The sequence below is a fragment of the Mirounga leonina genome, unplaced genomic scaffold (assembly GCF_011800145.1).
Source record: "Mirounga leonina isolate KUSES-001 unplaced genomic scaffold, KU_Mleo_1.0 Mir_101595, whole genome shotgun sequence".
Classification (NCBI taxonomy): Eukaryota; Metazoa; Chordata; class Mammalia; order Carnivora; family Phocidae; genus Mirounga; species Mirounga leonina.
This window is the reverse complement of record NW_023270158.1, coordinates 917,152-1,061,330: the sequence shown is the minus strand read 5'-3', so window position 1 is coordinate 1,061,330 and position 144,179 is coordinate 917,152. Positions and strand designations below refer to the sequence as shown.

The following is a 144,179-nucleotide window of genomic DNA, read 5'->3' as shown; positions in this document are numbered from 1 at the left end:
CAGTGGCAGGTGTTAAACACTTCATAATATCAGTTATCAGCATCATAATCACTATTATCCCTGCCTTGTCTCCTTGGTGACATTGCTTAGACAACGTGTGACTCTGTTTTTTTCATCATTCTCATTCTTTTTTTTTCTTTTTTCTTTTTTTTATTATGTTATGTTAATCACCATACATTACATCATTAGTTTTTGATGTAGTGTTCCATGACTCATTGTTTGCATATAACATTCTCATTCTTAAAACCAAGATAAGAAGTAGACTTACACAATCCCCTTCACTTCTCCTTGCTTCTTCTTTGGCTCCCTGTATCTCATCTCTTAGTAGAAGTACACTCCCAAGCCCAATTGCAGCAGTCTAGCAGCAGAAAGGCATAGAGAGAGGGGTCCGTGAAGAGGAAGAGAAACTCAACTCCTCCACAAACACCTTGCTCCCCGGACTGGGATGGGCACCATACTGTGTGTCCTTAATGACTAATGATTCTCTCTGTCCTTACAGACTAATGACTAATGATATCCCCACCTTCTGCATCTCCATTAAGGGTGGAGTTGGGATGGTTGCAAGGTATATTAATTAAAATGTGACTACCTGCTGTAACGAATCACAAAAGGTGGAATGGCTCAAAGACAAAAGAAGTGTATTTCTTCATAAAGTCAAGTCAAAGAGAGGGGTTCCTAATTAGCAGGAAGTTCCCTGTCCGTCTTATGGCCCTGCCACCTGGGACACATGGCTTCCAGATAGCTGCGTTCATTTGCCCTAAGTTGGTAGAAGGGAAAGTACTTGAAAGATCGCATGGGGAGAGATTTTTATGGGTCGGGTCTGCATGAGACACACACATTTCTACTTATGTTCCACTGGCTAAAATCCACTCACATGACCACACCTAACAGCAAAGGAGGCTGAGATAGGTAGACTAGGAAGAAGATGACGGGCTTTGGTGAACAGCTAGCATGAGAAGCAAGAAGAGAGTATGTCATCGAGTAACATATGCCCAATGTGACTCACACATTTTACAGAATTTTGGTGCTGGGGGAGAGGGGAATGCCTGATTATTTGGAAAATAATCGGCAAGGTTTAGCCCTATGCACATAATATGGAAGAGTATCCTGTCTGCTGAAAACTGATTTCACCGAGTAATACTAAACATAGGATTGCTGAGGGTTCACTGGATCCGACAGTCCATCCAGAAGGGCATAACATGCTATTCTAGAGGATCCCGGAGCCTTTCATAGTAGTGAGGCTAGGTAAGAGAAATTAGGATTTCAGCTGTTTCTGGAACTTCCTTGCCTCCTCACCAGTGATAAGATAGTAACACTCTCAATAGGGCTGAAGAGCAGATATTCTCCTGACATTTTCTGGTACTTGCTATGAGTCCAGGCAAACAGGAGAGTCTCGATGCAGCACAACCTTCCCATTTTGGTACTTTTCTTACACGGGAGATACACTGCAGCGTCAGCACTGGTAGGAGCTGGTTCGAAATGCAGAGTCTCAGGCCCCGCCCCAGACTCCCTGAGTCAGAATCTGCAGTTTGGCATGATCCCCAGGGAAATCCTATGCAATTTAACATTCCAGAAGTGCTGCTTTGGAACACTGACTCTTAAACTTGGCTGCACATTGGAATCACCTGGGGAGCTTCAACAGAGCCAATGCTTGGGGTCCACCTGCAGAGAATCTGTTGTAATTGGTTTGGGCTGTGGCCCGGGCCCGGGGGCGGGGGTGGGGGAAAAAAAAAAAATGACAAAAGCTTTCCAGGTGATGGCATTTTCCAATTAAGGTTGAGAACCAGCACTTTCAAATGGCTGGTTCTTTTAAACCGAAGATTCTTCCTTGGTCAATGTGGGCACTTGTTTAAAGAATGGTTCCAGCATCTGTTTGATATCTAATCCAACAATCCGGATCCATTCACCAACTCACAAGGATTAGGGGTATTGTGTGGACCTTGGTCAGCGAGCAGCAGAGGCCTATAATGTCACAGCTGGAGGCTATGTTTTTGCAAGAGGCTTGTGCAGGTAAGCACACGTTTTTCCCCCCTAAAGGCCACTACAGGTAACACTGTTCCCCCCACCCCCCACCTTCTCCCTGGTTGGCACGGGCTTGGATAGAAAAGAGCTTCAAATGAGTTTTTCCCTGTTCCGCTGTATCATTTTCACAGAATATACAGTTGATAGGAAGCTCTGATAGGAAACAACCCCATGTTTCAGTTTTGAAATCTGCACAGAAATAGCTAACTTTACTGGCAATTTTTTCCCATCTGTTAAAGGGCATCCTGTGGTGTCTAATTGTGGTGTCTGTCCGATCAGATGGCGGCCCCCAGATGTGGGGCGACGGCCTGGGCGGTGAAAGAATTCACCCCCTGAGGCAGAACAAAGGAGACAGACGTTTATTGAGGACACCTGCAAGGGAGTGGCGGGCAGGACAGCGGACGGGAAGCTTCCGCAGTGAGGCAGTGGGTGGGGGCTGTTTTTTAAAGGGAGACAGTGAGGAGGTATGGCGACCTATGGAACCTTCCCTTTTTTGGGAACTGTGCCTGGGTGTAAGTAGCCCACTGGCGAGTTAGGGCCTAGGGATATTTTGGGGGGGTCACTTGATGGGCCCTTTCTACATTCCATTGCTCAAGCCTCTTGGCCTAAAAGCAGCCTCTACACTTACTTTCCTTTAATTTCAAGCTCTGCCCCAATCCCATCATATGCTTAATAACCAATGAAAGAAGAAACCTGGGTCACTCGTGTCTGCTTGGTAAAAATGGAAAAGGTACAGGAAGCCTTTGGTGTTTAGAACCTGGCCTTCATTTGCTCTTCAGTTGTGTTGCCCTGTGTTCGATAGTAATGGAGGATACTCGGAAGAAAGGCAGGCAGGGGCAAGGGGCCCCGACCTAAGAGGAAACTACCCTTGAGAGGAAAAAGACCCCATCCTGGTATTCGACACCACCCTGGAAGGAGCCCCCCGCCCTTTCCCACGTAAACAACTACCTGATCTGATAGGTAGATGAGCACGTGGACAAAACCTGATTGGGTGACAGGCTGGAGGGTTCATCGGATTAAAGCAGCCCACCAACAATCTCATAAAAACCCCTAGACTTAGAAACTCCAACCTCAACCTTCTCCGGTCCCCTCTTCTTCAGGAGCTTTGTATTATCGCCCAGTAAACTTTGCTTTGCTGCCCACCGCTCTAGGTGTCTGTCTGTTCCTTTGTGGGTCCTCCTTGTACCCTTGACAATAAAAGTGTAATCCTAAGTAGATAAGTTGCCTGAGTTCTGTGAATCATTGAACGCGAGGGAGAGTGGGAATCCAATTTGTAGCTAATTGGTCAGATGTGCAGGTGGCTCGGGGACCACCAAACTTGTAGCTGGCGTCTGAAGCGAGGACAGTCTTGGGGGACTGTGCCCTTAACCCATGCAGTTGGCACTAACTCCGGGTGATGGGCATCAGAAGGGTAGTGCAGAAATGTAGAGACAAAACCGGTCTCTTCCTCAGTGGGGGAGGGAAGATGATGGGCCCTCCAGAGAGACCAAATTCGCACGTCTGTAGGCAAGAACTGTTTTGTTCTCAGTTGTCCATGGCATAGAGTTGTAGAATAGTTTTCATAGACTCAGAAGGAGATAGTGGGGAAGAGTAAGATAGAGACAACGTGGAGCTTCCTAGTGAAGCATTCATTTCTTTACCTGTTTACAGAAAGAAGAAATGGAACTTGAGATGTCATTAAATCCATTTTTCTGCATCTAGGAGAGTGTAGGTAGAACTAGTCCTGGCTGACCAATAAACAAGGGTCAAGTCCAAATTTAAACCTTCGGGGAAGACGAACCCCCCCTGCCCCACTGGTACCACGTCCCAACATCACAAACCTTTCAACTAGGAAATTCTATCAGATGTGTAATGTGGCGCAGTCCCATGCACCCTGTGGTCATTCATAATGATGAATTAGTAAATAACCAAAACTCTCCTGCTCAGTCTCTCAAGGATGGTCTGCCCTCCATATAAACGATGAGCATCTCCTCCAGAAAAGAACATTCCTTCATCTTCCCTGTCTCCCCCACCCCCAACACACACACTGCTTTCTGCATTTAGGGTTTGGTATTTCCCTTTAGGTTCCCAACAGTTTTTCTACATTGTTTTTCTTGTTTTTCAGTCAGCTGCTGTTTTGCTTATGAAACCAGAGGTTCCTGTCACACAAGTCACATCATGGGCCTCCAGAGTCAACATCTTCCATGTGACTCCAAATCCCGCGCTAACTTCACCTACTAGGGATCTGAATATCTACAAAGAAAGAGGTATATTTGGGTGTAAGACCTCAGAGTCATGTATAAATCATCCTTTAAGGTTAAAAAAAATACCGAGAGTTATCCTGGCAGAGTATGGTCCCTGGCACCCCAGCATCAGCATCTCTGGGAACTTGTTAGGGATGCAAATTCTCCGGCCGTAGCTCAGAGCTGCAGAACCAGAAACACTGTGGGGGGGGGCTGGGTAACAGGCCCTCCAGGGGATTCTGATATGCACTGAAATGTGAGAACCACCTGTATAGATTTTTTTAAAGCTTTCCTGGAATTTGATACACAGCTTTGCAGGCAGAGTCTCCTGAGCCTTTAGGTTGAACGTATCAGAATTGTTGGACTCCCTGGTTTAGAAATCTCTTTACCCCAGGACAGACTGTCCCTTGTGTGGGGAAAAGAACCATATAGAACCAACAGGAAGTTTAGAGTAAATTTCCCTTCTGAACCACATTTTTATTTATTTATTTATTTATTTATTTTAAAGATTTTATTTATTTATTTGAGAGAGAGAGAATGAGACAGAGAGAGCACATGAGAGAGGGGAGGGTCAGAGGGAGAAGCAGACTCCCCGCCGAGCAGGGAGCCCGATGCGGGACTCGATCCCGGGACTCCAGGATCATGACCTGAGCCGAAGGCAGTCGCTCAACCAACTGAGCCACCCAGGCGCCCTGAACCACATTTTTATTGACTACACATCACCATCGGCATGTGGAAAGAGCTTCCAGTGGGCTCAGCTGGGCAAAACCACCACAGTGTCTCCCAGATGTTTTAAACGTTTGCTTCCTAATCACTGGGCCCAAGAAAATCTGGGGCAACAAGCATTCGTCCCACTCGTTTGCCTGCCTTTAGCCAGGGTTCTGGGAGCCCCCGTTACATCCCGCCCCTTGCTATTGCCGTCCATCGTGCTCATCAGAGTGACTCATCTTCTGGCACTCATCCCTCTCAGCAAGAGGGTGGACTTTTAATCAGAGTGCAAACCATATGATTCTCTCTTATGACCGTTATTTCAACTTCTTTTCCAAACCTCCCTAAAGATTGCTGCCAGGAGCTGTGGTTCCTCTCAGAGGCTCATTTTGAAACTGAAAGTGCCCTCGGAAAGGGTGGAGAGGAGATTTTAACTTGGGAAAATGTCTTCCACTGCTGTGGGGTCTGGAAATGATCGCAAGCAGATACCTTCAAAACAAGGCTGCATAGTTAAGCACATCTGAGGGGGCCATCCGAGTGTGGGAGACTGCTTTCCCAGTACCGACTCACCTACAGACATTCTCCACGGCGCTTGGAGACACGTCACCGTGTGGTGGGAGTCCTTAGCCTGACCGTGAGACACGTTTTGCACGACTGCTTCCCTTGTGGCAATTCCAAAAGATAGGTGTACCCAAAGTCAGTTTCCCATCGCTAAGTAAAATACCACTGGAGCCAGTGGTTTTCAAATTTAGCTGAACATCCGAATCAACGAGGACTCTTAAAAATCGCAGTGCCCAGTTTGCGCCCCAGACCCATCACATCGGACTGTTTGGGGGAAGGGGCCCAGGCCTTGGTATTTTTTTTTTTTTAAAGTCTCCAAGAGATTCTAATATGCAACAGATTTCGAGAACCACTGACGTAGGCAATTTACATGGCAATTGGATGGGGGGTTAGGAGAGGTCTTGTGGGCTCAGAATAGACAAATGCATTTTGTAAGCGAAAGGGGCTATTGTGCTGTTACCCTGGTAATGGTACTGAGGCATCAGGGTATTTAAAATCTCCTGGGGTCAGGGGGCACCTGGGTGGCTCAGTCAGTTAAGCGGCCGACTCTAGATTTCTACTCAGGTCATGATACCCGGATCCTGAGATTGAGCTCCCGTGCCCAGCTCCGCACTCAGCACTGAGTCTGCTTGAGATTCTTTCTCCCTTTACCTCCCCCCTCTCCCCCACCACGTGTGCCTGCTCTCTCTTTTGCTTTAAAGAAATAAAATCTTAAAAGTAATAAAATCTCCCCCAGGTAATTCCAACTTGCGGGTAAGGTTGAGAACCAGGGGCCTAAAACAGTGATCCTCAAAGTTTTGTTGCTGTACAAGAGGAAAAATAATTTCCCACATCCTTCTGTGTTCTTAGCAGATAACTGTGTACTGAAAGATTAACAGGAGAAACACAAACACAAGTTTATTAACGTGTATACCACATGCGTATATGGGAGATACTCCAGGAAAATGAGTAACTCCTTAAGATGGCTTTAGCCACCGCCTTAAATACCATCTTCAGCTAAAGATAAAACAAAGAAAAGTGGGAAAGGGTCAGGGAGGCCAGTAATGGGAGATTACCAAGAAAAGCAAGAAGGGAAAAAAACAGGGGGGTCTTATCATGCAGATCACCTCATCTTCTTTTATTGGCTGGAGAGGGCCCATGTGGCTGACTCATTGGTGCTGATAATAAAATTCCTGACTGACCAGTTAAGATGGCATTTCTTAATTTAAATTAGGTATTAAGCCCTGATTTAGGGACTTGGCCTAAGTGATGCCATTTTGGACCTGTGGTTTTCTTTTTAACACCTTCATGAAAGACTGAAAAGGAAGTTAATGGGAGAAGGAGAGAGGATATAGGAAGGCATCACAATTTCATCTACCTGGTCAATTTGCCCAGATCCTGTTCTTTCCAGTGAATAGAAATAGTTGACTCTCTGGCTAGACATTATGCTGGAATATAAAACATCCTAAGAACAAGCTGCATTCTCTTATTTGGGGATTGAGTGTGAAGATAACCATCAATCAGCCCAAAGTCAGCACCTTCCCTCACCTGCCTTCAGGCTCTGTTTTATAAATTCCTATTAAGCTATATTCTTTGTCCCGGAAGAATTGTTCTTAACCTTGGCTGCACATTAAAACCGTGGAGGGGAGGGAAGAGGGGAGATTTTAAACTGTGGATGCCCAGGCCACACTCCAGACCATTTTAAATCAAAGTCTAGAGGAGTGGGGGGATGGGAGGAGATGGTGTTAGTACTTTGTTAAATTGAAATTTGTATCCAGATATTTGTAAATCGACATGCAGTGGTTTTAATTTGCATTTCATTAATGGCTGATGATACTGAATATATTTGCGTTATTTGCCATTTATGTATCCTTCTTGGTGAAATATTTGTTCACATCTTTTACCCATCTTCTGACTGGATTATTTGTATTTTTGCTGCTGGGTTTTAGCATTCTTGGGTTGTCTAGATACTTCAGTAGATAAGGGTTTGCCAGTATTTTCTCCACTGCAGCTTATCTTACCCTCCCCCTGTGGGCATCCACAGAGCAAAAGCTAATTTTGATGAAAGTCCAACTTGTCAATTTTTTCTTTCATGGGTTGTATTTTTGGTATAAAGTCTAAAAATTTGCTGCCTAGCTCTTGATCCTGAAAATCTTCCCTGATATTCTAAAAGCTTTACACTTTTACATTTAAAAGTGTTAAAAAAGAATTAAAATAACTTAAGTGATACAAACAAACTTTAACACTTCAGAAAGTGAACCATCTTCTGTTGGAACAGAGTTTTGGAGAACTGCCAAGTGGGGCAAAAAGCAGAGAGCTTTTCTAGGATAAATAACAGGAAAAGACAAATTATGTTTGGCTGGGACCATATAATCAACCTTGTTTGGGGTGAGAAGCCCCCAGGTTGGCTTGGCACTTGGGGATTGGCTGACTGGATATACTGCATTTTTGGTCAAGTAGAGTATTTATAAGGACGTGAAAGTTATCTAACTTCTGGGTTGCTGATGTGGCGACCTGGACAGGAGCAGCTTCATCTTGGACCTAGAATTTCAACAAAGCTACAATTCATTTTGAGTTAGCTTTTGTATAATATGTGGGGTTTAGGTCTAGGTTTTTGTTGTGTTTTGTGTGTTGTTTTTTTGCCTATGGATGTCCATGCGTCAGTATTTTTTAACAGCACTCCAAAGTGATCTCAATGTGCAGCTAAGGTTAAGAACCAGTGCCTGCTGATTGAAGGACATGTGTGTTAGGAATCTGAACTCTGGATCTGCCTGCATGGCTTAGTCAGTTGAGTGTCCAACTCTTGACTTTGGCTCAGGTCATGATCTCAGGGTTGTGAGATTGAGCCCCTCCCTGCTCTGTCTCTCTCTCAAAAAAAATAAATGTGGGTGCCTGGGTGGCTCAGTCGTTAAGCGTCTGCCTTCAGCTCAGGTCATGATCCCAGGGTCCTGGGATCGAGTCCCACATCGGGCTCCCTGCTCTGCGGGAAGCCTGCTTCTCCCTCTCCCACTCCCCCTGCTTGTGTTCCTGCTCTCGCTATGTCTCTCTCTGTCAAAAAAATAAATAAAATCTTTAAAAAAAATTAAAAAATGAATGTGAACTCTAAGGTCTTTTCTTGAGCATCTCAATAAGATGAAAAAAGAATGACAGAAGTATGTGTTTTTATAACAACACTGTCCAACGGTGCTGTTATATATAATATGTATGTTAGTATATATTAATACACATAAATAATTTAAAATTTTTTACCAGTCACATCAATTTCACCTATTTTTTATTTTTTTAATTTTAAGAATATATTTAACTTGGGGTGCCTGGGCGGCTCAGTCAGTTAAGCATCCAACTCTTGGTTTCAGCTCAGGTCATGATCTCGCAGCTGTGGGATCAAGCCCCACATCGGGCTCTGTGCTCAGTGCAGACTCTGCTTCAGGTTCTTTATCCCTCTCACTTACTCTGTCTCAAATAAATAAAATCTTTTAAAAAATTTTTTTATTTATTTGAGAGAGAGCACAAACAGGGGGCGTGGCAGAGGGAGAGGGAGAAGCAGGCTCCCCGCTGAGCAGGGAGCCTTACTCTGGGCTTGATCCCAAGACCCTGGGATCATGACCTGAGCCAAAGGCAGATGCTTAACCAACTGAGCCACCTAGGCACCCCAATAAATAAAATCTTTAAAAAAAAAACCAATGTGTTTAACCCAATATAGCCAAAAATTATCTCAACTCATAATCAAAACAAATTATTGTAAATAAATTATTAATGAGACCTTTTGCTTTTTTCTGGAATAAGTCTTAGAAATCCTTTGTGTATTTTACATTTATAGCACACCTCAATTGGACTCCTCACATTTCAGGTACTCAAGAGCCACATGTGATAAGTGCCTACCAAATTAGAAAATATAATTTTAGACATGAACAGTCTTATTCCCCACCCCTGTTCTTTCTATGTTTGCTGACTGAATATTTCTGTACAGTTTCTACCTGGTACAAATGTAGGACTACTCCTTTCAAACAATACAGGCAGTATTTAGAAAACTTGGCTTCTGCTTACAGGGGGATGAAACGAGTCTATCCTAGACAAATGTGCTCATAGCACAGTGTGCTGTCATAAATATTTACATTGGACTGACAGTGATGGGCGCAGAGCCTTGGAGCTATGATGTCCTCCCCATTATGCTTTGATTTTTTATCTTATTTTCCCACAAGGAAAGTTATTAAATTTGCATGAGTTTGCATGGTGTTCAAAATTCACGAGGGCTTTGTTTATAGATGGAGCTGTGCAGCAGTGAAGGTGGGACAAGGTAAATTTTACGTGTTATCATTTAAACTGTCTAAGGAACAAAGCTTGAGTAGGACTGATTTCCATTCCACAAATGAAAGCACGCCAGTTGAAATAAATGTACCCTTAGCCGTATGGCATGGACTAGAACAGAGTTTCTCATCCTCATCACTGTTGACATTTTGGATTGGACCATTCTTTGTCGTGGGGGGCAGTCCTGCACACTGTAGGATGTTTGGCATCATCTCTGGTCTCTAGTGTCCACCTATTTCACAGGTGTGACAACCCCAGATGTCCCCAGACATTGCCAAATGTCCCCTGGGGGTCAAAATCATCCCCACTTGAATCACTGGGTTAGAATGAAATAAATTTGATTCGTATGGTTTTTTTTTTTCCTTTTTTTTTTTTTGGCCTAATTTGAAGATTTATATGACTAATTGCATTCAGATGGTTAAAAGATAAACTGAGGCATATTAAAAATTTTAAGGTTTTTTTTGAGCAAAAAGCGATTTCAACCAGGCAGAATCCAATTTGGCAGCTGGAAAGGAGCTCTGCGGAGCTGTACAAAATGAAAGACTTTTATAGGCAGGAGGGATCAGGAACAAGAACATTACACTGGCAAAAAAGCAGGTTAGTTATTGCAAGGTTACTTTCCCTTAGGGGATGGCAGGGCTCAATCAGGCATATTACCTAACGCATGCTGACCAGATGATTCCTGATTGATTTGTTACAGAATGATCTATCATAGCTGTGAACTCAGGAAACAAAGGGGCGAGCCCCAGCACTGCCTTAGCCAACTGCTCTGCCATGCGGAATTCTGAGAGGGCTGGTCAGATTGAAAGCACAGCTCGTGTCTGGGTTTGCCAACGCTGTTCCCGAACAAACTCAGATAAACTCGTCTCAAGAGAAGCCCATAACTCAAGAGACAAGGGTTCGGAAAAGAGAAAGGGAGAGATTTATTTCAGGTTCTGGCAGTCGGGGGAGATGGCAGGCTCAAGCCTTAACAGCCGACCTCTCCTGGCAAGATGGGCACCTAGAGTTTTATAGAGAGAGGTTCGTGGGGTAATGTGCAAGAGAGCAGGCAGGGAGCATGTGATCATGGCTGGGGGTATGTATGTGCTCAGCATGTGATTTTGGGCAGGGAAGGGAACGGAATGTGGTCTTCTAGGCATTCCGTTGCTTGCAGGGCTTTTCTGGCCTGGTGGTTAGAAAGGTCTAGTCATTGTAAAATATCTTGGTCAATGCCTCAAGAAAGTGCAGTAACAAATAAGAACATTTGGGTTTTAGAGCATGAATTAAGTGGTCTTGTCTTTTTTTTTTAAAGATTTTTATTTATTTGACAGAGAGAGATACAGCGAGAGAGGGAACACAAGCAGGGGGAGTGGAGAGGGAGAAGCAGGCCTCCTGCCGAGCAGGGAGCCCAATGCGGGGCTCGATGCGGGGCTCGATGCGGGGCTCGATGCGGGGCTCGATGCGGGGCTCGATGCGGGGCTCGATCCCAGGACCCTGAGATCATGACCTGAGCCGAAGGCAGACGCTTAACGACTGAGCCACCCAGGCGCCCCTCTTTTTCTGGTTTTAACCATTGGGATCTATAGTTGAGCAAGAGGGCTCGCTGACAGATTGACTAGTTTAAGATTCTGTTTCTGGGAGAGCTGAATCTTTTTAATTAAGTCTCAGTTTGGTGATGTAGGGCTTAGCGTAAGTTACTCCTTTTTGGGCCTGTTGTCTTGTTTTTTCGACACTTTGATAATATGAAATATTCTACTTCAGTTTGTTTTCTTCTTTGGAGGAGAAAATTATATTTGTAAAAGTGCATGTGATGGTAGGGGGAGGACATCTCTTTTAATCATTGAGAAAATGGCACTCTCACTTTCAGGTCATGGTACTGTGAACTCCTTGAGACACAGAAATAGGAAAGATTTCCATCTAATCTTTGATAGTAGATTTACCATCGAAATAGACTTCTGTTCTCTGCTTGATGAATTCCTGTTCCGCCTGTGAGGCCAGCTCAAATGCCTCCTTGTTTGTGAAGACTTTGCTAATGCAGAAGAGGAAAAAATTTCTCGTTCCCTTCTAGGTTCTTTGGCTGGTCTAATCATTGACAGAAGGCTGATTAACAGGAGAAAAACAAATTTTATATCTAGGAGAGCCCCATTAGAAATAGGAGACCCAAAGGCAGTCAGGTAATTGAAGCTTATATAACATCCTGAGCTAAAGAAAAGGGTAGTGGTCTGGGGATGCAAAGGGGGAGAAGGGCCATTCCCAGGAACAGAGAGATGTTTGGAAAATAAAGGCTGCCCTGTAATGCAAATGTGCTTCTTAGGTAAAAAATTATCTTTTATAATAGCTCTCTTCCTGGTACAGGCCCCCTTTCTGATATAAATTTTAGTGGTTGAGAGGAAGGTGTAAAGAGCTTTTCCTGACTCTGTTGGGTTTGGATTGCCTTTAGCTCCAAATGATCCTTATGCCAAAGAAACATATTTTGGGGTGGCAAAATCTGTTCCTTTCACTAATGTCCCAAGGCAGAAAAATGACACCTTTATCAGTGGTGGTCTTGGTTTTTGCCAGAGTTCTGCTAAAAGCATCTATTCATGATTACAGTCATCTCTGCATCGTGAGTGAATGAATGAATGGTTACAGGTGACATTACAGGTAGAAGCCTCAGGTGGAGGCACAGCCAACTCTGGTTAAACCAAGAAGCATGTTTCATGTGCACACAGACAGTAGACAAACCAAAAGTAACTAGTAAGTAGATGCCTGCTTGGAACATTGCTAAGAAGCTCAACAAAAAACTATAAATATTAACAGAGGATTAACAGTATCATAAAGGGAACTCCAAAGACCAAAGTAGTTAGGAAAACAGTCATCAGTGCTGCTCATACCCTTACATAAACTGGGGAATCAATATCGTAAACTCATATGATCAGTGACTTTCAAGATGTATAAATTGACATTGACAGTGAGTGTCCTTTACAGTCAAGAATCTTTGAATAAAAAGTTACTGTGCTGATGCTGAAATACTCATTCACACAAAACATGACAATACTGTCACCGCATTGAAATTTTATAGTTTTACTTGATCCCACTGCACACCCCGGAGAAGTCTAAATTCTCCAAGTGGGTCTGCTTGGCTAAATTGGAATCTTTGGAAGAACCATATATCAATTCACTTCTACCTGTGATAAAGAACAGGATCCCAAACAGGCCAAATTTTGCTTTACTAAGTACCAAAGACAAATTCAATTTACCTTTAAGAAGAAATACTCAATTCAGTGGATCTCCAACTTTAAGGCACTTAAGAATTTCAGACACTAACAAGTGTCCTGATTTCCTGAAGGATTTGGATCTGGGGGCTTGAGTGGGGCTTAATAATCTGCTTTTTAAATAAGCCCTATAGATACTATGACAATTAATAGCTCAGAAAATTGCAGATGCTACATTTCAAACACCAAGCTCTTTGCAAAGGAAATGCACAAACCAAAGTGCATTGTTGCTTCAGATCTGGAGGAGCCTGCTTTATTTTAAAGATTACTTCCTTAGCATGCATGCCTTTCCGTATCTTCTTTGCTTGCTTCAGTGAACTGATTTGCATCAAGAAAAAAACCCCACAAAACACAAGTGAATGAATGAATGAATGAATGAATGAATAAGCCTTGTAGATGTTTCTGATCTGGGTTGGCCTATAATCATTGTTGGAGAGATAATGATAAACTCTAACCCAGCGTTTTTCTTTTTTTTTTAAGATTTTATTTATTTACTTGAGAGAGAGAGAGAGAGAGAGTGAGAGCAAGAGTGAGAACACAAGCAGGGGGAGTGGGAGAGGGAGAAGCAGGCTTCCCGCGGAGCAGGGAGCCCGACGTGGGGCTCAATCCCAGGACTCTGGGATCATGACCTGAGTGAGGCAAAGGCAGATGCTTAACTGACTAAGCCACCCAGGCGCCCTAACCCAGTGGTTTTCAACTGGGGGTGATTTTTAACCCCAGAGACATTGGCACTGTCAGGAGACAGTTTTGGTTGTGACATCTTTGGGAGGGGGTATCACTGGCTTCTAGTGAATAGGGGCCAGATGCGCTAAGCATCCTACAATGCAAAGAATAGCCTCCCGCAATGAAGAATGATACAGCCCAAAATGTCAATGTTGCCATGGTTGAGGAACCTTGGCTGTGTAGTGGAATTACCTGGGAAGCTTTAAAAAAAATCTTCTCCCTATGTCTCACCCCCAGGAAGTCCAATTATTCTGGCCTATAGCTTGAACTTTTGGACTTTTACAACTCCTAAGGTGATTTTTATTTATTTTTTTATTATGTTAAGTTAGCCACCATATAGTACATCATTAGTTTTTGATGAAGTGTTCATGATTCATTAGTTGCATATAACACCCAGAATCATGAATATGGGGCAGTGGTTCTCAAACATGACCATGTATCAGAATCACCAGGAGGATTTTTAGAAACACAGATTGCAGGACTCCACCTTTAGAATGTCTGACTCAGCAGGTCTGGGGTGGGATAGGAGAATCTGCATTTCTACAAGTTCCTAGGTGCTGCGGCTACTGGTTTAGAGACCACCATTTGAGGATATCTTGTGAGTCACGGAAAAGTCACTCTTACTCTTTGGTCTCATTCTGACCTGCCATTTTACAGATTCTGCAAATGGCAGATTTTGTCTTATAGTCTGCCTTGAACTTCAGCTCCCACTATCCCTGCCAAGGACAAACAGGCAATTAGTAATAATTAGAGAGACCATAGTTCAGATGTGTGGCTGGCTCAAGGGATGTCCTCAGGGGCTTCCCAGGGAGAGAATGCATGGGTTTGCGGTTACTGGTTTCAGACCAAACTTAGAAATCACAAAGGGGAGAATATGGGGTGAGTGGAGAAGAAAAAAAATGTAGATGACCAGCTTCCAGTGTGGGGCAAATCTACAAATACCAACTGACCACTTAATCTGTGGGAGAAACAAGGATAGGTAAGATGCAGTCTGAAAGATATGCAACTTCATTACCTTAGTTTCCATGTGGTGCTTCTCATGAAAACCCTGAGAGCACACAAAGGATGGCTTTTGATTTCCTACTCCACTTGAATTTCTTGTTTACATGAGTTTTAACTTGCAAGAGAGGAAGGATGGGTAGGATCACAGCTTCTGGATCCAGTGTGCTTGAGTTTGAATCTTAGCCCTGCTGCTTACTACTTTTATAACCTTGACCAAGTTCCATCACCTCTATGTGCCTACATTTCCTCATGTGTAAAGAGGCAACAATGATAATGCCTATAGTGTAGGTTCATCATCATGATTAAATGATATTAATATATCATTGTATTATTAAAGTGCTTAGAACAGTACCTGGCACATAGTAAACACTCAAAGTGTTAGCTCTTATATCAATCAGAACTTTAATTGTAGAATATAAGCTTTATAACCAGCATTTTAGTAAAGCACCAAAATAAAACAATCATCTCCTTTATAAAAAATAATACCAGGCAACAGCAGAAGGAAGATTATTTTTAAGATGGCTTCCATAAAGATTGCAAAGACCTCTTTTATATAAAAGGACGTCAGGAAATATGTTGAGTTCAATTTAATTATTCACATACAGTTATTAGCCCAGTTGCCAATGACCATGTTTATCTATAAATGGCCAGTTGATGCTGCCAAAATGAAAAAGGATCAAGTCATTGAATGAGAACTGAAATTAAATGATTTCTAGTAGCAATGCAAATAAGCATAAATAATAGCAGATATACTGCTTCACATTTTTTTTCAACAAAACTTGTGAGAGCCTGTTTCCACGTGTTTGAGAAGTTATTTTCCAAAAAGCTTGAACAGCAACTTCAAGTCCAACAAGAAGAGTTTTAATTTAATCCTATAAGAGATGGTGGCCAGAAGGGTCAGCAGAGAAGGTTTTGTAATGTGAACATCTCAGCATTGCTTTCAAATTAGTACTAACACACATTCTGAATGCAAGACTGAGAGACCAAAGAGCTAACTGTCAGAAAACCTGATGATAGGGGAAAAGAGGCATGAGACCCTCTTGCAGCAGAATAATTCTATTGTGCTTCTCTTTTTGTTCTGCCATTAAGGAATCAAGGGTGTCAGGAGGAAGAGGGAAGCATCTTTGACCCTAAGAAGGGCAGAAAGTTCTTATCAAATCTAACTATGTTAGCATGTGAGCACGTGACTTTTCTGTTTGTGATTCTGGTAGGAAGAAGCAACTCATCAGCTGAGAAGAGACAAAAGAAAAAAAGTCTTTGGCCATAAACTGGTTTGGGATTCTGAGTTTAGATCTTTAGATCAGCATTTCTCAGCCTCAGCACTATTGCCATTTGGGGCCAGATCATTCTTTGTTGTGGGGGTTGTCCTATGCATTGTGCAATGTTGAGTAGCATCCTTGGTCTCTACCCACTGGATGCCAGGAGAACCTGTCCCAACTCTTTGCAGTTGTGAGGATCAAAACTGTCTCTAGATATTGACAAATATCCCCTGGGAGGCAACATTACTCCCAGTTGAGAACCACTGCTTTAGATGGTCTGACCCAGATTCGAAGATTTGGAGCAGGGCTTCTTGAATTATCTGTAGGGAAAAGCAGTGTTGAAAAATATTTCTAATCTATTGTGAACCGATACATTTTTGAAGCATGATAAAAAGGAATTCTTTTTAAAAAGTAAAGTAACAAAAGGGCATAAAATACAAACAACTGTTTTTTGGTTAGAGTCAAATGAAATAAAACCATTCTGTAAAGTTAGCAAAAAGGTTTCCAAATGCTTAGTCTCCATTTCTGTACTTCTCTCATGTGGACCAGTAATGAACAGTAAATGGGCCCAGTCCTGAGTAACACTAATTTGGAGGACATTAGACTTAGAGAAAGAGAAAATGCATTAAATCAAGTAATCCTTGCAGCATAGTAAGAAATAGTCCTTGAGTTTTTCTATTTCTTATGTTCAACTCTTGTTAGTTTTAAATTACATGATTTAGATTTAGTGATTTTTCTTGGCGACTTCTATTTAATTTTTAAAAGGAGTAAATGCCTTTGGAAAAGCATGATAATTTATAGCTCTTATCCATGGGAAAGCTGGCTATGAAGGCTCCAGCTAAGATAGAGCATTTGGCTTGTAAATATTTTATCATTTCTTTGATTCATTCATCGATTCATTTAACATGTGTTTCTTCAACAAACCACTGTGTCCCAGGCCCTGGGGATCCAAAGATGAGTGAGGGAGAAATTCCACCTAGGAGGGAGGGTAGTGGCATCCAGAAAATCTTCCTGGAGGAAGTGATACCCAGTGGGACCCAAGGCATGAATAACAGCCTCTGGGGTGAAGCAGGGGAGGCTGAGAGCATGTTTCAGACAGAGGGTACTTCATGGGAGACTGTCAGCAGCTAGTCATGACCCTTCCAGGGAACCGGAAGTAAAACATGGCTGGAGCTGAGTGGAGAGGAAGAGGCAAAAGATGATGCTGTAAAAATAACACAGGGGTCAAATCATGACGCCCTTGTCAATTCTTGCCAGGCCAGGTATGGTGCCAAGGACCGGTGGCAATAGCATCACCTGGGAGCTTTCTGGAAATGCAGGCTCTCAGGCCTACCCCAGATCTGTAAAATCAGAGTCTGCACTTCAGCACGAACCTCAGGGGATCCATAAGCTCAGTAGAGCCTGAGAAGCACTGCTCTGAGACCTATGAAGGTTACGTTTTTTTATGGGCACCTTTATCCTGAAAGATATGGTTAATTATTACATATTAAAAGGTTTTTAGGCACTGAAGGTTGGCTAAACCAATATCCCCTGGCACTCTTGCTGCCTTTGCTATAGGTACCAGGTAGATGAGCATGTAGCTCAACATTGGCTTTATTAGACTCCGTTGCAGCTGGAGAAAGGGCAGGGCACCTCAGTGACAATCTACTATGGTGATTTTTGAGAAAGCTACTGCTTTCCTGATTAAAATAATAGGCATGGCCAGCAGATCCTTTTGCCAGTTCTTTCTGCCTTTAATGGGGATGTGATTCCAGGAGCTGTGGCAGCCATCTTGATTACGGGAGAAAGGCCAGTGCTAGCCCTGACTTGTTGGACTGCAGAACCTAAGCCAGGAGACCGTTCCTCCAGATATTATTATTATTATTATTATTTTGTTACTTGCAACTGAAAGCACTCCTATGACTAGCCCAGAATGACAAATCGTTAATATATCTGTTAGCATTATGTTTGGACATATACAAAATTCAAAACAATATTTGCTTAAACAATATACATGTTTACTGCTGTCTCCCCTATAGAAAAATTCAGCAATTTGCAGCCTAGACTATCTATAATGGCAGTTACCACAAAACACCAGGAACTCTGTTTGCTATCTTTGCCATTTTTTTTTTTTTTTAAGATTTTAGTTACTTATTTTAGAGAGCACAGGCAGGGTAAGGAGCAGAGGGAGAGAGAGCTGAGCACAGAGCCTGATGTGGGGCTCAATCCCATGACCCTGAGATCATGACCTGAGCCGAAATCAAGAACTGGATGCTTAACCGACTGCATCACCTAGGCGCACCTACCTTTGTCATTCCTACTGCAGGACTTCCATCCTCATGATAGTCGCTGAAATTCCACCCAGCACATCTGTGCTGCAGGTCAATAGGCCACTTCCTCCTAATTGTTAAGAAACCTTCCTTGAAGTTCCACACCACATTTCTACGTATAGCTCATTGGCCAGGACTTGTTACATGTTTACACATAGCTGCAAAGGAGGCTGTAGTTTTGTTTTGTTTTCTGGTTTGCCACATACTGAGTTAAAAATCAGGACTCTATGACAAAGTAAGTGGGAGAGAATCCATATTTGATATCCATATTTTTCTGGAAGATGCCACCACAATCAGGTTTGCACTGCAGGAAGATCTTTCTGATAGTAGCGTGGAGAGCAGGTTGTAGGGAAAGAAGACTGGAGGTAGGCAGACTAACGATGAGGCAGAAGAATACTGTAGGAGTTGGCAAACTACAGACCATAAGCTGGTCTGACCAAATATGGCCCGCTAATTATTTTTGTAAATAAAGTTATATTATGACATAGGAAGACCATAAACTTAAATATTGTTTATATCTGTGTAGAGACGGAAAATCATCTTCCCTTTATCCTCTGAGTTCTTGGCTGAGAACCCTATAATCAAACACAAACTAATAGGAGAAAAACAGTACTTTGGTAGCATGTACACTTTCTGTACACGTGGGAGAGACCCAGGAAAACTGAGTAAAACTCCCTGAAATGGCCCAAGCCACTACTTTATTTTTTTAAAAGATTTATTTATTTATTTGAGAGACAGCGAGAGCGTGCACGTGCAAGCACACACACATGTGAACATGAGGAGGGGCAGAGGCAGAGGGAGAGAGAGAATCTCAAGCAGACTCTGCGCTAAGTGTGGAGCCTGCCTTGGAGCTTGAACTCATGACCCATGAGATCACGACCCATGAGATCATGACCTGAGTGGAAACCAAGAGTCAGACGCTTAACCTACTGGGCCACCCAGGTGCCCCTCAAGGCACTACTTTAAATACCAACTTCAGCTAAAGACGAAAGATTGGAGTTTGGGAAGGAAGCCAGTCATGGAAGGTTAGCAGGAAAAGCACAGTAAACAATGGTCAGATTTGTTACACAGCTTTAAGTCAGTGCCTTCTCCATTGATAAGAGTCTCTGGAGATTTAGAGTTACTCCATCTCTTCCTAGTACAGGGAGGGAGAACTTACAAATGGTAATTTCCTTTATAAATGTAAATGTCCCTTAGAAAAATGTGAACATCTGTGTTTCCAGAGATTCTCCTGTGTCTACTGTTGCTAAAAATAGCAATATTTGTTCTTCTAATCCATGAGCATGGAATGCTTTTCATCTCTTTGTATCTTCTTCAATTTCTTTCATCAGTGTTCTATAGTTTTCAGTGTACAGATCTTTTACCTCTTTGGTTAGGTTTATTCCTAGGCATCTTATTGTTTTTGATACAACTATAAATGGGATCAATTCCTTGATTTCTCTTTCTGTTGCTTCATTATTGTTGTATAGAAATGCAAGATTTCTGTACATGAATTTTGTATCCTGTGACTTTACTGAATTCATGCATCAGTTCTAGCAATTTTTTTGGTGAAGTATTTGGATTTTCTATATAGAGTATCATGTCATCTGCAAAAAGTGAAAGTTTGACTTCTTCCTTGCCAGTTTGGATGTCTTTTATTTCTTTTTGTTGTCTGATTCCTGAGGTTAGGACTTCCAGTACTATATTAAATAACAATGGTGAGAGTAGACATCCCTGTCTTGTTCCTGACCACAGAGGAAAAGCTCTCAGTTCTTCCACATTGAGGGTGATATTAGCTGTGGGTCTTTTGTATGGTCTTTATGATGTTTAGGTATGTTCCCTCTATGCCTACTTCGTTGAGGGTTTTTTTTATCAAGAATGGATCCTGTACTTTGTCAAATGCTTTTTCTGCATCTATTGAGAGGATCATGTGGTTCTTATCCTTTCTTTTATTAACCTGGTCTGTCACGTTGATTGATTTGCAAATCTTGAACCACCCCTGCAGCCCAGGAATAAATCCCACTTGATCATGGTGAATAATTCTTTTAATGTAGTGTTGGATTTGATTTGCTAGTATCTTGTTGAGAAGTTTTGCATCCAAGTTTATCAGGGATATTGGCCTGTAATTCTCCTTTGTAGTGGGGTCTTTGGTTTTGGAATCAAGGTTATACTGGCCTTGTAGAATGAGTTTGGAAGTTTTCCTTCCATGTCTATTTTTTTGAATAGTTGGAGATGAATAGGTATTAACTCTTTAAATGTTTGATAGAATTCCCCTGGGAATCCATCTGGTCCTGGATTTTTGTTGGGAAATTTTTGATTACTGATTACCACTGATTACCACAAATTTTGATTTTGATTACCACTGGTCTGTTCAAATTTTCTATTTCTTCCTATTTCAGTTTTGGTAGGTTATATGTTTCTAGGAATTAATCCATTTCTTCCAGGTTGTCCAATTTGTGGGCATATAATTTTTCATAATACTCTCTTATAATTGTATTTCTGTGGTGTCAGTTGTTATTTCTTCTCTCTCATTTGTGATTTTGTTTATTTGGGTCTTCTCTCTCTCTCTCTCTCTCTCATGACTCTGGCTTGAGGTTTATCAGTTTTGTTGATCTTTTTAAAGAACCAGCTTCTGGTTTCATTGATCTGTTCTATTGTTTTTTTAGTTTATATCGTTTATTTCTGCTCTAATCTTTACTATTTTCTTCCTTCTGCTGGTTTTGGGTTTTGTTTGTTCTAATTCTAGCTCTTCTGGTGTAAGGTTAGGTTGTGTATTTGAGATTTTTCTTGCTTCTTGAGGTAGGCCTGTATTGCTATAAACTTCCATCTTAGAACTGTCAAAAGACTTCATTTAGAATTCAAATCTTGGGAAGTTTGTTAAAAACCTCAGAAGGTTTTAAAGGGCATGCCTAAATAGGATTACAGGGTATCATAAATTTTATATTTAATCAAGATGGCAATAAGAGATATCACAGGAGTTTAGCAAAACCGCTCCTTTGATATTAAGAAGTTTCAATGCTCTAAGTAATCAAAGATCTGATAAAGATAAAGTATAGAAACTTTGGCTTTCCGGGCAGATCATGAATAGGAAAAAGAAAAACTTTCTTTACAATTTCTCATCAAGAGCACACCAGTAATCCAAGAAAAGTTTGTTTTTTTAATAGAGAGAAGAACCAAATTTCAATCTTATACCAGTGTACTTTTAAGATCCATTCACTTCAGTCTTAGTCCTGACCACACATAAAATTCTTTTCTAAAGTTTTTTGTTCACAAACCTACAAGTTTCTTTTTACATTCAGATTTTGTCCTAAGCCTCCTTTGTCTAAGTAATCAGTTTCATTGTAGGACAAAATTATGTTCTTTTCCCTCAACAAAAATGTATTCCCATTCCTTATATCTTATCAAAAACACATCTTACTTTTCTTACATACAGAGTTATTTCCCTTATTTCTAGCAGTCTCAATTACATTTATCGGAATATTTACTTTTAGAAACCTTAGTCTCAAGTGAAAACTAAGTAGTAACCAATTGTGAACTGCCTGTTGCTGCAGAATTCTTTAGACTGACAAATTTATGAATCTATTTTACAATTTCTAGAAACCTGTTTTTTTTCATAGTGCAACGTTCAATAAAACATAAAATATGTTCACTAAAAGAATCAAGTATCCTCAGTTTCCCTGCAGTAAGAAGCCAAAAGCAGACAAACCTACATTCAGTAATCAATGCTATCTTATTTTGAAAAGACTTAAGTATCCAATGAAATCAAACCAATATATCATTTTACTTAGCAAAACTTCAAAGTTTCAGATTACCAAAGATTTTGAAAGCTCTTTAGAAGTTTACCTATAAACCTTTTTATCTATTCAGCCTACTTGCTCTTAACAATTACCCATGAAAACTTCACAAGACAGACAGAAGCAACCATCCTTTTGAGTCACTTTTGCTGACAAATTGCAGTAGATACAATATGAATGTAACTAATAAATCCAGGTAGAATAAAAGTTTACTAGTACATTTGATGTTGATAACTCCAAAAGACATGTCTCTTTTAATTTACCAAAGATTATCCCAGATAATGTGAACTTGAAAAACATTTGGGTTCATTTTTATCTTTCTCCATTTTAGAATGACCAATTTTTATAAGCCCTTGTCTTTTAAGCAATTAAGTAGAACTCTTGTCTGTGCCCAGTGCATGCTTCCAGCGACCCAAATTGCTGCTGCCTCCTTTGTCCAGGGTTGTAAGGGACGGAGGAGGTGCACAAGGGCTAAGCAGCCAGGGTGGAGATTTAAACAGGGAACAACAACAAACAGACCAAACAACCAGGTGGGACGGTGGGACGGAGATTTCTTTCAATCTCCCACACCCTAGACTAGTCTCTGTTAGCTCACTCCCGTTTTGCCAGGTTGGAGCATCCAAGCCTCTGAATAGCTGGATCCTGTGATCTTTCATCACCCGGGGATGTCTAGATTTGACTCCAATTGATTGTTCTGTCCCCCAGAGTGTTTACCAGAGACCCTGTCAATTCTCCAGAGTATTCTGACTGTTAACGCCTGCTTGCCTAGACTTTATGAGACAACTCTAGTTTTCTCTCTTAAAGCTGTGCCACGGACCTGGTGTAACTTATCCCAACAGAAATCCTTCTGAGTAAAAGTAATCAGAGTGGCCATTGGATTTCAGGTGAGGACAGAATGCCAGGCTGGCAGTCAGAAGTACCAAGAAGGGAGAGTTCCCTCCAAAGAACCTACCCCCAGCCCCATTAGCTTGAATGGGTTAGCCTGGCTGAGCTGCCACTGCCCATTGCTCCAGCCATTGAAAACCAGGGGGCAGAACCTCAGAATGACAACAGTCTCATCTGGGTCCCTGAATTTGTTACTGAACCAACACGAGTGGGTTCCATGGTGAGTCACAGATATACCAGAGTTGTGGCACAAAATAAATTGTATTTGCAACAAAGAAGGAAATCACTGGCAATAACTTCCAAAGCAGTGACTCCTTGAGCAGCAATGGATGGGTTCCTTTTATTTAGGGTCAGGATGAATGTTTAAATGGGGTTTCTTGTCATCATATATAGAGGCAGGCATAAGGTTGCACATTCCTGATTGCCTGGTTTAAGATTCCATTTCTGGGAGAACCAAAGTTGTAATTAAGTCTTGGTTTGGTTATGTAGGGCTTAGCATAAGCATCTCCATTTTGGTTCTGTTGTCTTATTTTTAACAGTTCAAAACCATTCTGAGTATTTTGGGGAGGTGCCTGGATTTGCAGGCATGTGTGAATTTCAAAGGTCCCATATTTCCTCATCTGAACAGATGAATTTCTGACATAATATTCTGAACATCCCACTGTTGACTCAAAGGGCTTTTTGAGCCAAGAGGCCTTTCCAGTACAACCCAGCACTTTTGTCATTTGAGAAGAGGGAATCTAATCTTTGTGTTGGCAGCAGAGCCTGAGAGTTGCTGCTTTTGTTCAGTGACTATTTGTAGAACCTATCTGTAGATGCAAACTTGCCCTTTTATTCTCACTCTACGAGTGGCAGGCAAAGTTGTTATACTAAACTAAACAACTTTTCTTCCCCTATCTGCTTTCCAGTGACATTTCTTTGGGCCTAATCACAATCTATAAGCCCTGCCCTTTCTCCCATCCTGAGTACATCTTACTCCTCTTTGTAACACAGTGCCCAGCACAGTATATAGCATCTAGAGAACACTCAATACATGTTTAATTCATGTTAAAGAATACACAAATGGCCACAAGCCAGTTATCTAGCAAAATTCACAAAAGATCATACAGCTCCTAATCACAGCTGTTGGAGCCAAGGGGATGATGAATAGTCAAAAAAAAAATGGGGAGGCCCTTAGGAAAAAGGACTTGAGAATAAAAGATAGGAGTCCTTTAGATCAGTGCTTTTCAAACTTTAATGTGTATATGAACCACCTGGGGACCTGGGATCTTGTCTACATGCAACTTCTGATGCAGCAAATCTAGGATGGGACTTGAGATGGTCTTTTCTAACATTTCTAAAGCCTTGTTAGCCAAAGTATGGTCTGGGCATTGCAGGATCAGCATGACCTAGGCTGTTTGAAATGCAGAATCTTCAGCCCTGCCCCAGCCTTTCCTAACCAAATTTTGGCTCCTTTTTTATCAGATTCCTGATTCCTTCGAACATACTCTTTGAAAAGGTCCAAGGACTCCTTATTGATTTCTCCCTAAGGTTGCCAGAAGTGGTTTTTTTTTTTTTTTTTTTTGGTGCCTCTATGTCTCCATCATAATCAATTGGCTTTTCTAAGCTCATTGCTAAGGGGCAACTGAGCAGATTTCTATCCCTTGTACCTTTCTGAAACCATCAAACTTTGAACTTTCAATCGATTTGATTCAAGCCATGTTTGTTTAGGGACTGCCTGATAAATAGTCTAATACTATTATGCATGCTGTTTACTGGAGGGTGGGAAAATACAATACTGAATAACGAATCCTGTGGACAAGAAAAGGAATGTGGAAATTTCGCCTATAATGAAGTCAAAATATTTGATTCAGTAGGTATAGAAAGATGTGCTGGGGCTAAATAAAATGCATTTACATATAGGTAACTCACAGAGTCACCTCTTTTTCTCTCCCTGAGAATCTTTAACAAAAATGTGTATTGATTTTAAGCCATGAAATGGAAGGGTTAATAGGTACAGGTAGCCAAAGACCAGTACCAGCACCACTGAAATTCAAAGATGTAAGTGAAGAAGAAAACATTACTGGCATGAAGTGAGGTACTCAGCAGAATTTCTGTCTTCAGAGAAACATCAAGATGGAAAAGAAGACTCAAAAAGGCAATGCATTAACACAGACAAAGAAACAGGCTGAGATGAAAGGGATTATATGCAGTTATATCCAAGTCTGCCAGCACTTGGGAAATGCCATTAATTTTAAACATACTTACATTTAATGTCTATAATAGACTCCCCTAAATTAGGATTCTCGTAATGCTCTTGAGGTCTTCTTCGATTTACCCTTAGTGAGGGAAAGCCAACAAAGGTAGATGTGTTTCCTGGAGGTGGTAGGTGCCGATGGGTCATGAGCTAGGCTCAAAGCTGTCTGTGGGTTGGCTAAAATCCTGCTGAGCAGAGAGCTGGCAGGCTCTCATGAGCTTCCATCTGAGTGAGTTGCAAACATGTTTCACATCTTTAACTGATCTACAGAAAGGTAACAGGCAAATATTGGTGCAGATAGGGATAAGAAGGAAGGGAGAGTCAGGCATATGCAATCTGGCCATGAGTAAAATATAAACTAGCTGTAAGGAGTAAAATGGAATGTGGAAATATAAATCCACAGAAAGGTCTCTGAGATTGAAGGCAGCTTTTAGTTAAAATGCACACTCTGCCATATTTAATTAACTTTACAAATGGAAGTTAGAAAGTGAGACTATGAGGAGCTATACTGGAGCTTTATCAATAAATATCCCCTCCTTTATTTACAAGTGTCATGGCATTTTAACTTTGAAACATTACCTTTGGCTCCAACTTAAATTTCAGTTGCAGGCTGCACTTACAAGCATACAGGATCCCTTCAATGTCCGTAAAAACTCCCAACACAGCCAAAGTGTGTTCTTAGGATACTCAGTCTCAATATATATTGCTTGAAAAGAGGATTCCATGGTTTAAAAAAGTGTGGAAATACACACAATTGTGGAAATACTCTTCACGTCTAAAACAAAAGGTGTGTTTCAGACCCCAGCTTCAAGTCATTTCATCATTATTGTATTTTCAGAGCAATTAATATAGGTCAGAGCAATTGCTTAATATAGCTAATGAAGTCATGCAACTCTTAAGTGACAGAGCTGGGGTACTTGAGTTAAAATTCTGTCTCCCTCACCATATGGACTTCCTACTATTAATTCATTGTGCCCAATCACCTTCGTCAGCTGCTGGGTCTCCTGGCACCACAGTCCTTCAGCCAGTAAGCTGGAACTTCCACTGATTCCTGATCATTCGTGATCAAGCACATATTAACTTCTCTAGAGCTTATTCCAGAAGTGGGCATAGCAATAATAATGTCAAACATTAGCAGTTGTTGGGAAGATGATGTATGAGTCATTGGGCTAATGGTCAGAATACTTTTCAAAATTTAACAGGCTATCCACATATTTGGGTAAAAGATTTTGTGAAGTTGGGTATGTTGGGGGCATCTGAAACACATGGATACAAAATGGAATATTATTTAGTCATAAAAAAGAAGACAACCCTGACATTTGTGGCAACATGGTTGGACCTTACCTTGAGGACATGATGCTAAGTCAGAGAATGGCAAATACTGTATGAACTCATTTATTGGTGGAATCTAAAAATAAATAAGTAAATAAATAACTCATAGATACAGAGAACAGATGGGTGGTTTGCCGGGTGGGGGTGGGGAATGGGCAAAATGGGTGAAAATGCTCCAAAGGTACAAACTTCCAGTTATAAGATAAATAAATCCTAAAAAATAAAATAAATATATAGAATAACAAAAGCCATAAATATCAGTGAAGTCTCCAGAGGAGAAAATTTAGAGTGGAAATACAAATATAGAGGAAAAAATAAAGAAGCAAGGAAGTCACCTGCAGTTAGGCAGTAGGAAAACCTACAGCATATATTGTCATAGACTCCAATGGTAGCAAAGTCCCAAGAGACCATGAAAAGTCAATGTTGCTAAATGGCCCAGAAAGTTCAATGAAACTAAAGTAACTGAAAGTGACTAGAAGGAGACCATTGGTCATCTTGATGAGAGAATTATTGGGGAAGTTATTGTCAAGGACCTCACACTGCATGAGTCAAGGTTGGCTTGAGCCTATGGTGTGTGTGATCCAAAGCTTGAGGCAGAGAACACACTATCTGCTTTAGGATCTGGGCAGTAAAAGGAAGAAAGAGCAGTAGCTAAGGGGAGTAGCAGTTTTCTTTATAGCTGATGAGATCTGTGCAGAAAAAGAGTGGAGATGTGATAGAGCACAGTTCCCAGATGCTGAGTACGAATGGGATCAGGTGTGTTTCAGACCCCAGCTTCAAGTCATTTCATCATTATTGTATTTTCAGAGCAATTAATATAGGTCAGAGCAATTGCTTAATATAGCCAATGGAGCATGGCTACAGGGATGAGACATTCACCTTGACCCAGAGACATGTGAAGATGCAGAATGGGATGGATGGAGTTACAGGGATGGTTTCTCTTGTTAGATGAAACTTCAAGTCAGATTTTTCCATTGTGTGCATATTTCAGGAGTAAGCTGTATTCCAGAGATCTCAAACCCAAATACCTATCAGGGCCAGGAAAGTAATAGCATATGCAATTATTCAAGATATGCCATTATATAAAACCTTGGACTTCCACAAAGCAGGAAGCATGATTCTTAAAGCATGAGATGCTCTTAGTGCATCCCTCACTTTCTCAATTTTGATAGAGACATGGTCAGAAAGAAGAGCTTCCCATTAGCGAGAAAAGCAACACTCCATGCGTGCTAACCAATGCAGTTGATGGCTTGGTCTCTGGATCAAGGAGACAATATGGAGTGGTAAAGTCTGAGTGGACCTAGAGAGTATGTGGTAAAGGGACCAGTCACTGCTCAGTTCCTACTCACTGCTGTCATGTGTCCAGGGGTGGGGGGTGTAGTCAGGAACTGTCACATCTCCCGACATTTTAGGAAAAGCCAGAACACTAGATGTTTATGTGAAATATCCTGATTATTGTATCTTGGCCTGGTTGGAAAACAAAACAAGACTGAGTAGGCCATCTGGGCACCAGACCTGCCCACTCATCAATCTGCATCCTCTGTTGTACACATTCAGTTCAACCTGTCACAAACCTGGGAGACAGCTTTTGATACCCAAGAGTCAAAGTTACTTGTGGTTTCCTGTCGTTGCACTGATTAAAGGGAAGGGAAAACGAAATCCTTCAAAGCCAAGTGAGCGATCGGGATTAACGGTTTACCAGGACAATTGATAATGAGAAAACAGAGCAAGAGGCTTAGAGTAAATAGGTTCTACAGCAGTTGAACAGTTGTTGGTCTGATTTGATAGCAGGAGGCGTTCTTAAGTCACGTTGAGCTAGGGTTCGCTTTACTTACCATCATGAATCTACACGTATTGGTAATCCAACAAGGGGGTATGAATTCCAGTGAAATGCTATACAGACATTAGAGACATTAAGGATTTAGAAAAATACTTATTTATTTTGGGAACTTCTCACTTTGTATTGGTGATGGTTCCAAACAATATTATCAGATTTTCAACCTTTAAAACACATCAAAAGTATTATATGCCACACAATTCCATGGCTTCATAAATGATTTTTATTACAGATTTTTCATTTTCTAAGACAGAAGCTCTTTTACCTAAAGCTGTGTTGTAAAAAAAAAAAAATGTGGAAATACATAATATTCTCAGAGATTTGTTATGCACATTAGCACACTAAAGATTCTGAGAAATTCTATGGCGGAAAACTTTGATTTTGTTTAATGCAGTGTGTCTCAAAATTATAAGATGATGGAGACCTTTTGGCCCAGAGCAAATGATGGAATGAGCAGTCTAAGGGATCTCCTTGGGAAAATGCAGGCCTGTAGACCTAGAGAACAGCACCTGAGAACCACTGTGGTATGGTATTAATGGAACTGTAGCCCTCTCGGCTGTGTTCTAAGTCAGGTAAGTAAAGCTGGGGGAAGCTCCCCGCATAGTCAACATTTGAGTGAGCCCAAACATTATCCTGCTCCAGTGAGTCCATGACAAATGACAGAAGGAATGTCTTTGCGAGGCTTGAAGAAAAAATGGCCCTTCTGACATCCAGTTGCCACCAGGGCTGCAGACCAGGTATTCTGGGTTCTTTGCAAACCGTCACTGTCTCTTTCACTTGATATTTTCCCAATAGCATCAGGTTATTTGCTTTGCCTAAACTGTGTTTGGTAAATGTTAATTCATTGATGTATATGGGGGGGAAAATTCTAGAAACGAGGGAGGGGAAGACTAGCCTAGAACTTGAGAATATATTTTTTTAATATTTTAAAGATTTTATTTATTGAGAAAGAGCAAGCAAGCAAGTGGCGGGGGCCGGGGACAGGCAGAGGGAGAGAGAGAATCTCAAACAGACTGCATGCTGCACGTGGAGCCTGATGAGAGTCTCGAACCCACCACCCTGAGATCATGACCTGAGCCGAAATCAAGAGTCAGACGTGTAACCGACTGAGCCACCCAGGCGCCCCCAGAATAGTCTGTTTTTTAAACCCCAGGAAGTAATTTCCTTCTCATGAGGTAGGCTCCAGCCATGTGGCAGGTATGTGCTAGGTGCTGGAAAAGCAATGGTGAATACCATCCCTTCGCTTGTGAAGTTTATAGTCCAATGGGGAGAAAGGCATTAATAAGAATCACACAAGTATCTGAATATAAGCTGTAATAAGTGCTATGAAGAAAATGTGCTGGTGTCATGGGAATATCTAATGGAACCTGACCACATCCTTCAAATGAAAGATACCTTTTCTTTTTTATTGAGGTATAATTGACACAAAACATTAGTTTCAGGTGTACAACATAGTGATTTCATATTTGTGTATATAGCAAAATGATCACCACAGTAAGTCTGGTTAACATTCATTATCACACAGTTATAATTTTTTTTCTTGTGATAAGTACTTTTAAGATTTACTCTTAGAGGGCGCCTGGGTGGCTCAGTTGGTTAAGCGACTGCCTTCGGCTCAGGTCATGATCCTGGAGTCCTGGGATCGAGTCCCGCATCGGGCTCCCTGCTCAGCAGGGAGTCTGCTTCTCCCTCTGACCCTCCTCCCTCTCCTGCTCTCTGTCTCTCATTCTCTCTCCCTCAAATAAATAAAATCTTTTTAAAAAAAAAAGATTTACTCTTAATAACTTTCAAATCTGCAGTATAGTGTTATCAACTATAGTCACTATGCTATATTATATGCCCATGATGTTTGTTTTATAACTGGAAATCTGTACCTTTTAACCCCCTTCACTCATTTTGCCTACCCCCATCCCATCCGCCTCTGGCAACCACCAGTTTGTGCTCTGTATCTATGAGGTCAGTTTTTCTTTGTTGTTTTTTCCTTCTGTGTTGTTTTTAGATTCCACATATAAGTGAGATCATACGGTATTTGTCTTTGTCTGACTTACTTCACTTAGCATAAGGCTCTCAAGGTCCATCCATGTTGTCACAAATGGCAAGATTTCCTTTTTGTTTTTTTTTACAGATGAATAATATTCCATTATGTACACACCACATCTTCTTGATCCATTCATCTGTTGATGGACATTTAGGTTGTTTCCATGCATTGGCTATTGTAAATAGTGCTGCAATGAACATAGGGGTGCAGATATCTTTCCAAATTAGTGTTTTTGTTTTCTTCAGATAAATACTCAGAGGTGGAATTGCTGGATCAAACAGTAGTTCTATTTTTGATTTTTTGAGGAATCTCCATACTGTTTTCCACAGTGGCTGCGCCACTTTACATTTCTACCAAGAGTGCACAAGGGTTCCCTTATTTCTACATCCTCACCAGTGCTTGTTATCTCTTGTCTTTTTGATACTAGCTATTCTGACAGGTATCAGATGATATCTCATTATGGTTTTGATTTGCATTTCCCTGATGACAAGTGTTGTTGAACATCTTTTCATGTACCTGTTGGGCATCTGTATATCTTTTTTGAAAAAAATGTCTATTCGGATCATCTGTTCATTTTTTAAATCTGATGGTTCAGGGTTTGTGTGTGTGTGTGTGTGTGTGTGTGTTTGGGGTTTTTTTTGCTATTGAGTTGTATGAGTTCTTCATATATTTTGGATATTTGCCCCTTATCTGATACACGATTTGCAAATATTTTCTCCCTTTCTGTAGGTTGCCTTTTCATTTTGTTGGTGGTTTCTTTTGCTGTGCAGAAGCTTCTAAGTTTGATGTAGTCCCACTTATGTATTTTTACCTTTGGTGTCAAATCCAAAAGAAAAATCATTGTCAAGACCAATGTCCAGAAACTTACTGCCTTTGTTTTCTTCTAGGAGTTTTATGGTTTCAAGTCTTATATTCCAGTCATTAATCCATGTTTAGTTAATTTTTATATATGGTATAAGATAGTTATCCAGTTTCATTCTTTTGTATGTGGCTGCCCAGTATTCCCAGCACCATTTATCGAAGAGACTGTTTTTTCCTCATTTTTTATTCTTGGCTCCTTTGTTGTAAATTAATTGATGATCTATGTGTGTGTTTATTTCTGGGCTATCTATTCTGTGTCATTGATTTATGTATCTTGTTTTTATACCAATACCATACAGATTTGATTGCTATAGCTTTGTAATATAGTTGGAAATCAAGAAGCCTGGTGCCTCCAGCTTTGTTCTTCTTTCTCTGGATTGGTTTGGCTATTCAGGGTCTTTTGTGGTTCTGCACAAATTTTAGGATTGTTTGTTCTATGAAAAATGCCATTGGGATTTTGATAGGAATGGCATTGAATCTGTAGATTGCTTTGGATAGTATCAGCATCTAAACAAAATTAATTCTTCCAAATGATGAGTACAACATACTTTCCATTTACTTGCGTCTTTGACTTTTTTCATTAATGTCTTACAGTTATTAGTGTGTGGGGTTTTTCTCTTCCTTAGTTATGTTTATTCCTAGGTATTTTTTTGATGCAGTTGTAAGTGTAATTGTTCTCATTTCTCTTTCTGATAGTTCATTATTAGTGTATAAAAACTCAACAGAGTTTGGTATATTGATATTGTATCCTGCAACTTCATTAAATGTGTTGATTAGTTCTAGCAGTTTTTTGGTGAAGTCTTTCAGGCTTTCTGTATAATAATGTCATATCATGATATGCAGACATAATGTCATGTCTACAAATAGTAACAGTTTTACTTCTTCCTTTCCAATTTGGATACCCTTTACTTTTTTCCTTGCTTTTATTTCTTTCTTGCTCTGGCTAGGACTTAAAATGCTATGTTGAATGAAAGTGACAAGAGTGGGCAGAGAGATACTTTTTTTTTTTTTTTTTAAAGAGAGAGAATGTGTGTGTGTGTGCGTGTGTGGGCAGGTGGGGAGGGTAGAGGGAGAGAGAGAGAATCTTAAGCAGCCTCCATGCCCAGCACCAGCCAATCTCAAGACCCTGAGACCATGACCTGAGCAAAATCAAGAGTCAGATGCTTAACTGACTGAGCTACCCAGGCACCCCTGAGAGATAACTTTTTGGAGCAAATGATGAGCTGAGAGTCACTGTGAGGAGGTGAGGTGGGAAGGTTGGGATAGAGAATTCCAGGCAGAGATGGGACCTGTTCCATGAAAGGGAGGTATATGCAAAATGACCTCCAAAGGCTGAAGGAGCAATAAGACTGAAGAAAAAGGCCGACAAGTCTAGCTTGACAAGAAATGGTTTACTAAGGGGATTTATAGATAGAAGCATGTCTTGGGTGGCAGCAAGACAAGTAGATCTCCAAGGCCTCACCTCCCATAAGACCTGCTTTTATAGCCCTAGAGGCTGTGGAGTAGGGGCTAGGAGACCACACAGGAGGAGAGTGTTTGAGAATACATGAATGTCATAGTCATATCTCTAAGGCAGATCAAGGACATTATGCCCCCAGGGTATACTTGAGGATGTGGATAAATAAGGGGAAGAATGTGGGAGTGGGGCTGTGCTCTAGAAGGCTTGGGTCAGAGTGGTCATCATGGAGGATTTGATCAAGATGGCATTAGTCTGGTTCATACAGGACCAAACCACAAAGAGTGAGAATGAGGGGGAGGGGAACTGAGGTTGTGAAGTTAGGCAAGAGCCAGATCTTCCAGGAGCTGGTAGGCCAAATTAGGAAGTGTAATCATGGGCTGAGCCATGGAAGCCATTTGAGGGTTTTAATCTGGGGAGTGGTATGATAGGATATGCATTTTCAGTGAGTCCTGAATATCCCCAAATGCCATATGGAGAAAGGACTATAGAGAATCAAAGCAGATGTCCAGATATTGCCTGAGATTGTTGCAGAAGTCAAGGGAGTGATGCTATGGATTAAAGAAGAGGGGTGGGAGTGGAGAGGGAGAGAAGTGGAGAATGGAGGGGCCCTGTGGGGTCAAGGGTGAAGGTCAGGTTTCTAGCTGGTATAAATGAATGGAGGGTGGTGCCATTCATTGAGAAGGGGACTGGAAGACCAGGTCTGGGGGAAGATCAGGAGTTGTTTTTGACATTTTGTGATGGACATCTGGAACTGCTAAGTTGACGGTTGATACATGTCTAGACTTAGATCAGGAGGTCTAGTTAGAATGTCCAAGGGTTAATGGCTTACCAGTGCTAATTGCAGCCCTGGGTATTGAGTAGATCACCTATGAGGAGAAAAGAAAAGGAGCCCAGTTCTAGTATTAACATCTTAAAGACTTGGTGGAGGAAGATAAGCCAGTAAAGGACACTAAAGAGTGTTAGTGTGAGAAGAAAAAGCAGAGACCTGGTAGTTGGTATAGCCAAATGCTGCTGTAAGAACTCACTTCAAATTCCAACTGAAGCAGGTCCATTGGATGAAGTGATAGGGACGTCACCGCTGGACCTTAGCAAGTACTGTTTTTCTGGAGTGATGGGAATAGGCACTAAAACGGAGTCATCACAGGGAAAAAGATGAAAGTGGAGATGTGGTGAGGACCCTTCCTAAAGAGGTTTGTCGAAGAGGGAGACCAGATTTCAGTTCTGATTTTGGCCTTACCTCTGTGATCAACCTCACTTATATCTGGCCCTCAACTCGTAGAATCCAGAGGGTCTATTCCACTCAATGTAGAATGGTAGATGTGAATGTTTTTTTTTCCCCTCATTCATTCTCATTTCTCTTGTGCCTCTTAAGAGAATCTTGCTGATGGTGATTCTAGTTTTGAAGATACAATATGTATATTTATTATACTATATCCCCTTCCCAAATAAAGCCAATTAAATACTTTATCTGGTATTAGAATGTTTGGACTCACCAAGGTAAGAGTTACTATGTCCATCTCTCTTGTGGCAACTTCCTAATGAATTCTCAGGGGACATACTGAGTATACTCAATTTTACTCTAAGCTTACTGACTTTAGATATGACTCCTCTATAAGATGTATCTCCACCTTTAATGACTAAGCTCTTAATTAGTTTAAGTGATCCCAGAGTAGTAAATACTGAATTTGAAAGGAAGCTTTGCTTTTTATATCCCTTTCTTTTACCTTACCTTTTTAGCAACTTATTAGTTCAGCCACATTAAAAAACAGTTAGATTTTGCTCAACTGTCATACTATTGTTATTGCTCCCAATAATGACCTCATCCCTCTTCACGCCCTTAAAAGGCAGTAGCTTGAAGGAGGGGGAAAGATGGTGGAGGAGTAGGGGACCCTATTTCAACTGGTCCCCGGAATTGAGCTGGATATCTCCCAGACCACTCTGAGCGCCCACGAAACCAGCCTGAGATGTAAGAAGATCTGGATCTCTACAGAGTATCGCAGGCGGTTGGTTTTGAGGTATGAAGTGGGGAGCCGTGATCCTGCGGGCAGATATCGGAGGATAAACGGCAGCGGGAAGGTGCCTGGCCCTGGGGATCCTACACCGCCGGTGAGCGACAGCCTCGTGTGCTCCGGACAGGCACAGACTTGCTGACCGGTAGCGGCGGGGAAAGGACTTTAGGGCAGCCCCCGGGGTGGAAACCCGGAGGGTGGGGTCTCACCTGCGAACTGCAGCCCCCCCGGACAAAAACCTGGAGCGGCGGGGCCGCATGGGCGCGAACTGGGAGCGGCTGGCGGTTTTGGAAGCACAAAGGGCAGAGACGTGCCCGACCTGGAGGCAGGACTGGGGGCGCTGCGGAGGGGCGCACAACCCAGGCCGCTGCAGTTTATAGCAGCACGGACAGAAACGGAGATGGTGTGGCCTGGAGAGCTCACTGAAGAACAGACTGCGGTCTCTCTGCTCTGAGGCAGAGGGTTGGAAACGGTCTCTTCTGCTCTGACTCGCGGAAGAGACGGGGAAAGCCACCAGGGAAAGGCGCCAGAGAACAAAAGCCCCCAAAACTGATTCCCACTGAACCCATCCCCCCACCACAGGGGCGCAGGGCAACTCTGCCCAAACAGGGTTGCCTGAGTAACAGTGCGGCAGGCCCCTCCCGCAGAAGACAGGCTGGGAAAACAAGAGGCCGGCAACCCTAAGGTCCCAAGAAAACAGGTGCATCTTGCTTGGGTTCTGGTCAATAATTTCGACTCTGTACACTCCCTCAAACACCCATCAACAGAATGACTAGGAGGAGGAGCCCCCCAAATAGAAAAGACTCAGAGATTATGACTTATGCTGCAGATTTACAAATGGATGCAGATATAACCAAGATGTCGGAGATGGAATTCGGGCTACAGTTGTGAAGACAATGGCTAGAATGGAGAAATCAATTAATGGCAACATAGAGTCTCTAAGGGCAGAAATAAAAGGTGAATTGGCAGAACTTAAAAATGCTATCAATGAGATCCAATCCAATCTAGATAATCTAACAGCTAGGGTAACTGAGGCAGAAGAGAGAATAAGTCACCTGGAAGACAATATAATAGATAAAAAGAGAAAAGAGGAGGCCAGGGAAAAACAACTCAAAATCCATAAAAATAGAATCAGAGAAATAAGTGACACCATGAGGCATTCCAATGTCAGAATAATAGGAATCCCGGAGGGAGTGGAGAGAGAGAGAGGGCTAGAAGATGTATTTGAGCAAATCGTAGCTGAGAACTTCCCTAATCTGGGGAATGAAACAAACATTCGAGTCCTAGAGGCAGAGAGGACCCCTCCTAAGATCAAGGAAAACAGGCCAACACCCCGGCATGTAATAGTAAAACTTGCAAATCTTAGAACCAAGGAAACCATCTTAAGGGCAGTTAGGGGGAAGAGATTCCTTACGTACAGAGGGAGGAACATCAGAATAACGTCAGACCTATCCACAGAGACCTGGCAAGCCAGAAAGGCCTGGCAAGACATATTCAGGGTACTAAATGAGAAGAACATGCAGCCAAGAATACTTTATCCAGCAAGGCTTTCATTTAGAATGGATGGAGAGATGCAGAGTTTCCACGACTGGCAAAAACTGAAAGAATATGTGACCACTAAGCTGGCCCTGCAAGAAATATTAAAGGGGGTGCTATAAAAGGAGCAAGACCCCAAGAGTGATCTACAACAGAAATTTACAGGGACAATCTATAAAAACAACGTCTTCACAGGCAACATGATGACAATTAATTCATATCTTTCAATAATCACTCTCAACGTGAATGGCCTAAACGCTCCCATAAAATGGCACAGGGTTGCAGATTGGATAAAAAGACAGGACCCATCCATATGCTGTCTACAAGAGACTCATTCTGAACCTAAAGATACATCCAGACTGAAAGTGAAGGGATGGAGATCCATCTTCCATGCCAGTGGACCTCAAAAGAAAGCTGGGATAGCAATTCTTATATCAGACAAATTAGATTTTAAACTAAAGTCTGTAATAAGAGACACAGAAGGACACTATATCATTCTTAACGGGTCTATCCAACAAGAAGATCTAACAATTGTAAATATCTATGCCCCCAACATGGGAGCAGCCATCTACATAAGCCAACTGTCAACCAAAATAAAGAGTCATATTGATAACAATACGTTAATTGTAGGAGACCTCAATACTCCACTCTCAGCAATGGACAGATCATCTAAGCAGAAAATCAACAAGGAAACAAGAGCTTTGAATGATACATTGGACCAGATGGACCTCATAGATATTTACAGAACATTCCACCCTAAAACAACAGAATACTCATTCTTCTCGAGTGCACATGGAACTTTCTGCAGAATAGACCATATACTCGGTCACAAATCAGGTCTCAACCGATACCAAAAGATTGAGATTATTCCCTGCATATTCTCAGACCACAATGCTCTAAAACTGGAACTCAATCAGAAGAAAAAATTGGCAGAAATTCAAACACTTGGAAGCTAAAGACCACTCTGCTCAAGAATGTTTGGGTCAACCAAGAAATCAAAGAAGTTAAACAATTCATGGAAATCAATGAGAACGAAAACACATCAGTCCAAAACCTATGGGATACAGCAAAGGCGGTCCTAAGGGGGAAATACATAGCCATCCAAGCCTCACTCAAAAATATAGAAAAAATCCCGAATTCACCAACTAACTCTACACCTTAAAGAACTAGAGAAAAAGCAACAAACGATGCCTAAGCCACGCATTAGAAGAGAAATAATTAAAATTAGAGCAGAAATCAATGAATTAGAAACCAGAAACACAGTAGATCAGATCAACGAAACTAGAAGTTGGTTCTTTGAAAGAATTAATAAGATTGATAAACCACTGGCCAGACTTATCCAAAAGAAAAGAGAAAGGACCCAAATTAATAAAATTATGAATGAAAGGGGAGAGATCACGACTAACACCAAGGAAATAGAAACAATTATTAGAAATTATTATCAACAACTATATGCCAATAAACTGAGCCATCTGGATGAAATGGAGGCCTTCCTGGAAACCTATAAGCTGCCAAGACTGAAACAGGAAGAAATTGACAACCTGAATAGGCCAATAACCAGTAACGAGATTGAAGCAGTGATCCAAAACCTCCCAAAAAACAAGAGTCCAGGGCCTGATGGATTCCCTGGGGAATTCTACCAAACATTCAAAGAAGAAAGAATACCTATTCTACTGAAGCTGTTTCAAAAAATAGAAACAGAAGGAAAACTTCCAAACTCATTCTATGAGGCCAGCATTACCTTAGTCCCCAAACCAGGCAAAGACCCCATCAAAAAGGAGAATTTCAGACCGATATCCCTGATGAATATGGATTCCAAAATCCTCAACAAAATCCTAGCTAATAGGATCCAACAATACATTAAAAGGATCATCCACCACGACCAAGTGGGATTTATCCCTGGGATGCAAGAAGGGTGGTTCAACATTCACAAATCAATTAATGTGATAGAACACATTAATAAGAGGAGGGAGAAGAATCATATGGTCCTCTCAATTGATGCAGAAAAAGCATTTGACAAAATACAACATCCTTTCCTGATTAAAACTCTCCAGAGTATAGGGATAGAAGGAACATTCCTCAAGTTCATAAAATCCATCTATGACAAACCCACAGCGAATATCATCCTCAATGGGGAAAAGCTGAGAGCCTTTCCCTTAAGATCAGGAACACGTCAAGGATGCCCACTCTCGCCACTATTGTTCAACATAGTACTAGAAGTCCTAGCAACAGCAATCAGACAACAAAAAGAAATAAAAGGTATTCAAATTGGCAAAGAAGAAGTCAAACTCTCTCTTTTCGCAGACGACATGATACTTTATGTGGAAAACCCAAAAGACTCCACCCCCAAATTACTAGAACTCATCCAGCAATTCAGTCATGTGGCAGGATACAAAATCAAAGCACAGAAATCAGTTGCTTTCTTATACACTAACAACGCAACTGTAGAAAGAGAAATTAGAGAAATGATTCCATTTACAATAGCACCAAAAACCATAAGATAGCTTGGAATAAACCTAACCAAAGAGGTAAAGAATCTATACTCTGGGAACTACAAAACACTCATGAAAGAAATTGAAGAAGACACAAAAAGATGGAAAAATATTCCATGCTCATGGATCAGAAGAGTAAACATTGTTAAAATGTCTGTGCTACCCAGAGCAATCTATACCTTCAATGCCATCCCGATCAAAATTCCAATGACATTTTTCAAAGTGCTGGAACAAACAATCCTAAAATTTGTATGGAATCAGAAAAGACCCCAATTGCCAAGGAGATGTTGAAAAACAAAGCTGGGGACATCACGTTGCCTGATTTCAAGCTCTATTACAAAGCAGTGATCCCAAGACAGCATGGTACTGGCACAAAAACAGACATACAGACCAATGGAACAGAATAGAGAACCCAGATATGGACCGTCAACTCTATGGTCAAATAATCTTTGACAAAGCAGGAAAAAACATGCAATGGAAAAAAGACAGTCTCTTCAATAAATGGTGCTGGGAAAATTGGACAGCCACATGCAGAAGAATGAAAGTCGACCATTCTCTAACACCCTACACAAAGATAAACTCAAAATGGATGAAAGACCTCAATGTGAGACAGGAATCCATCAAAATCCTAGAGGAGAACATAGGCAGTAACCTCTTTGACATCGGCCACAGCAACTTCTTTTAAGATACTTCTCCAAAAGCTAGTGAAACAAAAGCAAAAATGAACTTTTGGGACTTCATCAAGATAAAAATCTTCTGCACAGCAAAGGAAACAGTCAACAAAACAAAGAGGCAACCCACAGAATGGGAGATGATATTTGCAAATGACACTACAGATAAAGGGCTGGTATCCAAGATCTATAAAGAACTTCTCAAACACAACACCCAAAAAACAAATAATCAAGTCAAAAAGTGGGCAGAAGATATGAAAAGACACTTCTCTGAAGAAGACATACAAATGGCTAACAGACACATGAAAAAATGTTCATCATCGTTAGCCATCAGGGAAATCCAAATCAAAACCACATTGAGATACCACCTTACACCAGTTAGAATGGCAAAAATGGACAGGGCAAGAAACAACAAATGTTGGAGAGGTTGTGGAGAAAGGGGAACCCTCTTACACTGTTGGTGGGAATGCAAGTTGGTACAGCCACCTCGGAAAACAGTGTGGAGGTTCCTCAAAAATTTAAAAATAGAGCTACCCTATGACCCAGCAATTGCACTCCTGGGTATTTACCCCAAAGACACAGATGTAGTGAAAAGAAGGGCCATATGCACCCTAATGTTCATAGCAGCAATGTCCGCAATAGCCAAACTGTGGAAAGAGCCGAGATGCCCTTCAACACATGAATGGATAAAGAAGATGTGGTCCATATGTACAATGGAATATTACTCAGCCATCAGAAAAGATGAATACCCAACTTTTACAACAACATGGATGGGACTGGAGGAGATGATGCTAAGTGAAATAAGTCAAGCAGAGAAAGTCAATTATCATATGGTTTCACTTATTTGTGGAACATAAGGAATAGCATGGAGGACATTAGGAGAAGGAAGGGAAAAATGGGGGGGGGGGGGAATTGGAGGGAGAGATGAACCATGAGAGACTATGGACTCTGAGAAACAACCAGGGTTTTAGAGGGGAGGGGGGAGGGGGAATTGGTTAGCCCGGTGATGGGTATTAAGGAGGGCTCGTACTGCATGGAGCACTGGGTGTTATACGAAAACAATGGATTGTGGATCACCACATCAAAAACCAATCATGTATGGTGACTAACATAACATAATAAAATTAAAAAAAAAAAAAGGCAGTAGCTTGAGTCATAGAGTTAGAATATTGGAAAAGTGCCCAAAACACATTTTTGACATTTATTTTATGACAGAGAACAGTGATTTGGTATTTGACTCAAGTTGCTCAAGCACATTTGCCTATTAGCAGGCAAAAGCAATTCAGGGCAAATCTAACTGCAAATAGTAATTGTACTGAATGAATCTGTATGCTAGTATTAGAGCGAGGGCTTGGTGCAGAAAAGGTAGAGGAGTACTGGAGTGGGAAAGACAAATGATTCACTTCTTTATTATTGTCCCAGATCCAGCAACAGGGGACAGGCATAATATTAGGAGTTTGGAGGTTTCTTGCAGTCAGAAACAAGAAGACCTACATAGAGAGAAGGGGAAATCAAGTCTGAATTTGTGAGTCAATAGCAAATCCATGCAGGGCAGTTTTAGAGGACTTCCAAAAACTAGTGAGATTTTTCAACACACACACACACACACACACACGAACCCACAGAGCTCTAGTATTGCCTGAAAATTTGCAGGGAACTTTCTGGAATAATAGAATTCAGTGTGCTGGAATTTGATCCAAAGTAAATTGGACAGTACAAATGCTGGGAATCATGATGTGAGTTTCTGTAAGAAAAGGATTTTCCCCCTTTCTTAGAGTTTTAACCTTCTCATGTAGCTAGATTCACAGAGCATATTTATGTCCAAGAAAACTAATTTAATTAAACTAATTGAAGTGAATGGGTTATTCTGAAAGAGAAGAGAAAGTTGAAAAACTGTTTTCCACTAGAGCTTTGTTTACAAAAGCACATAATTACTGGAAGTCCCCTTTGCCCTAGCACAGTTAATCCATTGTAAGAATGTATCTGGGGTGTATAATGAACAAATGTTGAAAATACTGGCTACACACTTTCCCTTAAGTTTATTTATAAAAGTCTGAATACATGTGTGCACTGAAGCTATGAGACTGGAGAAAGCCAACTGGGATAGAGACCTACTGTCCCCATGCCTGTCATTTAGTGCCTAACATAATTCTAGGCTATTTTCTTGTGCAGGACATCTGTGAATTCAAAGCAGTTAGACTGGGTAAGGTTGGTTTAGCTTTCTGACCCTCTATTTCCCGATCTGCAAAATGGGGGGACTAGATTGGATGAGCTTGCAGATTCCCACCCAACACACCCTGTGTAACCCTCTCCCCTTGAGTGGGGGCCAGAGCTAGTGGATGTGATGGGATAGCACTTTCATAATCCAAGTTAGCTTATATAGAAGAAGGGATTTTGAGGATATAATTAAGGTTCTTCATCAGTTACCTCTGAGTTCATCAGTAGGGAGATTGTCCTGGGTGGGCCTGACCTAATCAGGTGATCCCTTAACGGGGCCCTCCCTGAAAGAAGAGATTTGAAGTGAGAACAGCCATGTTGTGTACTGCCTATCCAGGAGGCCATTTAGCAAAGGCCTGGGAGTGGCCTCTAGGAGTTGAAGAGCAGTCCCCGGCTGATAGCCAGCAAGAACTTGAAGACCTTAGTCCTACAGCCCCAAGAAAAAGGATTCTGCCAACAACCTGAAGGCACTTGGAAGTGGATCTTGATCCCGTTGAGCCTCCAGGGAGGATGCAGTTGGCTGACAGCATAGCTGTAGTGTTGTAAGACCTTGAGCCAAGAACCCAGCCCCATTGTGCCAGGCTCGACACATGCAAACTGTGAGATAATTTGTGTGGTTTTCAGATGGTAGATTTGTGGTCATTTGTTATATGGAAACAGAAAACTTAAATGCTCTAATTTTATTGAACACAAGACTCCTTGAGGTCACTAGACTGTGGCTGAGAAAACTTTGGGCCACACAGCTAGTAGATGCCCTTCTCTGGAGTACTAGATAAACCTCTGACAAGGCTGAGGATGCAAGCCAAAACCCTCCATCCAAGTAAATAGTACATTAACCCATAGGTTTCACATCTTTGTCAAAGTACGGTCTGTAGCTTAGAAAACCAAGAAACTTACTTTTCCAGCCAAGGGTCTTGAGCGGCAATTGTGTCTTGTCACCTCTGCTTCTCTTTAAGTAGTTGATCTTCTCTTTACCTCTCCTGCTGTTTGGTGACGGTAAAGTTCTCAGACCTGTCCTTTGAACATTTTAAACTATCACTCAGATTGGCTCTGGGTGGTTGTAAAACAGGTAAGCATTAGACTTGGGAGACTAGTTCAACTCTTGGCTCTGAAAGCAACTAGCCACATGACCTTGGGACGAGAATTATTTCTCTGGCCTTGGGTTTCCTTCTGGGTAAAACACAAGACCTTATTATGTATTCCCAGACGGTTGAGGACAAAGGAGCATGGGCCAACTGGTAGAGTTTCAAGAACCACTCAAATTCCCCCTTTAGAAAGACTTGGAAGTGTGCACCTATTTTGCCCCTCTGGGTCAAGGAGATGTTCCTCTATATTCTTGCCCATTGAACCAGTTGTCTCAAATACTTTAACGCGTATATTAGTTTTATTTTGCATGGCAGGGGACACCGGTGGGTAGGATAGGAAGAGAATCTTTAGACAATTCAGAGAGTTAATTTTATTCCACGGAAGGACAAAATTACAAGATATAAAAGTGCCTATGTGGTATTTTTGTTGAATTGTTACACATTTAAGGGAAACTTATGGGTGGAATATTGCGAGATCAATTCCGTGTGTTTGTTCTGAAGGGATGTGGGTGCAATGGTAGAAGGAAACATCTGACCAAAGTGTTTTTTTGGAAGGGATATTCCTTCAGAGGATTCAAGGCAGCCAGTCATCACTACCCTTCTAAAGTATATCCCTTGACCTGAGCACTAGAATTAAGAGTGGGGTAGCAGGAAGGCAAGGGTGGGAGTACAAGGCAGGGAAAGGTTTGGAGAACTGCTGATTGGCTTTGAATGAGGTGGTATATTCAGTGAGATCAACCCAGATGTGGAAAGTTCTAGGAAGCTGGGATGGAAGGTGTTGGGGGCAACAGCAGCAAAGCAAGGCCAGCCTCTTCGGGGCTGCTTCAAGTGCCTTCTTTCCCCTCACTGTCCCACTCGTCCTGCGCAGGAGCACTACGAGTATCAGCCTGAGATGGGGAAACTGAGGCCCAAGGAGGTCAATTAACATTGCCGTCACACAGGCAGCAGGTGGTGCGGAGGGCAGCTGCATGCACCCAGCTAGCCTGACTACAGAGCCCTCACTCCTAACTGCCTTTGCCTCCAATGGAACAGACGGGACAACTTCCATTCTGTCTTCCTGGGGCAGGGAGAGAAGGGGAGCCCTGTGCTTCGGGGGGCTGATGCTGTTCGGACATCAGGGAACTTCGAGTTGTTGAAAACTTTGGGGAGAAAGCAGAAGATGGGTGTAAAGGAACCAATCCTTCCCTAGCTGGAACTTTCCCCCCAGGAGCTTTTGTTTCCTAGAAAATTGTATCTTTTAGGAAGGGAGGGCACGGCCTCACAGTCCTGGGCAGATGGGCTGTTTTTCAGTTTAGAAGATGGATCTGTGTTAGTCTATTTTTATGGAGTGGTAGCTATCACGTGGGGGTTATCTTCCAGTGGTGAGGGGACCACACCAATCATTCTCAGGCCCCTCCCAGCCACACCCACACCCTGTGGATGCCTCAGCACAGGGACTGCCTTCCAGGGACCCAGGAGCCAGGTAGGGCTGTCTCTCCACAGCCTGCTTCCTGTCAGGTGGGAAGGTGTACTAGGATTGAGGGGACGTTGGGCAGTTCTGGCTCATGTGGGGCAGCTCTACAGAAGGTTCCACGATGGAGCCCCCAGTCATGACAGTGAGTCCAGTGTTAAGCTTGGGGATAATGGAGAGCTCCACTGAAGAGTAACCAGACCCTGACCCGGGTTGAGGAGAAACGGGACATACAAAGGACAGGTTCACCTGATAACACAACTGTAACTCTGGAAGCTTACAGCACTGTCCTTATAAAAATGCAAAGCAGGTCCAAAAGAAATTAATGGGATCTTTGAAAGGTCAGAGTATGCCGGAGCATTGATTTTAAGATGCTTTATCAATTAGAGACCAGAAGTTTTTCCTGATGATATTTATTTCATAAATGTAATTATTTTTCTAAAACATATTAAAATAGAAAACATGTTCTTTTGATCAATTATACAAAGAAAATACCAATATAGTAATAAAAATACTGAAAATATATGAAAAGCACCAGAATATTAGAGAAATTACACTGGCAACAATTCTAGGAATATATTTTTTTTTTTGCAATTGTACAATAAAGTGCTATTAAATCCAGTCAAAATTAGTGGCAAGATATAAAAACAGTTATGGTATTACTATGAAATTTGAGGCTAGGTTTAACCGCAATTGCATTTTTAGGCTAGTTTCAGATCAAGCTAATGATAGTTTATTTTCATGGAAAGTCTATTAATTTCCATTCTCAAGTGAAAACAATCTAAATCTCAATGTTGATCCCTGGTAATCTGGTCATGAACAGCTAATGACAAGCTAAAAAATAAAATTATTATCAGAGTCCTCAGAGTAATAATCATACAAAGTATGATGAAATAAAATCAAAAGAAGACAGAAGAAAATCAAATGTAAATAGGTGATTAGTTAAGACAAGAACAAAAGTTCAGATGCCTTTGATTTTATCGTTAATTTTCAGTACTCTTGCATAGTCACATTGAATAGACACACAAACATTAACAAGATAGGTTATTCAATGAACTGGCCAGACATCAGGGAAGAACAACTTAGCGAGTCAATGTCATTTTCATCAGAAACATTAAAGGGACACTGTTAGTTAGGACAGCACGCTTCCAATTCTGACCAATGATTTCCTCATTTCTCTGCTGAGGAACAAAAAACATACACAAATACTTTGGGGTTAGAGGATAGTCAAGCCGGGGATGTGACACACACACACAGGGAGATACTACGGCCAGTACTTAGGGTGTACTGTTTCACGTCTGGAGTTGGCAAACTGCAACAGAAAAACCCAAATTAAGACAAAGTTACCAGACCAGTGTCCTTTTAAGGTTTTATTTCTAGGCCAATTTTGAAGGGACTCTATTATATCATTCTTCACAACTCAGTGTTGGAATCATCAGCTTCTCCAGATGAAAGCCGCCAACACCACACTTCAGAAGAAAACATTCTCCAAGCATGGCTCAATCAAAACTCAACATTTATTTAACAGGCAGACTCTTTTTCTTTCATATCAAGTAGATTTACACGTGAACCAACACGGACTGAAACTGGCTGTATAAATGAGAAAACAAACTCTTTTTATCCACCTCTGCCCCTGCGAGTCGTATCATCTTAGGCACTCAGGAACCACCCTTGGGATTACTGTGACAAGGGCAGAAGATCCAGCAAGTCCATCAGCCCCAGTCTGAAGGTGGTACAAGTGGATCATGAGTTCTACTGTTCACTCAGAAATGGACACTTGACACTTGAGTTTTGATTTTTTTTTTTTCATGCTTCTAGATCCTCTAGTCTTTTTGTCAAGTTTCCTTCTGGTGGCTGATTTTAACAAGGACCTGAAATGTAAATGAATTCTACGGCTATGCCTCTCAAAAACTAACTTTTCAAAGAAATTTTAACTCGTTTAGAAAAGAGGGTGAAGATGGTACAACATTGGAGTAGGCCTTTCTAATACTGAAGCATACGGGTCAGTGTCCAGCCACCGTGAGCAATGTGACACCGCATAAAAAAGACTGGAAAGTGGGACCGAAAGGATTTTTCTTCTCCGTGCCACTGACAGAATTCAAGGAAAACCCAACCAAACTTAGTTTCCCCAGTTCTACCTAAATGTGAGTATTCATTAAAAAGTCCAAGATTAATAAAAGGCAGACTTTAAGGAAGACAGATAAGAAACAAAGGCTAAAGGTGGTTTGGCATTAAATAGTTTTACATACTCAAAGAATATTGACTAGCATCTGGAAGTAATTCTCAAAATTACAAAGTCATGTTTAAAGAAATTACTCTGTATAAGTATGGTTTTTTCAATATACATGTTCTATATACATAGTATAGAAAAGCTAGTAAGTTGGCTCAGCTATAATGATTTTGTCATTAAAAAAAGCAGATGACATTTTTGGCTGCAACAAAGCTTGTTACTTACACTTTTCAGTTCAGCTAATGTATATATATAATACAACTTAAACTTCAGAAGTCTTCAAATCGAAAGGAAAAAATAAATTATATCTAAAGTATTAATTTACACACGGCTATGCCTTGACTTGGCTAACTACAGCTATAGTCTCTTATAATCAATTTCTCCAGTGTTTCCTTATTCTAACAGACTTTATTTTCAAGACATGTCCCCCTCTAAGTGCGGCAAATTTCCTTTCAGGAAGCACAGATGTGCGGCACTTTTAGTAGCATGAAGTTCTGGGTCTTTTTCCAACTAATGAACGAAAGAACCTTGTTTCCTACCGAGTGCCACTTCTTTAACTGTACAACAAATAGAAGAAAGAGATGACAAAAGCAAGCAAGAGCATTGTTAAGGAAAGCAGTAGCTGCTGGAACCAGATACAACGCTGAACTTGGTCTTCAAGCTTCCTATTGCTTTCTAGTAAACGATTGAGCTAAAGAGGGAAAAAAGGATGAAAGATTTATATCAGTAAAACAGTACATGAATCATGTAAACGACAAATAGGAATATTAGAAACCCAACCATTTACAGGATGGGGTCTATCCACTCTGAGCAGCTGGGAGCTGGCAATGCCATGAGGGATTACATTTGTTTGGTGAATAGACGTGCACCCTCTCACTCCTGTTTTGGAAAGGTCTAATTTTCTAGTGGAGAAGGAGCAAAGCAAGTACCTTCCTGGCGGTACCTAAACCAGCTACTCAGAAAGAGAGCCCCTCCATCTTTTTCAAGTTGAAATGGTACTCCTCTCATGAGATCAGATTCTTTGGTACTCCCCCAGGCACCATACAACTTGTCCAAATTAAAATGGCCAGAGCTTTTCAAAAGTTAATAGATCTCCAAAAGTAACTCACCACTTACGATTTCAGATTTGGCTTCCCTTCACAAAGAAAAGAGCATTTCTGTCATGTCTATGCCAAAGGTCTTCCTTACATCAGTGGGGAAAAAGTGGATTACTAATATTAGTTAGCTTAACACCTCTGTTTTAGTTAGGGAGAAAGAACACTTACTTGCAGATAAAGATCTTCACTGGTTTTATCAGACATGTTAAAAGCACTGTCTTTTAATGTCAGAGTGGTTGGTTTACTGCTCTCAACAATATGGCATCTTAACCTATGAAAGTCCAAAGGAAACACAACTTCTTAAAATTTTTAATGAAATTTTTTTTATAAAAGTATAATGTGAGAAAAGTCAAACACAGAAGTTCATGTAACCGGGATGCAAGTCCTCCTCCTCCCCAGATACACATGTATGGTGGCAGCTCACTGTGGATCTATCTTGGAAGGGGAGCACAACTGGCCACCCCCAAATGCGCCTCTCTGGCACAAGGATTATCTGGAGCTGGTTATTTTTTAAGAAACAGCAGACCTAAGAAAAGCTTTGAAAACCTTTTGTCAGGGACACGGCCATCAATAAGGGAAGGAAAGGTCCATCTATAAGGGTGTCTTCCTCTCCCTGCCAGGACGAGGGGATGACAGAAATCTCTAAGAACTTTTTTAATTTTTTATTTTTAGTACAAGTGAGTTGTTAAAGGGCAGATTTTTTTTTTTAATTAACATTTAATGGAAAAGGGACCAATCGACATCTGCTGAACCACTTTACCCTTGTTCACTATGATTTTCCTGACAGCCCCCCATAATGGACTCCCTTACGCCCCAACATCTTGTCTTGAGCTGGAGATGGTATTTAAGGTGGTGTCTTGGGCCACTTTGGGGAGTTTAACTGTTTTCCTGGGTATCTCCCATATATACAGGAGGTATACATGGTATTAAACTTCTGCTTTTCTCCTATTAATTATTATTTCAGGGGGTGGGGGTCTCAGCCAAGAACCTAGCATGGTAGATGATAAGTAATTTTTCCTCTCCTACATTTTGGCAACCTACGCTGGGGCCTGCTGAAACACCGTACTCACCTGGGAGCCTACAGATGGGAGCGTGGAAAACCGGCAAAAGCCGGCAAAGGTAAGAATTCTTACCAAAGCCCGCTTTCCTGGATCTCACTCTGGTGCCAGGTCGAGAGAGAAAGGTCAAAATTTGACCTTGTCCCTTCCTTTCCAAATTTAGATTAGCAGAAGAAAATAGGTCAAATGAGGTCTTCGTTTCATCTTGTTCTAGGTCTCGAGAGCTTGGTGTTGTGACCAGCAAGAATATTCTTTTTGGTCCCTGTCAGCTGGGGAGGATGCATGTGTCCACAGGTGTCTGGCAGCTAGTGGAATAGGCTGGGGATCTGAGGCACAAAGTGACAGGCAGCATCCTCTCTGTCCAGCTGTGCCAGCTCTCAGGGCAGTTTGTCATTAGGGGCCCCAATCCATGAGGGGCCTTTGTCCTCTCAGCTTTTGTGGTCATTAGTGCTGGAAAAGTCCAATCCAGTAAACCCTTCCCTGATGTCACAGATTAGACGGTCTTAGACTGGAGGCCTCTCACATTCTTGTGGGAAAGGAGAGATAGCACCTTCACTACACCATTCTTACCACTTGGAGCAATGGAAGTCTTTGCTTTCTTATGCTAACTCTCGGGATCCTGTGAGGACTGCATTTTTTTGCACGTCTCTGGGGATGCCTCTTTATGTCCATGGTTAAACCAAAAGAAGGCCTATTGGCTTGAGTCGAGTCGCTATTGAGATTAATATAAGATCCTACTTTTCAATGCCAGATGATGGATCTTTTGAATTGGAAAAGCTTCTATGTTTAAAAAACTTTGAGAGAGCTCTCATCCTAAGCAATTGTCTTAACTTGTACCTCTGGAAAGACCAAATTGAAAGGAGAATATGAAGGAGAATGGCCACCAGCCTGAGAGACTTCCTAAGCAAGATGAAATTATGAAGTTCTTCTTACCTCCACGTTCAGAAGATACGTGCCAAATATAGAGAAGAGGTAAAAGATTAGTGGCCACTCATTCACCACTCACAGGGACTGTGACTAGCTGCTAAGGGTTGTTCTTCCCACCCACGATTATACTGTAGTTATCAGACAAGCCACCTGGCTCCCCCATGGAAAACTCTCCTCACTAGAAACATGACCAAAATTTCTCCCAGGCCCTCCCACAAATGTTCAGGAAATGGGTCAGCTGAAGGCTGATGTTTGGGGGCTGCTAGAAGCAATAGTAAGGGTTTTTTTCTTCCTCTTTAAGGCCTTTGTGGAATACTTTATATAAACTTTTTAAAGGCATAGTGCATTAAACCCTGAAGCTCCAAAACATAGAAATCACTTCCTTTCCATCTTAGTTGGAAATTTCTCCCAGATATAGAGCAAATTGAAGAAAATGTAGTTGCATGGGTGGTATCAGTCCCTTGATACCATTCAGGCTGCAAAAGAATTATTTGAGTAATTAAAAGCAAATCTTTGACTTGCAAATCTTTACAAAACCAGAAATGCAACACTGGAAGCAATTCGAAGTCCACCTAACCTTACCAATCCTAAAACCTCCCCTAGTCATCTCAAAATACATGTAGGTACTGTAAAAGATCAGGATGTTGGAAAACAGAACTGTCCTGTGCTTAAGAAAAAGAACACAGAAATAGAAATTACTTTGGACATCAGATAATAGGCAAATATATCCCAAAACCCCTTGATACTTTCTCTGTGCCTTTGAGGTACAGATTTTCTGCCCTATCTTCTCTAGGACCTGACAGCTACCTCTTTGAAATACAAACTTTAGGGAAGTGATTCTCATCAGAAGGAAAAAGGGGTTATTTGGGATTTTGGCAAATGAAAAAAAAAACAAAAACAAAAAAACAGTAAAAAGCTTTTAGCCATCTGAGCAGGCAAACTGATTCCAACTGTCAGAAACACAATTTGAACGTAAATGTTCTTTTATATAAACTAGTGAGTTTTGTGTTACTGTACCTGATTCATGGCTAAAATTTTAGAGCTATAGCTAAAAGGTCTCTGTGTCTGTATGTTTATGTGTGTCTCTACGTTTATGTGTGTCTCTATATATATGTTACAGATGTGTAATGCTTTTCCACCTCAGGATGGTATTGTGAAAATTAATTTGTAAAAGCTCTCTTTGATTGGCTTAAAGAAAAATAAGTACTTACCAAGTTAAGTATTCCTAAACCTCTTAGAAATACAGAAACTAACCCGTGTCTTTCAAGTTCATGTGATATATATTAATTCTAGGTAAAATAAAAGCTAAATTTGCTGGTTTAAAGTTGTCAATATTAGATACAATGCAGACATGCAACTTTTTTTTCTTCTGGAGTTTACTATTCAGATGGGTTCATGTTATCTTGGGTACATAATTTGTCAGCACGAAAAATAGCTTGGGATGATGACTGACTCTCATGTTTCATGAAGCTGTCATGAGTAGTCAAGCATAATTGTTGGAAGCAAGTGATTTAGAAGTAAGTTGGATAAGAGTTGAAAGCAAGTGATTTAGAAGTAAGTCGGATAAGAGTTTTTAGGTGAAGTCTACTTAAAAACAGGTTTTCAAATCTGACAACTTGAAACTTTAGTTTTGCTAAGTTAGACGGGAAAATCACTGACTGTAAGATAAAATACTGAAACATTAATTACTAAACATCGGTTTAAGTATCTACTTTTGGCTTCTTACTACAGAGGGACTAAAAATATTTAGTCTGTTAGTAAACGTATCTATCTTGTGCCACACTGAAAAACTGTACTATGAGAAAGCATATGCTTCTAGAAATGATGTATTCATAAATTTGCCAATCTACAGAATGCTGGTGTTAACACAGTTGCTTACCACTTAGTTTTCACTAGAAATCATGGTTTCTAAGGGTTAAGAATTCTAATTCATATATGTAATTGCTAGAAATAATAGAAGCAACTAACTCCATGTGCAAGGAAAATAGGATGTGTTTTGGCTGAGGAAATGTATGAAATATGGACATGTATTTTTGTTAAGGGGAATGAAAGTAATTTTCTCCTATAATAAAGCTGGTTATTTCAGAATAGGGAAGATAATAAAGGACAAACTAAATGGATATAGACAGTTGGAAAGAGAAAATTTCACTTTGTGTAGTCAAGCTGGCTAAAATTGAGTGTATTAGTTATAAGGGTTATATACAAATAAGCTTCAACATCAACAGTGTACTTATGTAAAACTAAAAATTTCATCTGCTAAAAGGACAACCTTTTCTTGGACTATCAGTCAGCTACTGAGAAGAGACTGCAAAAGGCTTTTCTTTAGCTTTTAAGTAATCTGCCTAGAAAGCAAAGATGGTGCGTTTTATCAAAATAATTTCCTGTGCTCCATGTTATCTTTATCAAGAGCTCTTTGATTGTTTAGCTCTTTTAATCTTTAGAAGACTATTTTCCTAAGTTTTACTCACAACTATGTAACTGTATGTGCCTTTGATATTTTATTGTCACTATGGTTAAATGGATAATTATTATTTCATGATGACTTATGATCCCATTTAGTCTAAAGTGTCTAAAACCTTCTGACGTTTTTGACAGACCCCAGCTCAAATTCTAAATGAAGTCTTTTTGACCTTGAACATCTCTGAAATTTTTCAGAGGGCCCTGGGATCGAGCCCCGCATCGGGCTCCCTGCTCGGCAGGAGGCCTGCTTCTCCCTTTCCTACTCCCTCTGCCTGTGTTCCCTCTCTAGCTGTCTCTGTCAAATAAATAAATAAAATCTTAAAAAAAGATGTAAAACTAATTAGGCTTATTTGCTATGTTAAATTACATGGGAAGCATTGTCAAATAAGTAATACTAAACCTTCTTTAGATTATATTTGTATAGGTATGTTATTAATATAAAAGTGTTCCAGAAATTGTATAAAATTCCTAGAATGTCGTGGTATAACGTTATGGTTTGTAATTCTAGTTATTATCTTACAATGCTGTATATGTCACAGAAATAACCAAATTTCCTTGTCAGAAGCTGTATTACCATAAACTCTCATCAGATCTGTAACCATGGCCATTTTTAAGTCTTTTTGTCACTTAAAGAAGCTATTGTTTTACTCTGATCCTTTTGCAAATGGGTTTCATCTTCAGAGATTCATGGAAAGGACTCTGACAAGTACTCCCAAAAACAGGTTTCTAGTAACTTTCAGATCATAAGACTGAACTGGGTAAGAACTTCAAGAACTAAAAAAACAGGATTCAAGCAGACCAAGAATTAATAACATGGGATTGAATGAACTGATGACTATACTTTTTATTGCTGGTTCTTTAATGTTTGGTTTTCCCAGATTTAAGGTAATCTTTTACTCTTTTCTCATAAGCTATCTATGATTGGCAGTAATTCGGTAAACTACTTTTGTGATCAGGACTGAAACAATTTTTCTCCCTACCTGATTCTTCCAGAATTCAGAAACTCTTAGTATTCTTTCATGGTAATAGTTTTTTTTTTTCCCGCATAATAATCTGTTCTCCTTGTAATTAATAGGACACAATTGGAAGCATGGTTATATTACCAAGGCTTTGACTGGAATGTCATATTTGAAAATAATATGCATAAAATCAGGTATGACCAGAACTTTAAGGAACTAAGATTGACTTTATGGAACCAATAAAGCTCCTTGGAAAAAATGGACCTGTAACCTTGCTTACAGAATTCTGGACAGCCTCACCAGGTGAGTAAGGAAGGTCCCTTACCTTGGCAGGCTCAGGGGCTTCGAGGAGAGGAATTAATCTAAATCTGTAAAATAACCTTACCCTTGTTGACTGTGCTTTTCCTGATAACCTCTCATAACTGGCTCCCCGCTCCCCACTTTTGTCTTTCGCTGGAGATGGTATTTAAGGTGGGTAGAGGCAATGTATAATAACACAAGCAATCACACATACCGCTCAAGAACCTAGGAAAAGTTTTTTTTATATGGTGTTCAGTAGAATTCACCCCATCTTACTACTTGAAGGAAACCACCCTTTCTAGATAGGGGTCGTTGCTTTACCTGGGCCTTCAGTATCAAACCACCAAGTCTCCCTCTTTCTGTGAGGTAAGCGAGCCTCTCTTGACTTACAGAAAACCAAACCATAAGGAATTGATTTAAAAAGACAAAAAATAACCTGCTTTTGAGGGACTGTTTGATAAGAACTTCAAATTAATCTCCATCTTTTATACCAGTGTTACTTAATCTTTCAGTTTGTTTTCATAGCCATGCCTTTGACAAAAGTAAACTCTTGATGAGGAGAAAGTAGACCCTGTTACAATATGGAAATTTAAATATGTAACTACTCCATCTAAAAACAAGTCAAGCCCACCACGAGCCTTAATGTGTATCTGCGTTCCTTCCTTCTTCCTGACTAAAGCTGACCCATACCTTGGCTTTAGTGCAATTCCTGAGAAAGCTGAAGGGACAGGACCTATCAATCAATGATTTACCTTCTAGAGTCGGCTTCTCCCATTGAAAAACCCACACCAAACAAGCCCTTTGTCAACACCACATTCTTCCTTCCTCCAACAAACCAAACCTGTAGAACAGTGCTATTACCTTCATTTCTTTAGAACCTGGTTCCTGCCCACTGAAAATGCTCTCTATGAGGTCAGTGATGGCCTCTGTGATGTCACCAATAGCCACCGCTCACACTTCATCCTTCCTGATTGGCATGGCAGCACTTAGTAGCACTGGTCCCTTCCTCTTTTGTCAAACACACTTTCCTAGACTTGGATGACAGAGCTCACCTACTGGTTTCCCTCCTGAGTCCCTGATGGACGGTCGTCCTCCGGCCACTAAATCCTCCTCTAGGCTGGGACAACTGAAATAAAGCTTATCTTCCCAGGCCCACTCCTGTCCTCCTCCCTTCTGTGAACAAGCCTGCAGTGATCTTGTCAAAGGTGACTCAGGTCAGGTTGACGCTCTCCCATGGGTCTTACCAGGGTGACCAAGCTCCTCCTCTGGGCCCTGTCCGTCCCTCCAGCTTTCTTCTTACCCTGGATCCTTTCACCTCTGTTCCAGCCACATCTGTATTCTTTCAATTCCTTTTGAAGATTTAACCCAGCCATGGCTGTTAAGAGGTTTCCCAGCTTCTCATTTATCAAGGGGTACAAAGAATTACCTACCTCCTAGGGTCATTTTAATGACAAAGTGAATAAATCAGAGTAAAGCACTTAGAATGGTGCAGGCTTGCAGCACGCGCTATTTGTGTTAACTCAGTTTCACTTTCACCTGTGTCTGCCTAGAGTTTGTTTTCCACATAGCCCCCAGAATAAGCCTTAAAAAAAAATTAATTAAAAAAGGCCAAATCACTTCCTGGCTCTGCTTAGCACCAGACTAATAGTTTTTCTTCTCAAAATCAGAAGTCCTCACTATGGTAATCATCTGCCTTCCTACTACCTCTTTGACCTCATCTCCCACATTATCTCCCCCACCCTCCTGAACTGAGTTCAAGCTACATTTCCCTCCTTGCTGTTCCTTACACAGGCCAAGCACACTTTTTCAGTTGTGGTTCCTTCCACCTAGAAAGCACTTTTTCCAGTTATCTAAGTGGCTTACTCTCTTTTCCTTCAGGTCCTACATTTTTGTCATCAGAGTGGCCCTCCTTAACTACCCACCATGGAGAATCCTCAATCTAGGCACTACTGACATTTTGAGCCAGATCATTCTGTCTTGGGGGGGGGGGGGGGGGCTCTGTTCTTTGCATTGTGGGATGTTTAGCAGCATCCCTGGTCTCAAAGTACTGGATGCCACAGTACCCCAAAGCCCAGTTGTGATAATGGACAGCTTTCTCCAACACTGACAAGTGTCCCCTGGGAGGCAGAACTGGCACACTCCAAAATAAAATCATTACACAGGTTTCTCCTCTTTTCTCCTTTTCTATAGATCTTTACATGCACATACATGCTTGTATATGCCGATGTAGGCAAAGGATTTTCCTCCTAATATATCATAGGTATTTTTCCGTATCAGAACATAAAGATTTACCACACTGTCTCAAATAGTTGCAGAATACTCCCGCACATACTCAAGTGCATTTGACTATTGCTTTACTGAGGATCATTTAGGTTCTTTCTTTCCCATTTTTTCATTAGCACAAACAATGGTGAAAGACACACATTCTAGTACACAGGGTGAGTGTTCCTACAAAGGGAACTGCTGGTACAGAGAGATCTACGTTTGTAATTTTGACACCTCCAGATTCTTGCACTGACCTGTAAACAAGTCTGCTATTAGCAACCTCCTTGCGAAACTGCAGATCGCCTTCACCTGGGTCACACTAGAAGCCTTCTGCCAAATGCAAGAAGGAAGAGACCCCTGCCTAGTCCATGCAGGCACTTCTCTCCTTCTGCTTCTTCCCATCACATTTGAGAGTCCTTGAGTAAAAAAGCATACCTATGCTCCATCACTTTGTTTCTGGGAACTTCTTTCCAGAACTGAGTCAATTCTGCTGGGCCCGTGCCAGATGACTGTTCCATTTCTGCAGCCATTATCAGGAAACGGTCTTGGGCAGAGACTGTTAAACCTGCATTCCAAAAGGGTAACTTACTATATAAACAAGAACCTTTACAAAGGGCTGGACACGTGGTTTAAGGCATTATTGTAGAAAACAATGGAAAAAGAATAATACGGAAGTACCTTAAAGAAAAAAATTTTCTAAAAAGGATTTAAAAAAAAATCCCATTTCAACTGGCATCCGTTTAAACAATTTTATGTGCTAAAAAACCATTTTAGGGGCGCCTGGGTGGCTCAGTCAGTTAAGCGTCTGCCTTAGGCTCAGGTCATGTTCCTGGGCTCATGCCCCACGCTGGGCTCTCTGCTCAGCGGGGAGTCTGCTTCTCCCTCTCTCTGCCTGCCACTCCCCTTGCTTATGCTTGCTCTCTCTCTCAGATAAATAAAATCTTAAAAAAAAAACACATTGTAATGAGAAACATTGACCCATCTCATTTTACACAGGAGAAAAGAGATGCCTACAGTGCAGTGAGGTGACTTGTTGACACTGAGCTAGTTTCTAGATTCTAGTCTGGCTCTATGGACTCCTCACCCGGCCCCAGGTACCCCAGCACACCCTCTGAGGCCATCAGGCCACAACTCACCCCCGTGGGGAGACACAACTATATCAACTGATGCACCAGGGTCACAACTGCTGTTGCTTGGCTTGACTCTGTATTTTTCTGGAGCAGTTGTTCTCACCTGTTTATAAATACAGTGGTCATATAATAACTAATAACATAAGAAAAATGTTTCTTTTGGGGTAAATGGCTTAAAAATGAGTTTTAAAAAATTAACAGTTAATAATAAAGTCTACAAAACAACCATGGTGGTTAGGCATAGAATGTATTTTTCCCCATCAATAGGAAAACGGTATCTTAATCTATTTTAAAAAATATTCACTCGTAAGTCCAATTGTCACTTAGTCTTCCTTTTAAAGAAAAAAAATCTATGAAATATCCTGTCTGGTAATTTCCTAAATTTAATAATACAAATTAAAAAAAACCCTGTGTATTAGGACACGTTATAATAGCGTTCACAAATTAAAACACACTATATTCAAAGAACATCCAGAACATCTTAATACTTACAATATGGGGTAGTGGTAAACTCAGTCATTAGGTCAGTATCCAGTATAAACTACATTCCAAACTATATCACACTCGGGGGGAAATGCACTTTTGATTTTATCGTTTTATTTTCACTGTCATTATGAATTATTTATATAATGAAGAGTGATTTTCCTTGGGTTTTTATTTACCACAAACATTAAAGCCTGGGATTAATTTGGACATTAGCCTATTATGGCTCATTAAAGATTGAGATACAGATCCTGGGGAAAATTGTAGATAAGCTATGCCACGTGGTTAAAACTAGAAGGCAGTATTACATGCCTAAAAATATCAAATAAAAACACCGTGCAAGTTAAAAATTCTCAATCTTTCAATTAAAATATGTCTGAGATCACTTCCCCTATCAGATTTCCACATAGAATTTATTATATCTTTCTGATATTTACCTTAAATGCTACGATGTTTTTGGTTACATTTGTCAACACTATTAAAGTTTTCTTCTCTCCAGATTCTGTACTTCCAAAATACAGTTCTTCTGCTGGGCTAGGTGGTGACAAAAATATAAGGCATTTGTATTATTCGGAATAAATGACAGTCTAATCATTAGCTGGAAGAAAAGTATTTGTTTAATATTTTCTGCTCATTTGTATAGAGATTTCATCAAAAAAGAAAAGCTTATAAGGCAACTACCTAATATAGTTTGTGTTTTAATCTTACTAATTCATTGCATGCTATTTAAAAGTCCTATGGTTTTCCCCAAGAATCAAAAGCAAAATAGGAAAAGGACAGGAGAGAGAGTTAGGAAGATTCTGAATTAGCCTATAATCAGCACCATCTTAAGGTGCATTTAAACTCTTTGGAAGGTTATAGATAATCAAGACAAAGAAGAAACGGCTGCTTCAACTTTAATTACAAAGAGATTAGAATGGGACATAATTCTATACACCAACAGAGAAAAGCATAACTTAAAATGAAAGGTCATTAGAGATGTACTTAAGTCACAGAATAATTCCTTAGGTAATTCCTTAATAATAAAGGCTTTTTCTGAGTAATATGGAATACAAAAAACAAAAATAAAATTTGGGGTGGGAAATATTGGTTAAACAGTAAAATCAGTGAACCTCAAAGTGCAAATTTTACTATTGCTGGCCGCTGTAGTACTCATGACCTAAAATCAAAACTAAAAGACTAAAGCAAAGTTTGTGTAGTTTAATTACATTCGTCAAATTGTATCAGGTGCCTCCAAACAATGGGCAGAACAGTGTTTTTATTTTAGATAAAAAGGTGAGGGGCGCCTGGGTGGCTCAGTCGTTAAGCGTCTGCCTTCGGCTCAGGTCATGATCCCGGGGTCCTGGGATCGAGCCCCGCATCGGGCTCCCTGCTCAGCTGGGAGTCCGCTTCTCCCTCTCCCACTCCCCCTGCTTGTGTTCCCTCTCTCGCTGTCTCTCTCTCTCTCTCTCTCTGTCAAATAAATAAATAAAATCTTAAAAAAAAAAGGTGAATTATTCAGGCTGTCCTTCACTTTGAGCTATATATGTAAGTAGATTCATTTTATATCAGGAATGCCTACATATCAGAGACAGTCATTTGGAGGACACACATTTTTTAAGGACGTGCTTTCCGAGGAGGGCTTTGCCCAACTCTGGACAAGACAAATTAGCATGGTTGCTGCCTTCCTTTTAGAACCCAATCTGAAATCGACCACAGAGAAGAGAAGGGTCATGAATCTCAGAACCGCTCACAGTAACCAGCACAAAACCCGTGAGACATTGTGGAGAGACAGACGCTGGTGGGTCCCCATGCCTGTGCAGGAGCAGTGCTGTGACCTGCCCAGGGGCAGAGGCAGGGAGCCGAAGAGCCCAAACTGCAGCCCTAGACGCTGCCTTGTTCCCCTCCGGCTTTCTTCCCAGGCAGCTCTTCCAGCCAACTCCCGACATTTCTAAGTCAAGACCTATGGTTTTGACAGGCTTCCAATGAAAACACAGTGTGTAACTTCTAAACCAGTGAAGGGAAAAATGGAAAACAAACTCCACAGGGGGGGAAATGGCAAAGAAAAACCACGGTGAACAGAATATGCATGTGTTGTCCCCCACCTCTGTCCCCCCATAAACACACACAGATGGTAGATAAATCCAGATATAACAGTAATCAAAAATATGCAAACAAACTAGTCTTATCAATTTGAATATCAGATTTTTAAAAAGTCTGGCTGTATTGTTCATAAGAGTCATACCTAAAACAGTTACACAGAAAGATTTAAAGTATGGGAGGGGAAATGATACATTAGGTCATCACTAAGTAAAGTCGGTACAGCAACATTAACATAAGGCCATATAGATTTACCAACGAAAAGCTTCATTAGTGAGAAAGAGATCTTTACATAATGATAATTACAAACAACCCTAAATCTTAAGATTGAGTAACCCAGAAACAAAAATAGAGATGTACTGAATTCTGGCTTTGGTAAAAAAACAACAACCCTATTTTTCTAGTTCAGCTTTAGCTTTTAGAAAGTCAAACTGATAAATGCTTAGTTCAATGTCATTTCTGCCATCCTTGAACTTATGCAAGCCAAACAGTACCAGTAAAATGAGAAAAAATGTATGTCATTCAGATTAACTGTGAATATATGAATATTCACTTTTATTTACTGATATGAAATGAGGGCCCTTTAAACACATTTAATGGAATAAATAACAAAAAGGTAGCTAAATTATCTACTATGACTGGAAACCAAGGTGAGTCTTTGGATAACCTTTAATTTTATATTTCCACAGTTTGAAAAATAATACAGGAGTTTTCTTAATTTTGCAATTCCTTCAAGATAATCAAGACAGGTTATAAAAGCATAGCTAAAAAATCAACTATGATTACCTGATGTGTAATAAGGGCCCTTTAAACACACTCAGTGGTTTTTTGAAAGCTTTCATTTTGGAATCAACCTTTTCAGTTTCTTCTGCTTTGGAAGTATGTTCGGTTAGGTTAATCTAAAGACAAAAAAAAAAATATGAAGAAAGAAAAGATAAAGAAATTTAGTTTCATGCTGATATCTGGGCAGTTCATCAGGTCAAAAAGTAAACATAGTGATTCAATCCAAATTACAATCTTTAACCTAAGTTCAGCACACCTAAATTATGTATTTAACATATATTAACATGACCATGAACATATATGAGAGCATACTTCAATTAAGTCGCTACAGAAAATATAACATGGTCTTTCCCTTAGTCTTTAAATTTCTTCTAAGTTATAACATATTTATCCCTCTATCAAGCCCCTGATGACTCATAAAAAGATAACTGAGTGCTCTTTCAAAACTGAAATAGAGGAAGTAGAAGGTTGTAAACTAACTACTTTTCTCTCAGGTAAATCAAAAATATTTTCAATAAAACAATTCCTTCAAAATGCATTTTGCCAATTTTTATACAAATGCATGAAATCAGCCTTTTTAAACACCACAGTGATACTACTGGTAAGCTAGTACCATCCTTCCTCTTATTTACAGACAAAGATGGGGAAGGGCGGCAAGTTAAGTGAATTACAATCACATACACAGCTAGTTGCAGAATGGTGGACAGGCCACAGGTTTTGACGCCATTTTGTTGTTAAAATTACCTTTTTTAGAAGAGTTGTTTGTTCTTCACTAGAAACTGTTTCCAGGGTTTCTTTGCCATCACTTTCTATATCTTCTTTACTTGAAGCTTCATCCTCACTGGCAATAGGCCCATTTTCACACAATGGTGTCTGGAAGTCATCATCTACTAGTGGTGGATAGCTATACTTGAAAGGATCCTAAAAGAAAGGAATTTTATAACAGCCTGCTAACAGGTGGGTAGAGAAATAATTCTCTAAGTAAAATTAAAATCCACTCTCCTGGCCAAAAAAAAAAAAAAAAAAAGGAAAAAAAACCAGACTTAATTAGTGAAATTTTTAAAAAAGGAAGCATTTCAAAACACAAAGGGAAAGAGCAGAAAGTGGTGTGGACAACTGGCTAGCCATCTGTGAAAGCACCGAGTTGGATCTTTAGCTCATTCTTTGCACCAAAAAGAATTTCAGATGGATAAAAACTTTGAAGTATGTATTTTTTAAAAAAGTTTATTTATTTTTTTAGTAATCTCTACCCTCAATGTGGGGCTCAAGCCCATGACCTCGAGATCAAGAGTAGCACGCTCTTCCGATGGAATCAGCCAGGCACTCCAAAAGTGTGTATTTTTTTAAAACCCATGTAAGCTTAAAAAAAAAAAAAAAGCTCCAGAACAACACACAGGATTAAAAAACAGAAAACACAAAACCTAAGTATTGAAGACCTTTCTAATCATAGCACAAAACCTAGCAGGCATAAAAATATTGATAAAAATGGAGCACGCTAAAATGAAACATCTCTGAATTGCAAAAAAAACAAAACCCAACAATCAACCAACCAACCACACCCCCCCGCCAAGAAAACCCCCTAAAAAACCAAGTTTTTTTTTTCTTTAAAGCCACAACTGGGAAAATTATGTACCACATGTATCAGAAACAAGATAGCTTTTGTTAATATATACAAATCAACAAGAAAAGAGTAATAACAGAAAAAATAAAGGAATGATACAGAGTTCATAGAAAAAGAAGACTACCTTTTAAATAATAAAAAATGCTCATCATCACTTACAACAACAGAAATGCAAAACCACAATATTTTTCACCCAAGACTGGCAATGATTACAAAAATGAGAGATGTGGTTCAAGCATGCCACACATAATTGGGAAATGAGCACAATCTCTTTAGAGGGAAACTGGCAACAGGTAACAAAATTTAAACTACAAATACCCGTTGACCTGATGATTTTACCTCTAGGAGTTCATCTTCTACTTACACTGCTGTACCCATGTACCAAGAGTTATTTACAAGGATATTCATTGCAGCACTATTAATAATGGCAAGATTAGGAAACAACTACTAGTCCTTCAAAAGAGAACTGATTAAATACATTATGTTACATCTATACAATGGAATATTCTGAAATGGTTTAAAAAATCAGGTAGACTTCTAAGAATCAATATGGCATAACCTAACAAGAAATGTGGAAAAACTAGTACAACATACATGAAAAAATAAAATGGACAGAATATCTCTAGAAGAGAAAACTTGGAAACAGTGACTGACTGCCTGTGGAGAGTGGCAGTGGGCAGTAATGTGGGGAGGGAGACATACTTTTCACTAAGCTGTTGTACTTTTCAGTCTTCTGGTACTGTTTGCTTTAAAAAAGAAAGGTCTATGTATTACTTTTGGGGAAAATTATGTTAAAGAATAGTAGTCCTACTACAATTCTGAGTATAGTCCTGAAAAAAATACATCATTAATGACAGAGAAGGGAGACACTCTTTTCTACCTCTAAAAACAATTTTTGCTAGATACCATTAATTTTAAGATATAACAATTCTATGGGCAAATTATTAAAAAGAAATCAAATAGCTCGTTTAACTAAAGGCAGAACCTGAAATGAACCATACTGTGTTCTTGTTAAAATGTAAAATATAAAGCCTTAAAATAGGAAAGTCGCAAATTTCAAATTAAAAATACTGTATGGTGACTAACATAACATAATGAAATAAAATTAAAAAAAAATAAAAATATTGGTTCAAGTTTTTTCTTATTAAAGAAAACAAAAGGACATACCAAAACTTTTTATCTTGCTAGTCACTTGATTCTGGTTGAATACAATTTTGCCAGGTAGACAGTATATGAAATAGATTATAAAAATCAAACAACTGAAATATTATCAATCAAGTTAACCCAAAGCATACCAAATCCATAGGTTTTCATAGTTTAGAGGAAAAATCATTATCACAGTATGTTTCACTGTTATGTAGTATTAAAAATTTAACACGTACCTACTTATTCCTGGTCTCTTATTTGTAAGTAGTATAACCATTTCAAAAAAACTTGATTATCTTTTAAATTAAAAAGACTGTTCAACAGTAAACAAATGGAAGCAAACTAAGGCACATGAAAAAAATTCAATAACTCATGGCTACTAATTAAATAATTTATGGTTCATCTCTAGATACAGGAATACTATGTCACCATAAAGAAGAGTAAAACAGTTTGTCATATTGATTTGGAATGATCTCTAAGACACGTTGTAAAGAAAAAAATAGGACGCATAATGGTGTAAAAACACACTACTTGTTTAAAAGAGATGGGAGGGAGAAAGAATTACATATTTGCTTATATGTATTACAAATATACTGTACTGCTTACATAGGCAATACAGATTCATGGAAATAAATATAAGAAATGGAACTGGGGAGAGGAAGAGAGTGACTAGGATAGCAGTAGAAAGACTTTTTACTGAATACTGTTTCTGAATATTTGTACTGAATACTGAATACTTTTCAGTTTAGAATCATGTGATTCTAAAAATTCTCAAAATGAAAATTTAACACCTTGAAAACTTATATAAAAAATGTCTGTAATGGTGTTATTTTGGAGTATCTATGATCTTTCTCTGGATATTAAGATATTGCTTTTTCTTCTTCCTTAAAGAAATACAGCCTAATGTGCCATGATGCAGTCTTATTTTAGAAACACATTCCGAGGACGATACTTACAGTCCCACCCATGTGGGGAGGCAGATACTCGACACTGACATAGTCCTGGACTTCATTTTTGCTGGTAAACTTCAACAAACTCACTGCTTCCGGACCAAGCCAGGATTTCACAATTTTGAAAGCAGCTGAAGAAGAAACAGTCACTTCATTAAATTCATTCTCTTTCTCAATTAATTTACTGTATGTGGTAATGTAGGTTTTCTGAAATTTGTTTGGGCAAAACTCTGTTAATATGTATCTTTCTGTGGTGTGATAATTAACATTCACTAATTCCTGTAGGCATTTACACTGTGACGATCTGTTAATGGGTTTCAAATGTTCCATGAAGATTCAGGAAGATGAAATTACCTTGATGTGCATCAATAAACTTATCAAGGTTCTGGCCTCTGTACAAATCTGTCAATGATCCCCACTACTAAGATTCCCAGACACAGAACCAAATAGCACTGTAGTTTGAGGAATAACTGCACAATAGTATGGAAAGTCATTTTTCCTTACACTCCTGATCAATCCCCAACCTGAAAAACCTTCTCAAATGGGAAGTCAACAAGAGAAGGAAGTAGCTCTCCTCATGGGTTTGAGCTAGACTCAGACTTCATCCTAACCCTAAACTTTTGCCTTTCTTGCAAGCTCTGCAGCTTATATAATTGTGAGGAACTTATTTATGGAACCTACAAGAATACATTGTTATCAAACACAGCTCTTTAGTAATTACAATCTTGCTCTTTCATGCTATTCTAATTTATACTTAATTTTTTAAACCTTGCTTCCATTCTGACATTCTAAACACATTTTAAAGAAATTAAAAGAGGAATCCTGCATTAAATTTGTAAAAGCATCAATGAAAAAAAATCAGGAAATAAAACAGTATGATAAAAATTAAATAGTGGTTCAGAAAACTGCATTTTTACTTTGGCTAATTATGCTTAAATTTTACATGAGGCTTACATTTTCATTAATTTCAATTTAAAAAGTCTGTGAGTTGACATGTTTGAAGCTATGCTACTTGAATTAACCAAAGTGCTAAATCTAATTTTTTATAACAGCTTTGTTGAAATATAATATGACATATCATAAAATTCACCCTTTAAAGTATGCACATCAAAGGTTTTAAGTGTATTCAGACAACTGTATAACCATCACCACTATTTAATTTTAGAACATGTTCATAACACCAAAAAGAAACCCCTGCCCATAAGCAATTCTCCTTAATCTCCCTACCTTATTCCCTGGCAACCAGTAATCTACTTTCTGGATTTGCCTATTTTGGATATTAATATAAATGCCATCATACAACATGGGGTTTTCTTTTTTTTATTGGCTTTGTTCACTCAGGATGCTTTCACGGGTCATCTATGATGTAAGCATGTATTGGTATTTAATTCCTTTTCATGGCCGAATAATTTTCCATTTTATGGATCTACAACATTTGTTTATCCATTCGCCAACTGATAAACATTTGAGTAGTTTCCACTTGTTATTATTATGAATAATACTGCTATGAACATCTGTGTACAAGTTTTTATGTAGACATGCTTTCAATTCTCTTGGGAATATACTTAGGAATGGAATTGAATTATATGGTAATTCAATGTTTAACTTTTTGAGGAACTGCCAAACTGCTTTCCAGAGTGGCTGCACCATTTTACATTCTCACCAGTAATGTATGAGGATTCTAATTTCTCCATATCCTCAACACTTGTTACTGTCTTTTTGATTATAGCCATCCTAGTTGGTGTGAAGTAGTATCTCATTTGGTTTTGACTTGTAGCTCTCTAATGACTAATGATGTTGTGCATCTTTTTATATGTTTATTGCCCATTTGCATAACTTCTTTGGAAAAATGTCTATTCAAATCTTTCGCCCTTTTTAATTGGGCCATTTGTCTTTTTATTGTGTGCTGTAAAAGCCACTTATATATTCTAGATCTAAGTCCCTTATCAGATGTATGATTTGTAAATATTTTACTCCATTCTGAGAGTTGTCTTTTCACCTTCTGGATGGTGTCCTTCGAAGTACAAAATTTTGAATTTTAATGAAGTCCAATGTATCTGTTCTTTTGTTGCTTGTGCTTTTCTGGTGTCATATCCAGAAACCACTGCCTAATCCAAGGTCACAAAGATTTACTCCCATGGTTTCTTCTTTTATAGTTCTAACCCTTACAATCAGGTCTCTGATCCACTTTGAGCTTATTTTTGTATATGGAGGGAGGTAGAGGTCCAACTTCACTGTTCAATTATTCCAGTATCATTTATTAAAGAGACTATTCTTTCTCAAGAGAGATCTTGGAAGACAGTGGCAGAGTAGAAGGACCCTAAGGCATGCCTCGTCCCACAAATACAACTAGATAACTATCAAATCATCCTAAATGCCCCAGAAATTCATCTGAAGATTGGCAGAACAAACTCCACGAGGTAGAGACAAGGCCACATCAAAGAAGGTAGGAAGTACAGAGACCTGGCTTAGGAGAGAAATGGATTATGGCTGCTGCAATGGGGAGGGAGCCTTGGTCACGGAGAAGGGCAAGAGACAGACTAGCACACAGGGGAGCACGTGGGGAAAACAAATCCCCACAGCAACTGGCTTGGAAAGCGAGAGGGCCTGAATTTCGTGAGCTCTTGCAATCAGTAGGGCTTAAAGTGGAGTTTTAAACCTCAGCGTGCTTGGCTTTGGAAGAGCTCAGAGGACACTGGGGCTGCTCCTGGGGAGAAAGCAGGACAAACAGCCCATGGATATACAGTGTGGAAACAGAGATCTGAAGAGCACCCGGGGCACACAGTACGGAGGTTATCTGCTCATCTTGGAGCATGTCCCAGACAGGCAGCATTCATGGAGAGACCCCTTGGGGAACAAAGAAACTGGCAGGTACCATTTCACTCCCCCCCCCCGCCAGCATAAGCACAGGGCCACCTGCAGGAACCAGCACAGTACTGACACTTGCTACCTAACTTGCTTACACCCAAGCTCTTCCACAGCCCCATGCTCTAAAAGAAACGCCCTTCCCAGTCACGCTTCCCTCAGCTCCAGGTCTGCAGGCCCCCTCCCCCAGGAGACCGGCCCAAACCCTTGCCAATACTGCATCTCCTGACCCAGGAGTTTTGTGAGGCCCCGACAGGTCTCACTTCACAAACAGACCAGAGCACACCTAGTTAAAATGTGCCACATTCAGGCCAGGGACCAAACTCTGCCCACAACAGGCAAAGAGAGCCTCTGCAGATGCCTGGCCTGAAGGATAAAGTGGTCAGGACACAACAGCAGAGGACACACAGCACACACTGGAGACACTCCCAGAAGCGCCAGGCCCTGGGGAACAGGGGACACCACATGGCAGGGCACTATAGCACTTCTTCCTCATAAGGCAGTTACCCTTAAGAACAGGAGATGTAGGGCGCCTGGGTGGCTCAGTTGGTTAAGTGACTGCCTTCGGCTCAGGTCATGATCCTGGAGTCCCTGGATCGAGTCCCACATCGGGCTCCCTGCTCGGCAGAGAGTCTGCTTCTCCCTCTCCCACTCCCCGTTTGTGTTCCCTCTCTCGCTGTGTCTTTCTCTGTCAAATAAATAAATAAAATCTTTTAAAAAAAAAAAAAAGAACAGGAGATGTAGCTGACTTTCCTAACACACCAAGACAGGCATAGAGACCTAGACAAAATGAGAAGACAGAGAGATTTATCCCACATGAAAGAACAGGATGAGGCCACGGCCAGAGATCTAAGTGAAACAGATACAAGTAACATGCCTGGTGGAGAATTTTTTAAAAAGATTCATTTATTTTATTTTATTTTATTTATTTTTAAAGATTTTATTTATTTATTTGAGAGAGAGAGAATGAGAGAGAGCACATGAGAGGGGGGAGGGTCAGAGGGAGAAGCAGACTCCCCGCCGAGCAGGGAGCCCGATGCGGGACTCGATCCAGGGACTCCAGGATCATGACCTGAGCCGAAGGCAGTTGCCCAACCAACTGAGCCACCCAGGCGCCCAAGATTAATTTATTTTAGAGAGACAGTGTGAGCAGGGGTAGGGGCAGAGGGAGAGAGAGAGAGAGAGAATTCCAAGCAGATTCCACACCGAGCATGGAGCCCAACGAGGGACCTGATCCCATGACCTCGAGGCCACAACCCAAGCAGAAACCAAGAGTCAGATGCTCAACTGACTGAGCCATCCAGGCGCCCCCTGATGGAGAATTTAAAGCAATGACCACAAGGATACTCACTGGACTTGAGAAAAGAGTGGAAGGCATCAGTGAGACCATGAACACAGAGATAAGGGATAACAAAGCAGAGATAAAGATCTCAATAAACAAAATGAGAAACACACTTGATGGAATGAAAAGCAGGATGAAATAAGCAGAGAAATGAATTAGTGACCTAGAAGAGTAATGGAAAATAAGATGAACAAAAGAGAGAAAAAAGAATTATGCAAAATGAGAACAGACTAGGGAACTCAGTTGACTCCATCAAACATAATAACATTCATATTATAGGAGTCCCAGAAGAAGAATAAAGAGAAAAGGGGGCAGAGAATTTCTTTGAAGAAATAGTGGCTGAAAACTTCCCTAACCTGGGGAAGGAAACAGATATCTAGATCCAGGTGTCACAGAGAACCCCTAACAAAATTATCAAAAGCAGATCCACATCAAGACGTATTGTAGGGGCGCCTGGGTGGCTCAGTCAGTTAAGCATCTGACTCTTGGTTTTGGCTCACGTCATGATCTCAGGGTCATAAGATCGAGCCCCATGTCAGGCTCTGCACTCTGCAGAGTCTGCTTGTCCTCCTCCCTCCCCCTCAAATAAATAAATAAAATCTTTAAAAAAAGACATATTGTAATTAAGATGGCAAAATATGGTGATAAGGAAAAAAATACTAAAAGCAGCAAGACAAAAGAAGACAGTTACATACAAAGGGAACCCCATAAGGCTATCAATGGATTTTTCAGCAGAAACTTTATAAGCCAGAAAGGAATGGTATGATATATTCAAAATGCTGAATGGGAAAAACCTGCGGCCAAGATTATTCTATCCAGCAAGGCTATCAGTCAGAATAGAAGGAGAAATAATGAGGTTCCCAGACAAAAACAAAGGAGTTCATGACTACTACTAACCCAGCCCTGTGAGAAATATTAAAGGGGACTCGAAGTGGAAAGGAGAGACCAAAAGTGACAGTATAAAGGTAGGAAACACTGAAGCAGTAAAAATGAATATTTCTGTAAGAAATCAGTCAAGGAACTCACAAAATAAAAGGATGTAAAATATGACACCCTACACTTAAAATGTGGGGAGAGAGGAACAAAGAATGGGTTCAAAGTTAGAAGACCATCAACTTAATATAGACTGCTATATGCAGAAGAGGTTATTTATATACAAACATAATGGTAACCACAAATCAAAAACCACTAACAAGTAGGCAAAGAATAAAGAGAAAGAAATCCAAGTATACCACTAAAGAAAATCAGCAAACCATGAAAGACAAAAAAGGGATTAGAGAAAATCTTCAGAAACAACCACAAAACAAGTAATAAAATGGCAATAAATACATATGTGTTAATAATTACTCTGAATGTAAATGGACTAAATGCTCCAATCAAAAGACACAGGGTTATAGAATGGATAAAAAAACAAGACCCATCTATATGCTACCTACAAGAGACTCGTTTTAGACCTACAATACTGTAGATTGAAAGTGAGCAGATAGAAACATTTATCATGCAAATGGCTGGCAAAAGAAAGCCAGAGAAGCAACACTTATATTGGACAAACTGGACTTTAAAACAAAGACTAACAAGAGACAAAGAAGGACACTATATAATCATAAAGAGGATAACCCAAAAAGAAGAAACAATTGTAAATATTTATGCACCCAGCATGGGAACACCCAAATACACAAAACAGTAAGAAACATAAATGAACTAATCAATAATACAATAGTAGAAGACTTTAACATCCCACTTACATCAATGGACAGATCATCTAAACAGAAAATAAACAAGGAAACAATGGCTTTGAGTGACACACTAGACCAGATGGACTTAACAGATATATTCAGAACATTCCATCCAAAGACAGCAGAATACAAATTTTTTTTTAAACTGTGCATGGAACATTCTCCAGAACAGATCACATATTAGGCCACAAAACATGCCTCAACAAATTCAAAAAGATCAAAGTCATACCATGCATCTTTTCTGACCACAATGCTATGGAACTAGAAGTCAACCACAAGAAAAAAATCTGGAAAGAGCACAAATACATGGAGGTCAAATAACATGTTACTAAACAATGAATGGGTCAACCAGGAAGTCAAAGAAATAAAAAAGTACATGGAAACAAATGAAAATGAAAACACAATGATTCAATACCTTTGGGACGCAGCAGAAGCAGTTCTAAGAGGGAAGTTTATAGCAATACAGGCCGACCTCAAGAAGCAAGAAAAATCACAAATAACCTGACCTTATACCTAAGGACCTGGAAAAACCTAAAGCCAACAGAAGGAAATGAAACCTAAAGCCAACAGAAGGAAAGAAATAATAAAGATCAGAGCAGAAACAAATGATATAAAAACTAAAGAAACAACAGAACAGATGGATGGAACCAGAAGCTGATGCTTTGAAAAAACCAATATAAAAAGACAAAGGACCCAAATAAATAAAATCACAAATAAAAGAGGAGAAATAACAATAAACACTACAGAAATACAATTATAAGAGAATATTATGAAAAACTATGCCAACAAATTAGACAACCTAGAAGAACATTCCTAGAAACATATAAATGACCAAACCTGAAACAGCTTGAAGAAATAGAAAATGTGAACAGACCAATTATCAGCAAAGAAATTGAATCATAATAAAAAAAAAATCCCAATAAACAAAAGTCCAGGACCAGACGGCTGCACAGGCAAATCCTACCACACATTTAAAGAAGAGTTAATACGTATTCTTCTCAAACTATTCCAAAAAAAAAAAAAACAGAAGAAGGAAAACTTCCAAATTCATCCTACGAAGCCAGTATTACCCCGATACCAAAACCAGATAAAGATACCACAAAAAAAGAGAACTACAGTCCAGTATCTTTGATGAACACAGATGCAAAAATCCTCAAAAAAACACTAGCAAACCAAATTCAACAATACATTAAAAAAATCCTTCACCACAATCAGGTGGGATTTATTCTTGGGTTGCAAGGGTGGTTCTATATTTGCAAATCAATCAATGTGATACATCACATCAATAAGAGAAAAGATAAGAACCATGTGATCATTTCAATAGATGCAAAAAAGTATCTGACAAGATACAACATCCATTCATGATAAAAATCCTCAACAAAGTAGGTTTACAAAGAACACCTCAACATAATAAAGGCCATATATGAAAACCCACAGCTAACATCATCCTCAGTGGGGAAGAGCCTTTCCCCTAAGGTCGGGAACAAGACAAGGATGTCCACTCTCATCACTTTTATTGAACATGGTACCGGAAGCCCTAGCCACACGCAGTCAGACAACAAAAAGAAATAAAAAGCATCCAAACTGGCAAGGAAGAAGTAAAACTTTCACTATTTGCAGATGACACGATACTATATGTAGAAAACCTGAAAGACTCCACCAAAAAACTGCTAGGACTGATAAATGAATTCAGTAAAGTCGCAGGATACAAAATCAACATAGAGAAATCTGTTGCATTTCTATACACCAATAATGAAGCAGCAGAAAGAGAAAGAAAATAATCCCATCAAAAATAGTAAGATAACTAGGAATAAACTTAACCAAAGAGGTGAAAGACCCGTACCTGAAAACTATAAAAACATTGATGAAAGAAATTCAAGACAACACAAAGAAATGCAAAGACATTCCATGCTCATGGATTGGAAGAACAAATATTGTTAAAATGTCTATACTACCCAAAACAATATACACAATTAATGCAATCCCTAATCAAAGTACCAACAGCATTTTTCACAGAACTAGAACAAATAATACTACATTTGTATGGAACCATAAGACCCAGAATAGCCAAAACAATCTCGAAAAAGAAAAGCCAAAGGTGGAGGCATCATAATTGCAGGCTTCAAGTTATATTACAAAGATGTACTGGACCACTTTCTAAACCATACACAAAAATAAATTCAAAATGGATTAAAGATTTAAATGTGAGACCTGAAACCATATGAATCCTAGAATAGAGTATAGGCAGTAACTTCTCTGACATCATTTGTAGCAACCTTTTTCTAGATAGGTCCCTCAGAGGCAAGGGAAAAAGAAGCAAAAATAAACTATTGGGACTACACCCCCCCAAAAAAAATCTTTATCAGAGTGATGGAAACAATCAATAAAACTGAAAGACAAACTACTGAATGGGAGAAGATATTTGAGAAGATTTATTTGCGGCGGGGGGAGAATGTGTGAGAGGGCCCGTGGAGGGGAGGGGCAGAGGGAGAGAGAGAATCTCATGCAGACTACCTGCTGAGCATGGAGCTCAACTCGAGGCTTGATATCACGACCCTGAGATCATGACCTGAGCTGAAATCAAGAGTTGGACACTTAACCGACTGAGCCACCCAAGCGCCCTGCAAATGATGTATCTGATAAAGGGTTAGTATCCAAAATATATAAAGAACTTATAAAACTCAACACCCAAAAAACAAATAATCCAACTAAAGATGGGCAGAAGACATGAATAGACATATCTCCAAAGAAGACATCCAGATGGCCAACAGACTCATGAAAAGATGCTCATCAACACTTATAATCAGGGAAATGCAAATCAAAACTACAATGAGATATCACTTCACACCTGTCGGAATGGCTAAAATAAAAAACACAAGAAACAGGTGTTGGCGAGGATGTGGAAAAAAGGAATCCTCATGCACTGTTGGTGAGAATGCAAACAGGTGCAGCCACTATAAAAAAACAGTATGGAGGTTCCTCAAAAGGTTAAAAATAGAACTACGCTATGATCCAGCAATTGCATTACTAGGTATTTACCCAAAGAATACAAAAAAAACCCCCCAAAGAACAAACAAAAAAAACAAATTCAAAGGGATACATGCACCCTTATGTTTACAGCAGCATTATTTACAACAGCCAAGATATGAAGCAGCCCAAGTGTCCATTAATTAGTGAATAGAGGAGATGTGGTATAATATATATATATATATGTATATATATATATATATATATACACACACACACACATATACACACACAATGAACTATTACTCAGCCATAAGAAATAATGAAATCTTGCCATTTGCAATGACATGGATGGAGCTAGAGTATTATGCTAAGTGAAATAAGTGAGTCAGAGAAAGACAAATACCATATGATTTCACTCATATGTGGAATTTAAGAAACAAACAAAGGGGAAAAAAAGAGACAAATCAAGAAACAGATTCTTAATTATAGACAACAAACTGATGGTTACCAGAGGGGAGGGAGTGGGTTAAATAGGTGACGGGGATTAAGGTATGTACTTGTCATGATGAGCACTGTGTGATTAAAATAAAAATTTAAGACTATTCTATCTCCACTGAAATGTCTTGGTATTACTGTCAAAAAAAGAGTGATTATTCATAAATATTAGGGTTTACTTCTTGACTCTCAACACTATTTTACTGATCTATAGGTTTATCCTTATGTCTGTATCACGACATCTTAATTACTGTAGCTTTGTATTGAGTTTTGAAACTAAGGAATGTCAGTCCTTTAATTTCATTGTTCTTTTGCAAGAGTATTTTTACTACTCTTTTTTTTTTTTTTTTTTAAGATTTTATTTATTTATTTGACAGAGAGAGACACAGCGAGAGAGGGAACACAAGCAGGGAGAGTCGGGGAGGGAGAAGCAGGCTTCCCGCCGAGCAGGGAGCCCGATGTGGGACTCGATCCCAGGATTCTGGGATCATGACCTGAGCCGAAGGCAGACGCTTAACGACTGAGCCACCCAGGCGCCCCTATTTTTACTACTCTCGGTCTCCTGCACTTCCATGTGCACTTAAGAACAAGCCTGTCAATTTCTGTAAAAAAAGGCAGCTGGGATTTTGACAGGGACTGCACTGAACTGGTAGATGAATTCAGGAAGTACTGCCATTGTAACAATATTAGGTCTTCCAACCCATGAACCAGAGATGTCTATTGACCTAGGTCTTGAATTTCCTTCAATGGTGTTTTGTAGTTTTCAGTGTAGGAGTCTTGAACCTCTTTTATTAATTTTTACTTCTAAGTGTTTTATTCTTTGTGATGCTCTTCAAAATGGAATTTTTTTCTTAATTTCATTTTTGGATTATTCATTGCTAATGTGTAGAAATACAGTTGAGTCTGTATATTGATTTGTATCATGCCATCTTACCGAACTCGTTTATTAGTTCTAATAGGGTTGTTTTTTTTCTTTTTGGTGTGTGTATTCCTTAAAATTGTCCATATAGAGGACTATGTCACCTGCAAATATAAATAGTATTACTTCTTTTCCAATATGGATGCCTTTTATTTCATTTTCTTGCCTAAGTGCCCTGGCAAGATAAGTGGTGAAGGCAGACTACTCTGTCTTGTTCCTGATCTTAGGGGGAAAGCATTCCTTCTTTCACTGCTACGTATGATGTTAGTTCTGAGTTTTCATAGATCCAAGTTTTATATAAATGCCCTTTAGCAGGCTGAGAAAGTTCTCTTCTGTATATTCAAGAATTAACTTTACCCAAAGAGAGGTCTGGCCTTTGCCCTCAGCTTCTGGAAGGTAACCTTCATGCCCACCTTGTAAGGTAAGGAGTGTCCTTGTTTGCCTGAGGGTCTTGGGTCACACTGTAACAATGATTTAGGGTGGGGGCTTTGGTCACACAGTATGAGTAGACCTCTGGAGAATGGAGACTGAGATCAAGCACGTGATTAATCAGTCAGGCCTATGTAAGGGGGCCCTAATACAAACTGAACAGTGGAGTTTAGGTGAGCTTCCCTGGTTGGCAATACTCCAGGAAGTACTGCCACATATCAATGCTGGGAAACTAATGTGTTCCACGTTTGGTAATTAACTGGATTCCACCGTATGTTTCTCTTCCCTTGGCTGATTTAAATCTGAACCCTTTTCCTGTAGTAAACCATAACTGTGAGTATAACAGCTTCCAGTGAGGTCTATGAGTAATTCTAGCAGACCTGAGGGTGGTTTGGGGCACCCCCCGAACTTACAGGTGGTCTCAGAAGTGAGGGTAGTCTTACGTGGACTACTGTGGTCTCCCTAACTCTGCAGGTGTTACAACTCTTTGCACCTTTTATTCCTAGTTTCTTGAGTGCCTTTATCATGAGAATGTACTAGGTTTTGTCAAATGCTTTTTCTGTGTCTGAGATGATCATGTGCTTTTTTCCTCTAGTCTATTAATACATTGAATACATGGATTGATTTTCGTATGTTGAACCAACTTTGCATTCCTGAGATAAATCCCACTTGGTCATGGTGTATAATCCTTTTTATATGCTGCTAGGTTCAGTCAGTACTTTATTGTGGGTTGGTCCATCCATATTCATAAGGGATACTGGTCTCTAGTTTTCTTTTCCAGTGATGTTATTAGAATATACTTGCCTCATAAGATGAGTTGGGGAGTGTTCCCTCTTCTCTTTTGGAAGAGTTTGCAAAGGTTTGGTGTTGATTCTTCTTTATATGTTTGGTAGAATTTACCAGTGAAGTCACTTAGGCCTCGACTTTTCTTTGTGGGAAGTTTTTTGATTACTAATTCAAGGTCTTCTGTTATACTTCTATTCAGATTCTTCTTGAATTATTTCTGTATTTTGTCTTTCTAGGAACGTGTCCATTTCATCTATATCATCTAATTTCTTGGCATACAAGCATTCACAGTATTCCCTTATAATCCTTTTAATTTCTGTAAGGTCAGCAGTGATGTCCCTTATTTCATTCCTGATTTTAATCACTGGAGTCTTTTTTTTTTCTTTATCGGTTTAGCTAAAGTTTTGTCAATTTTATTTAACTTTTCAAAGAACCAAGGTTTAGTTTCATTGGTTTTCTCTACTGGTTTCTATATAACAATTGACTCTGGCAAACACAAATGAAAATGTACATTCTGAAAACAACATTAAATTTGCATCATGTTGAAGTTGGTAAAGAGTGTTTTTCAATGTTTTTTAAAATAATTTTTTACCAAAAAATGTATCATGACTGTCTTATAGAAGGGTAATGTGCCTACAGAGATTTGGAGTAAATTTCAGATTCATCCCACCTTCTTCCTCAACACCCAAAGCCCATGAGAAAATCCAGCCAATGCCTGTGTTCTGTGACATGCCCATCTGTGGGTGACAAACTGAGGCATCTGTCTCTAGGTTTACCTGATTGGTTGAACATCTTGACGCTGTTTTTAGAGAAGACTAATGCATGTCCTATCCAGAGCCTGGGGGTAGAACATTAACCCGGTTTGCTTAGGAAGAGCCTTTGAATGTTCTAGCTCCAGCCTCTTAAGAGTACACACCAAGCACAACATAAACATTATTTTAAACCACCATAGAAATATGGCTAAATTGGAAAAAAGGAAATCAGACATTTTGTTTTAGCAAAGTATAATATACTCACCGTTCATTATCCAAGGCATATCAAAGATCACCATTTTTGCTGAAAGAGAAAAAAATTCATTCAATGTGATTTAGTACCACTATAGTACTATCACTTATACCTGGTCTAGAAAAAGCTGGCGATCTAAACCTAACTAAAAACTGAGCTAGCTGACTCTGTTCTAATTCAGTGAAGTGTGAGTGGTGCTTGAACCAAATTAACTTCTCACACTGATGAGGGGCCCACCCCCCAGGGCAGCTTTTTGGAAATGACCACTGCATTATCACTGTCCTTTGGCAAATAGCCTGTTCTTTTGCTCATTTATTGCTTTTGCTGTTTGCAGAAAGGTACAAAAGAAAATAGTTAAATGGGTAAGTGGAATCTTTGGATGTGGCATGTCATATTAGTGTTGAAGTCCAGTGAACTTTAAAATGATTTCAATGTCTATGTTAATTAATTGAATTTAAATAAAAAAATGATTTCAATGTCTAATTTATTGGTTTTGCTAAGTTTCTAGAGATTATATTGTTAAACCACTCGCACATTTTCCCTTTACCCTAACTTTAATACACCATTACGTTTTAAGAAACAGAATTTATACTTTTCTTCATATTATAAGCCCCAGCAAGCCAGTAATTCCCAAGTATACAGAAGTATTATTTGCATATTTAGATGAAGACTTGAATAGCCCTATTAACAATTATAAGAAAGAACCAGAAATCACAAAGGGAAGTTTTGATATCCAATTCATTGTTCTATTACAAATGAATCAAAATATAATTTCATTCTTCTCTGAGCAGAGAACATCCTAGAATGATTATATTAATGTAGGACAAGTAAAGTTCATCTGAGAAACAAGGTATCTCACAGAGGTAGCCTGGTGCTTAATACCTCAATTTTCATCTGTGATATGCCTAAAAAGATGTGGACTTAAGGTTTTACGAAATAATGGTTGTGTTTCATGACAAATTTTGAAGCATAATCAGATTTTACAAAATTTAATGTCTGCAAAACTACATTATGTAGGCAGAATATATACACATTACCTCTAGTTAATCGGAATGAATAGTATTCCAATTCATAGTTTATCTAGAACCATGAATTTATTAAGAGTTCTCTCAAAAGAATCTTAGATATGCTTTATAAGGTAATAATGATATTTATACTATTTATAAATGGCTCTTCACAAACTTTTAGATATTTCAATAAACAAGTGGATATTTTATTTTCATTTTATACATAAGAGGAACAACCTAATCATATGGGGTCGAGATTCCCTATTGACCATTTGATTGGTATTATAAAACTTAATGAATCAGGGTACATGGTGGATCCAGGAAGAATTCAGAAGGAATAGCAGATCCTCCAGGTTTCCCAACCAGACATTCTCTTTACCTAAAAAGTTTCATGAATACTCCCTCTAAAGACATGAGAGCATGGGCTAGCAGTGGCACTGATCCTTGAGATTGATCATGCTTGCTGTCTGTTCCTTACTTCACATGAATAATAACGTGAAAGCATGCCAAAGTTAAGAAGATTTAGGGATTTTAAGGTTTAATATCACCTAAGTCAGAAGTCTCAAAAGACCCTAATTGTGGTATTTGCCAGGCTGTGCCCAGGCAGATCTGTGAGTTTCCATTTTCTGATATCCCTGTTGTCTCTCTTCTGCTTTTTTCACTTTTAGTCCACTGGAGCTAAAAATATATGGCTGTTTATGTGGGACAACATCTTGATTTCTCCAGAGTTTGGAAAACATCATATAAATCTAATAAATCAAAAATGAATACATAAGATTTAGGAGTTCTTCATTCTGGTAATTAATGCAAGAATCACAATTAAAAATAAACTCTAAATGCCTGATTTAAATGCAGTGTATGCTAGTCTAATTTTTTTTTAAAGATTTTATTTATTTGAAAGAGAGCGAGCGTGCGCAAGAGCACACAAGCAGGGGGTAGGGACAGAGGGAGAGGGAGAAGCAGACTCCCCGCTGAGCAGGGAGCCTGATGTGGGGCTCGATCCCAGGACCCTGGGATCATGACCTGAGCCGAAGGCAGACGCTTAACTGACTGAGCCACCCAGGTGCCCAAGTCTAATGTTTTCTTAATGACAATTTTAAAATGAACGATTAGTAACACAGTACATTTTATGTATGAGTACTGCTTATCACACAGTATACTTTATCAATACTGCTTATGTGTTTCTTATATGTAAGAAGTTCCATATAATAAATATTATTTTAAATGAGCTTTTTATTGAAAGATGACTAAAAATGGGATAATCTTCAAAATAAAGGTATGTTTTTATGTACCTATATATGTATGTGTGTTATAGGATGCCATCTATACAGTTTAGAACTTAAATTCTTAAAACTATAAAGGACAATTATGAAAATTTTCCCTTATATCTACTAGGATATGCACTTAAACTTCTATGCACACATTTAAGCTCCTCATCAGAAAATAACACTTCAGGTATTAAAGTCTATAGTAATTTAAAGCAATCTGAGCCATTGTTTATAGTTTCTATATTTTGTATTTTTATAAAAGAGTAAGTTACTTACAGAGGTATTTAGGATAATAAACCTTAAAGCAGTTGATGATAAAGCGTACAAAGTCCATATCCTAAAACAAAGATTACACATTTAAATCTTTAAGACTATCCACGTTAGAGAATTTTAAATTGCACATTTCTAAAGGTGATACAACTATTAAATAACATAAAATAATAATTAAAAAAATCTTACTGAACTGGTACCCCTTGGAATAGGGGAATAACAATTAAAATATGGTTCTTGGGAAAAAAATACAAATGAGACAATTCTTTAAAAAATAAGCTCATATATAAATATGTATCTATATTTCCAGGGATTAAGGTTTTAAGTCATTAAGCTACTTATAATAATCAGTCCTAAAATCAAGTAAAAGAAATCAGATGCTTAAACATCATTCCTGTTACCTCAAACTAGTGAGATACTTCAGGCTGCTAAAGTAACATGGCATTATAAAGTGGATCTAAAAGCAATGCCTATAGAGAAATTCTAAAAATCTGTTGAACAATTAAGGAATTATTTAAAACAAGTGTACAGTTTACAATCTCACTACTTGGAATGATATTACATATATCTATTCTGGTATATTTGCTTTTTAAACCTAATTTTTATACCTTGTAATAGTTTCAATAAAATACGTTTTATCAATCTTTTACACAACAGCTAATCCGAACATATTGGTGTTCTGTATCTACTTCGCCTCTAGCTTCTTTCCTCTTATTTAGGGACCTCGAATTAGAATTAGAATTTTTTAGTTTATATTCGAGTGTTGTTCATTGACTCCAATTCCTGGGAAACTTTATGAACATAACTGTCTGTTGGTTCTACTGCATTGAACACAGCAACATGAAATTAGGTTATGAGGGTCACTATTCACATGGATCATTTCATTCCATGTTATTCCATGGCCGTAGGCCAACTTACTAATCCTGATCAGCCATCTTATAAGGACTGTAGGATGAAAGATAATCAGGCAAACTTAAATCCATCAATTACTGAAAGGTGAGTTGTCCAGAGATGAATCTATAAAGTCATTTCTAGGATGTGAGTTGCAGCATCCTTAATTTCAGTAAACTGAAAGCAAGCATCCTTAAGTGTGTTAAGTATTTTTTATGGAATAAATCCTAGTATATAATAGTACCTTTATAACTAATCATTATATCCACTGTGTACCGAGTTTAATAATTTGTATTTAAGAGTCAAAGAAATATCTCAAAATAACTAGTTCTATAAAAATCTGGTTACCTATATGATTTGTGGCCCCCAGAGACTTTGCCCAAAAAGTCTTCATCCAATATTCTTGTTTTCGTCTTTTAACTGGATAGCCTTGCTTATAAAATCCCAAGTTACTGCTAATTCAAGTGGATCTGATAGGATACCACTGGTGTTAAGTATATTAGTGGGTACTACATTAAAAAGTTCCATGAAACCTATTGCTCTGCCTTCTGTGAGGATGTCTTCAAGGACTATTTATTACCCTGTAAAATGTCCTCCCTTTGGGGACCCATGAAATACTTTTCTCTCTAGTTCAAGTATCAGTAATGAATATACTTCTCCTAAGACACTGGTTTTAAAGTACGGCCACTGAAATAATTTTAAGTGATTCCATTTCTTTCAGACAGGCAGATGAAAGACTGGACTCCAATCAGTGGCCCAACTCTAACAAATAGCTTTTAATTTTTTTTGCCTTGCAATTCTGCATACTGTTCATAAGCCAACTTAAATCCTTTGTGAATCACGAGGGAGTCATATATAAAAGTAACTCAATTAGGATTCAGTATTTTAAAACATTAATACTGATTTAAATACTTAGTAATGCAAATAAACCTTATTTAAAGAGAGAGCATATAAGTAGTTTGAAAAAAAATCAGTTCAAGTCAATTCCTTGCCCCTATGTTTGGCAGTAAAAAACATTAGCACTTGTTTATGATTCTGGGTTAATAATTAGAAACTGTCATATACAGAGGATGACAGAATCATGATTTATTTTTATGGAATACCTATTTATCTAGGTATTTTGATTTAGACTTTGGGTATAAAACAATTTACTCTGTAATCTACAACTCACTGAAGTGGAAACTAGATTGAAAAAATCCAGGGCAATGGACTCTTAAAATATGCATAGAGATAAAGATGAAAATAAAAATGTGTGATCCCACCACCCAAAAAAATCCCCTTGTTCTCTCTAGGCTGTTTTTTGTTTGTTTTTTTTTGATGTCTAAGAGTTCCTTTTTTGGAGGCTAGGTATCACTAGGACATAATCCTGTAGCCTTTTTTATCATTCATTTTTAAAAAAGGTATTTTCCACTATTACTACACTTATTTATAAACACCATTTTATATAGCTACATACACTCTATCAATTAATACACCATAATTTACCATTTGCCCATGCTGACATTTACATTTTTTTCTGTTTTCACTATTTTATTTTTTTAAAAATTTTTTCTAAGTTTTCACTATTTTAAATGACACTCTGAAAAAAAAAACACTTGGCACACAATGCTTTTTTCTGTACTCGGGATTATTTCTTTAAAATACACTTCCAGAACTTAGTTACCAGGCAAAGAATACGAATACGAACACCTTAAGATTCTTAACATACTTTGCCGAGCGGACTTGCAAAAACGTTTCACTACTGCCCCAGGCAGGTGTGTGAAGGCTGCTTCACTGCGACCAGAAGTAGCTAAGGCTCGAATGTGAGAGACAAGAGCTATCATCAGTGTGCCAAAGGATCCCCATCGCTGCTGAAGGGTCTGTAGTTACTAAGGTCACAAGGGCCCAAGTTAAAGACTGGTGGGTTTTACTTATTTTTTAAGCTTGACAAAAATCACCTGAAGAAAGCTGGTTTCCAAAGCTGACCAAATCAAGCAAACAAAAACCCCCAACAGAATGACAAAGTGCCATATGTGCAAAAGTCAGGTGAACATCTCACAACTACCAAACATGGTATGAACCTAACAGTACCGCAGAGAGCGTGCATTACTTTCCCCAGTACTTCCTGAGTGCATTTCTCTGTGCCCGGCACGGGGCGAGGTGCTGCGGGATATTAGTACTGACAGAAGACTTCCGTATCACCACAGCTACTCGTTACCCTGCCAGCTTCCACGTCTCACCCTGACACCTTGTGTATCACGTGAGGAGCATTTCTAGGAAACTCACAGTTTCCGTGCCAAATACTGAAGCAAATTTCTTTCTTTGCAAAACTTACTTCATGTCTGACTTGACTCACAATACACAAGGAAAACAAATAAATCCCAAACAGAACTTGGTCAGCTTAAACATACAGCAGTATTTGGCTGGGAGGAGTGGCGGGGAGGACATGACAATAAATAATGCTTGCGAATTAAAGAAATGCTTACTATGCTATTTATTCCAGTTTCTGACAGGTCAAACATCACTGTTACGGGTTTCCCATTTTCTCTTTTAGCGTAACGTTCCAACCAGAATGCGATAAGCTTCTTTTTGTCCAACATGGTTTTATGGTCTTTTACGTGATACTTCACCCTGATCCAGACTTTTAACAGAACAGAGGATAAAAATAAGAAAAGTACCTGTCATTAGAATGTTATTTTACACACAGATCATTCCTTTCCCTTAACATTTTCTTCATTTGCATTTCATTTTCCTTCTCAGATTAAAAACATCTCCTTCTTTTAAATAAGAAACACTGTGCATTTGGGAACTTCGAGAGGAGCAGAAAGGGGAACTCTTTTCCGCCTTGGAAAATAAACTTCTCTAGTAAGAGGGAAAAGAAAATACAGGTGAACAAACAATATCTGGTAATAACCTAAAAGTACTCTTCACTGTGCTTGACAAGAAAGCAAGCCAGTGGTGGTGGGAAGCACTAGAACAAACACCGCGTGCGGAGAAGCAGCCTGGACAGAGGCACGAGGGCGGCCCGAGTCGGGGCGGGAGCGCGCGCGTGGACAGAGCGCCACGAACCGCTCGGGGCAGGGCAGCTAGGGCAAAATGCGGCCAGTGCCGAGAGGAGACGCTCAAGAGACAAGGGCTGGGCTGGAAGGGCTCCAAGTCAAATGCTAAGGTGTGCTTTTCCTACTTAAGACGTCCCGCGGAGGCAGCAGCGCGGAGGGGAGAATGGAAGAGGCAGAGAAGGAAACCCAACAGGCCGTGCCCTGGGAAGGCAGTTAGGGTCGGGACTGAGGAAGTGACGGAAATGGGGAAGGGGCTCCGCTGAAGCTGTGGCGGGGGGTGGGGGGGCGGACAGAGGCTGTGGGCCCGAGCTGGGTGGTGCTGGGTGGTGCGGAAGGAGGGCAGGCAGTGGGATGCGATCCAGTAGCGCTTTTGTGTTGAAGGTGGCCGGCAATCAGTCCAGTGGCACCAGTCAAGTGGGTAGCTGGGTAGCTATGTGCACGTCCCCTGGGGACCATGTGGGTCATCACTGTTTGTGGGGAGGCAAGGTCCTTGAGATCACCCAAGGGGACTGTATCAGCTGGAAAGTAAAAGCAGCGAAGAAAGGAATGAAGCCTGGGAAGCGCATGTAAGGGACCGGGAATGAGAGCAAAGAGAACAAAGAGAAACGAAGACTGGGAAAGAGAGCCGGCACAGGAGGGAAATGCTAGGAGAACAGTGTTAAAACAGGAATGGACCACATGCTGCAGAGGGAGCGGGCAAGCAAGCGCTCGGGATGGGGCTCTGATACTCCTGCCCAGTCACAGCTCTAGTACAAACCAAGCTGCATTTTGGACAAAGGGGCGAGAGGAATAATAAGGGAGGCATCAGGATGGTAGGGATGGTTGTTACTGGTCCTCCTACTATCACAGATTTCACAAGAAGCTAAGGGGAGAAGACTGGTGGGGGGTGGGGGGACATGGGCATGACAGGGACAGACGTCAAACTTGAAAAGTCCATTTAGCAACCCTTAGCAACTGTCGAAAAGATTTTCCATGAAAATACTGGGTTGAATTTTAGTATCAGTAAATTAGAAAGAAGATAATGACTCTGCATTACATTATTTTGGCTGTGTTACAGGATGTGGCATTTGCCTTTACCACCTACTTTATCATAATGCAAACAGTACATACAACTAAGTGTTTGACACTGTCAAGATGGCCCTAATGGTCCTAATTGTAGGGAACTTGATGTGTGGTACATATGGAGAAGGTTCTGCCTATTATTAATTGAGTTGAGATAAACGCATCTCAAAATCTTGAAAAGCCAGTACATCAATTAAAATATACTTACACAACTTGTTGCCTTCTTTGTCATAACCGTGGAGATAAATACTACCAATTTCCAATAACCATCTGGGAATGGAGGATTCAGTCAGGTCTAAAAAAGGATAAACCTGATGAGTAATTGTAACTTAGGGGCCTTTTAAAAAGAAAACTTACAATGTAAATGCTAATGTTATATAGTAGATCTGATATAAAAAAAGATAAGCTTATTCAAGTATCTGGAAAGAACCTCTGGCAATAAAAAAATGGTGTTTCTTACTAAGTAAACAAACTACATAAAGACATGGATGAGAGAAATGGGAAAAAAAATCCATTTCCCTTGACACACTGGCCATTATTATGTGGACACATTTCCATTTTTGGTTGTGCTTCACATAATCATTTTCAACAAATACTATCACGATTGGACAATTTCAAGATAACATGCTAGTAAATATCCACATTACAGCCTCAGGACTGATTTAAAAATCACTTATGGTTTCTCTAGTAAAATATTTTTCTACAAAGATTCATATCTAGTAGAGTCTAACACATTTTATAATCTTGCGGCAAATGGAAAATACTTGGAAAAAAAAAAAAAGCTAGATCCATTAGCAGGAGGAACAAAACAAGGTCTGTCCAGTCTCTAGTGAGAACACAGCAAGGCAGTAAATGCCAAGGCTTTTGTTTCATTCACCAGTAGTTCCCTGAGAACTTTCAAAGATTCTTTACCTTTCTGCACTACCCTTTTACCATATCTCCGCCATGTGTCACTGGAAACTAGCAATTCCATATAAAAAAATACTACTGTTTAGCTTAAAAGTTCATTCTGTACTTAAATGATTTACATTTCTTTGCTTGATTAATAAATGCTTCACTGTTTGTTGACATGATCTATGGTTTTTACATTTCCAATCAAATTATTTCTTAAATACTCCCCTTCTCATGGATTTTTTTCTACAAGTATGAAGACTGGGGAGAGTATCTGCTCTGGATTTATTTGTTGACTTTTTTGTCTTAAGTCTCCAGACTCACTCACTCCAGAGTCTGTAACCCTCAAGGTCAAGAAATCCTTCTTTGTACCTCATCAAAACCAGCAGTTATGCCAGATTCCTCCTGTTAAATTTTACAAGAGAGGTAATGTGTAACCTTTCCTATCAAGGGTTCTTCATATACTTGAAGACTGTTAAAAAAACCAAAAAAACAAAAAACCCTTCCAAGATTTAAAACTCCCATTGTGGGGGAAAATGTCAATCTAGAATTGGGTCTTCAAATCAAGAAGTTAAGCAAAGGCTGCCATAGGCATCCTTGGGGATAAGCCTGCTTTTTTAGGGGCCCCCAGTTATTTAGCAATGCTACAGGGGGTACTTATTAGCACAAGGAACTCTGGGGATAGAAAAAGATATAAGGCAACAACTGAAAAACAAAACAAAACAGGAAAACAGTATCTCCTCCGTACCTCTAGGCCTTGTAGTGACGATGCTGTCTTGCTATTGTTCAATGGTACTGAACTAAACAAGCACAGATTAAGAGACTCTGCTCTGAGTCCAAGAATCTGAATGTAATTCTGCTCCTTGGTGATCTGATTTCCCTATGAACGATACTACTTTTAAGACATTCGTAAGATGCTTTCAAAGTGTAAGTGCGTTTTTATAAAACATTGTATTTTGGTGTTTATGATGATTACCAAGAATATTTGCAAATACACTATTTGATAAATGTAAAACTAACATTTATGCAGGGGACAGTATACTGTCAAGGTTAAATTGAACGTCTTACCGTTGACACACATTTCTTTCCTCCACTGAAAACTTTCATCAAGCATCTTCAGTGTTTCATCAACAACACTATGTCTCCAAAGTAAGTAACTTTCAACCCAGTTATCATCCTGTTGTAGCCTTTCAACATCACGTGGATCATATTTATCTGGCTTATCTGGGGGAAAACAGTAATAAATAGCCAAGTCAGATACATTCTGCAGTGAGTAATAACACTAATGCCAGGAGAAAAAAGATAGGCAAGACAAAGCTAAGCTACAGAAGATAGCCACTTGAAGGATGCAGTTCAGATGAAAATGCAATGTAAAGGATTGATGGAATTTCTGAGAGGAGAATAATGTTATCAAAAGATGGCAAGCTTACTTTAAAGATTTATTTATTTGTGTGTGTGTGTGTGTGTGTGAGAGAGAGAGAGAGAGAGAGAGCGCGCACACAAGCAGGGGGAACGGCAGGCAGGCAGAGGGAAAGGGAGAGGGAGAAGCAGGCTCTCCGCTGAGCAGGGAGCCCAATGTGGGGCTTGATCCCAGGACACTGGGATCATGACCCGAGCCGAAGGCAGATGCTTAACCGACTGAGCCACCCAGGCGTCCCGGCAAGCTTATTTTAAATAAGCCATAGTAGAATTAAAAAATAAGACCACAGTAAAATGTTTTTTTAAAAGATTGTTATTTATTCATTTGAGAGAGAGAGACAGAGACAGAAAGAGCAGGAGTGGGGGGAGGAGCAAAGGGAGAGAGAGAAGCAGACTCCCTGCTAAGCGAGGAGTCCTACCACGTGGGGCTTGATCCCAGGACCCGGAGAGATCATGACCCGAGCCAAAGGCAGACGTTTAACCATCTGAGCCACCCGGCTGTCCCAAGACCACAGTAAGATATTTTGTATGACCCTCTCTAAAACTATAAACCAGTATCTAGGAAGATTATGTTGCCTGAACTTGAAATCCTTACCCTGGTCAATGAAAAAAAATGAAGTTTTATACGTAAAGAATGAAGTTGTACTTAAGACGACATCTGTTTGGCAATATCATTTCTTTTAAAGATTCATTTATTTTAGCAGGGAGAGGCAGAGAGAGTCTTAAGCAGACTCTGCGCTGAGTGCAGAGCCCGACGCGGGGCTCGATTTCACGACCCCGAGATCACGACATGAGCTAAAACCAAGAGGCGGATGCTCAACTGACTGCGCCACCTAGGTGCCCCTGGCAATGTCATTTTAAAAAATGAAATACAAAATGGAAAACTGACCATGTGTGTAGCAGTCAACATTTCCCATAATTTACTGGAATAGCCGTTTCCAATAATTTCTTATTATCTGCTTACGCACAAGCTATGGTACTTGATATTCCTCCTTCCACATCTTGCTTTATTTTTCTGTAACTGAACTTGGTCTCCTCACAACCACCTCTGCACATCCAGATTCTACCATTCTGCAAGACTCCTTTCAAATGTTTCCTCTTCCACAAATTTCCCTGAGCCCAGAAGGAATTCCTTCCCTCCTGTGAACAGGTACAGGACTTAAACCAAGCCTTTCTTAAGGCACTTAGCATGTTTTCCCTTTAATCAGTTACGGCACGTAACTTGCCATATAGAGACTGTGTGTGAGAGCAGAGCCTATATATTTTAGGACTCCTTCAAAGCAGGTTATACTAGTGCCAACGAAAAGGCCTTCAGGAGACCTCAATCTATTCCTTCCCTATTTTTATTTTCTCAGTTAATGGTACCCTCCCAGGGGTCCAAGTGGGAACTTCAGAAAATTCCCTGACTCCTTCATCTCCATTTTTTTTTTTTTTTGCATCTAGTTAGATGCCAAGTTTTACAGATTCTATCTCCTCTCTATTTACTCTGCCTTATTTCAAGCCATCAGAAATAACAGCCAAAAGGGATGGAAAATATAAAGTACAAAGATTCTTCATTGAGTCTCAATTTCCTTATCTTTAAACTGCTTTAGATAATGACAGGGTTGTGTGAAGATCAGATGAAAACGTATATATGAAAGTACTTGGAAGTTTAAAGTGCTATAAAATATAAGATTAGTCCATGAATCATGCATTTGTACAGGGTTACCTTGGATATCTGGGCTCTATTTTGCTAATCTATATGATGACTGATTCTACAGTAGGTAAACCCTGGCAAATGTTTTTTGGCTCTGTTACTCAAAAATTCATCAGTATTCAAAGTCCAACTTTAATTTATAAACATGAGTCGGATATAAAAAAGTTGACACTGTTGCGCATCAGGAGGGCCCCCGTGAACACCTCTCCCCTGCAGAAGCACCCTCCAGTCTGGCCACTGCACAGCCCCCACCACTCCACCAGTAATACACTGTTGTCCTTGAAATTACAGGCTGGCTTCTTCATTTTCAAGAACATTTCTGCCAAATGCTCAAGTCTGAATAACCACAGTTGCCTCGCCACGAAAAATGTGACTAATCCAGCTGGCAACTCAAACATGCAGAAGTGTTTTGTGTGTACTGCCCAATTCAGTCACACAGAACATTAAAAGGACATGTAATAAAGGGTCAAGGTTTAATAAAATGTACTGCTTCATCAGGGGCTTTCTAAAATAAAATTGGCTTCTTCTGCTTTTTTTTTTTTTTTTTAAACTGAGAGTGCCCACAAGACTACAATGACCACTACCCTTGATCTGGGCTGACGAGCCAGCAGTTTTACCCATGGCTTCTGTGTAATCAGCTCAAATAGCAATATGATAAAAAAGGCAAATGGCTTCTTAGCATTATTATGAAAATAGTTTTGACCTCACAGGCTCCTGCAGAGTCTTGGGCATCCCCCAGGGTCCAAAGACTAAACTCAGCACCACTTACCTGGAACAATATATGGCAAGTGGTAAAAACTCAATAAACATTAGCCATAGGAGAAGAAGAAACCATGACTGTTGTCACTATCATTGTAACCACTGCTGGTATTCCCACTAGGGATACCATAAAAGAGACAGCACCTGTTACTATGAAATGTAAAGCAAACTGCTTTTGGATAGATTTAGGGATGGAGGTCTTTGAAATTAAAATCTCCATTTATAATAAAATGACTAATTACTGTTATTGTCAGGATGTGTGCTTATATATGAAATGCCTGTTGAACATTTACCCCTATACAGCTAGGGAAAGAGAGAGCAGGAAAAGACAGAGGAGAGGATTGGGAGGAGGTCCTATATGGTGGTGGGGAGGGAGGGAGGCAGGAAGAAAGTCAGGGCAGAAGAGGACAGAGAGGAGGGCTGAGGGGAGGAGAAGGAGGAGGAGAAACACACACACACACGCACACACACAGAAAAAGAGTCAACTGAACATTCAAGGTAAGGAAAGCTTGGCCAAGTGCAATAAGGGTGCTTATGACAACACACTTTGCTGCTTTCAAGCACTGCCCCCAGACAACTGAACCCTCAAGTGTGAGGTGGTTTTCAGAAAACCGGTCCTCTGGTAAATCCAGACGTTATACAGGAATAAACTAAAGAGGTATACTCAAAAGGTAACTAAAGCTACCAAACACACATTTGTGCACATACACCTCTGCCCCTCCCACCTACTCACGACATCATTTTGAAAGACTTTACCTCTCAATAATTAAAGTATAAAAACGAGAAAGAGATTAGTTGTATACACAGACATGTATGTATATGTCTATATTCTCGTAATACCTTATCCTTACTACTTTCATCTTGCTGCAAACCAGTGAAAACTTCATTGCAAACCAACATTAATCTCAAGTTATGGGTTTTTAAGCCTCAACTTTGCAGTTCTTCCAAACAGCTCAAAGCTCGTTTTGGCCACTCCTTTGTAAGAAACCTTAATGGTTCACCCATGGTCCACTGTATTTTTCCACTATTTATTTCTTCTTACACAAATTTTGCTGTCGATTGGTCCTGTACTTATACAGTGTTTCACCATCAGACACATACTCAAGTTCAGAATTTGGCAGAGAAAGAACTAAAGATAAATGGCAAGGGAGATTGAGCTCTCACACAGTACTAAATGTTTCAGAGTAAAGATGACTTCTTTCTCTCAGCTTTTCATCTCTTTCTCTTCTGTGTGTACGTACACACACACACACACACACACACTCACACTTCATACTGTCTCTCACGTATACATTCCAAAAAAATTTTTAAGTTTTGCAGGATACAGTTTTTACTTGTAAAATGGTGAATTTCATTATTAACTTTTCTTTTTCTCCCTTGTACTCGGCTGGTGAAATTACCAACAGGTCAGAACCGTATTTTAAAGGTAACGAATATGAAAAAAAGGTCTAGCCAGATTCAGGATATGGGACAGAGTGATGGAATCAGAAGACCCATGCTACTATGTACAGGGACTGAGCAAGTCACTGATTTTCTTCTCTGTAAAATGGAGATAAGGTCTGCCTACCCTACCCACAGATCAAGAACACTCTGAAAATTTTAAATACTATATAAATGAATTTTCATTAACCTAAGGTAGAATGCTATCCATGAATATAAGATTAAATTCTAACTGGCCCATTAATCAGTTGAGAAAATCTTAGAAGTAAACTGTAGTTATTACAAATGTGCCTAAATTTCAGATAAAGGTTGGAAAAAATACAAAAGTATTCTGATAATGAAAACTAGAGAAAAATTCTTAACTAGACAACATAATGACGTTCAAAAGCGGCAAATATACAACTGTCAAACATTATAGTAATTTAAAACCTCCTAAACCCTCTTATTTCTCCAGGACTTTGAGCACTGATCCACTTAAAGTCCTGGCAGGGCCCCGGAAGAGCATCTGTACTGTCCGGACCATTTCTATTGGCTGGAATGTGTTACTGTCAACAGTGGGAGTGATCAGGGTAAAATAACAAAATATCCCCTTAAGGACATCCTTAAGGGAATTTTAGTAGGTTACAACCTACCCTAAATCTCCCCTTTCCTGTGACGTCATCTGGTGAAAGACTGAGAGGCAGGTGCTCTTTTAAGATGGGATTAAGCCACACACACAAAAAAAAGATGGGATTAAGCCACTAGCCTATAGTGGTGATTCTCAAACTTCAGGACCTGTCAGAAGCACCAGGAGGGCTTGTTTAAAAGGGGGATTACTGGACCCCACTCCCAGAGTACTTAATTCATGGACGGGAACCAAGAATCTGCATTTGTAACAGGTTCCTACAGGATGCTGGACTGCTGTTGGTCCAGGGAACACACTTTGAGAACCACGGTCTATTACAGGTGTTGGAAAACTTTCTGTAAAGGGCCAGATGGTAAATATCTAAATATCTTAGACTGTGAAGGCCAAGATGGCTGCTGCTGCTGATTCTTCTTCTTCTTCTTTTTAAGTAATCCTTTAAAAATACAAAAACCATTCTTAGTGCGAGGGCTGTACAAAAAGAAAACTTTGCTGACCTATGATTTGTTGTAGAGAGGGGAGGTGCTTTCTATCTTAGATGATATATATCTCCATTTATTTATTCAGGTCTTCTTTCAATGTTCTTTAGTAACACAATTTTCTTGATAAAAGAAAAAATGTTACAAATTTCTTCTATTAGATCATGACGTATTTTAGAGATTTTTGTGTTGCTATAAGAGCCAATAAAGAGTGGCAAACCCTATACCTCTTATTTTCCTTGCCATATTGGTAACTAGGTTATTTTATATACCGCAGAATTTTAGAAATAATAGTGTCGATCACTATCTTTCCCTTGACTTTATGGGAGTTATTTTGAAGTTTCACAATTAAACATAACATTTGTTGTAGGTTTTTAGGAGATACACTTAGAACAAAGAAAGTTTTCCTTGTTTGCACGAAGTTTTGTTTGCTTTACACAAAGTTGAATTATACCCAGTGTGGTTTCTGTCTTTGTTGAAATAAAAGCTTTTCCTCATTTAATTTTGTTAATGCATATATATATTTCTATTTGCTCAAGTAATTATAGAAAAAAGAAAGAGAAAACAAATATGGTTAGCTAAAGAGAAAAGAGAAGGCACAGAAGAGGCACATGAGATGAAAGACTTCTCAATGTTTACCTTTTTATGTGGTTTTGATTGTTGAACCTGACCTATTCAGAAATGTCATTGAGAAGCATGTTGTTAATGTGGTAAGTTCCTCTGTTGCATTTTCTGATTACCATCTTTGTGTTCCTGGGACTAGCCAACTGCTTGGGCCTTATCTGTGGGCACGTCTCTCTGCAAAGGGGACAGTGGTAGGGACCTATGGCTGCCGACTCAGTCTCTTTAATGGTCATTGATCCAGTTAGGCTTTTTACTTCTCATTGAGACAAAGTGAGAGGATTTTTCTCCTCTCCATAAAGTTTTCCACTTAATCTAAGTTTTATAACTTACTGTGATTAAGCTGGTAATTGTATTCTCCTATGATTTTTAAAATCTCTACCACATCTTTAATTATGTCTGCTTTTTGCTCCTCGTGTCTTTGCATTTTCCCTTTGCTCTTAGTCATCCTAGGCTTGTCTGTTTCACTAGTCCTTTCAAAAAACCAGCTTATGTTTATTACACCGACTATCTTCTTTCCTATATCATGAATATCTGCTCCTATCTGTTTCCTTCTACTTTCTCTGTATTTACTCATGTTTATTTTGTAGCTCCTTGAACTGAATTATAGCTGATTTTAATTTGGGCCTTGTTTTCTAATCAATGAACATAAGACCCTAGATATTCTGTTGCTCAGCTTTAACTATTTAGTAATTTCCACTGTGATATCCTCTTTAACCCATGGGTTATTTAGCAGAGCTAAGAATTACACACAATACAGGGAAGTTGTTAACCCGTGGGTTATTTAGAGGTGTGTTATTTTAGTTTCCTAACATTTGATTTGTTTTTAAGTACCTGTTTGACTTGTTTTCATTTTTGTTTTTTGGTGCCAAAACCTGGGATTGTGACTTCTCATACAGTTGCTTAATGGTGTGAAAACATGGGTCTGTATGATGTAGCTGCTTTGGAATTTCTGAGACTTCCTATATGACTTAATATGTGGTGAATGTTTACAAAAGCTCCGAGGGCACAAATATATTGTCTAAAGTATATATTCCCTATTTGTTGAGAAGAGACTATACATTCATATATACACATACATATATATCTTTGATCAACTCTGTTCATTGTGTTAGAATCTAAAATCTTGGGGCGCCTGACAGGCTCAGTCGGTGGAGCATGAGACTCTTGATCTCAGGGTCCTGAGTTTGAGCCCCATGTTGGGGGTAGAGTTTACTTAACAAAACACAATTTTAAGGATCTCCTGCCTGCATGCTCTGCGTATTTCTGAAAGAGGTTTGTTAAAATCTTTCAATATGTTTGTGTATTTCTTGAATTTCTCTCATAATTCTGGGAGCTTTTGCTTTATATATGTGAAGGCTATACTGTGAGATACTTATGTTATTAATTCTAAATGTTAAACCTTTTCAGGGTTCCATTAATCAACAGTAGAATCCCTTTTTAAGTGTATTAATGTTTTTCACCCTAAATATTTTGTCTAACAAAAATGCAGCCAACACAGTGTCACTTTTGGTTAGTACACTTTGTTTTGTACACCTCTTTCCATCTCATCTTTAACCTTTCTACATTAATATTTCATTGTGTGTATTCAAATAACAATTGACTACATACAAGTTGATATCCTAGAAGTGACAGTGTACTAGCAACAGACTCTTTGAAGTTGCATATCTCACTTAACATTCAGGATGAACATATATGAAGAATAGGTATCGGGGCGCCTGGGTGGCTCAGTTGGTTAAGCGACTGCCTTCAGCTCAGGTCATGATCCTGGAGTCCCGGGATCAAGTCCCGCATTGGGCTCCCTGCTTGGCAGGGAGTCTGCTTCTCCCTTTGACCCTCCCCCCTCTCATGTGCTCTCTCTCTCTCATTCTCTCTCTCAAATAAATAAATAAAATCTTTAAAAAAAAAAAAAAAAGAATAGGTATCAACAATTTAAAGAGATAAGTCAAAAAAATATTTGCCAGGCACTGATAAAAGTCATTACTGAGAATAAGGATTCAAAAATAAGCAGGTCTACCAATTCTCTATCCCATCACCAATTTACGCCTCGGGTCTCCATGTGAAGTTACAATCTTACATGAATGGATAAAGATGATGTGGTATACATACACAATGGAATACTAATCAGCCATCAAAAAATAAAATCTTACCATTTGCAACGTTGTGGATGGAACTAGAGGATATTATGCTAAGTGAAATAAGTCAATCAGAGAAAGAGAATGATCATATGATCTCACTCATATTTGGAATTTAAGAAACAAAACAAAGGATCACAGGGGAAGGGAGGGAAAAATAAAACAAGACAAAATCAGAGCAGGAGACAAACCACAGCAGACTCTTAATCATAGGAAACAAATGGAGGGTTGCTGAAGGGGGGGGTAGGGGTATGGGGTACCTGGGTAATGCAATGAGCACTGCATATTATGTAAGACTGACGAATCACTGAACTCTACCTCTGAAACTAATAACATACTACATGTTAATTAAGTGAATTCAAATAAAAAATAAAATAAAATATAACATAAAAGAAGTTACAATCTTATATTCTCTATGACAGAGGCTTGGTATTTCTAGATATGTAAAATAAGAACAAAAATTGATAAACTCTTAAAATCTTTTCCTCTTGCTCTGATCATGACAACTTTAAAAGGTTAACTGTGAGAATGTTAAGGATGGAACAAAATTTAAGAAAATGCAAGTGGCTGTCTACCTATCTTGTAAAGGCTTCCACTATTGAAGGATAATACATAACTCATTAACTTTGAGGACTAATTTATGAACTCTCACTATATGCTAGCTCAAAATGGAGCTAGGTATTGCAGATGCAAAGATGAATAAAGCCTGAGTGGATCCCTTGGGTGGTTCATAATCTAGAGGGCTTATGTAAAACATTCAATAGTGTAGTTACACTTTAAATGTCATTTTCCTTCTACTCTTCCTCTCCAGAGAGGGCAGCTGATAAGGACAATCCCTGTTTTATGTACCCTTTACCTACAGAGGTTCCTTCCAGTCACTGCTAATCATCCTGTCCTTGAAATTCTCTCAGAGCTCATCCTGGTTCTTCTACTTCTCTAATCACTTTGTCTCCTTCAGCCTAATAAAATGAAGGCACTCTTCAAGATTAATTGCTTAATGGAAAAAAAAAGACAAAAGAAAGACATTAAAGAATGATCTAAAAGTTATACTTAAGATGAAACAATAATGATCCCAGATGCAAGATCTAAAACTCAAGAAGGGATGGTAAATAAAGATATTAGTAAATATATGGTAAGTAGACAAAAACTAACATATAAAACAATAATAAATGGAGGGAGGGGTGAATACGGAGAAGAGGTTAAAACTACACAATGACTATATTTTTCAGGGAGTAGAAAAGAGAAAACACTCCTAACTCATTTTATGAAGCCTGCATGATCTTGATGTCAAAACTGCACAAGAAAAGTATAAAAAAGGAAAATTACAGGCTAATTTATGAATATAGATGTAAAACTCCAGCTAACTGAATACAGCAATGTATTTTAAAAACCTGATTAATAGAGTCTACCATATTAACAGATTAAAAAGGAAAAAAAACAAGTAAATATCTCATCAGATACAGTAAATGTGTTCAATAGATGAAGAAAATGCATTTAGTAAAATTCAACCATCATCGTGATGAGAACAAAGCAACAAACAAAAACCAAAACAAACCAGAAGTAGAAGGAAACTTCTTCATTTTCACAAAGGATATCTACAGAGATCATACTTGATGGTGACATGTTTGGGGCTATCTTTCTAAGATCAGGAACAAGACAAGTAGGCTTTTCTCACTGCTTCAATTCAACAGTGTTCTAAAGTCCAGCCAGTGTAAAATAAAAGCATTTAAAGTTGTAAGAACAGGGAAGTTAGAAAGAAAACTGTCATTATTTCAAGGTGATATTATTGTCTACATAGAAATTCCAAACTAATCTAGAGATAAATTATCAAAATTAATAAGAGCTGGTAAGGTTTTTGAATTCAATATTAATGTAAAAAAGTCAAATGTACTTTCTGTTAACCACAATCAGTTAGAAAATACTTAAGAGATATCATTTAAACAACCACAAAAATAAAACATGTAAGTACCCGGGAATGAATTTAACCAAAGTGAGTTAACCTTTATGGAGAAAATTATAAATCTTTCAATAAGGAAGAGTTTAGCAAAGATATACCAGGCTCTTGTTTAGGAAAACATCACCCTGATGATGTCAAGCCTCTCAGAATTGGTCTTCCGATTTAACACAATTCCATTCAAAATCCCAACAACAGTTGGTTTTTTTTTGCAGAAACACGATAAGCTGATTCTAGAACTTATACAGAGGAACAGCGGGCCAAGAGCCTGAAGAAGTGATTTTCTCGGAAGCAGAAACCAAATGGTCCATAAAGATATGAAGAAATGCTCAATCTCGCAGGTACTCAAAGCAATGCAAATGAAAACCACAATGAGATATCCCTACACCTTAATCAGATGGGCAAAAATTAAACAAAACAATAACACAAAACACCACCACCACCAAATTTTAGAATGTGGAAACTGCTGGTTAAAATGAAAACTGGTATAGTCACTTCAGGAGCTAGTTCGGCATTACTTAGTAAAGCTGAACATGTGCCTCATGGATGACCCACACATTTCACTGTCGGGTGCAAACCCTAGAGCAGCAGTCCTCAAACTTCTTGGTCTCAGGACCCCTTTTACACTCTTAAAAATAACTGAGGACTCCAAAGAGCTTTTTTGTTTATATGGGTTATAGTAACCAGTAGTTATTCTATTAGGTATTAGAACTGAGGAAAGTTTTAAACATGAGAACACACAAGCACATATTCTATCAGCTGTCAGAGCAATGACATCACAATGTGCCATGTGACCTCTGGAAAATGCCAATGTATGCTTGTGAGAGAGTGACAGTGAAAAAGGAAAATGATGTTTTGGTGTTATTATAAAAGTTGTTTCCACCTTTCCAGCTCCTTGAAATGGTCTCAAGGAACTACGGTTCCTGGACCAACTTTGAGAACCACTGCGCTAGAGAAAGTCTAGGCACCAGACATGTTTAAAAATGTTTGCAGCAGCCTTGCGCATAATAGCAAAGCCTAGAAACCACCCCAAATCCATCAACTGACATTTTCATTCCATGCACTACTACACAGCTATCAAAAGCAATCAATTACACTTATGTTTGACAATACGAATGACTCTTGAGTAATAGAAGCGAGTCATAGGGGCGCCTGGGTGGCTCAGATGGTTAAGCGTCTGCCTTCGGCTCAGGTCATGATCCCAGGGTCCTGGGATCGAGCCCCGCATCGGGCTCCCTGCTCAGCGGGGGGCCTGCTTCTCCCCCTGCTCATATTCTCTCTATCTCGAATGAATAAAAAAAAAAAAAAGAAGCAAGTCATGGAAAAATACATTCAGCTTTTATTTTAAAGTTCAAAAACAGTTAAACTTAATAAAGTACTGGTGAAGAATACATCATAGGTGGTAAAGCTAATGAAAAGCAAGAGAATGAGTAACACCAAATGCAGGACACACCACTGCCCCTGAATGGCGGTGTTAAGTGTATGGGTGTTCACTTTATTCATGTTTCATACAATTTTTACTTAAAAGAGATTTCAAATTGTAAAAAATAATAAGCCAAGACAAAGCAAAAATTAAAGGACTAGGAAATTATCAGACGAGAGAAAATTATTTAACTTAACGGCAATGAAAGAAACCACAAAGGAATGGGTAATTTTGAATACATTAAAAACACGAAAAAAGTGAAAGTGACATAAGAAAAAGCCCAACCATTTTTTTTTTAAGATTTTATTTATTTATTTGAGAGAGAGACTGAGATAGAGAGAGCATGAGAGGGGGGAGGGTCAGAGGGAGAAGCAGACTCCCCGCCGAGCAGGGAGCCCGATGCGGGACTCGATCCCGGGACTCCAGGATCATGACCTGAGCCGAAGGCAGTCGCTTAACCAACTGAGCCACCCAGGCGCCCAAAGCCCAACCATTTTTAAAAGCCATAGTAATGAAAAAAAATTTAAACTACAAATTGATGTAAATATCCGAAAAGAAATTTACTCTCACTAGCAACCAGATGCAAACTAAAAGAACCATCAGGTAAGGAGTGAGGACTTGACACGTGGGTAAGGCTGTGGTGAGACTAACACTCTAACACAGCTGGTGGGAATGAAGCTTGGTGCAACTTCTGGGGAGGAAACGGCAGCACATATATGAAGTGTCTTAAATATATTCATATTCTTAAAACTAATAATTCTCTTTCTAGACATGAGTCTTAAGGAAACAATCTGAACTACTGCACAAAAAACTGTACTAACAAAAAAAACTGGAAAGAATATAAATATCCAAATAGGAAGTATTAAGATAAAAGATAAGAAAATTATCTTTTATTGAGCTGAGTATTAAATAGTAATGTAAAACACTGTTTACTTCATCAATCTAGGGAAATAAATTTGATCGTGTCAATAAAAAAATGCAAGCCCTAAAATTACATACACAAGTCTTTTAACTGCTTTTTTTTTTAATGTATAGAAAAAAAAGAGTGAGGGCGCCTGGGGGGCTCAGTTGGTTAAGTGTCCTGACTCGATCTCAGCTCAGGTCTCAATCCCAGGATCCTGAGTTCAAGCCCAGCCGGGCGTGAAGCCTATTAAGAAAAAACCCAAAAACTAAACGGAAAAAATGCATCCATTGTTAGCAGAGCTATCTCGGGATGGTTAGCTTATGGGGGACTCTTTGGGCTTTTCTGGTATCATCCAAATTCATTTATATGAATTCATATACTTGTAAAATCAAGAAACAAACCTAAAATAAGAAAACACACCAATCCCTCAACTGCTCTCCAAACTCACTAAAGTACAAACACACTGACTCTCTACACTACATTCCCACTGTTGTTAGTGGGTGTGCTTAAAGCCCATCAAAGCGGACTTTCCGGGGCTTCCCTAACATGCCCTGTACCCTCTCACTACAGTGCCTTAGCTCAGACTATTTGATCCATCTGGACCACATTCTCTACCTGGCCAAGTTCTGCCATTTTCCAAAGTTCCACCTTTCCAAAGTTTCCACCTTTTCTAAGTTCTTTCTCACTTGGTGCTAACCCAATCACCCCAACCACGTGTGACTTTTTTCCTTGTCTTTGATTTCTACAGAAATGATTTTAGCACTCTCATTCTTCTTGATACAATTTGCCTGAATTCTAATAGTTAGCTCTGTCTTAATGCCTCTCTACTAGATTGTAGTAGTTCAAGAGGGAGCTCTATCCTTCTTCAGTTCTTTCTCTAGTAAGGACATACTGCTTCTCAGAATTAAGCACATAATTAGTATTTGAGGAACCAAATAAATTACTGTCACAAGGGAGTAGTCTCTTGCCTTGGCCACCAGGAGGAAGAGAGAACGGGAAATGTTTCTCATTTGAGAGCATGGACTTTCTCACAGAAACAATGAGAAAAAAAGGACTACTTGTAATGCATAAAACAATTATGAACCTTTATTCTTTCTGACAGCTACAAATCTATCCATATTGGTAACTAATTTCTATGGAAACAAAAATGTGCTTGGAATTCCCAAGAACCTACCTCCAAAAGAGTTTCTGGAGTACAGCCAGTGCTTAAAGTGACATTTGCAAATATTTTCTTTTAGGAAAAACATCACGTTTGTTTGCTTAAGTTAGCCTTAAGCGTCTTCTGAAACAAAACATTGTTTGTGACAATAGAAAGGGTGAAATGAAAGAGGAATTAGGAAAGTACACGTTCTCTAAGCACTTGAGTTAATTTCTAAAAAGTAAACTTGAAAGGGTGAACACAGGCAGATCAAAAACCCCTTTTTACCACTTTCCTACTTTACCTTTACCTGATGCAGTATCTCAGGAAACAACTCAAACTTTAAAGGCAGAAAGTCTTTGCAGGTTTTTATTTTCCTTTCCCGTGCAAGTCTGAATTAAGTTAGTATTTACAGCAGCTGTGCAGATAACCCGCTCACACGAACCCAACCCTCCCTATACTTATTGCCATAGAGTGTTTTACTTTGAAATAATGCTCGTCTTTATGAAACATATTGTGAGGGTTGCTCTTTGCCAGATTTTGGGAGGGGGGTGGGATGGGGAGCCAATTAGGACAACTCATAACTCAGACTCGGATTAATCTCCCTATGTATATATTTAAGCATTGCTATATTGAGTATATATTGAAAACTGTGCTAGGTATACAGAGGTGAGTCAGTCCCTGCCCTCAATGCCCACAGGTTGCCCCAGACCCATATACATTCTACTGGAGGAAATGAACAATAAGTAAACAAATGAACACGATAATTACAGGTTACGGTAAGAGCTGTAAAGGAGACAAAATAAACAGGGAGGCTATTTAGTCATCAGCAAAGGCCTCTCAGATACATTTAAACCAGGATGGAAAAGAAAAAAAGGACCTAGCCGTGCACACTATCTGGGCAAGAGCCTCCCAAACAAAGAGAAGTGGAAAGGTCTCAAGATAAAAACAGATTCAGTCTGTTTGAAGAACATAAAAGAAGCAGTGTGGCTGGTCATGTTTTTCAAACCCTGGGTCATGTAGGATGTGATGTCAATTTTGTGGGTCACCGCAACAGGAAGTCATAGGTTTTCAGAAGAAGTATTCCTTAAGGAACTTTTGCTCGTTATGTGTGCATGTGTGAGCGTGTACTAGATGGCAATGTGTGATATGATTCTTACTGTGGGCAGTGGTGAAATCTGTACTAAGCGAAGAGAGTAATTATAAATTAGGATGGACGGTTGGGCAAGAGCAACAGCATACATGGCCTTGCATTGTAGGCCACCATAAAGAATGGAGATTTTTATTATAAACACAGTGGGAATGTATTGAAGAGTTTCAAGTTAGGGAGTGACATGATCTAATTCGACGTGATGGTGTTGCCAAAAGATTTTCACTATAGTGAAATTCAGAAAACTAGCCCAGGCCTAGCCGCTAACACCAAGGATTTGGAGTGAATCACTTCATCTCTCTAGATCTTACTTTCTTCATTTTAAATATGAGAAGTCTGGACCAAGATAACTTTTAAGATCTTATCTATTGCTAAACTTGTATGACTATACACACACACACACACACACACACACATATGTATACATATATCCTGCTTCCTCCATTGGGCATAAATACCTGACTATTGGGGAGACACTAGCCCATTAGGTCAAGTTCTGGGATACTTCTTAAAATACTACAAACCGTGTAAATATAAGAATTACATTTCTATAGAAAGCAATTTTAGAATTATCTTTTTACTGGAACAAGCTATATTATTTAAATGAGATCTCTGGGCTAAGTGAATCAAGTGCTTTTACAACTCTCTAGTGCAAAGTTTGGAATGTGAAGAAAATTGACAGGGAGGATGAAAAGATTTACTGACCAGGTTATTTGGAACACATTTCCTTATTTGTTCTAGGTCATCACTGACATTTAATCTAGGGCAGTCTAAAGTTGCAGAAAACCTCTGCTGAGCACTAAAGTCAAGATGCAGAAGTTTAACCCCTTCCACAGCAACGAAACCAACCGACTTGAGACAAAATATTCGTTGAGAGCCTACAATAGGTTAACCCCATGCTAGACAGTTTGATCTGTTTTTTCAGTTAATCCTCCTAATTATTCATATTTCACAGATAAGGAAACAGGGGCTTAGAAAAGACAACCAAACTAATAAGTGGCAGGGTCAGGATTCACTATTTCATATTTATAATAAATTATCCTGCAGGTTTTAAAAAATTACTGTACAAGGATTAAATCATCAGTTTCAAGTATCTGGGACATCCGTTCAACCATATGAACACATAATGTTCAACCAATAAATCAATTCTGGACTCACAGGTACTCTGGCTAGGTACAGTGTGGGATGAAAGAAAACTTGTTCCAGCCCTGGAAGGCCTACTCCGTGGGTAGCATACTGGGTTGTATGAAGTGGAATTAGGCAAAAATATCCAAGGAATTTGTATCCCCAATTAAGTACACGTGAAAAGCATTATGGCGGTTTCCAGATTCTTTTTCTCCATTGTTGCTGGTGAAAGGTCAGCAGAGAAACCGTGTACTGGACAGTGTCACCTGTGCCGTGGGCCTTGAAAGTGTCCTGCAAGTTTCACAAACTCGAGATGCTAGAAAGTAACTAATTTCCAACTTACATTAACCCTTTAGGAAGCAATGGGCGTATCACCTGCCCAGTTGGAGCAGCGTGCATGGCGTGTTACGGAGAAGAAAACCTTGGAAACGTGCAGGGCATCATCACTGTGAGGGTCGAAATGGTCCCTAAAGCTTCCCACAGACACCTGCAAACACCTTTGGAAAGTTGGGGACGCTCATTGCACACCTGCCTCAACATCGAGAACGCGGTACCCACCTGTCACATATTCGGCTTCGAATCTCCGTCGGGTCTCAGAGATGAGCTTGGCTTTATTCTGGGCGTGATACTGAAAGGGAGACACGAAGGGACGCTTAGACACCACGCGCACCACCCCGCTTCCCTTCAGCCCAGCCCACCTGCACCTGGGCGCACAGCCCCCTGGCTTCAGAGGAAGCTTCCGGGTCTGGGGGGAGGGCCGGCAGCGGTGTGGTCGCCTCCTCACCTCGGCCATGGTCGCGGTCGTGGACGTGATTTCGATCGCGGTGGCCACCTTCCGACCCGTCCGAATATCTCATCACTGGCCAGGCGGGCCAGGAGGTAGAGAAGGGCGGGAGGTGGAGACGGTCGCGTGACACCGGGAGGCGGGCGGAAGTGTCGCCGCGTTGTCCAATCCAATGTGGCCGCCTGGGTCTGGAGGCGGAACCAGGTCCCAGCGTGGCTTTCCATTAGTTTCTCGTTTGGGCTCCGCTCCCCCGACGTCCCCTGCACTGCGGACCCGCCTCCGCCTACCGCCGGATCACGGGAGCTTCCCGCGCCGAGCTCCGCCCAAGCAAGCTCCGCCTGCCCGTCGCTTTCACATTCCCTGGAGGCCCCGCCCCCTCAGCCTCCCTTGGTAACCGTCTCCTAGCAGGCTCGGCGGGCTCGGCAGGCTCCGCCTCCTCTGCTTTCGACGCAGCCTCCGGCCCAGATCTCCCAGGATGCAGCGCGCGGGCGGGAGGTTTGGAGCGCAGGGACGTTGCGCCCGCGTACGGAGTCGGGAACCTGGCGGCTATAGGACGCAGGGCCTCGCGCGGAGAGGTAGGGCCGGCCAGTCGTCCCTTACCCTTACCTGGTCTTCGCGGGGCTGGGCGGCAGAGCTGGGTTGGCTCCCTTCTTTGCGGAATAAGGGGATGGAAGCGAATCTGCCGCGGCCTATGTTCATCATTCTTTGGAATGATGACTAGATTTTAAGTGCTTTGCTGTATAGGATTATTTCGCTTGGAACTTTTTTCACCCCCGCCTCATCTTTCCCACTTGGAGTGTGAGAAACAATAATCAATAATCAAGGATTATATATTTGAAATCCTTAAACTAAAGCAGTTATATAAAGTTGAAAGATGTAAAACATCTTATAGTTTATTAATTAGGGTAGTTCTCAACCTGGGGCAATTTTGTCTCGCAGCGGACATCTGACAGTGTCTGGAGATGTTTTTGGTTGTTTTTGGTTGTCACAACTGGGTTGGGGCCTACTACTGGCATCTAGTGGGTATTGCTAAATAGCCTGCAACGCACAGGGAGGCCCCTATGACAGTTATCCAGTGCAAAATGACATTAAGTGCCAAACTTCAGAAAGAGTTAGGTTTATAAGGCACTGGAACAATTTTATGGTTGTTGGCTAAAATATTGAAAGGAAATCGTTTTGCATTCAATAATACTGGTTTTAAAAACTGAAAGATACTGAAAACTACAAAGAAATTGCAGGAAGTCCCCATATTTCCACCATCCACAGTCAACTATGATCGACACTTTAGCATCTTTGGCGGAGACTTTTTTTTAATATGCTACAAATTTTTATGGGGAAAAATGGACATATTGTTTAAAAATAATTGAATGCATTGTTAAAAAATAACATTGCAGCTATAGCTAACGTCTTCCTGTGGCTCCACTCCCCTACCTGATATCTATCTCCTTCTCCAGAATAAACAGTCATTGGAATTTGGCATGAATCTTTACAGAATCTTTGCTCTTTAAATTTTGGACAAGGCTGCCTGGATTTGAATCCTGGCTCTGTCACTTCCTAATTTTAGGCCTTTCAGAAGATTCTTAACCTCCATGCCTCAGTTTCCCCATCTGTAGAATGGGATAATATTGCCTATAGCATAAGAATGTAGTGAGGAATAAATGAGTCCAAAGTGCTTAGAATAGTACCTGGCACAGAGAAGCACTCAGGGAATGTAGCCTTTGTAGGTAAACAGAAAATATGTAATGTTGTTTTATGTGTTTTGATTTAGATAAATAATGTACCGCAGAATACATTTTTCTGCAGCTTAATTTTTTTCATTTGATTTTTGAAATTTAGCCATGGTGGTATACATAGATCTAATTCATTTTTTTAACTGTAGTATGATATTCCATCTGTATTTATTCATTCCTCTATTGATGGTCATTGAAGTTTTTTACTTTTTTAATATTACAAACAACAGCACAATGAACATTCTAGAGCAATGTCTTTGTACATTATTATGTAGGATTGTTTCTCTGGGTTCATATCTAGAAATGAAATTGCTGGATATATGCATTTCAGATGACTGCCAAATTGCCTTCCAAAGTCACCTCTCCCTTTAATTAAGAACTCATAATTATCTCCTAATTGATGGCTCTGCCTCCATTCTCACCTCACCCCCATCTTCCACACTGTCACCAGGATCTTTATAATTCAGAAGTACAATCCTGTGATTTCTATTTTTGAAATCTTTCAGTGGTGTATCATTGCTTAGAGAAAGTTAGAAGTCCTTAGGGTGACATAGAAAACCTTTAACTTAGTCTTTCCTAATTCTCTTAGTGGATCACCATTCCCCCATGTTCACCTACATTTCAGATACACTAAGTGCTGTTGGAAAAGGGAAAATAGAGCTTGATTCTGGGTAGGCTCCAACAAATGATGTACAGTTATATAGGTAGAAAAACGTTTTTAACAGCAGACCTATTCTGTAGCCAAGTTAATTTACTTAGGTAAATAATGTCCTATATGTTGTGAAAAGTACATCTATCCGTATTCTTATAAAATTATGTTTAATATTCTTAGGTGAAATTTTTAGTTGGGTGTCTTAATTCTACCTTTTTTCCAAAGATACTTTCTATTGCTCACTCTTGATATAGTTTCTTAGAGACATTTTTAGATTTTATCTGCAGATAATATGGTGCTCTTCCTCAACCAGATATATGGTGATCTTCCTCAACCAGACAGGTAGTTTATTTGAAGAGTTCTGAAATTTATGACACCCAGAAGAATTTATTAACATTTAAAAGGAACATTGTTTATTTAATAGGAGGCTGGTAGGGAAGAGTGGATGAGGGTGATAATTTATTGCCAACCTACTATATTTCTGTGAGCATGTATTATTTCCCTAGTATATTCATTTTATGTACAAAATATATACATTCAACTATGATATATGGTAATACAGAACAGGAAAAACTAAAATTCATATATAGCATTTTATAAATAATCTGGTTCCAACCCTCTCCCCACCCCATTAGGTGCAATAGGAGGTAAAACTTAACCGGTTTGAGTTACCTGTTTTTGTTTTGTTTTGTTTTGTTTCTGTCGTAAGGGTGTAAGCCACTACGGTGTAAGCCACTGTTGTAAGGATAAGTAAAAAGTCAGATGACCAATAGGCTGGAATAGTAAATCTGGTGCTCTGATAATCAGGGTTTGATTAATCAGGGCTTGTTTATATTGGTCTTAGAACCTCTAAATTGATCTTAGTTTCAGTTGTTTCCATATTTTTATCTAAAAAAAGAAAATTACCATTTATTCCATAGGCTTAAAGGTTTGTTTTATGAACATATGCTAAGAACTCTTACTCTTAAAACAGATATTGAATCAGTGTAAAATAAAATGTACACACGTATGCAAATTCAATAAGCCTTGAGATTATAGAAAGTTTGAGGAAAAAAATTTGTCTTCATAAGTAATAATGACTTCTAATTTTTAACACCGAAGGTGATCAATTTTAAATAACCTGTATTTAAAATGCATGGTTTTGCAGTAGTATTTAAAAATAAAGACCTTTCATATAACAGTCTCTAAATCCATGAGAATAAGTTTGCTTTTTGCCTAGAGCTCATGCTAAAAGCATGTTGGGTTAGGATTATAACAAGGCTTTGAATGCCATGATAAACTTTATAGCAATGGTTTGCAATCTTTTGTCTCTGTGTCATTCATGTGTTCAATTCACAGTGTTTAGCATCTATCTTTCCAGGAAGTAAGTCTAGGTTCATACATCTATTGAGAAGGGGGAGAGGGTACATGCAAGGTTTTTGAGGTAGGGGACAGTTACCAGATCAAGTTTATGTTTTAGAACCATAACTGAGGTAGCATAAATAAATTGGTAAGTTGCAGGGGAGAGAGCCTAGAGTAAGGAAGATCAATTTAAGAAACTTTTTCATCAACCTAAGTGAGAGTTGAGAGCCTGAACTAGTGTAGTGGCACTTGGAACAGAGTTAGAAGATAGTGGTTTCTAAGTTAAGGAAGTTGCTGGTAGCATTAAAAGAAGAGAATGTAAGGGGTCTGATTTTCTTAAGTCATAACTTTATCAAGGTGCAATAATACATAGAGTTTAGTAAAGGGGGATATTCTGCTGACCTTTCAGCAATCAGATTCTCCTTCTGTCATATTCAGATATTGGTGAACCAGAGCATTGCATTGATTAAACATTAGTTGTGACATTTAATACTAAAATAACAAATGTTATTACGTTTGATGGAGTCACTGAGTTCCCTAAGTCTGTTCTCGTTTTGCAGAATTCTTTTTTCTTTCTTTTGTTCAGCTTGATTACTTTCCTTTACTCTTCCTTCTAGGTCACTAATTCGTTCCTCTGCTTCTTCCAGCCTGCTGTTCATTCTGTCAAGTGTGTTTCTCATTTCGTTTATTGAGCCCTTTATCTCTGCTATGTTATTATCTCTGTATTAAGGGTCTCACTCATTTCTTCCAAAATCCTTTTCTGTATAGAAGTTACTTTTGGTTGTTTCTAGTACTTAAGAAATCTGAAAAAACTTTTCATGTAAATAGGTAGTAAAAGACACGTTCTTATATCTTTACCTCAGATTCTATCATTTTTTTTAAAGATTTTTATTTATTTATTAGCGACAGAAAGCATGAGCAGGGGGAGGGGCAGAGGGAGAAGCAGGCTGCCCGCTGAGCAGGGAGCCCAATGCTATGCAGGGCTCAATGCCAGGACTTCTGGGATCATGACCTGAGCTGAAGGCAGACGCTTAACTGACTGAGCCGCCCAGGTGCCCCAGATTATATAATTTTAATGCTAAAAGAACAATGTATCATTTAATGCTAAAAAAGGAAACTTCTTTTAGAAATCTAAGAGATCGGACATATCTGTGGGAAACTTTAAATAAATTATTATTCATACATTTTGTTGTAATACAATATTTATTTCCTTTAAACTAAAAGATAGTTTCATAAGTAAAAGCCACACCTTTGATTTACCTGCTTATCTTCTTTACTAATAAAGCTGAAACTACTTTATGATACTTACTGTCCCAGATCTTTGCATTAATTGCCTAACAACAAACCAATAAGCCAGTGACTTCTGCTAGTTTGTATTATGATACAGTTTCTCCAGTTACTTCAAGTAATAGGTTTCATGAACTTCTCAAAAACAGTATCATCAACTTAAACAAATTACCAGAGAGGAATGTATTTATCTGTTACTGTATAACAAATTATTCCCAAATTTAGCAGCTTAAAACAACAAACATTATCTCAAAATTACTGAGGATCAAGAATTTGGGAGCAGTTGAACTTGGTTCTTCTGACTCAGGATCTCTCCAGGGGGCTGACTGGAGCTGGAAGATCTGATCCCAAGAAGGCCTACTCACATGGCTGTTGGTAAAAGGCCCCAATCTCTTGCTGACCATTGGCAGGAAGCCATAGTTCCTTGCTGAATGCACATCTCCATGGGGCTGCCTGAGTGTCTTAATAATATGGCAGGTGGCTTTCCTCATTGCAGGTGATCCAAGGAGCAGGTCAACAAGGAAGCCACAATGTCCTATGACCCAGTCTCGGAAGTCTCACGTTGTCCCTTCTGCCATATTCTATTGGCTAGAAGTGAATCATAATGACCAGCCCTCACCCAAGGAGAGGAGAATTAAGTGTCACTTCTTGATGGAAGGAATTTCAAAGAATTTGTGAACATCGTTTAAAACTATAACAAATGATGTATTTGGAAATTAGACAATAAGCCACGGTATCTCCAATTTGAAAGTAGATGCTGACTAATCAAGTCTGCATTTTAATAGAATTGCCTCTAAATTAAAGTCATTTCTACAAAATGCTACATTAAGTTAAATTTGTAGATGGTTCAGTGATCCTTTTTTCTAATTGGACTCTTGGTAGATTTTTATAATAAAAGAGCAAAACCTAAGCCTTTGCAGTTTGTTTCTCATTCAGCAGAGGAAAACATTATTACTTAATTGCAAATGACCTAGTTTTCTGAAATAGTTGAATTTTCTGGTGTAAATGATCCACAAGTATGAGAAAAGAAAGAGTATGAGTTAGAGTTATTTATAGTGGAGAGGGACCTTTCAGCATTCACAATGTTAAGTATACAACTGTTCTGATGTTTCAAAAGTTAGGTACTATATAAACCAGAGTGGCCATGGTGATGATGATAATGACAATGGTAGCAGCTAAGCTTTATCAAGCACTTTCTATGTGTCAGGTTCTATTTTAAGTGGGTTATATTTGTTAATTTCAATACCTTATGGGGTAGTACTTCACCCCATTATATGTGGATATGTGGCATAGAGGGATTAAGTAACTTGCCCAAAGTCATACCTCTAGTAAGAGGCAGACCAGGCCCACCATTCACACAGTTCTTTAGGCTCTCCGGCCATGTGCAGTTCATAGCATATGCTGAGCTTTCTACAACTGTTAAAGGAGTGACTCTGCATATATAGCCACTGAGTAGAGATCAACATCTTTCTCTTATATGTGTGTTCACTGTAAGGGGTGTTCCCTTGTAATTTCGTTTCTTTGCTGTTAGATTTGGCCTGTGTTCTTTTTTAAACTTTATTTTTACCATTGAAGTATAATTGACATGTATGTTTCAGGTGTACAGCATATTGATTCAATAATTCTATACATTATTCAGTGCTCACCATAAGCAGAGTCATCATATAATGTTATTATAAATTATTGACTACATTCCTTAGGCTGTACTTTTCATGTCCATGACTTATTTATAAGTGGAAAAATGTACTTCTTAATCCCCCTCATCTGTTTTGCCCGTTTCCCCACTGAGCTCTACTCTGGCAGTTTGTGCTATGTATTTAAGTGTCTGTTTTTTTGTTTGTTTATTTTGTTTTTTAGATTCCATGTGTTAGTTGGATCCTATAACATTTATCTTTCTCTGTCTGACTTATTTCACTTCATAAAATATCCTGTAGGTCCCAGGTGTCCATCAGTGGATGAATGGATAAAGAAGATGTGTGTGTGTGTGTGTGTGTGTGTGTGTGTGTGAAATGGAATATTACTCAGCCATACAAAAGAACGAAATCTTGCCATTTGTGATGCTATGGGTGTTCCTTTGTTCTTCATTCTACTTTACTAATTCTCTCAGGTTGCCTTGCTTATAACCAGTGTTCAGAGTAAGGGGATGCATGCCAGGACAGTGTGGTAGTTAAAAGTGTAGGCTTAGAAGTCAGAGGGCCCCTCTTCCAAATCTAGTGCCATTGCCGATTATTGTTGTAACCTTGGAAAATTTTCTGACCTCAGTTAAAATAATAATAAGTTTTCTCAGTTGAAAGATGTGATAATAAGAATACTTACTTTAAAAGAATAGTTGTAAGCATTAAATGAAATTATGTATTGTACCTGGCATATAAGCCTGAATAATTGATAGCTATTATTTAATTCTTGTATTCATTATAATATTACTAATCTTCTAGTTTTTTCTATTTGGAATAGGAATAGTGACTTTCTTAAGGTCCTAAAGCTGCACTGTTTTTGCAAAGTAAGATTTAATATTATATTTCTATTACTTCTATGGAGATATTTTTAAACCATGGCATAGAATCTCCTGTTTTTCTTTCTGGGCTTTTATTTTGGCCATAGAATCTGTATGAGCTCCTGTTTCAGGAAAGCAGGACCCCAGGTGCCTGGGTTGTTGTAGCACTCAATATGAGTCACTGACTACTTAATTGTCATTGTTGAGGGTGTAAGGCTGAGAGGAAAAAACCAGGTTTGAGTCAACAGGGTAGAAAATGGGGGAGGGGGAAGAAAATAGGAAAACCAGATTAGGTTGGTAGGTTTGAAAGAGAGACATAAGTGGAACCCTTAAGAAATCCCCTGAACCAGAAAGAACATCTTCAGGCACTTTCAATGGAGCACCCACAGCTTTTAATAGATGCTGTTAACACATTTAGTTATCTTTTGTGATGTGGTTATTTGCATTGTTTGCAAACTATTTTTTAACTGTACAGAAATGATAGTTGGGATGTGGTTTTTTGATAAGTGTAACATTGTTAAGATAGCATAAAAAGCTTAAAAATGTTCATAAAACTTATAGTTATCTATGTGATAATTCTCTGGCAGAAATGTGTTTTCTTTTCAACTGCCTACTTGATGGTAGTTTTCCTCATTACATTTTTAGGTTTAAAAGCATCAGCTGGAATCAATTTGCATTCGAAAACTGGACTGACACAAAGACTTGATATTGTGGAATGACTAGCAAACAAGCAATGTCATCTAATGAACAAGAAATGCTCTTGTGTTATAATGGGGAAGTCCTTATTTTTCGATTGTCTAAGGGAGATTTTGCAGGTAAAGGGCCTGCAAAAATACCTGTGTTACATGTCAGAAGAATGGTATTTGACAGAAATACAAGAGCATTTGTTCAGAAGTCCACTGGATTCTTTATGCTAAAGGAAGAAAACTCTCATTTAAAAATTATGTGTTGCATCTGTGTGTCAGATTTCAGAACTGGAATTAATCTCCCTTGTATTATGATACAGTGCAGTAAAAAGAATAACATCTTCAGATATTTTCTTCTATTTCTTCACAGTACCAATAAATTTGAAAAGCGTTTGAGCTTTAGACTAAGCCATGAGTTGAAGGATGGTATAAGGGTCTTGAATGGCCCTTCAGTTTTATGGAGACATGTCAAAACATTCTACTGTATCTCTTCTCAAACTGGCAAAGTTGTTACTGTGTCTTTTAATTTTTCCTCTGTTGAGTGGGCAGGGGAGGTTGAAAATCTAGGTATGGTTTTATTAGGACCAAAGACATCTTTTTTATATGAAGAAGGATGCACTCAAAAACTTTCAAAATCAGATTATGCAATTTGGGATACCAAATTTTGTGTATACTCCCTTGAAAATGAAGAACTAATAAGTGAGGCTTACATTATCCCTCCTGCTTATAGCAGTGTAGTAACTTATGTGCATGTCTGTGCAATGGAGATGGTCAACGATCAGTTAAGAATGTCTCTGATTGCCCTTACTCGAAAGAATCAGCTGATTTCATTTCAAAATGGGACTCCTAAAAGTGTGTGCCAGCTTCCATTTGGAGATCCTTGTGCAGTTCAACTTATGGATTCAGACAGAGGAGACCTTTTCGTCGTATCCTTTAGGTCCAGTGATGCTTGTGCCGTTTGGAAAAAAAACTTTCAGGTACAGTACTTATTCTTATAATCATTCAATTGGTGTAGCCTTAGACCTTTTAAGCATTTATGTTTCAGAGAGTGTGTCCTGGAGTCTTTTTTTTAAAAAAGATTTTATTTATTTATTTGGGGGAGAGAGAGAGCAAGAGAAAGCACAAGTGGGGTGTGGGTGTGGGGAGGGAGAAGCAGAATCCCTGCTGAGCAGAGACGTGGGATTGAGCCCTGGGTTGGGCTCCACACTGGGCATGGAGCATGCTTAAAAGATTCTCTCTCCTCTCCCACTGCTGCTCCCCCTGCGTGTACTTGCTCTCTCTAAAAAAAATAAATGTAAATTTTTGGAAGAAAATAATTTGAAAGTACCCTATTTTATTTTGAAAGCAATCTTTAAAAAGCATATTGTACTTTTATTTGAAGGTTATTTGGAAGGTAACATTTTCTGTCTTTCTCTACTCTCTTTGCCTTTCCAGAAATGGTAGCAGGGAAACATCTAGTATAAACTATAATCCTTACTGGGGTCAGGATAATGGGAAGAGCACCTGGGTTTGAATCCCAGCTGAGCCACTTTCTAGTCTTACCTTAAGGAATGTGTTTAATTTTTGTGAACTCGTTTTCTATCTTTATGAAATTGGGATCATCCTGCCTCTGAGAAGAGAGAATTAAAGAAAATGACATTGTAAAGTGTCTTGCACAGTGCTTGGCACACAGGAGAAGCTCAGTAAGTAGCTATTATGTTATACAAGGGCTAGGACTGTCATCACTGACTTGCACCTACCTGAGGTCCCTTATTCACCTGGATAAGGAAAAACAGTCCCCTTGTGCGTCATTAATTCAGTGTAATATAGTCCTCACACACTTTAAGTGGGTCCCCTGCTTGGATGCTGTAGAGCTCTGCCACTAACATGTTACCCAAAGAGGGATACCATGCCACTCTCTGTAAGTGAGCCTGTAAACGGTTGGCTTTCCTGCCTTGAAATTGTGTTCTAGGTTTCTTTCTCTACAATGGACTGTCATCCTTTGCACAAGTTACTGACCTAAGTCCCTACTGACACATCTCTTAAGCTACTTCTTTAGGGATTCTGTACGTCTAAGCTGTTTTCAAATGCCCTGTATCGAAAGCTCTGGAATTACACCCTGATATCCACAAATTCAGTACTCATTAATTGCTTTGGTAACCTTGCTACTCTGAGAATTTTGCAGCTCTTGGCTTTACCTTGGTGTTAGATTTATATTCACCTACTTAAAAATATATATATATCTTAGGGTAAAATATGCAATGACTTTAAAAACAGGAATAAAGGCTAGGAATCTACAAATAAAGGGGGAGGAGAGATAACCATGTCAGAAAACCTGGGTTAAGGGAAGTGATTGCATTTGAGGAATTATACTTAGTTTAGTAGTTAGGACAAAAAAAGCAAATATAGGGGCGCCTGGGTGGCTCAGTTGGTTAAGCGACTGCCTTCGGCTCAGGTCCTGATCCTGGAGTCCCTGGATCGAGTCCCGCATCGGGCTCCCTGCTCAGCAGGGAGTCTGCTTCTCCCTCTCCCACTCCCCGTTTGTGTTCCCTCTCTCGCTGTGTCTTTCTCTGTCAAATAAATAAATAAAATCTTTAAAAAAAAAAAAAAAAAAAGCAAATATAGCAGGTTTTACAACTGAATGGAAAGGGGAAATTTTTTGTTTCTTGACATTGAGTTCTGAGAGGAATTGACTGTTTGTGGTATTATGTAAGAGGTTTTGAATAATAAAGTGAATACATTATTGAATAATAAAATGGTGTCTTTGATAGCAGTTTTGCTCCAAATTGGGAAAAAAACAATAGACACAATCTTCCTTTGGGTTGGCTAGGGATTCATCCAATCATCCTTTTACTACCTCATTCTATAAAGGAATTAAGGCAGCTTAAAAGACAAGTAAAGTACAAACAAGCATAAATTAGAATAAATACTGAAAATCAAGGTTAGCATGTTCTCAGATCAGTCCTTCATAAAAGCCCCAGGTATAATGTTTAATCCAGTGATAGAACTTGAAACAGAGCTGAGTCTAGACAAATGCCTGATTAACTTTTCTCTTAGGCTTTCTCTCTCGAGTAGAAATTGTCTCTGTAAGTTTTGACAAGAATCTGTGTAGCAGGTAAAACTGAATCATTGTCAAGTATACCTAAAACAGATATTGGTATGTTGTAGATAGAAGTTAGTACGTTCTAGAGGTGTGTTCTCTAATATGGTAGCCTCTGGCCACGTGTAATTATTCAACATTTGGAATGTGGCTCGTTTGAATTGGAATGTGCTATAAATGTCACATACACACCAGATTTTAAAGGCTTAGTAAAAATGATAGGAAAATATCTAGTTAATAATTTTATTGATAATATTGAATTGAAATACTATTTTGGATATAGCAGATCAAATTAAATATAAGATTAAATATATATGCCTTGCATTGTTGCTCTCCTATATTTGGACAGCACTATTCTAGAGCTGTAGATTGTAAATGTGTGTGTGCATACATGAGTGCATAGCTCTATTGTGTTTGCATGTCGAACACATTCTTTTTTTAAAAATATTTATTAGAGTGCACACATGAGTGGGGGGAGGGGTAGAGGGAAAGAAATCTCAAGCAGACTCCCCACTGAGCACGGAGCTGATGCCAGTCTCCATCTCATGACGCTGAAATCATGACGTGAGCCGAAATTAGGAGTTGGATGCTCAACCAACTGAGCCACCCAGGTGCCCCTGTTGAGCACATTCGTACTATTAATGTCTTCACATAGTTCATTGTACTCCATGATACTCATGGTGGGGGTGTGGTGGGAGGAAGGGAGGATATGGGTATACAAATAAGCTTTCTCCCTGCATAAGTGAAAAATCCTGGCTTTGGAAATTAACCTTATATGGGAAAGATTGATATTTGGTTATATAGATTGAAGTCTTACTTACAGTCTTGCTCTAATACATGCCACCCTCTATCATCTAGATGATGTATCTCTGCTAGTGCTAGGATTCTGAGCAGGAGTTTTAGCTTTTCTGTCTGAGGGAGAAGGGATAGCTATCCCCATGGTATTAGTTTTACAGGGGACCAGGCTGGAGGCTTTCAGCTTCATGGACCTTTACGAAGTTGTCTTCTGTTTTAAACTTGGGGTCCCGCATTCTGGTATAAACTGATCAGATCATTCCAGTGGGCTAGGACGGTTCTAGGTACATCACTAGTAGGATCCCTCCCCACTCTGTGTCCCTAATAATGGCTATGTTCTCTTCCACCAAAGTTTAGTGTATTAAGTTCATCTTGACTCTTAAAAGTTATTCTGCTTCGAGAACTTTTGAGTGTTTACCACTACTTTCTAGTTACCTAGAGTTTCCAAAATAATCATGAGAAGTTTAGAATTTATAAATCATAATAAGATTTTAATATAGAAATGAGGAGTGTGACAGACACTGGACAAACATTTGATAAAATATTAAATTTAAGTATCTTGCTATTTGTAAAATTGTTGTAACTCCTTATGTTGTCTGATCCCCCAATATCTTTAGTTTTTAGTGTTTACCATTTTCGTTACTTGTTTATAAGATTGAAGAGGACACATTACACCTACATGCAACAAAAGGATTTAGTTTATTTCACGTCTGATTTTTTTTTCTTTTCCATTCTCTTTCTTTCAGGTTGCTGCCAAGTGGGAAAAAATTAGCTCAGTACTGATAGATGACTTTATAGGAACTGGAAGTGAACAAGTACTGCTAGTTTTTCAGGAGTCCTTGAATTCAGATTGCCTGAGTTCATTTACAATAACAGATCTTGGCTACATAAACTATTCAGTAAGTTCTGTATACTTTTTATATATTTAAGAACCATTTTAGAAAGGTGAAGCACTTTAAAGCTTTTGACCCACTGTTTCAATGTTTATAATTTCATACTTACAGTAAACGTTTGAACTTTAAAAATACGTAGAATGCATTTTTGAAATTATACATTGACTCTCCTTTCAATAAATGTTTTACAAATGGACTATGCTTTTGATATAAATTTGGAATATAGTGATAGTAACACTGTAAATTAACTTTATTGTTGCTTCTGAAAGTCACATTTTATACCAGTAAACATGATAACATTGGATTAATTAAGGAGTAAAATAAAATGAACCTGCTTTATTAAAAGAAGTAACAGTTCATAATATGTTAAGAGCTTGGGCAGAAGGGAAATAATACCCCTGAAGTTTCAGATCTGTATAAAATATCTGAGTCTGTGTTTTTCCTTAATAAAATGAAGATAATTCTTATTTTCCCTAGTTGTGGGATTTTATAAAAATCTAGTAAGCTGATATTTTTGAAGCAGTATAGAAATGTTAGGTCGGTGGTGATAGTAATAGTAATTTTTTCTGGTTACAAGAAGTGATGGGGAAATACATATTTTTTGTCTCTTATCTAATAGTGTGTAACATGGAAAACTGCCCTTTGGATAAACTTTAATTGTATTTTGTTAATCTTATAAATTTTCAATTTATTTCAAAATTTCAGTTTTAGTGTATTTTTTTTTATTTCTTAGAGTGAAACATTGGATTGCAGTGAAGAGGACTTATTTGAAGACAAAGATCAGAATCGTTATTTGATGGTTCCACCCCTGGAAAGAGGATTGAAAGTTAGTGGCTATGTTTGCTGTTTGTTTTGCTTTTTTGGGTTAGTGCTGTTCTAAATGATGGAAAGAACATTGAAAGAAAGGATCTTAATGCGTAAACAACTCAGTGGGAAAAAATGGTATTTCAAAGGATCTTCGCCTTTTTAATACTTCTATAAAAACTATTATGACATTACTTATAAATGCATTATCTAAAAATGATACTTTTTTGTGGTACGACTGTAAATTTAATAAGACTTGCAAGATAAAATACATGAAGCTCACTTTTGAGAACACATTTTTTCTGGTCTTAAGGATCAGTATATCGCAGTATCTCTTTTAAAGGAGCATCAAATATGATGACTCATAACATGTTCCAAACATGAACAGTTTGCCTTCAAATTTTCCATACAAAGCTCTCTGAAAAAGAATTTTTGGTTTTTTCCAAGTGTATGAAGGTAATGCATATTCCCTGTAAAATACTCAGACTGTACAAAGAAATATTAAAAAGAAACTAATAATTACCTATGAGTCCACTACTGAGCTATAACCCATTTTAACACTTTGGCATATATATTCCTGTAGGTTTTTTTAATGAATATATTGCAAATTTATGTAGAAATGTGATTATAAGATGTATGTTCTTTTGTAACCTGCCTTTTTTCATTCATAAAAATTTTTAAGTATTCCAAGAAGTTCATAGAACAGCACTGTAGTTTTCTCTAGTCCTCACGAGGATTCAACTGTTTGTACTTTTTAGAAAAATTCTATCTTCCTCATCTGTGCTTGTGTGTGCATATGCATGTGTGTATGTACATTTTTGTGGAACCATTTGAAAGTTCCAAATATTATAACTTCACTCCTATATATTTTAGCAGGGATTGCCTAAAAAATAAGGACATTCTCCTATGTAAACACACCATACTATTATTACAGTTAGGAAATTATTAATAATCTCTTTTTTTTATTATGTTATGTTCTGATAGTCACCATACAGTACATCATTAGTTTTTGATGTAGTGTTCCTTGATTCATTGTTTGCGTATAACATCCAGTGCTCCATGCAGTACGTGCCCTCCTTAATACCCATCACCAGGCTAACTCATCCCCCCCCCATCCCCTCTAAAACCCTCAGTTTGTTTCTTCAGAGTCCATAGTCTTTCATGGTTAATCTCCCCTTCCGATTTCCCCCCCTTCATTTTTCCCTTCCTTCTCCTAATGTCCTCCCTGCTATTCCTTATGTTCCACAAATAAGTGACACCATATGATAATTGACTTTCTCTGCTTGACTTATTTCACTCAGCATAATCTCCTCTAGTCCCATCCATATTGATGCGAAAGTTGGGTATTCATCCTTTCTGATGGCTGAGTAATATTCCATTGTATATATGGGCTGCATCTTCTTTATCCATTCGTCTATTGAAGGGCATCTTGGCTCTTTCCACAGTTTGGCTATTGCGGACATTGCTGCTATGAACATTGGGGTGCATATGGCCCTTCTTCTCACTACATCTGTATCCAAGAGTGCAATTGCTGGGTCATAGGGTAGCTCTATTTTTAAATTTTTGAGGAACCTCCACACTGTTTTCCAAAGTGGCTGTACTAACTTGCATTCCCACCAACAGTGTAAAAGGGTTCCCCTTTCTCCACACCGTCTCCATTATTTGTTGTTTCTTGCCTTGTCAATTTTTGCCCTTCTAACTGGTGTAAGGTGGTATCTCAATGTGGTTTTGATTTGAATTTCCCTGATGACTAATGATGGTGAACATTTTTTCATGTGTCTGTTAGCCATTTGTATGTCTTCTTTTGAGAAGTGTCTGTTCATATCTTCTGCCCATTTTTTGACTTGATTATTTGAGTTTGAGAAGTTCTTTATAGATCTTGGATATTAGCCCTTTGTAGTGTCATTTGCAAATACCTTCTCCCATTCCGTGAGCTGCCTCTTTGTTTTGTTGACTGTTTCCTTTGCTGTGCAGAAGTTTTTTATCTTGATGAAGTCCCAATAGTTCATTTTTGCTTTTGTTTCCCTTGCCTTTGGAGACGTGTCTTGAAAGAAGTTGCTGTGGCCGATGTCGAAGAGGTTACTGCTTTTGTTCTCCTCTGGGATTTTGATGGATTCCTGTCTCACATTGAAGTCTTTCATCCAATCCATTTTGAGTTTATCTTTGTGTATGTTGTAAGAGAATGGTCGAGTTTCATTCTTCTGTATACAGCTGTCTAATTTTCCCAACACCATTTATTGAAGAGACTTTTTTGCATTGCACATTTTTTCCTACTTTGTTGAAGATTATTTGACCATAGAGTTGAGGGTTCATATCTGGGCTCTCTATTCTGTTCCATTGGTCTATGTGTCTGTTTTTGTGCCAGTACCATGCTGTCTTGGTGATCACAGCTTTGTAATAGAGCTTGAAATCAGGCAACGTGATGCCCCCAGCTTTGTTTTTCTTTTTCAACATTTCCTTGGTGATTCCGGGTCTTTCCTGATTCCATACAAATTTTAGGATTGTTTGTTCCAGCACTATGAAAAATGCTCTTGGTATTTTGATTGGGATGGCGTTGAAAGTATAGATTACTGTGGGCAACATAGACATTTTAACAGTGTTTATTCTTCCGATCCATGAGCGTGGAATGTTTTTCCATCTTTTTGTGTCTTCTTCAATTTCTTTTATGAGTATTCTGTAGTTCCTAGAGTATAGGTCCTTTACCTCTTTGGTTAGGTTTATTCCAAGGTATCTTACGGTTTTGGGTGGTATTGTAAATGGAATCGATTCTCTAATTTCTCTTTCTATAGTTACATTGTTAGTGTATAAGAAAGCAACTGATTTCTGTGCATTGATTTTGTATCCTGCCACATGACTGAATTGCTGGATGAGTTCTAGTAATTTGGGGGTGGAGTCTTTTGGGTTTTCCACATAAAGTATCATGTCATCTGTGAAGAGAGAGAGTTTGACTATTCTTTGCCAATTTGAATACCTTTTATTTCTTTTTGTTGTCTGATTGCTGTTGCTAGGACTTCTAGTACTATATCGAACAATAGTGGTGAGAGTGGGCATCCTTGTCATGTTCCTGATCTTAAGGGAAAGGCTCTCAGCTTTTCCCCATTGAGGATGATATTCGCTGTGGGTTTGTCATAGATGGATTTTATGAACTTGAGGAATGTTCCCTCTATCCCTATACTCTGAAGAGCTTTAATCAGGAACAATGCTGTATTTTGTCAAATGCTTTTTCTGCATCAATTGAGAGGACCATATGGTTCTTCTCCCTCCTCTTATTAATGTGTTCTATCACAATGATTGATTTGCGAATGTTGAATGACCCTTGCATCCCAGTGATAAATCCCACTTGGTCATGGTGGATGATCCTTTTAATGTACTGTTGGATCCAGTTAGCTAGGATCTTGAGAATTTTGGCATCCATAGTCATCAGGGATATTGCCTGAAATTCTCCTTTATGATGGAGTCTTTGCCTGGTTTGGGGATTAAGGTAATGCTGGCCTCATAGAAGGGAGTCTGGAAGCTTTCCTTCTGGTTCTGATTTTTGAAACAGCTTCAGTAGAATAGGTATTTCTTCTTTGAATGTTTGGTAGAATTCCCCAGGGAATCCATCAGGCCCTGGACTCTTGTTTTTTGGGAGGTTTTTTTGTTTTTAATTTTTTATTGTTATGTTAATCACCATACATTAGATCATTAGTTTTTGATGTAGTGTTCCATGATTCATTGTTTGTGCATAACACCCAGTGCTCCATGCTGAACGTGCCCTCTTTAATACCCATCACCAGGCTAACCCATCCTCCCACCCCCCTCCCCTCTAGAACCCTCAGTTTGTTTTTCAGAGTCCATCGTCTCTCATGGTTCGTCTCACCCTCCGATTTCCCCCCTTCATTCTTCCCCTCCCGCTACCTTCTTCTTCTTTTTTTTTTTTTCATAACATATATTGCATTATTTGTTTCAGAGGTACAGATCTGAGATTCAACAGTCTTGCACAATTCACAGCACTCACCATATTACATACCCTCCAATCTCTGCTTCAATCTCATTACTGGTTAGTGGTCTATTCAGGTTATCAACTTCTTCCTGTTTCAGTCTTGGTAGTTTATAGGTTTCCAGGAATGCATCCATTTCTTCCAAGTTGCTTAATTTATTAGCATATAGTTGTTGATAATAATTTCTGATAATTATTTCTATTTCCTTGATGGTAGTTGTGATTTCTCCTCTTTCATTCATAAATTTATTAATTTGGGTCCTTTCTCTTTTCTTTTGGATAAGTCTGGCCAGTGGTTTATTGATCTTATTAACTCTTTCAAAGAACCAGCTTCTATTTTCGTTGATGTGTTCTATTGTATTTGTGGTTTCTAATTCATTGATCTCTGTTCTCATCTTAATTATTTCCCTTCTCGTGTGTGGGTTAGGCTTAATTTGTTGTTGATTCTCCAGTTCTTTAAGGTGTAAAGATAGTTTGTGTATTCAGGGTTTTTCTATTTTTTTTGAGTGAGGCTTGGATGGCTATGTATTTCCCCCTTAGGACCACCTTTGCCGTTTCCCATAGGTTTTGGACTGATGTGTTTTCGTTCTCATTGGATTCCATGAATTGTTTAAGTTCTTTGATTTCCTGGTTGACCCAGATGTCCTTGAGCAGGATGGTCTTTAGCTTCCAAGTGTTTGAATTTCTTCCAGACTTTTTCTTGTGATTGAGTTCCAGTTTCAAAGCATTGTGGTCTGAGAATATGCAGGGAATAATCGCAATCTTTTGGTATCGGTTGAGACCTGATTTGTGACCCAGTATGTGGTCTATTCTGGAGAAAGTTCCATGTGCGCTCGAGAAGAATGAGTATTCTGTTGTTTCAGGGTGGAATGTTCTGTATATATCTATGAGATCCATCTGGTCCAGTGTGTCATTCAAAGCTCTTGTTTCTTTGTTGATTTTCTGCTTAGATGATCTGTCTGTTGCTGAGAGTGGAGTGTTAAGGTCGCCTACTATTAACGTATTATTATCAATATGTCTCTTTATTTTGGTTAACAGTTGGCTTATGTAGTTGGCTGCTCCCATGCTGGGGTCATAGATATTTACAATTGTTAGATCTTCTTGTTGGATAGACCCTTTAAGAATGATATAGTGTCCTTCTGTATCTCTAACTACAGTCTTTAGCTTAAAATCTAATTTGTCTGATATGAGAATTGCTACCCCAGCTTTCTTTTGGGGTCCGTTGGCATGAAAGATGGTTCTCCATCCCTTCACTTTCAGTCTGGATGTATCTTTAGGTTCAAATTGAGTCTCTTGTAGACAGTATATGGATGGGTTCTGTCTTTTTATCCAATCTGCAACCCTGTGCCATTTTATGGGAGCATTTAGGCTGTTCATGTTGAGAGTGATTATTGAAAGATTATTGTCATCATGTTGCCTGTGAAGTCCTTGTTTCTATAGATTGTCTCTGTAAATTTCTGTTCTATATCACTCTCGGGGTCTTTCTCCTTTTTTGGAACCCCTCTTAATATTTCTTGCAGGGCTGGCTTAGTGGTCATATATTCTTTCAGTTTCTCCCAGTCCTGGAAGCTCTGTATCTCTCCATCCATTCTAAATGACAGCCTTGCCAGATAGAGTATTCTTGGCTGCATGTTCTTCTCATTTAGTACCCTGAATATGTCTTACCAGCCCTTTCTGGCTTGCCAGATCTCTGTGGATAGGTCTGATGTTATTCTGATGTTCCTCCCTCTGTACATAAGGAATCTCTTCCCCCTAACTGCCCTTAAGATGATTTCCCATAAAGGGAAAGATCAATTACATTAAAAACTTTTGTTCTCTGAACAAAGTAAAATATATAAAAAGACAAGTTATGTAAATAGAAATTGTAACAAGTGACAAAGGATGAATTTCCTTAATGTGAATATGCATTCTGAAACAGTATTCTTGAGAATGTAAAGTGGCTCAACCTCCTCAGAAGGAAACTTGTTATTGCTAATGTGAATTGGACATATCTTTTTACTCTCGCAGTTTTACTTCTGGAAATCTATTCTAAGGATATACTTGTACAGTAAAGATGATTTTATAGGGCTGTTTATGTAGTATTTAAGGACAACAAAATTCAGTCATTTTAAATATCCATCATTAGGAGTTTGGTAGATCAGTTATAATATCCTTGAACTATGGAATAGTATGCAGCTGTCAAAAAAAATAAGGTAGATCTTTATACTGATTTAGAAATGTTGCCAAAATAATTTATGAAAGCATGACTTTTAGAAGTTCCACCTCTACTAATGTGTTACCTAATTTATTTGGACCAACTCTTCTGATAAAAACAAGTTAAAATCATAGTTGAAATATGTTTTTAAAATCTCCCTAAAAGCTTCAGAATGCTGAAAATGTAAGAATAAGTTATCAGGCCAAACTGTAAAGGCTGGAACTCAGAGAGAACCCAGAGAACACTGTTGCTACTTTTGCCTGGGAGCGTTTGTGTTTAAACTAAAGCAGTAGTACTCTAGACAACTGGCAGAAACAAACATCCCATCCTCTCTCAAAATATACATTTTATCCTAGGCCTCTTATAAATCTCACAAGTAGTTTTTCAAAGAAAATGAACCACTCACAGAATAAGCACATAAAGAAATAAGGCATCATGAGCAATTATTCACAGGAAATAACCAAATAGCGTATCTATGAGTGAAAAATACATTGAAATAAAAAAATCTCATCAGGTGAATTTAAGAGTTGACTCAAAGAGATGCAGAGCAAAGAAGCAAGCCAAACTGTGTTACAAAAATTAGGAGGGCATGTGCTATGATGAGTACTGGGTGTTATATGCAACTAATGAATCACTGAACACTATATCAAAAACTAATGATGTACTATACAATGGCTAACTGAACATAATAAAAAAAATAAAGATAAAATCCTAAAAAAACTTGCTCAGAAGGTAGCACAGATTCATAGAAGGAAAATAAGAAAGAAACACAGAGAGAAGGCAGGAGCATATGGAAGTGGTGAATAAGAGTTGCATGTCCATTTTGTTCCAAGTATCCACGTGTTATCACTAGCTCCTAAGTTGGATAAAAATATTTCCAAGCATTGGAAGGCCTTTTATTTTATTTTTATTTTATTTTTTAAGATTTTATTTATTTATTTGAGAGAAAGAGAGAGGGGGTATGAGCAGGGTAGGGGGGGAGAGGGAGAGGGAGAAGCACACTCCCCACTGAGCAAGGAGCCCGACATGGGGCTCAATTCCGGGACCCTGGGATCATGACGCTTAACCAACTGAGCCACCCACCATCCCCTGGAAGGTCTTTTGGAGATTAACAAGTCTACCCCTCCTCCTCCATTTTACATGTGAGGAAACAAATAACCAGAAAGGTTAAGGACAGGCAGAGCTAGAACCAGTGTCTGTCTCACCGTTCTTTCCCCTATGGAATTTGTTTTCCACCTGGTTGGAAGGGAACCAGTTGGAGGGGAAATGGGGAGACCAGGACCTTGGAGAAACTTGTGCACATGTACAGGAATGTTCACAACAGCACTGTTTGTAATAGTCCATGCATGCCTGGACATAACCCAGATGTCCATCAGCAGGAGAATGGAGAAGCGAGCTGGTATGGTCATATGATGGAATACTACAGAGCAGTGAAAGTCACAGACTACAGCTCCTGGCGACAAATGGGATGACTCTAAAAACCTAACACAAACAGAATGGCTCCATTCATAAAAGGTTCAAAAGCAAAACACAAAAAACTAAAAATATTCTTTAGGAGATACAGTGATGGTAAAATTATGAAGACAAACAAGGAAGTTACCTTAAAAGGCCAGAGTAGTGTTGCCTCTATTGGAAAAAGAGAAGTTCGTGACTGTGCTGACTGCACATGGTTCCTTGGGTGTTGACTTCATTATTAGTTTGTAAACTGTTTTTTGTATTATGCCCTTTTCTGCGTGTATGAGAGAGATCACAATAAAAAGACCAAAAAGCAAGGTTTGGTGTTCTGCAGTACAGTATGCTCCCGTATTTGGTTTGGGTTATGTTTTATTTGCTTGTTTGTAGTGAGGAGAAAGAAAGCATTCCTTAACATACACATAGAAAAGTTCTGGAAAGGTAAACAATCTGTTGGCTATGCAAATGGAATTGAAGGTCTAGAAATAGAAGTTGAGAAGTATTTTTATGCCGTTTGAATGTTTTATCATATGGTTATTTTTATAGCTTTATAACAAAACTTCACAAAATAGAATATTTAAGTAGTCTAGTGATTCACCATTTAGTCCTGGAGTGGGGCGGGGGGTGTTTTGAAGAGAGTAGGGAAGAGAGAACACACATAATTTTTGAGAGTGCCTTCATTGTCAGTCTGCCCACATATTCCTCTCTTCTACTCCTTACCCCTCAGCATTCTCCGATTTGGCTCCCCCACTCTGATGTGTACAGCTCCCTTTCCCTAAGTCACAAATTACTCAGCGAATGAGTGTGAATAATGTGGAGCCCACAGAAATAGGTCAACAGATGAAGTTTTAAAATATTAGCTAGACACTTTACCTATTTTGTGCAGTGAGGTAAGATATAATTCAGTCTTCACTTTCCAGCTTTTGTTCACCAATAAGAAGTTAAAGGAATTTACCTGACTTAAACTGTAATTTGAAAGAAAGGGATTAAAAAACAGGATGCATTTTATGTTTTCAATCTAGAAAAACAAGTTAGATTAAAAGCTGGATTAATACTTAAACAGTCTCAGATATCCATCTGAAATGAAACCACTTCTATCAGTTCAGTGATACGACTTTATATTTTCAGTAGCAAAATACATTTCATGAATGTTTCATCCTTGGTAGTGAAATCTGTTTATCTGCTATAATAAAAGGAATGGATTGCTGCCTACCCAGCTCAGAGCCAAGTTTTGTTTGTTTCCTGTAGTTAAGAGCCCACCTTAACACTGAGTTTATTAGCACAAAAATAAACTTGTGGCAGTTTGGGGGCTATGTGTTATCTTTAAAATTTGCTATAGATGTTGTATGAACAGGATTTCAAATAGTATCAAATTAAAAGTGACCATTTCTACTCATAATGATGTCTTTGCTTTTTGAAGCAGAAATTATTTCAACAAGAAAAATAGTTTACCTGTGGGGGTAGGAGTGTTGGTAGCCCTTGATTTTTATTCATATTGATTAGACATCCATATTTGTATCGATTGATTGCTTAATTCAGTGGGGAAATGCATGCTAATAAATTGGCATTCTTGTAATGGGGTACATAAACTCTATTGCAGTTACTTGCTATGTTCGTTTCCTTTATAATTACTTAAAATTTGTGAAGAAAATAGTTTTGCTCTGAGAAGTATTCTCTGCCTTTCTACAGAAAAATGAATTAATAAGCAAATTTGGAGAAAGTACTTTCTGAATTAACGGTATCATCAGATTTCATTTGAAATGTCTCTGGCAGTGGTTTTTCTTTCTATTTTATAGGTTGGTTTGGCTTCTATTCAGGAATTGCAGCAGCATCTCTTGCTTAAGAAAAAAATTATTTCAAAATCTTACAAAACTTTAATAAACCTGGTTCAAGGGAAAGATGATAGTACGTCAAGTGCAGAGAAGGTAAAATTAATCATGTGACCATTTTATCATTTTATGAATTGAAAATCTACAAGTTATTGAAGCATTACTTAAATTGGAATATTTGGATATTTTAGAAAATGCCACTTAATGGATCCAAGAAGCAAAGTGGCAGAGATTATAATGCTGGACTTTCATGACTTGAAAATATTTGATTAAGGAGCCAATATTTTACCAATTTGCAAATTATTCTGTAGGATATTAAAATCTCAGTAATCAGGAACCTTGGGGAACAAGTCCTCTTGTTCAAAAGATTTAACTATTAAACTTTTTTTATTTGTATGATTTGCATAGAAATTACCCCTAGGTGAATTATGTACTTTCTGACTCCTTAAACAGAATATGCAGCATATTATTCAACCTTTCATTGATGAATATGTAATTTCATCAGTATTATAATTGTTCTTTTTGTCTGTTGCAATGTTCATTTCTAAGGGTATTTATTCTTCTGGTTAATGCCCCTAAATTGCTATGCTTTTTTAGTGTTTGTATCTGCCTTTTATAATTTTACTCTCATTTTTCTTGTGGTTGACCAGCATAAGAACCTCTTTAGGTACCTTGCAGTTGCTTATGTCAGTACAGTAATGTAGAAAGTTAGCAAAAGCTCCCTGACTTCATAAAAAATAGTATTTATGCACATTAATTCCATACAAAGACAACATAGCAAAGTTACAAATAAATCAAGAAAAGCTAGCATAGAGAAATTTAATCCAGTAAGTTTTTTCCCTCAAGTCACCTTAGTGCCTAGCTCTGATTTTCTTCTAGATTGACCATTCTCATAGCAGTCTATGCCTTGTGTCTGTATTTCAGTCTTAGCAATATGAGGACTTGGGTCCAAAATAGGATTCCGTTAATGTGAGAATCATAACAAAAGCACATCATGTTGCATTTCCGTATTACAGTACCAATCTCTTGGGAAAGCTCATGAAGGTCATTTTTAAAAGTCTCCCCATTTCCCTTCGCCACCTCACCCCAACTATTTTGCCAGTATTATTATTATTATTATTATTATTTTAGAGCAGGAGAGAGAGAGGAAGGGCAGAGGTAATGGGAGAGAGAGAATCTTAAGCAGGCTCCATGACCAGCACAGAGCCCAGCGCGGGGCTTGATCTCACATCCCTGAGATCATGACCTAAGCCAAAATCATGAGTTGGATGCTGAACCGACTAAGCCACCCAGACACCCTGATTTTGCCAATATTAGAAAAGGGGAAGAAATGTTTAAAAGTGACTGCACTGAAACTACTGTGTGCAAGGCACCATTTGGGGCTGTTTATGTGATTAATTTTAAAAACAATTCTGGCAGGTAGCAAAAATTTCCCCAGGTTTCGAATGAATGGCCTGTCTCAGAGCTCACAGCTACTGGCAGAAGCATCAGATTCCTAGGAAGTTGTTTAGTCCACTAGAATGTAAATGCCCATATCTTTTTTCAGTAATTACTGCCCACATAGAAGGGCAGGATAGAGTAGTTGTTAAGATAGAGCATGGGCTCTGGAACCAGTTGGCTTTGGTTCAAATCCCAGCTCTGCCATTTGCTAGCTGGGCGACTTTGGGCAAGGTACTTAGCTTCCTTTTGTCTTGTTCTCCTTATCTGGAAAGTGTAGATAATATTACCGACCTAGGGTACTAGGGGTTTTTTTGTGTGAAGGTTAAGCAAATTGAATCACGAGCGACATTAAGAACAGTGCCTGACACATAGTAAGCATTCAGTAAGTGTTGTGAATTATTATGGTTATTACTCCTCCTCCTCCCACCATTTCTATTGTTATTATAAATCCATATGTGCATGGAAATGAATGAGTATGGCCTGGACTTTAAGAATACAATTTTAGCCATAATTGATCAGCAGTCCAAAGGTAATCAGTTTTATTTGGACAAAATTTTACAGTTATAGGTTTAGTACAAGTCACTTTAATAATGATTGGATTGTTTTCAGCATGCCTGGGACACATACTGTCAGAATTTTTTCAAAATGGATTCCAAGTTTATGTCTTTGCTGGCTCTGTTTTGGATACCTCATCTTGTTTCCAATCAAGCCATGCTTCTTGATCTGAATAGATAGTTAATTACATATAAGTTCTATAAATTTTGTTTTAGTGATATATAATCTGTAACGTACAATATTATAGGTGACAATTTAAGATATATAAGCTATAAGGCCTGACGAAAAGCTGACTTACATTATTTTTGTAGTTTCGCCACATTTGGTAGGTTTTTTTTGGTAATCAGTTATTTAACATGTTTTTCTATAAGGCACATCTTTTTACTCTTTGTGGTAAAGAAGAAAATCCTGTCTGTACCTTTGATGAAAGGATACCAGACAGTTTTCAAGATTCAGAACAGCTAGTAAAGAAGATATGGTATCATGTAATAGATGACAGCTTGGTTGTTGGAGTGACAACCACATCTTCTTTGAAGCTGTAAGTATCATGATAACATTATCTTGATGGTCTAGAATAGCACTGTCCCACAGAAATATAATGTAAGCCACATAAGCAATTTTATTTATTTTTTTTTTTTTTTAATTTTTTTATTCTTATGTTAATCCCCTTACATTACAACATTAGTTTTAGATGAAGTGTTCCATGATTCATTGCTTGTGCACAACACCCAGTGCTCCATGCAGAATGTGCCCTCCTAAATACCCACCACCAGGCCAACCCATCCTCCCACCCCCCTCCCCTCTAGAACCCTGTTTGTTTTTCAGAGTCCATCGTCTCTCATGGTTCGTCTACCCCTCCGATTTCCCCCACTTCATTCTTCCCCTCCCGCTACCTTCTTCTTCTTCTTCTTTTTTTTTTTTTCTTAATATATATTGCATTATTTGTTTCAGAGGTACAGATCTGAGATTCAACAGTCTTGCACAATTCACAGCGCTTACCAGAGCACATACACTCCCCAGTGTCTATCACCCAGTCCCACATAAGCAATTTTAAATGTTCTAATTAGCCATATTAAAAAATGTAAATAGAAACAGGTGAAATTAATTTTCACAATATCATATCCCAGACAGTATCATTGCTGAGGGATAAACAATGTTCTGTATTAAAAAGCAGATTTTATTCAAGTTATTTAGGGGAGTATAAAATAGAGTTTTTACTTTAGAGTTATTTGCATTCTAAACTATTGCCAAAATAAACTCTTTAAAAAATGAGTATTGTTTTTCTTGTTTAAAAAGAAGGGGGAGAACCTACCTCAAAAGTAAAATCCAGCATTATTTTACCATTCCTTTCTCTCAAGGAAGTTATTTTCCTGCAGTTCAACATATTTACAATGTTTTTGCTTTCCTGTTTCAAGAAAAGTGCTATTACAGGATCTTTAAAAATGTGTTTGGTTTATATACTTGATTTTCTGATATACTTTATGTTTGAAATGATGTTTCCTAGGAAAAGAGAAATTTTTTGTTGTTTGTGTAGCATTTAATCATCTCTTTTATTTTAAAGAATGAGCTTTAAGACTCAACTCTGGATTTTTTACAGGTCCCTGAATCATGTGACTTTATCACTGTTAATGGATCAAGCTCATAGCTCCAGCCGTCGGCTTATTAAGTGTCAAAATAGGGTTATCAAGTTGACTAGGGATTTTTTCCCAGCACCATGCTCAGTGCCATGTGAAATAGGATCAGAGGCAAAAAGGATCAAGTTGGCTGTTGACAGTGAGGAAGAGGGAGAGGAAGAGGAAAAGGAAGACGAAAGCTTTTTTTGTGAACAGTCATCTGAGAAAGAGTGTGTACAGGTCATCACTGCTGTAACATCTCTTTCACCACTTCTAGCATTCCGTAATTTTTGTTGCACTGTGCTGCTACAAATTAGGGAGAGGGGAAATGGTAACTCAGAAGGTCATTATACTCAGTGCGGCAGCCTTTTTTTAAGTCTAGAAGACCTTTCAAGTAGGCAATACCTGCTGGTATTTCCAAAGAAGACACCTATAGGTAATTTTTGTCGGTACTTTTTAATCGTATACCTAATTGACTTAGAAAATTTCAAGAACTCTTTTTACTTGATAATGGACAGTTTAATGACAGAGCTTGTGACATGTTTTTCTTGTAGAACACATGGAGGATCTGTTTGCACTTCTCACAGTGTTTAACAAAACTTGTTTTCAAATCACATCACCCAGCTATTCTCTGACTTTAATGAAGACATGGCTCCTAGAACACATGAAGTGTGAAGAAATCAGAGAATTTCCCGAAATTTGCTTTTGCAAAATGCCAGGAAGTTTCTATGGGACACTCTTCAAGTGGAAACAAAAAACACCATTTGAAGGGATTTTAATAGTCTATTCCAGGTAATGCCTATCAAATTGGAGTATGTCCAGAGAAGTTAGTGCGTATGTGTGTGGTCCAAGAGCCATCTCCACAGTAGAGATCTGTGTCATTGTGGGACATGTCCAGGTCATTGCCTGGTATAGCCTCAGTGGACAGGTGGCCTCATGTGGAAACTAGAGCTGTTTTAACTTGGTGTTTGTTTTGGGCTTTTTTTTTTGGTTGATTAGGGCCTAATAGTTATTTTAAGATTTCTACTTACCTTTCTCCTGCAATGACATTTTAAAAAATATAATATTAATCTTATTACTCAGAGAGAAAATTAATCATGAAGCAAGTGCTGAACATCAACTGACTTGGTATAGAATATGTATATTTGATTGCTACAGTCTGAATTATATCAAAGATCACATGCATGCATTATTGGTTCTATTCATCATGAGAGGATTTATAAATGAGTATTAATTACTATAGTAAGTTGTATACAACTGCTTTGTGCTGTCCCAAGTTTTATAATGTTATGTTTGGTTTTTTATTCCAGGAATCAAACAGTTTTGTTCCAGTGCCTTCATAATCTCATCAGAGCTCTCCCTATAAACTGTTTCTTCAAAAATCTAAAATTCGGAAGTGTCGATTCCCTAATTAATCATTTGGCGTTAACTTTGGAGAAGGAACTGGTTATCCTTGGTTCTCTTTCTTCTGCCTTAGTTAAGGTTGAAAACAACTTGGTGCAAAGTTGTGAAGCAAGCAAAGAAAAGAGTAGTGGTGTGGTGGCTTTATCAGACAGAGAGGAAAACATCCAGTCCTACAGAAAAGAACTTCAGAGAGAAAAGAAGCAAATATTGGGGACGGACCTAAAAGTGAGTGGTGCTCTTTATAGAGAAATGACTTTGAAATTAGCTGAGGTTCAGCTGAGATCAGACCTTGCTGCCCAGAAACTGGCTGGTTTATAATTATAATCTTAATTTGATTTATTTTAACATATGTTTTCTCTGCCAGGACATTTTGGTTCCAGATTTGTTTTCATTTTACATTATATGCTTCCTTTGCAAAAATAAAGATTGAAGCTTGTAGAATTGTAGGTATTGATGCACAAAATAGCATGCCTTAGCGCAGCAGTTCTCAACCCGGGGCCATTTTGCTTCCTTCTGCCCCCACTCCCCACCCAGGGGCATTTGGCGGTGTCTGGAGACATTTTTTGGGGGGTTGTGAGAAGTAATTGGGGTTGGGGAGGGTGAGGTTGGGGTGCTATTTGCATCTAGTGGGTGGAGACCAGGGATGCTGCTAAACATTCTACTGTGCACAGGACAGCTCCCACAGCAAAGAATGATCCTGCCCAAAATGTCAGTAATGCCAAGGTTGAGAAATCCTGCCTTAGAGTTACCACTTAAGTGAAGGCAGAAGTGATCTAACAGTATTTTGGTCTAAATCTTCAAAAAACTTAAATAGTCCTTTTATTGTATCCTGTTTAGTAAAACCTAGCATATAAAAATTAGCTTCAAACAGATAAGGTTATTAGGATTCACAAGTTTCTGTAAACATCAAGCTCCTGTGGAAATTGAAATCGTGGAGTGTCTGGGTGAGACCATTAAAATGAAAATCTTTGAACCCCTTGTTAATTTAAATTTTATTAGAGAGCTTCTCTGAAATTGTGTAAGTCTATAGGAATATGAAAATTTTAGGGCGTTTCTCTGAAAAGCCTATTTCTTTCAAAAAGCTAAGCATACCGCATAGGCCACTATTTGAAAAAAATTGAAAATGCCTTTAAGCCATTTGTAATTCCAACTCTGGGCAAAGCTAAAATATAGAATTCTAACTAAAGTAACTTAAAGAATATGATGCTCCTTAGGGACTGAGAAATTTAAAAATAAGTGGAAATTCACTTAACAGTTAAAAAGTGATTTTTAGGGGCGCCTGGGTGGCTCAGTCGTTAAGTGTCTGCCTTCGGCTCAGGTCATGATCCCAGCGTCCTGGGATCGAGCCCCGCATTGGGCTCCCTGCTCCGTGGGAAGCCTGCTTCTCCCTCTCCCACTCCCCCTGCTTGTGTTCCCTTTCTCGCTGTGTCTCTCTCTGTCAAATAAATAAAATCTTTAAAAAAAAAAAAAGTGATTTTTTTTTTAAGGGGTCCAACGAGACATTTCAAAAGGGTAAAAATTTAACCTATTCTTTTTGGAAAAATAAGAATGCTGGAGTAATAAGAGAATGTCAGGAGAGGGGAAGACACAAAAGGATATGGGCCAAAAGGAATGTTTCTGATTCTTTTTGCTCTAAAATCCTTAAGTGAGTTGGAAGTTTTGATCTGAGTTGAAAGAAACAGATGATTATAAAAAGTGGCAATTCATGCTTGCAGCTCTGAAGTGCTAATTCCCGCCATGCCTTCAAAATGCTCGTGCTTAATGATCTGGTGTTGCAGATGGGGTTTAGAAAATACAGGTTATTATTTTCTTTTTATGATTGTCCGTATAATATGCTACCTCTTGTTTTTGTAATCCATTACAAATGGAGATAGAACCTTACAGCTCTATTTCTTTGAAATGTCGATAGAAAAGATTTCAGACTTTCTGGAAATGGAAATGGTATAATTTCAGGATTAATTATGGAGATCTGGAAGCGGTATGTGTCAGTAGGTACATTGAAACTGCCCGTGACATGTTCTGAAACAACAACCATGTATAAAATGTGGGAACTAAGTTGAAAAATGGAGGCTGTCAAAAAGTAAACAGAATTTAATTATAATAGTTTATCTGTAGGAAAGTTAGGATAATACAAAAAAAGCATGTTGCTTCTTTTTTATCTATAAAAGCAACCAAAATGTATTCATCTATATACATCAAATAACCTCTTTGCAAGTGAGTTTTGTATTCCAGTATATTTTTCCTACCCACTACAAGTAAGAACAGCCGAAGTTTGAGGGAATGATGCCCTTGCCACTCTCTCATGATTCAGTAGTGTTTGCATGTACCCGTAAGCACATTCCCCTGACCACTGTCCTGGTCATGAATCTGTTCCCCTCAAAAACATGCTTCTCCCAAATCCACACTGAAGTGAAAATGAGCCTTGTTTTAGAACAGAGCACACCACAGTTTTCAGACACAAAACTTTTTGTTGTCCTCCTGATCCCTTAACTAAGGAATGCATGCAAGCCAGCTTATGATGTTATTCAGTTTGGTGACTAGGATGAGGGAGGGGGAAGAAATGTAATATTTATTGATGGCCAACTATATGCCAAACAGTAAGCTTGAAAAACACATACAAGCAAATATCCATATCCATACATATGTGTGATTACATCCTTACAGCAACCCATAAAGTGTAATTATTAGTATTGTCCCCAGTATGAACAAAATGTTAGACCAAATTAAGGGAGTGCACCTAAGCAAGTTAATGCTATACACCCTTGTTACAAAGATTTTCAAAATGAGCAGATCCTTTTAGAATTCTAATATATAAGTGAATCTTTTATTGTCCTGATAACATCTCTTTATACCATATAAAATTGAATGCTCAGTTTTTTCCCAGTCTTAGAAAAGATCTAATTAACTTACTTCTCTGCCTGCTCTTCCCAATTAAGGCAAAAACATCAACTGTCCAAGCTAGAAACCTATGTAATGCTTTCTCTCTCTTGCCTAGAACTTGGACAGTACCAGATATTGAGAGGTGTCCTTTTTCTTCCTTATATTCAAACTTGTGGAAACATTATTTTCCATTCTAAGAATTTGAGAGTGAAAACTATTCCTTAGGTAACCCCATCTGGAGAAAGGCTTCTAATGCCAAAGCCAGTATGGTGTAATGGAAAGAATGCTGACCCATAAACTGTGTACTTAATTGAATCCTCTGGTTCGTTCTGTTTTCCCTTTTTGAGTTGCCTGGATCTGTTACTTGAATTGCTTTCTGCCTCAGCAAAATCGCCCTCTCCTATAAAAATCCTACTGTTCAGTATCTTCACTGTGCCGTTGGTCTGGCCCCTTTCTGGGATCTTATTTCAATAATCCTGTCTTGCCTTTTTATTCAGTAGGATAGCAGGCACTGTCAGATAGTGAGTGGTCGGTCATAAGGGCAGAAAGTCAGAAACCTTCTCTGCCCTCACTGTTCCCCTTTTCTCTGTGCATAACTGAGGCCAGCCTAATGGTTCTGAGTTCAGCTAGGAAAATTATTTAGTATCTTTAAACTTTATCTTTAATTACCCATGTCCTCACAGCAGCAGTCACTTACCCCAAAAGTACAAGCAGTGTTATGGGCCAGTAAAGCATGCCATCAGCTAAAACATTTATCACTAGATATCCAGTCAATCAGGAGTCGGAAAAGAGTGTGATGCACTCTGTTGATTGCCTTTTCCACATTGATTTCTTCCTTTTCTTGTACCAGAACTCTCATTTTGGTCAGGAAGCTTCTTTCTACAGCTCATGTGATTGGGAAGGTAGACCCTATCCCCAGTTCCAGAGCTTAGTCCTGAATAGTCTAAGCCAGTTAATGTAAGACATTTGCCTGGAAGCTGCTATGGGCCTGGGATGAGCACAAGACCTAAATTGGGCCTAATTGGACTGAGGGCCTAAAACAACTTGGGGTTTTGGTGAGGACGAGGCTCTTCTGTCCTGCTGGAAGTGGGTGGCCCTAATTTAAAAATCACGGGAAATTAGGTGTTAGAATGAATCTGACAGTACAGCCTGCAAAATTGTTTTATTGTGCCGCTGAATCAAACCTAAATCCCACCCTTTCCTGGGACTACTTTATTACTTCAGAAAAAAAAAAATTGCTTCTAACCGAAATCAAGATTTTGGTTAATTGCACCTGAAAACATTCCTCACTGCTAGACATGTGAGGGGGAAAAAGAATTCCAGAGAACAGAACTGACTGTTGGACATGTGGACTCCCAGGACAGGAACAGTTTACTGCAGAAACAGGATGCTTGTGCTTGCTGAAGGAAGAGTGGGAAAGAGCTACCTACTCCTTGCCCCACATGCACCTTTCCTTTCTGGGCAGTGGCTCCCTGGCTTTTCTGGGTTTTGTTTTTGATTTTTTTTTTTTTTAGTTTAAAATCAGTTTAGTTTGTACCTGATAGTAGTTTATATCTGAGATAAGCTTTAATTTTTAAAAAATTCTTTATCTTTTCTCTGTTCCTTAGCTCAGCTTCCCTCTGGTATTACACCAGGCCACTTGCTCAATGATGCCTTCCTCAGTGGGTTAGAGATTTGTGTCAGATTATTTAACCTTTCTCATGTTTCCTGTTTTATTTTTTAATCAAATTTTGCTTTTTATTTTTAAGTTGTAAAAAACTTTTAATTGAATTAGAGTTGACACGAAGGTAAGATTATACATGTAAGGACTATATCTATTGTGTTTATAACCCTAGCTGTATCCTCTCCAGTAGGAAGAGAAAGAAGCCTTTATCAATTTTGACTTTCTAAGAGTCTTTGTGCTAGGAAAAACAGATTTGATATTATGGGACTGTTTTGGAAATAGAGTAGTACTGCTATATCAAAAGAGATGCACAGCGTTATTAATTTAGAGCTTGTAGCTTTTTCAAAGGTAACAAATAAATGTACTAGAACATGAGTGGTTACCTTTTAACATATACTAAGGAACAAAAGATAACCTTTTCTAACTTCATTCATTCTAACCTCATTTAAAAAAAGATATATGATGGGAATTTTTAGTGTAGTTTTTGTAAGCCTGATGAGATGCTTTAAGGTTTAGAATTACTAAGTAATTTGGTTATGTCAAGTGCAATAATAAAATCCTCTTATAAGTTATTCAGGCAGGAAACAAATATGCTCTCACACTCAAAAGATTCCGGTAAATGTAGTAAAAACATTGGGAGTGAGGCCAGGCAGTAGCATCTGAAAGGAGCCAGGACCAAATAAATGTATTCTTGATAATCTGCAAAATTGTCAGAGAAAGTGAACATGTAGTACATGTGTTGGACCAGAGAAGGGGAGGTGGGATTTTGTGCAGATGGTCTGGTGTTTCCTGTAGCTGGTGGCCACCTGGAAGGGGAAAGAATTAGCCTGGAACTATAAATAGTAGGAAAAATAATTATAAAGCCTTTTGGCTTATAAAGTCAGTTTGTAATAAAACAGTGCCATATACTCTGACAGTTTTATGTTAACAAAATGCACCTATTGTTAAAAAAAAAAAAGATTAGAAGATCACATTGAAATTATCTCTGAGGAAAAAAATAAAAGAGATGTACAAATCAACAAAAATATAAATTTGTTCATATAATTGAAATATCAGGGAAAATGCAGTCCATGTTATCTTCAGTCCTGTGGTGGACAAGTTCTTAGAGTTAATTGATGGCCCCTGCTGAGTTTTATCTTTTTTTTAAAAATTTTTTTATTGTTCTGTTAATCCCCATATATTACATCATTAGTTTTAGATGTAGTGTTCCATGATTCATTGTTTGTGCATAACACCCAGTGCTCCATGCAGAACGTGCCCTCTTTAATACCCATCACCAGGCTAACCCATCCTCCCACCCCCCTCCCCTCTAGAACCCTCAGTTTGTTTTTCAGAGCCCATCGTCTCTCATGGTTCATCTCACTCTCCGATTTCCCCCCCTTCATTCTTCCCCTCCTGCTATCTTCATCTTTTTTTTTTCCTTAACATATATTGCATTATTTGTTTCAGAGGTACAGATCTGAGATTCAGTAGTCTTGCACAATTCACAGCACTTACCAGAACACATACCCTCCCCAGTGTCTATCACCCAGTCACCCCCTCCCTCCCACCCCACCCCCCACTCCAGCAACCCTCAGTTTGTTTCCTGAGATTAAGAATTCCTCATATCAGTGAGGTCATATGATACATGTCTTTCTCTGTTTGACTTCTTTCGCTCAGCATAATACCCTCCAGTTCCATCCACGTCGCTGCAAATGGCAAGATCTCATTCCTTTTGATGGCTGCATAATATTCCATTGTGTATATATACCACCTATTCTTTATCCATTCATCTGTCGATGGACATCTTGGCTCTTTCCACAGTTTGGCTATTGTGGACATTGCCGCTATAAACATCGGGGTGCACGAACCCTTTCGGATCCCTACTTTTGTATCTTTGGGGTAAATACCCAGTAGTGCAATTGCTGGATCGTATGGTAGCTCTATTTTCAACTTTTTGAGGAACCTCCATACTGTTTTCCAGAGTGGCTGCACCAGCTTGCATTCCCACCAACAGTGTAGGAGGGTTCCCCTTTCTCCGCATCCCCGCCAACATCTGTCGTTTCCTGACTTGTTAATTTTAGCCATTCTGACGGGTGTGAGGTGGTATCTCATTGAGGTTTTGATTTGGATTTCCCTGATGCCGAGCGATGTTGAGCACTTTTTCATGTGTCTGTTGGCCATTTGGATGTCTTCTTTGGAAAAATGTCTGTTCATGTCTTCTGCCCATTTCTTGATTGGATTCTTTGTTCTTTGGGTGTTGAGTTTGATAAGTTCTTTATAGATTTTGGATACTAGCCCTTTATCTGATATGTCATTTGCAAATATCTTCTCTCATTCTGTCGGTTGTCTTTTGGTTTTGTTGACTGTTTCCTTTGCTTTGCAAAAGCTTTTTATCTTGATGAAGTCCCAATAGTTCATTTTTGCCCTTGCTTCCCTTGCCTTTGGTGATGTTTCTAGGAAGAAGTTGCTGCGGCTGAGGTCGAAGAGGTTGCTGCCTGTGTTCTCCTTTAGATTTTTGATGGACTCCTGTCTCACATTGAGGTCTTTCAACCATTTGGAGTCTATTTTTGTGTGTGGTGTAAGGAAATGGTCCAGTTTCATTCTTCTGCATGTGGCTATCCAATTTTCCCAACACCATTTGTTGAAGAGACTGTCTTTTTTCCATTGGACATTCTTTCCTGCTTTGTCAAAGATTAGTTGACCATAGAGTTGAGGGTCCGTTTCTGGGCTCTCTATTCTGTTCCATTGATCTATGTGTCTGTTTTTGTGCCAGTACCATGCTGTCTTGATGATGACAGCTTTGTAATAGAGCTGGAAGTCCGGAATTGTGATGCTGCCAGCTTTGCTTTTCTTTTTCAACATTCCTCTGGCTATTCGGGGTCTTTTCTGGTTCCATACAAATTTTAGGAATATTTGTTCCATTTCTTTGAAAAAAGTGGATGGTATTTTGATGGGGATTGCATTGAATGTGTAGATTGCTCTAGGTAGCATTGACATCTTCACAATATTTGTTCTTCCAGTCCATGAGCATGGAACGTTTTTCCATTTCTTTGTGTCTTCCTCAGTTTCTTTCATGAGTATTTTATAGTTTTCTGAGTACAGATCCTTTGCCTCTTTGGTTAGATTTATTCGTAGGTATCTTTTGGTTTTGGGTGCAATTGTAAATGGAATTGACTCCTTAATTTCTCTTTCTTCTGTCTTGTTGTTGGTGTATAGGAATGCCACTGACTTCTGTGCATTGATTTTATATCCTGCCACTTTACTGAATTCCTGTATGAGTTCTAGCAGTTTTGGGGTGGAGTCTTTGGGGTTTTCCACATAAAGTATCATATCATCTGCAAAGAGTGAGAGTTTGACTTCTTCTTTGCCGATTGGGATGCCTTTGATTTCTTTTTGTTGTCTGATTGCTGTGGCTAGGACTTCTAGTACTGTGTTGAATAGCAGTGGTGATAGTGGACATCCCTGCCATGTTCCTGACCTTAGGGGGAAAGCTCTCAGTTTTTCCCCATTGCGAATAATATTCACTGTAGGTTTTTCATAGATGGCTTTTATGATATTGAGGTATGTACCCTCTATGCCTATACTCTGAAGAGTTTTGATCAAGAAAGGATGCTGTACTTTGTCAAAAGCTTTTTCTGCATCTATTGAGAGGATCATAGGATTCTTGTTCTTTCTTTTGTTAATGTATTGTATCACGTTGATTGATTTGCAGATGTTGAACCAACCTTGCAGCCCAGGGATAAATCCCACTTGGTCGTGGTGAATAATCTTTTTAATGTACTGTTGGATCCTATTGGCTAGTATTTTGGTGAGAATTTTTGCATCCATGTTCATCAGGGATATTGGTCTGTAATTCTCCTTTTTGATGGGGTCTTTGTCTGGTTTTGGGATCAAGGTAATGCTGGCCTCATAAAACGAGTTTGGAAGTTTTCCTTCCCTTTCTATTTTTTGGAACAGTTTCAGAAGAATAGGTATTAATTCTTCTTGAAATGTTTGGTAGAATTCCCCTGGGAAGCCATCTGGCCCTGGGCTCTTGTTTGTTGGGAGATTTTTGATGACTGCTTCAATTTCCTTAGTGGTTATAGGTCTGTTCAGGTTTTCTCTTTCTTCCTGGTTCAGTTTTGGTAGTTGATACATCTCTAGGAATGCCTCCATTTCTTCCAGGTTATCTAATTTGCTGGCATAGAGTTGCTCATAATATGTTCTTATAATTGTTTGTATTTCTTTGGTGTTGGTTGGGATCTCTCCTCTTTCATTCATGATTTTGTTGATTTGGGTCATTTCTCTTTTCTTTTTGATAAGTCTGGCCAGGGGTTTATCCATCTTGTTAATTCTTTCAAAGAACCAGCTCCTAGTTTCGTTGATCTGTTCTACTGTTCTTTTACTTTCTATTTCATTGAGTTCTGCTCTGATCTTTATGATTTCTCTTCTCCTGCTGGGTTTAGGCTTTATTTGCTGTTCTTTCTCCAGCTCCTTTAGGTGTAGGGTTAGGTTGTGTACTCGAGACCTTTCTTGTTTCTTGAGAAAGGCTTGTATTGCTATATACTTTCCTCTTAGAACTGCCTTTGCTGCATCCCAAAGATTTTGAATAGTGGTGTTTTCATTGGTTTCCATGAATTTTTTTAATCCTTCTTTAATTTCCTGGTTGACCAACCAATTCATTCTTTAGTAGGATGCTCTTTAGCCTCCATGTATTTGAGTTCTTTCCAACTTTCCTCTTGTGATTGAGTTCTAGTTTCAAAGAATTGTGGTCTGAAAATAGGCAGGGAATGATCCCAATCTTTTGGTACTGGTTGAGACCTGATTTATGACCTAGGATGTGATCTATTCTGGAGAATGTTCCATGGGCACTAGAGAAGAATGTGTATTCCGTTGCTTTGGGATGGAATGTTCTGAATAGGTCTGTGAAGTCCATTTGGTCCAGTGTGTCATTTAAAGTCTTTATTTCCTTGTTGATCTTTTGCTTAGATGATCTGTCCATTTCAGTGAGGGGGGTGTTAAAGTCCCCCACTATTACTGTATTGTTGTTGATGTGTTTCTTTGCTTTTGTTATTAATTGCCTTATATAATTGGCTGCTCCCATGTTAGGGGCATAGATATTTACAATTGTTAGATCTTCTTGTGGGATACACCCTTTAAGTAGATATAGTGTCCTTTCTCATCTCTTATTACAGTCTTTGGTTTAAAGTCTAATTTGTCTGATATAAGGATTGCCACCCCAGCTTTCTTTTGCTGTCCATTAGCATGGTAAATGGTTTTCCACCCCTTCACTTTCAATCTGGGGGTGTCTTTGGGTCTAAAATGAGTTTCTTGCAGACAGCATATCGATGGGTCTTGTTTTTTAATCCAGTCTGATAGCCTGGGTCTTTTGATTGGGGCATTTAGCCCATTTACATTCAGGGTAACTATTGAAAGGTATGAATTTAGTGCCATTGTATTGCCTGTAAGGTGACTGTTACTGTATATTGTCTGTGTTCCTTTCTGGTCTGTGTTGCTTTTAGGGTCTCTCTTTGCTTAGAGGACCCCTTTCAGTATTTCTTGTAGGGCTGGTTTCGTGTTTGCAAATTCCTTTAGTTTTTGTTTGTCCTGGAAGCTTTTTATCTCTCCTTCTATTTTCAATGACAGCCTAGCTGGATATAGTATTCTTGGCTGCATATTTTTCTCATTTAGTGCTCTGAATATATCCTGCCAGTCCTTTCTGGCCTGCCAGGTCTCTGTGGATAGGTCTGTTACCAATCTAATGTTTCTACCATTGTAGGTTACATATCTCTTCTCCCGAGCTGCTTTCAGGATTTTCACTTTGTCGCTGAGACTTGTAAGTTTTACTATTAGATGTCAGGGTGTTGACCTATTTTTATTGATTTTGAGAGGGGTTCTCTGTGTTTCCTGGATTTTGATGCCTGTTTCCATTCCCAAATTAGAGAAGTTCTCTGCTATAATTTGCTCCATTATACCTTCTGCCCCTCTTTCTCTTTTTTCTTCTTCTGGGATCCCAATTATTCTAATGTTGTTTTGTCTTATGGTATCACTTATCTCTCGAATTCTGCCCTTGTGATCCAGTAGTTGTTATCTCTCTTTTTCTCAGCTTCTTTGTTTTCCATCATTTGGTCTTTATCACTGATTCTCTCTTCTGCCTCGTTTATCCTAGCAGTTAGCGCCCCCATTTTTTATTTCACCTCATTAAGAGCCTTTTTGATTTCGACTTGGTTAGATTTTAGTTCTTTTACTTCTCCAGAAAGGGTTTCTCTAATAACTTCCATGCTTTTTTCAAGCCCAGCTAGTATCTTTAAAGTCATGATTCTGAACTCTAGATCTGACATCGTACTAATGTCTGTATTGAGTAGGTCCCTGGCAGTCAGTACTACCTCTTGTTCTTTCTGTTGAGGTGATTTTTTCCGTCTTGTCATTTTGTCCAGAGGAGAATAGATTAGTGAGAGAACAAAATGCTAACAGGGTAACAACGTCCCCAGAAAATATACTCTAAACAAATCAGAAAAGACCTGAAGCAGTGGGAAAAGAAAGGGAAAGAGAGAAAAAAGAAATAGAAAAAAAGATAAAAACAAACAAAAACAGAACAAAACCAAAAAAAAAAGAAATATGATCAAATATGATCAGGCTGGTATATAGATCAGTGCCACATACTAGATTTTGGGTGTATTTTGGTCTGTTAGAAGAAAGTGCCTCCCAAAATTTTAAAGAAAAAAAAAACATATATGTACAAAAATAAGGGTTGATATGATGAAGGGGTGGAATATGACTGTAAAGATGGAAATTATAAAAAAATTTATAAAAGGAATTGATACGAAGTTGTTTTAAAAAAGAAAGAAGAGGATTAAAAAAAAATAAAGGGAGAGAATGTGATCAGGCAGGGGAGTAGGAAAAAACCATACACTAGAGATTTAGGGTATATTTTGATCTGTTAGAAGAAATTATCTCAAAATTCTAAAGAGAGAACAACATATATATATGCCAAAAATACGGGTAACTACTATGAAGGGATAGAATATGACTAAAAATGAAAAATAAAAATGTTTTTTAAAAAAGGGATTGATAAGATGTTGGTTGAAAAAGGGAAAAAGAAAAATTCCAAAAAAAAAAAAAAGACCGTTAAAAAAAATTAACTTTGAAAGACTACAGAATCATGGTAAAAAAGCCATGGATTCTATGTGCAGTACTCCCCTAGCGCTGGAGTTCTGCCGTTCTCATTGATCGGTCAACTTGGTCTTGGCTGGCTGTTCTCGCTGATCTTCTGGGGGAGGGGCCTGTAGCCGTGGTTTCCAAATGTCTCTGCCGGAGGCGGAATTGCCCCGCCCTTGCCCAGTCCGGGCTAAGTAATCTGCTGGGGTTTGCTCTCGGGAGCTCTTGTTCCCTGCAAACTTTCCGTACAGCTTTGGAGGCCGAGAGTGAAAATGGCGGCCTCCCAATCTCTGCCTCGGAGGAGACGAGAACTCGGGGCCCTGCTCCTCAGTGAGCCCCCAGAGAAAAGCAGTCAGTCCCTCCCGTCTCCCCGGTCTCCGGCCGCACTCCGTGCTCACCCGGCCTGTGATCGCGCGTTTCTATCTGGCACCCGACCTGTGCGGAGTCTCCAAACCCAGCAGATCCCTGCGGTGCACTCCCGCACCTCTCCTCTCGGGGGAACAAGGTGAGTCTCCCCGGATCTGCCGCTTGCTGGGTCCCTGCTGGAGGATCAGGGGCCCGACTGTGCCGCGGATCCCGGTTTATGGCAACCCCGAGCTGAGAGCCCGCTCCTCCGCTCCGTCTCTGCAGCCAGCTTCCCTGCTCCCATACCTGGGAGCTCCACTGCCCTCAGGCACCCCCGGTCTTTCTGTGACCCCGAGGGTCCTGAGACCACACTGTCCCACGAGGGTTCCACCCCCCGCTTAGCCACCGGAGCGACGTCCCTCGGCGGAGCCGACTTCTAAAAGTTCCGATTTTGTGCTCCGCGGCTCTATCACTTGCCAAAAGCGGCCGACGGAGGCCCCTCCTCCACCGTCTATCCTCCCGAATATCGCCTCGGATTCACTTCTCCGCACGTCCTACCTTCCAGTAAGTGGTCACTTTTCTGTTCAGAGAGTTGTTCCTATTCTTTTCTTCAATCTCCGGTTGAGTTTGTAGGTGTTCAGAATGGTTTGATCCCTCTCCAGCTGAATTCCTGAGACCAGACGAAATCCAGGTCTCCTACTCCTCCGCCATCTTGCTCTGCCAAAACCCTGAGTTTTATCTTTTGACTGCTGCCCTCCAACTATATCTAATACCTGAGTCTCTCTTCCCTATTTCCTTTCAGTTGTCTTTGTTAGAACCATCACTTTCCAGAAATATTGCAATTTACCATTTTTCAGTCATATTTGGGGGTTTCTTAAATGCAAGTGTCAGTTCTTTAAACAACCCTTAAGTAACTTCTCTTTGAGATATCTCTAGGAGGTCTTAAAATTTCTGAAATGTTTGTTGTTGGCAGGGAATCACTGTGGTGGAGAGTGGAATTCCAGGAAAAGTTGTAAGCTGTCTAGCCTAGAAAACTTAGATGTTTATTCCCTATGGGTACTGCATCACTTGAGAAGAAAAGCAGTGGAATTCTGTTTTCTTTTTTAACTGTTGCCATGCTCTAATCCTTCCAAATGATGTGCCAATTAGAAAATATTTCGCCTCTTTCAAAATATCAGTGGTGTATGAAGTGGAAGGGGATATGTAGATTTTCATTCAGTCATGTGTTTATTGACATTTTATTGAATACATTGTCATGCCCAGATGTATAAGCAGGTGCTGGGGATATAAAGATGAATACAAAACCTTCTTAGGTTTTAAAGAGCTTGCAGTCTTAATTGGAGAGAGTGGCACAGAGTTGCATGTTACACCGGATAATTCATACAAGTATACCTGGGGTTCCATAGGAATACCCTTATAGGACACTGTGCCCATTAGGGGCACCATCTGAGAGCAAGAGTTCTTAATTTGGGGGAACAGGACTTTTTGGGAATCTGATAAAAGCTAAGGGTATTCATGTTGGAGGTAACTGTGGATTAAAGTGGTGTTATAACAGAATTTTGCCTGAATCAGGGCTCATCTGCCAGACCTGTTCATGCCCCATTAAGAAAGGTGCAGAGAGAAATGT

General features: G+C 39.1%; 2 protein-coding genes across 3 annotated transcripts; one reads left to right on the top strand and one right to left on the bottom strand.

Annotated features, from left to right (window-relative positions):
• Window positions 1-45,550: 45,550 nt before the first annotated feature.
• On the bottom strand, window positions 45,551-102,429 carry MOSPD2 (motile sperm domain containing 2). The gene is made up of 15 exons (XM_034999704.1): window positions 102,319-102,429; window positions 102,093-102,162; window positions 85,738-85,893; window positions 83,987-84,073; window positions 82,144-82,298; window positions 78,794-78,854; window positions 76,255-76,293; window positions 63,702-63,826; window positions 60,723-60,899; window positions 59,982-60,094; window positions 57,554-57,650; window positions 56,640-56,736; window positions 55,939-56,068; window positions 47,703-47,805; window positions 45,551-47,128 (listed from the first exon to the last, which is right to left on the bottom strand). Exons 1-15 carry the CDS (start codon window positions 102,325-102,327, stop codon window positions 46,991-46,993), a joined length of 1,557 nt encoding a protein of 518 aa, XP_034855595.1. The 5' UTR covers window positions 102,328-102,429; the 3' UTR covers window positions 45,551-46,990.
• A 297-nt stretch (window positions 102,430-102,726) lies between these two features.
• FANCB (FA complementation group B) lies at window positions 102,727-131,125 on the top strand. 2 transcript variants are annotated; one of them, XM_034999684.1, is made up of 9 exons: window positions 102,727-102,893; window positions 110,468-111,485; window positions 115,129-115,281; window positions 116,009-116,101; window positions 125,501-125,629; window positions 127,900-128,066; window positions 129,126-129,577; window positions 129,696-129,933; window positions 130,452-131,125. In XM_034999684.1, the coding sequence occupies exons 2-9, from the start codon at window positions 110,538-110,540 to the stop codon at window positions 130,861-130,863; spliced, it is 2,592 nt and encodes an 863-aa protein (XP_034855575.1). In that variant the 5' UTR covers window positions 102,727-102,893; window positions 110,468-110,537; the 3' UTR covers window positions 130,864-131,125. The 2 variants fall into 2 exon arrangements, with proteins under 2 accessions (XP_034855575.1, XP_034855582.1); XM_034999691.1 differs by lacking the exon at window positions 125,501-125,629.
• The last annotated feature ends 13,054 nt before the right edge of the window (window positions 131,126-144,179 follow it).

Bases quoted from the DNA above. Each gene is read 5' to 3' on its own strand.
- FANCB (XM_034999684.1), top strand. From the start codon at position 110,538: ATGACTAGCAAACAAGCAATGTCATCTAATGAACAAGAAATGCTCTTG. The intron at 115,282-116,008 runs GTAAGTTCTGTA...TTTATTTCTTAG, and splicing joins TTGGCTACATAAACTATTCA to AGTGAAACATTGGATTGCAG. The intron at 129,934-130,451 runs GTAATGCCTATC...TTTTTATTCCAG, and splicing joins ATTTTAATAGTCTATTCCAG to GAATCAAACAGTTTTGTTCC.
- MOSPD2 (XM_034999704.1), bottom strand. The intron at 84,074-85,737 runs GTAAGACGTTCA...ATCCTTTTTTAG, and splicing joins GAAAGAAATGTGTGTCAACG to ACCTGACTGAATCCTCCATT. The intron at 47,806-55,938 runs GTATGCTTTTTT...GGACTTTCATAG, and splicing joins AACAAAGTGATGGAGCATAG to GTTAAGATGCCATATTGTTG.